Below are 144,179 nucleotides of genomic sequence, written 5' to 3' on the forward strand. Positions count from 1 at the left end.
ATCGATAGATAGATAGATAGATAGATAGATAGATAGATAGATAGATAGATAGATAGATAGATAGATAGATAGATATAACGATAGATAGATAGATAGATAGAATGATAGAACGATATATAGATAGAACGATAGAACGCTAGACAGATAGCTAGAATGATAGAACGATAGATAGCTAGAATGATAGAACGATAGATAGCTAGATAGATATAACGATAGATAGATAGATAGAACTATAGATAGATAGATAGATAGATAGATAGAACGATAGATAGATAGAACGATAGATAGATAGAACGATAGATAGATAGAACGATAGAACGATAGAACGATAGAACGATAGAACGATAGAACGATAGATAGATAGATAGATAGATAGATAGATAGATAGATAGATAGATAGATAGATAAACTTACATGTGAGGCAGTGAAGACGACGACGGGGGATGATGTCACTTCAGCCGGAGGATCGGTTCAGGTTGGAGGGGGGAGTGTGTGTGTGTGTGTGTGTGTGTAGGTGGGTCCAGGTGTGTGTGTGTGTGTGTGTGTGTGTGTGTGTGTGTGCGGGTCCATTGTGTCTGTGTGTGTATTTTGTCTGGGTGGGGGGGTGGTATCACTTGAGACAGGGGCTGACCACGGTCGGGGTCGGGGGGTAGACCAGCGCCACGTGGACCCGCTCTGATCCGTTCTTTGGACAGATGATCTCAGTCAGACCCTCGGGCCGCGGCTGAGTCAGCAGCTCACCTGCAGCACAGGGACATCATATATTTAATTATTTATTTCTGACATGTTTTTCTTTTTTTTTTTTAATGGGAACAGGCATATACAATGTATAAACCGACAATACACTGACCAATAAACAAACAGACAGATGACAAAAGACAGAGTAGACTCAACAACACAACAAAGACATGACCAAAACAGGACACAAAAAAAAAAACATATAAACACGCACAAGAAAATAAAACTAAACTAAACAAAAAAAAACAAAACTACAACAAAAAAAAAGGATGTGAAACTACTAAAATTAAATTAACAGTAACTACTTAGTATACCTTCACTCAAAAGTAAGTTTTTTAAAATGTACTTGTTTTTAGATAATTTTCACTTGTTTCAAACAAATTTTCACTTGAAATAAGTAGAAAAATCTGCCAGTGAAAGTAAGTTTTTTGTGCTTGTAATAAGGAAGAAAAACTTGTTCCACTATCAGATTTTTTCTACTTATTCGAAGTGAAAATATGCTTGAAAGAAGTAAAAAGTGTCTAAAAACAAGCTACTTTTAATATGATGTGTCTTATTTTAAGTATAATGATATTTGTTTTGACTAGAAATGACATTTTGACTAGAAATAAGACAAATATTCTTGGTAAGATACTTGAGTTTTTGCAGTGTAATGCTGCATTAGCATCAAAACAAGGTAGGCTAAATAAAAAACGATAATACATATGTAGTCTAAAAAAAAAAAACTGGAAAAGTTAGGGGGAGGGGCCCACTTTAGTATTCTTTAAGGGGGCCCAGAATTCCTAGCAACGGCCCTGTACATGTGTATAATAAAAGAATAAATGGAACTGATCCTCCACTTCTTCATTGCAAAATTTCCGACATGTTAATTGAATCAGACTTCATCACACACAATTTCAGTTACACAATACAAGCAACATGACCGAAAGGGAAAACGGGAGAAGCATAAAGCTAATCAGGTCCCGCCCCGATTACCATTTTTCTTTCTTAGCATACGTGATACAACAGCAGAATAACGTTAAACCCCTTTCTCTGGGTTTAAATCAATTTATAATTGTCTAGAATAGAGTTTCGTATTTCTTTTTTAAAAGTTTCTCGATTTTTTAACCTCATCATCTAGTTTGTTCCACTGTTTGACACCAGTGACTGAGATAGAAAAGGATTTTAGCTTTAGTAGTTCTCACTCTCCTCTGCCTAAATAACATATTTCCTCTCAGATGTGTGCGTCACTGCTCTGTCTATGAAATCATCAATGGGGGACAAACATAGAGCTGCAACAATTCATCAATTATTAAATAAATAATCAATTATTTAAATAATTGAAAAATTGGTTTGAGTTTATAAAGAAAAAAAAGTCCAAATTCTCTGGTTTCAGCTTCTTCAATGTGAATATTTCTGGTTTCTTTGTTCCTTTATGACAATAAACTGAGTCTCTCTTTGGTTTGTGGACAAAACAAGACATTTGAGGGTTTGGGAAAACACTGATTGATATTTTTCAACATTTTTTTAAAACATTTTATTGACCAAACAACTAATCGATTAATCGTTTAAATAATCAACAGATAAATGGATAATAAAAATTAATCATTAGTTGCAGCTTTAGACAAATGTGAAGTTTGTAAATGTGACAGTTTATCAGTAATATCAGTAATCAATACAAAATCAGTTTATAGCTGACAGACTGACTGAACAGCAGAGGGCGCAACTACACACACATTCACACTTTGAATTCAACACACACACACACACACAGAGCAGGGAGATGTTTGCCTTCAGTCTGAACTCGGGGCAAAGAGCAGCAGCTGGTTGTTGTGATTTCTAGTTTCCTGTGAGCGAGCGGACATCGACACTGTGAACACACACACAGACAGGGAGGGAGAGGACTTCCTGACGTGTCACATGACTCTCCTCCAGTACAGGAAGTGGAAGTGCGAGGCAGCAGCTGCAGGTCGATACGAAGCTCCGCCCCCTGTGATGTCATCACCGTGTCACAACAGGATCATATTAAAAACCTGTTTTATCAGGTCGACTGATCTGGATTTAACTGTTACACACACACACACACACACACACACACACACACACACACACACACACACTTCTCTGATGGTCCATCCGACCTCTGACCCCGGTGAATCCAGGTTTTAATCCCAGATTAACATTTCAACGTCACAGACAGACAGAGACACAGATTATCTGTCATCACGCAAATACATATAGATACAATACACAGGATGAAGAGAGGAAGGAGAAGGAGGAGGAAAGGAAGGGGGGAAATAAAAGAAGAGGAGAAGGGGAAGAGAAGAGAAGGAGGATGAGAAGGAGAAGAGAAGGAGAAGAAGGAGGAAAAGAGAAGAGAAGGGGAATAAGAAGGAGAAGGGGAAAGAGAAGAGAAGGAGGAGGAGAAGGAGTAGGAGGAGGAGAAGGAGAAGAAGAGAAGAAGGAGGAGGAGAGAAGAAGGAAAAGGAGGAGGGAAAGAGAAGAGAAGGGGAGAAGAAGGAGGAGGAGGAGGAGAAGGAGAAGAAGAGAAGAAGGAGGAGGAGAGAAGAAGGAAAAGAAGGAGGGAAAGAGAAGAGAAGGGGAATAAGAAGGAGAAGGGGAAAGAGAAGAGAAGGAGGAGGAGAAGAAGGGAAAGAGGGAGGGAAAGAAGAGAAGGGGAAGGAGTAGGAGGAGGAGAAGGAGAAGGAGAGGGAGGAGAAGGGGAGGAAGAAGAAGGAGTAGGAGGAGGAGAAGGAGAAGAAGAGAAGGAGGAGGAGAGAAGAAGGAAAGGGAGGAGGGAAAGAGAAGAGAAGGGGAAGAAGAAGTGGGAGGAGAAGGAGAAGAAAAGGAGGAGGAGAAGAAGGAAAAGAGGGAGGGAAAGAGAAGAGAAGGGGAAGAAGGAGGAGGAGGAGAAGAGGAAAAGAAGGAGGAGGAGAGAAGATGAGAAGGGGAAGAACAAGGAGAAGAGGGGAAGAGGAAAAGAAGGAGGGAAAGAGAAGAGAAGGAGAAGTCAGATGTTTTCATGACAGAAGCAGCTCAGACATCCAGATGTGTCTCAACTAGGTCACAGTCTGACTCCTCCTCCTCCTCCTCCTCCTCCTCTCCCCCCCTCCCTCACTGTGACTGAGGAGTCACTGACATCAAGAAGCAGGAATGCCCCCCCCCCCCCCCCCCCCCCCCCCCCCCCCCCCCCCCCCCCCCCCCCCCCCCCCCCCCACACCCACACACACACACACACACACACACACACACACACACACACACACACCCCATCAGCAGGTAGACCGATCATTTACATTCCTCTACTGACGACCTTAAAAGGAAGCAGCCTGTTCTCTGGGAGCACGAGGAGTCTCACTGAGCTACACACACACACACACGCACACACACACACTGGTGTAGACACACACCCGATACAGGAAGTGACAAGAGAGGGTTAAAATCTATAATCTATAATCTATAATCTTTGATCTATAATCTATAATCCAGGGTGAAACCGGCCATTGTATTAATACATGATGATGTGTGTGCGTGCGGTCTCGGCCGAGCTGAGAGAAGGACGCTGATCTAAGACCCGGAGTGACCCACACACACACACACACACACACACACACACACACACGCACACACACACACACAGAGTCGGTGTGTGTGTGTGGTGTGTGTGTGTGTGTGTGTGTGTTCGTGCTCCAGCGTCGCTCATCCTGATTAAATATTTACTGTCTCCAGTCTGAAATAGAAATGAACACAAAGCTGCATCATCTCAATCTCACACACACACACGCACACAGACAGACACACACACACACACACACACACACACACACACACACACACACACACACACACACACACACACACACACACACACACACACACACACACACACACACACACACACACACACACACACACACACACACACACACACACACACACACAGACACACACACACACACACACACTCACACATTCACATACACATACACAGACACACACACACACACACACTGAACCAGGTCAGGCTTCGGCCCAGAACAAAAGATCATATGTGATGTGAAATCAGATTATGTCACAGAATCAACTCTAATCCACCTGAGTCGACCCCAGATGAACACACACACACACACACACACACATTGGTTGTGTGTGTGTGTGTGGGGGGGGGGGTTGGTCCATTAATCTAGAGCAGTAGCAGTGACCCCCAATGATGTGACACTTTGTAAATATTGTAGAGAATTTTCTGGAAGAAAGTGGTACAATTTCTCCCCAAAAAACGCTTAAACATTTCTAAAAAAAAAGTGGTTAGATTAGTTACATTTTTTCTATAAAAACAGCGGACAAGATTTTAAAAAAAGAATTCTAGAAAAAAGTGTTAACATTTTCCCCCCAAAAAAGTTAAAAAAAAAAAAAAAAAAATTCTAGAAAAAGGGGTAAAAATTCTTTAAAAAAAAAAAAAATCTAAAAAATATTTTAAAATTCTACAAAAAGTGGTAAAAATTCTAAAAAAAAAAATAAAAAAAAGTTTAGAAATTAAAAAAAAAAAGTGGTAAATATTCTCTAATTTTTTTTTTAAGTTTAAAAATTCTAGAAAAAAGTGGTAGCCTATTTTATATGATTTTTTTTTTATTTATGTATTTATTTATTTATTTATTATTTATTGCTCAGTAATTTTTCTGACCAATTTGTCTATTTAATTTATCCCTTTTTAATTATTTATTTTATTATGACAATTTATTTATTTACTTTTTCTGTATTCTATTAGTATTTTCATTATTATTTGTATTACTGCCATATGTTTAAAGTGTTCTATGTTGTTGTATGAATATAAAAACCAATAAAGATATGTTTAAAAAAAAAAAAAAGTGGTAGCCTAGCCACTTTGAGAACCACTGATCTAGAATCAAAAAGGAGAGGGTTTATTCCCCCCTGTTACACAGTGTCACTGATCCAGGTGGCAGCAAAGCATGATGGGAAATGTAGTAAAAAAAGAAAAAAGAAAAAGAATGTGTGTGTAAAAAGTGAACAAGAGAGAGAGAGAGAGAGAGAGAGAGAGAGAGAGAGAGAGAGAGGCCCTGAGCTCAGTCTGAGGATTAACACACACACACACACACAGTCAGCAGACTCCATTTCATGCTTCTTTCATCCCGTGTGTGTGTGTGTGTGTGTGTGTGTGTGTGTCTGAACCAGTGGAGCAGATGATTCCACGTCCTGTTTCCAGTGCGCACACACACACACACACACACTTGGTGCATATGAGGAGTTATGTGACCTCTGTTCAGGTGTGTGTGTGTGTGTGTGACAGAGAGATCGGAGCTTGGATCAGTGGAGAGCCCCCCCAAAACACACACACACACCGAACACACACACACACCCCTCCCCCTCCTCAGGAATGTGGCCGAGCTCCACGGCAGGAAGAAGAACCAGGTCACTGAGACCTGATCAGACCTGATCGTCGCCGAGCTACGGTGGCCCCGAGGGGTCAAAGACCACGACGAGGCTCCAGATGTGAGCAGCTGTTCTGAATCTGAACCGTTACGTCACTCTCAGATGACTCCCGGACATTTTTCCTCCTCCACCTCTCACACTTTCCCAACTCCCCACGGTCAAATGAAAGGTCACTGGGGCCTGGTTTCTTTAGGAGGAGGTTTATCTCTGGGTGAACTCTGGATGTCCCCCGTTTCAGAATGAAAAGTCCATTTTTTGGACCCGTAATTTAAAGGGATAGTTCAACATTTTGGCAAATTGGCCCATTGCCATAATCGCTATAGTCATAGCAGTAGGTTCATTACCTTTAATTGTAGGTGTAAGCTATTTTCATAATATAATGACGGAACAATACGAAACGGAGCCGTTTTCGAGGTAAATACAGGGTAAATACGGAGACTGCTTGCTGAAAAACTGTCCCTGAACGCAACGCGCATCAGCGGTTTTGTATGAATTTACCTCGAAAACGGCTCCGTTTCGTATCGTTCCGTCATTATCTCATAGCGTGGTGGTTGTGCAGGTCACAACTTGTCTACAAAAGCGCTGTGGAGTTTTGGGATTTTGTATTTGATGAGTTTAATGAGGGAAACCAAGAAATTCCCTTAGCCTCCATAGCGTAGCTCTGAGCAGCCAGCTGCTGCGCTCCGCTGCTCCGTTCTAAAAATAGCTTACACCTACAATTAAAGGTAACGAACCTACTGCTATGACTATAGCAATTATGGCAATGGGCCAATTTGCCAAAATGTTGAACTATCCCTTTAAAGCCCCAGTATGTAACTCATTTGGCTTTTTTTTTTTTTTTTTTTAGCAAAAATCAAATATTTCTTTCATAAATACGTATTTCACTGAATCCCGAGTATCCGAGTAGGGGTCTCGGGCACTGGGGGGGGGGTCGCTGCCACTACTTTAAAAAAATCCTAGAGGAAACACTGCACATAATATTGTTTGCACTTAAAAAAAATATATATATATTTTAACTTTTATAAATTTTAGTTTTAGTTTCAATTTGTGGAATAAGAAATTTATTTAAAGCTCATGCTTACATCATGCATGTAAATAGTTACAATAAAACATTTCAAAATGCAAGTGCAACTCGGTTAAATAAAAGTCTGTTGGTCCAGTCATATATTTTGTCATTGTATAGTTTTCTTAAAATCTCGTCTCGTCTCGATCTCGTGAGCCGAGTGTATCGTCACACCGCTACCGCATACAAATGAAAGCTTTCTGGTTCCTTAGAATGAGTTGTTACAAGTCGTTACAAACACATAAGTGGGCGACGCACCGAACCGAGGCGGCCATGTTGCATCGTGACCGTAGGTAACCACGGAAACTGAGCGGAGCTGTGGGCTCGGCCTGTTAAAACTGTCACCACTGTGTAGTGTGAGAAAGGACGGAGGCACTGGTGTTGCATTCAGGTGCAGTCAGGCAGACGGCTGTCGGCAAACCAAACGGATGTCATTTTACTCCACCAGAGAAAGACGGTAAAAAACAATACCACATCACCATGACAACATATTGCCACGCCTGTATTGTTTTGCCTCGTGCTGGCGGACCACTTGTTTACATAGACGCTTGTTTATCCTGTTACATGCAGCGTCTGTTGTCTGTCTGACGTCCGCCCGATTTCACGTGAATGCAACATCAAGAATACGTTCAGATATGCAACCGCACCGCTAGATGGGGGGAATTCCTACACATTATACCTTTTAACTAACAGATATCACTATGAAACTTCCCAAGTTTATCACTCACATTAAGACAAATATATTTTGCATAACAAGTTTTGTCAACTTTTATGTTTAAATATGTAAATGAGGCAATATCTAATTAAATATGCGCTAATTTGCATACATTTCCAGAACAGAAACCTGAACAATGGATGAAGCTACTTTCAAAATTCTTGTTTCATTTTGTTGACATATTAGAGTCTAAAGTTTTCACAGAGGGGATTTTGGATATCTCTTTTTATCACTCTGTAAATGAGAAAATACTGTCACCAGCCCTAAAAAAAAAATCAAATTTCGTCCTGTCTTTTGGAATAAAATGTTGTATGAATGATATATCAACAATCCCCTCTGTAAAAACCTTCAGAATATAGGCAGGAATAAAAAAATAAATAAAATAAAAACATATGTAGTCAATGACGTAAACGAAACGGCTTCTCACACTGGTGGTGGCGGCGACGATGAACTTTCACTTCTCAGAGTTCACACAGTCCAGATGTGCAGCAGCAGCAGCAGCAGCAGCAGCAGCAGCAGCAGCAGCAGCAGCAGCAGCAGCACATCTGGACCCAGAGCTCCGGGAATCCCCTCAAAACTGCTGTCTGTCTCTGTCTGTGTGTGTGTGTGTGTGTGTGTGTGTGTGTGTGTGTGTGTGTGCGTGCGTGTGTGGTCCAGCTGCTAACATCTGGTGTGTAATGAGATAAGCTGCCCTCGTGCCACTGAGCAGGGATCTGCCACACGCTAATGTTTACAGCACACAGACACACACAGACACACACACAGACAGACGATCTGATCTTCAGTGACGGGTCTGTGATGCGTTCAGGGTCCAGTTATTTTATGGATCAGCTGCAGCAGTGACTCTTAAAGGGATAGTTCAACATTTTGGCGAATTGGCCCATTGCCATAATAAATCCCTATAGTCATAGCAGTAGGTTCGTTACCTTTTTTTTGTCGGTGCAAGCTATTTTTAGAACGGCGGAGCAGAGCCGCGAGCTGCTCAGAGCTACGCTACGGAGGCTCATTATGGGATTTCTTTGGTTTCCCTCATCAAACTCATCAAATACACAATCCAACAACTCCACAACGCTCTGGTGGACAAGTTGTGACCTGCACATTCACCACGCTATGAGATAATAACACAACGTTACCACACAGAGTTGTTTTAGAGGGAAATTCATGCAAAACCGCTGATGCGCGTTGCCTTCAGGGACAGTTTTTCCAACAAGCAGTCTCTGTATTTACCTCTAAAAATAAGTCAAACACCCAAACAGCCTTCGAAAAGTGATATTTCCATAATATTCAATGACTTCCTGTCTTCTTCTGCCTCTGGGTCACATGACCAGCTGAAGCTTCAGCCTCGGCTTCACCGACTGTACAACAGGTTTACAGCTTTTTATACCTGACCTCTCTGACCGGCGGCTCTGATCCTTTTTACATGAGTCACTCGCACTCGTCCCGTCTCGACACGAGGAACCAGCATGAAAAAAAACACACAGGTGGAGTCACATCACATGTCAGAGGTCAAAGGTCAGGATTACTGCAGGGTGGTGATGATGTAACAGCAGCATCATCATCATCCTCCTCTCCAACAGATTACTCACCTACACTTTCAATACGCTAACGAGAAGCTAAGCTGTGAGGTCAGAGGGGACAGTGAACGCACCGTCCTGTCTCTGACTCTGTTTGTTGGCAGCAGAGTGAGGAGCTGCACATTTACCCAGAATGCACCAGGCCAGCACGCAACGTCACGGACTCGGATCAAACTGATGCAACAAACAACAAACACATGATGATGATGATGATGATGATCAGCTGTTTGACCTCGTTAGCATCACATGGTGTTTTCAGTACAGACAAACAGATAAAAGATGTTCTTAAAGGAACAGTTCAACATTTAGTGTCAGATTCTCCTCTCACCATAATCCCTATAGTCATAGCAGTAGTAGGTTCATCACCTTTAATTATCGGTGCATGTTGTTTTGAGATCGGTGGGGCAGAGACGTGAGCTGTCCCTCATCAAACTCATCCACTGCAAAAACTCAAAATCTTTCCAAGAATATTTGTCTTATTTCTTGTCAAAATGTCTCATTTCTGGTCAAAACTAATCTCTTTCACCTAAAAATCAACTTGTTTTTAGATCATTTTCACTTGTTTCAAACTAATTTTCACTTGAAATAAGTAGAAAAATCTGCCAGTGAAAGGAAGTTTTTTGTGCTTGTAATAAGAGAGAAAAACTTGATCCACTTCATGTGTTGTAATCAAGTCATATATTGCTTTTTTAAAACGGTTACCAATAATGGCAATATGAATAATAGCAGGTGAAAGTCACTGCTCAATCCACTCTACCATTGTTAACCCTCCCCGGAGGTAAAAGTTCACCTTAAACATATTCAACTAATTTAGTCTATTTGTTAACGTTGTAAAAACACCAACTGTCTTTTGCTACCGACTGCAATAGTACTTTGTGGATACATGACAACAAACTTCCATTCATAACAGTCATACGTGCCTGTGGGGAGTGATAGCCTTTGCTGTGATAAGGCTTCTGTGGTATATGCTCATTATATCATGGTTAACAACCAATTTTATAATGTCACGTAATGTTAGATGATTATCTCACAGCGTGGTGAATGTGCAGGTCACAACTTGTCCACCAGAGCGTTGTGGAGTTGTTGGATTGTGTATTTGATGAGACCTGTACCATTCACCTCCATTGTGTTCACTGCAGCAGCTCACGTCTCTGCCCCGCCGATCTCAAAACAACATGCACCGATAATTAAAGGTGATGAACCTACTGCTATGACTATAGGGATTATGGTGAGAGGAGGATCTGACTAAAATGTTGAAATATCCCTTTAAAAGATGCTAACAATATTAACTGTGTTAACTAAATGTACAGGTAGAGGTGAGGCCCCGCCCCCCTCCTCCTCCGTCTCCCGTGACGACAGTGTTGTGACAGCGCGAGTTAAATCAGCTGCGTCTGTTCAACTGCTGGAACTGGATCAGGAACTGGATCGGGTTTAATCCCCCACACACACACACACAGAGCCTCTAACTGGATTAAGAGGAACCGGCTGAGCAGCAGGGAGTCTCTCTCACACTCTCTCACACTCTCACACACACTACACACACACACACACACTACACACACATACACACACACACACACACACACAGGGAACACACACAGAATACGCTCTATTGATGATCCTTCAATAATCACTGGGATCATTTTCAGCCAATGGTGAGAGTGAAGTCGATGTCGACATCTTCACTCTGTGTTTACGTCCGTTGCTAAGCGACGTCTCGTTACCTTCAGGGCTCCAAACTAACTTTTTTTTTTCCTGACACCTGTGATGACAGATTAGCCTACAGGTTACAGATTTTAAAGGACAATTCCGGGCAAATTCAACCTGGAGGCTCTAGTTTCCTAATATTTTAGGTCTTAAAAGAAGGAATCTGAAGATTTTCTGTTTAATTGCTCCTGTTTTGCGGCCACGGCAGCGATGAATAGGAGCGGATTGAAGTTCCGCTGTTTAGGCTGTTTACATCCCTCAAAGCCGCTTTTTTTTTTTCACAGACAACATCAGATAGCCCCCATTCATTGCTGCCGTGGCGATGTGGGGAAAAACATAACTACTACTGCAAAACAGGAGCAATTAAAAAGAATATCTTCAGTTTCCTTCTTTTAGACCTAAAATATTAGGAAACTAGAGCTCCAGGTTGAATTTTCCCGGAATTGTCCTTTCAGTTTTCAGATTTCCAGTGTTAAAAAAAAACCCTGCAAATTTACTGGTTGCACATGTGCAGGTAGAAAGAAAATTTACTTGCACTGTCTCAAATTTTAAGAGCAAAATGCCTCCATTTCGAGCCCTGACCTTCATGTTGTGTTCACTGACACAACAACGCAGTGTGTTCCAGGCCGCAGTGACCTCTGACCTCGGGCACGAAGCTGCAGCAGCAGCAGCAGGTAAAGCTGCAACGTGTTTGTTTTTAGATCGATTCATTGATTAGCGGAGCCAATAATCAGCTGATGACGAGGAGGCGTTTAGAACAGAACTCAGATCAGCGTCCAGTCGGCAGAGCTACTGCAGCAGCTATTTCTGTGTCGCACTAAATTTAAGACAACATGACACTGTGTGAAGCTGATCTCTTACACACACACACACACACACACACACACACACACACACACACACAGATACACACACACACACACACACAGTGGAGCCAGGAATATCACATCCATAAAAGGCCGACAAAACATACACACACTCTGACTGTCTGTTTGAGCAGCTACAGCTCGATCAGGTAACTCTCAGGTGACTTTATGACCTTTAGCGAGGGGAGGGGGGCGTCGCACAAATCACTTCACCTCAGTAACAACAAACAAACACACACAAACACTAAAATCAACTGGCTTTGTTCAAAAACAACTGGAAACATCATTCTTTAGTCAAGATTTGCAGCATTTCTGGATCTGTCAATGTTTATCCTTCATTTTCTATGTAAATTGTTGATTTTTTTTCTCCTATTCTTTATGTTATGAATCTCTGTATTATCTTTTTACTTGAAAGACCACCACTGTTGTTTTTACATAACCTTTTTTGGCTTCCATCTCTCCTGCACAATGTTTAATTTCATTATTTTTCATTGTTTTATTATGTGAAAATAAACTAAACTAAACTAACATTGATTATTAAATTGGTCTACAGGTGTGACATCATGATCTCAGAGCCAGGAAACGCCCTCGCCATCGGTTATTTCCTATCGATTGATTATTGTAACAGACACACGAAGCCTCAGGAGTTTGTCCGTCATCACTTCCCGTAGCTCAGAGCTCGACCTCACCATTAGAGGAAGAGGAACCATCGCATGAGTCAGACTGAAGCTGCTGATAATTTAATACAGGCTTTTAGCTTTTAGCAGCTGACCACACACACACACACACACACACACAAAGACAAAGACAAAATCAATTCCATATCAAGCTCAAGGTAACGGCATCAGCCTCTGTGTCTTTGTTGAACCCTAACCACCAAAAAAAACAACTATCATCATCATCTTCATCATTATTATTATTATTAGCAAGCAGAAAACTGATCAATATTTAATATCTAATGTTTAATGTCAGGGCTTTTCAGGGTGGGGAGGGGAAGTGTGGGGGGTTTGTTACGAGACGTCAGGTCAGTGAGTTCAGAAATCCAGTCGTTTGTTCCAGATCCTGAACTCTTAGTGAGTCTGGATCAGATAAAACCGAGTCATGATGTCACAGGAATCCAGGAAGTGAGGGAAACAAAGCAGAGGTGGGTTGAAGGGAGGAGGAGGGAGGGGGGGCTGAAACTACCGTCTCCCTCCCCATGATGGATATAGTACGTATATGTTGGTGTAAACGGCATAAACGTGATAATAAGTCACTATAACAGTTATCCGTTCATTAACCTGGTGGTTAGCCTAATTGTAATACTGTTTATTCCAAATATGCAAATCGTATAAAGCTTCCTCGATTGCTACTAAGCAAATTCTTTGCTCAACATAATGTAGAAATGAAACACAAAGGAATATCACATCCATAAAAAGAAAATAAATGACATTTTAGGAACTGAAAAGATCCTGCTGCTGCTGTTGCTGCTGCTGTGTTGTAGTCTTGGTTACTATGGTGATGAATGAGTGTGTGTCTGTGTAGGGTTGAAAAATGTCAATCAGTGTTTCTCAAACCACAAGACGACGTCTTCAAATCTCTTGTTTTGTCATAAAGGAGCTAAATATTCAATGTTAAGAAGCTGAAATCTGAGAATTTTGACTTTTGGACTACTCAAACTGATTATTCAATAATCAAAATAGGCCTAGTTGACGATTAATTTAAAAGGGACAACGAGGAGTTTCTATTTGGTTATAAAAAAGTCTCACGTTAATATGGATGAATCTACGTTACCTACACTTATTAATGGGCCCATTTTCGATAAATATATGGTTTTGTCTCTATCGTTATTTTGTTATTATTAGTGGTGGCGGAAATGCTGGTCGGCTCTTTACTTTCGGTTTCGCGGCGAGTCATGAGAATAACGCCGCTGAATCGCCGTTTATGGTCGGAACTACGACGGTATCTGATCGTCTTCGAACCTCTGACTTTAATTCTTGATGAATGAAAACATGAGTCTGTCTTGTGCCGGTCAAAGAATTTCACGGTGCGGAGGCTCATAAATGTAGTGTGAAAACGCTTCGCTTTTCCAAAACTCCTCGTTGTCCCTTTAAGAAGCTGAAATCAGAGAATTTGCACTTTTCTTCTTAAAAAACTACTAAAAAAATGGTTATTCAACTGTCAAAATAATTGACGATTAATTTAATGATCGATTAATTGTTGCGGCTCTAAGTGTGTGTGTGTGTCTGAGCGCTGGACTGACCTGGGAAGGCGTGTGGGCTGGACGAGCCTCGCTTCAGGCACTTGGAACAGAGGATGTGTACGGAGTAGTGCAGGCCGGGCCACTCCTGCAGCAGCACGTTCAGCTCCTCCACCAGCGGCGTCACGGCCTGCCACGCCGTCCAGATGTTGGGCAGCGAGGCCTGGCTGGCGATGGACAGCGTCTCCGCCTGCAGCCTCCCTCGGGCCGGCCGGTGGCTGATCACCACGGGCACTTTCCCCCGGTAGGCGAAGATCTGGTGCCGGCCGTCCGACCGCTGCACCACGTGGCTGTTGATCTGCACGCTGAAGCGAGCGAACAGTCCGGGGGGAAACAGGAAGGGGAAGCTGTACTCGATGTGCAGCTGCTCCACGGAGAAGAAGTGACACTGAGGCAGAGAACCGCCACCGCCGCCGCCGCTGGACGAAGCCTCGGCCTCGGCCCGCGGCTCCTCGCTGCTGACGTAGCTGGGGAACTTGTACCAGGCGGTGGCGCCGTTCAGAGGCTTGCTGCGCGGCTTGTTGATGCAGTAGCAGATTCCCATCTTCTCCAGCAGCTCCATGATGAGGTGCAGGTCCTGCTGCGTCTGGATCAGCGGCCGGAGCAGCAGCCGGATCACGTTGGAGGGCAGAAGGCCGTGCTGCAGGAAGCCCTCCACGTGGTGCTTCAGGTGCGTCACCCTGAGGTTCTCCCCCTTCTCGTCCTCGATCACCAGACTCACCCGCCCCTTGTCCCCCCGCTCCCCCTCGGACAGGAGCCGGTCCAGCAGCGTGGACTCGTCCCTCTGGAAGAAAACGTTAAGAATTGCAATAAACCGCGGAAGATTGTGAAAAACATACTCCTTAAGCGTGAGGCTGTCCTCGAAGTACAGCAGCTTCCCGCTCTCGTGCAGGTAGGATAAGGCGCTCTGCAGCCGGTCCTCGGTGAGCCCCGCCTGGAGGCCCAGACGGGCCGAGTCCCACCACGACAGCCATAAGTCTTTGGGCTTAAAGTGCAGCTCCTCCAGCATCTGCCACGACTTTGGCAGCACGCGGTGGAGGTTGGGGAAGATCTCCCGGTGGTCCGCGACAGACATGAGCTTCTCCCTCAGCCGCTGGACGTTCCTCTGCTCCGCCTCCGTGCAGCTGACGCTCAGCAGCGGAGACAGGATCTGCAGCCGGTGGTTCAGCATGAACTTCAGCTGGGCTTTCCTCCGCCGCAGGTTCCTGTCCGAGACGCCGTAGAAGAGGACGTGGGGGCTGGAGGAGCGGACGCCGAAGCCCTGCTCCAGCGCCTGGTCCACCTGCAGAGCCAAAGTCCTCAGGCTCTGGATGTCGCTCCTCTCCTGCAGGCCGATCTGCCGGTGAACGTCCAGCGTCTTCTCCTCCACCTCCACCGCCCCACACAGGTCCGCGTGCGTTCCCACCAAGCACACGACGGCGTGGGGCACTTTGGCACTGAGGAGGTGCAGGAAATATCCGACGTGAGCGTAGAAGTTCTTAGGCGAATACGTTTTGAGATTGACCACGAGGACGTAGAGAGCACCGGGGGAGAGGAAAAAGGGTTTGATGAGGTCGTAGTTTTGCTTCCCTGACAGGTCGTACACCAGGAACGTGAGGCAGCGCTCGGCGTCGGCCACCCAGTTGGTGACCTCGATCCCTTTGTTGTTGTTGCCCTGGTTTCCTTTGACGTCCTCCTGCGGGCTGCTGCTCACCATGCTCTGCCTCAGCCGGGTTTTCCCAGCGTTCTTAGCTCCCATCAGGACCAGCTTCAGCCGCGGCTTCACGGCCAGCTGGGAGTGCGCGAGCTCCTTCTGGTAGGCCGCGATGTACGGGATGCCCTTCATGCAGACCTCGTACGGCGGCTGGATGAGAGGGTTGTCCTTCACCTTCCAGATGTTCACTTTGGACAGCTTTCCAAAGTTATCCGGAAGTATGGCTATTTGGTTACCCTGTAGGACCAGTTCCTCCAGCTTCTCCAAGTCCACGATCGAGTCCGGCAGATACGTGACGTTGTTGTTGTCCAACCAAAGGTTCACCAGCTTCTCGAGGTGACCTATCTCCTCGGGAATTTGAGTCAGTTTGTTCCTGCTCAGGTAAAGCTCCTCCAACCCCGTGATGCTTAAAACCACCTGGGGGAAGTCCTCCAGCTCGTTGGAGGACAGGTTGAGCATTTTCAGTCTTTGCAAGCTCCCGAACGAAGGCGGCAGCGCTGTGAGGTTGTTCCCGTCCAGCATCAGGCTCTCCAGATTCTGCAGGCGGCAGAAGGCGTCGGGCAAGGCGGTCATGTGAAGACTGCTCAGCCACAGGATCTTGATGGACCGCAGCTTCTTGATATCCACCGGCAACGCCTCGAACTTGTTCCCGGAGCAGTCCAGCTCCTCCAGCTCGCTGAGGGCCAGGATCTCGGCGGGGAACTGGTTCAGCTTGTTGTGATCCGCGTCCAGGGTCCGCAGCCGGGAGAGGCCGGAGAAGGACTTGGGAAGGCCGTGCAGGTCGTTGAAGCTGATGTCGAGCTCCTCCAGGTGCTGCAGCAGCGCTCCCAACTGAGCCGGCAGCTGCTGGATCTTGTTGTGGCTGATGCACAGCTTCTTCAGCGCCCTCAGCTCCACGCCTTCCCACGACGACAAGCTCCGCAGACAGTTGTGGCTCATGTCGAGCTCCACCAGCTGCCCCAGCTCGAACACCACGCGCGGCACGGCCGTGAACTTGTTTCTGCGCAGGACGAGGATGCGCAGGTTGTTTAAGGTGGCGCCCAGCCCGTCGGGCAGCTCCTGCAGCGAGTTGTTGCCCAGGTTGAGCGCCTCCACCTCGGATATGTCCTCGGGCAGCGTGATCTGGTTGTTCTTGGAGCAGAGCGTGAGCTGGCGCAGGTTGCTCCGCAGCTTCCTGGAGCGCAGCGCGGCGTCTCTCCACAACCTGGCCGTCTTCAGATTGTTCTCCTTGTCCTCCATGTCGTTGCAGCCCGACCTCACCACCACCACCTCGTCCTCCCTCTTCTCCTCCTCCCCCCCTTCCTCCCCTTCCTCCTCCTCCTTGTTTTCATTGAGAGTTTTCATGATTCCTGAGCAGGCCGCATGGTGCACAAATCAGCGCGCTCCTCCTCAACAGCAACAACAACAAGAAGGAGACAAAGGCACACAGTCCGAGTCGGGAAATAATGATAGTACTAGCGCTACTACTAATGGAGCGTTTCGACGGCAGCGGCAGTAGGAGCAGGAGGAGCGTCTGCGGCCGCGGAGGCATCCTTTTCTCCTGCGCCACTCCTCCCGCACACAATAACGAACAAAAAAAAAAAAAAAAACAGCCGCGGCGTGCGTTTACAGCTCCGGCATCGAGCCCAGATCCGAGCCAAGGTGTCGCGGCGGCGGTGTCTCTCTGTCCGTCCCAGGCGTCCGCATCGTCCTACCTCTCCGTAGCCGCGTTTATCCGCTGTTCTCTCCGCTGCTGCTGTAGCTGCTGTGGCTGTAACCTACTGGCTCTTCCTGCTGGCAGCGGGGAGTGGAAGTGAGGCGGCGGCTCCACACTGCGTCAGATCCACGGACACTCCTCCTCCTTTCTCCTCCTTCCTTCCTGCTGGGAGGAGGAGGGAGAGAGGGAAAGTGATCTTGCTCACACGTACGGATAGAGCTGATTCAAATCCCTAAAGAGGAAATGTAGAAACACATTGGAATTAAAAAAAAACAATAGGCCTATTATAATAATGATAATAAACCTCCTACACTGCAAAAACTCAAAATCTTTCCAAGAATAGGCTATTTGTCTTATTTCTTGTCACAATGTCTCATTTCTAGTCAAAACTAATCTCTTTCCACTTAAAATAAGACTCATCACCTAAAAATTAGATTCTTATAGACTATAATTACAATTTAAAATAAGACTCATCAACTAAAAATTAACTTGTTTTTCAATGATTTTTACTGTTTCAAACAAATTTTCACTCGAAATAGGCCTACCTAAAAAAATTCTGCCAGTGAAAGGAAGTTTTTTTGTGCTTGTAGTGTAATAAGAAAGAAAAACTTGCTCCACTATCAGATTCTTCTACTTAGTTCAAGTGAAAATTGCTTTAAAGAAGGAAAAAGTGTCTAAAAACAAGCTCCTTTTTTAATGTGATGAGTCTTATTTTAAGTATAATGAGATTTGTCTTGACTAGAAATGACATTTTGACTAGGAATAGCCTAAAACAAATATTCTTGCTAAGATTTTGAGTTTTTGCAGTGTTCATACAGCACCGACTATGACAACATGTGTTACCTATATGACACACGTGACGTCATGCTTTATGTCTAAAAGTGTCACAGATAAAAAACATTAAAAAAAATAAAAAAGTGAGGAGTCTTCTGTAGCCTAAATGTTGTTTGTTGTTGGTCCTTAAAATAAATTCTGCTGGAGCTGCTGAAGGTCACTTCCGGTTTGCTCTGACAAACACTCTGCCTCCACCTAGTGGCCGCGAGGAGGAACTGCAGCTCCAGACTGGACCCTCACTGAGCTAATATACACTCATTATTATTTTTCACAGTGGAAATAATAAAATACATAAAAAATAAATATGACTTAAATAACCAGGAGACTTCAGCCAACGAGTATAATTGTTCAAAAATGTTCAAAAAAGATCATTTTTATCCTCGAGCTATTGGAAACTCGTTGGATTATGTCTACATTACAGATTATTTCATTTCATTTTTTTTATTTGTTCCAACCAAGGTAGTTTCACCCAATACATAGCAAACACAACTTTCTTATTCCCTGTTTGGAAAGGTGGTTTGAGAAGATAAATACATCTTATATTGCCTGCCCGCCCTCACTCAAAACATACTTATTCTGAAATAATCTGGCAGTCACTGAGCAACTGTTTTACAATAAAGTAAACAAAATGACAAAGTTTCAATCTGACATTTTTACATTAATGAGAAAGAGTTTGTGAGTCATTCATCACTTTTGTCATAAATTCTGATTGTTATTTCTTCTATCATTTTCTTGAATTGGAATATGTTTCTACAGGTCTTGAGATCATTACATTGATAATTCCACAGTTTGACTCCAACTTTCACATCTGTTTTAAAGTATTAGTATAATCTCTAGTTTTATGTGACTCACAGAGACATGTACTATACTGTAGATAGCTACAGCACACAGAGACAGCGTGACTGAGTTGTGTTACATAAGTGAAGTTGAACTGGTTTCACCTGCAGAACAAACACCGACAGCATGGAGGACTCTTCAGATCCAGGTCAGACCCAGTCTCAGTCCCACATTATCAGAGACATGGAGGTCATCGGCACACTCCATATGTTTAGATTGACATGCACCTGAACTGGTTATATAATTCTTACTGCAGTGAATAAAGATAAAGACATATTTTTGTTATAAATTCAGTTTATACATGATGCCTGTGTCATATAGAGTGAATATTTACTGTCTATTCAAGCAGGCAGTTGAAGAACTGACTGTCAGATTTTACTCAATATATATTTTTTTGAATATTTGCATTATTTTAACTCATCCTGTATCATTTTGTGTGTTAAGTATTATTTTAATGTATTCTCTGTATCTGGACCTGGGAAGGGAAACATGCTCAGTCTATTAAATCTATTGAAATTTGACTGTTTGATCGAACAGGAATTAGCATGATAAACAGTGACACAGTGAATCAGAACAAGACTTTATTGACCAGCATTTTTAAATTATTCTTTAAAATTCATCTTGACAGAACAGTGAAGCTGTGACAGTTTAAAAAGACAGGAAGTCAACAACGACAACATGTGGTTTCTCTTATGGACTCTGGACCGACCCGGTTCTGCAGCAGCTTGCTGAATTTAAAAAAATAATAACGAATGAACCGGTAAAAAAAAAAAGAATAAAAACAGTTGTAAGTGGTTTGTTCGATTGGATCAGTTTCGGATTGCAAAGAGACAAGGACGACAACAGTCACTTCCTGTAATGACCTTTGAAAACTGAAGCTATGCTAATGCTAATGCTAATGAGACCAGGAGGAATGTGGTCACACCGGACCGAGGAGGAGAAGATCAGGTCCTGAATCAGGTTCAGTTTAATGTCTGTGATGAGTTCAAGTGATCAGACAAAGCAAAGAGAAACCTTAAAGGGATAGTTCACCCAAAATTGAAATTTCACTCATTATCCACTCATTATTTATCTCTGAGTTACAGGGGGTCTCGGCGTAGCAGTGCATGTCCATATAACGGTTGCAAATGGATACCAACTGTCTTCGTAACAAAAAGACACACCAAAAAACATCCAAATACCTCCATGCTGCTCGTATGTAATGTCCGTCTTGTATTGAAGCCCCGAAATGCGAAATTGTCCCGAAAAAAAATTAATAAATCTATATTTCAAGCTTGTTTTGTAGCGGAAGCTTCTCGAAGCTCCTCTTGGGAAAAGGACAGACCCTGGTTCGTCCAAATTTGACGAACCGGGAAGAGGAGCTTCCGCTACAAAACAAGCTTGAAATATAGACTTATTTAATTTTTTTCGGGACAATTTCGCATTTCGGGGCTTCAATACAAGACAGACATTACATACGAGCAGCATGGAGGTATTTGGATGTTTTTTGGTGTGTCTTTTTGTTACGAAGACAGCTGGTATCCATTTGCAACCGTTATATGGACATGCACTGCTACGCCGAGACCCCCTGTAACTCAGAGAAGCCACGGAGGACTCTGAAACTTCTCCCAGCCCTTAGTCGACATGAGGATGAGTAGATAATGAGTGAAATTTCAATTTTGGGTGAACTATCCCTATAAAAAAAGAGTCTTTACACATGTGCCCCGCACCCCCCCCCAACGGTAACCCTCTACGATCGACATGTCCCATTAGAAGACACATTAGTTCACATGTGCCATTGGAAAGCCATGGCGTCCAATAACGACTTGATACATCGTAAAAAGTCGGGATCAGTAGTACGGGCCGATGTCCTCGTACCCGGCGTAGCTCGGCCAATCGGGGAAGATCCCGTGTGAGCAGGTGGGGCTGCCGTAGCGGTCGAAGTGAATCCCGAAGTTGTCGTCGTTGTTGTTGTTGTTGTTGTAGTAGTAGGAGTCTGTGTGGCTGCGGCTCCTCCTCATGGACGACCACACCGCCCTGTAGTTGTGGCCGTGGTTGCTGTCCCAGTGCTGGCGCCCGTCCACCTCGTAGCAGACGGCGAACTCCACGCACTCGTGAGGCGGCAGCTCCTCGGGCAGCGACACCTCGAAGGAGAAGGTGTCGCTGTAGGAGCTGGGGTAGGCGTCCCTCACGTACGCGCACTCCACGTCCGCGTGGCTCTTCCAGGCGTCGAAGGTCACCCGGAGCCTCACGGACTTCTCGAAGGACAGGTTCTTCACCTTCACCGTTCCCGCCAACGCCCGGTCCTTCAGGACGCAGTGCTCCAGGCACACGAAGTTCCTCTCCAGGCTCTGGCGGAACAGCAGGTAGTCCGAGGACGGCTGAGGGAAGTCCAGCACCAGCCTGTCCTCCTCCGTCCTCAGAGGGACCGCGGAGCTCAGCGCCAACTGGACGTTCAGGGGGATGAGGATGGGATCGCTGAACTGGGAGAAGACCTTTACCTGCGTTAGGGATTGGCCTTTGTGGTCGGCGAACGTCACCTGCTTCTTAGCTTTTTTCCCGGTGTCTTTGGTGGAAGACGGCGCGTCCGCGGGCTCGGGCTCGGGCTCGGGCTGGTCCACACGGCGAGGCTGGAACCGCAGGCAGGAGCTGAGAGCGGGTTTGAAGGCGACGGGGGTCGACCTGTAGACGAAGCCCTCGTTGGACAGGTACAGAGGTAAGGCCATGTCGATCGGCATGGTGGACTCAGGAGGGAACAGACCACTGGAAGACAGGAAGTAGACGGTTTACACAATACAATCTCTGCAGCTCTGGACTCAGTCACTGATGAGACCAAACCATGATCCACTACACAAGGTCCAACACTCTGAGTTTATGTCAAGGCATCTGTGGTTTTATATCGGACCGCATTTACAATGTCTTTGTACTTTGCTTGAATTATAAGACTTATAAACTATAAGAGAGAGTAAGATAACAATTTTTTCCCCCAATCTCATCATATTCGTCGCCAAGATTTATATTCACGAATGTAAAGTATTAAAAGTAAAACCCTCTAAAAAAAACACACTCTATTACTCTAACTACCTCTTGCAAAACAAAAGCTATAAAGATGATAAATGTGTCAATGTTTTTCTATCATGATATACAGTTTTTTTTCCTCTAAGTTTTGCACCATTTTCATTTTATTCCCGTACTGTAGGCCTATCTGTCATACCCCTGGCGTTATTTGCACATTTATGCATAACTTTTTCCTTTTCCTTAAAGCAGAAGTAAGCGATCCGGTCGTTTTGGCTAATGCTGCGTTCCAGGCAGGCTTTTGAAACCGTAAATTACAGCTTCAAATCACGACTTTGTAGCGTTCCAGTCAACCCACTCGTGTTTTTCCGACCTGTTTTACCGGTGAAAGTCACTATAACGGCCACTCGTAACTTCCGACCCGTGAACTCGTACCAGATCGAACTGGTACGACTTCACAGGTCGGAAAAACACGAGTTACGGGTTGCCTTGAATGCACCATAACAGTCCTCGTCCCTACGTCACCACATTCACGCGCATCCCTTGGCTGCACACACAGCCCTGCATGCCGTTCTCTCTCCTCATTGGATAAAACTTGTAGGATACAAGAAAAGTTTTCTCCTCGGCTCAGAGCAGAGCAGAGTGACTGACAGACCCGTGTTTCGGTCCAAACACTCTATGTAAGTGATTGCTGTCGGAAGATAGAACTATTTAAGACTTATATTAACACAAATATATCACTTACTTCTGCTTTAATGTTGTTCTGTGATGTCCCATTTTCAGAACAAATAAAGTTCATTAAAAAAATCACAAGGCCCACATGCAAAAACCTGGTTCTGGGACTGAGGCCGAGCTCCACCCACGGCTCTGGTTTAGACTGTAGACCCCCAGGGGTCTTTGAGAGGGTTCAAGGGGTTCCCAACTGTTTCTCAAAATTTTACCAGTGTTTTTTCCCAGAAATATTACATTTTGTTCCAGAAAGTTCTCAAAATTTTCCTAAATGTCATGCCACTGGCCCTAATTTGAACGTAGCCTACATGGACTAAAAAAAGTAATGTTACTTAGTCTCAGCACAAATATTTGTCTATTTCTACTGTTTGTTTCAAAATGTTGTCCGATGGGGGGGTTTGTGGTCTAACTTGTGTCAGTTTAGGGGTCCTTGATGTGAAAAAGTTTGAGAACCACGTTGGTTTACACAATAAAATCACTGCAGCTCTGGACTCAGTCACTATTGAGACAAAACCATGATCCACTTCACATGGTCCACATGCAAAAACCTGGTTCTGGCTCTGGTTTAGACTGTAGACCCCCAGGGTTCGAGGGGGGGGTCTCCAACTTTTTCTCCAGATTTGACCTTTTTTTTTTTACAGAAATATTACATTTTTTACTGAAAATTTTCAAAATATTTCCAAATGTTCATGCCATTGGCCCTGATTTGAATGTACATTGACTAAAAAACAGAAGAACAAAACAAATATTTGTGTATTTCTCGTGTTTGTTTCAAAATGTTGTCAGATGGGGGGTCTGTGGTCTAATTTGTGTCAGTTTAGGGGTCCTCCTTGATGTGAAAAAGTTTGAGAACCACTGGATTACACAATAAAATCACTGCAGCTCTGGACTCAGTCACTGATGAGACTAAACCATGATCCACTTCACACAGTCCACATGCAAAAACCTGGTTCTGGCTCTGGTTTAGACTGTAGACCCCCAGGGTTCAAGGGGGGTCCCCAACTTTTTCTCCAGATTTTACCTGTTTTTTTTTGTTTTTTTTACAGAAATATTACATTTCTTCCAGAAATTTTTCAAAATATTTCCAAATTTTCATGCCATTGGCCCTGATTTGAACGTATATTGACTTTAAAAAAAAGTAACGTTACTCAGTCTCAGCACAAATATTTGTGTATTTCTCGTGATTGTTTCAAAATTTTGTCCGATGGGGGGGTTTGTGGTCTAATTTGTGTCAGTTTAGGGGTCCTTGATGTGAAAAAGTTTGAGAACCACTGGTTTACACAATAAAATCACTGCAGCTCTGGACTCAGTCACTGATGAGACTAAACCATGATCCACTTCACACGGTCCACATGCAAAAACCTGGTTCTGGCTCTGGTTTAGACTGTACTAGGGGGGGTCCCCAACTTTTTCTCCAGATTTTACCAGTTTTTTTTTTACAGAAATATTACATTTTTTACTGAAAATGTTCAAAATATTTCCAAATTTTCATGCTCTTGGCCCTGATTTGAACGTATATTGACCTAGTTCTGGTTCTGGTTCTGAGGCTGAGATGAGCTCCACCCACGGCTCTGGTTTTTATTGTACAATATAAGGAAGTTAATAATAAGGAAGTAGGAAGTGTCTCTACAGTCTTTAACCTCCTCTCCTCTACCACACCGCCCGTCACCGCTCACGCCCCCTCCCTCGGACTTGTCCTGCTTCGTGTCCACGTTTTGTGAAGCCTCAGCGCTGCCTCACCTGTCGGTCCTCACCTGTCGGTCCTCACCTGTCCAGCTGCTCTGCTACGTCACGCCGCAGCGACAATCAACACAGGACGCACTCAGGTAGGTCGGTCGGTACTGTACCTGGAGCCGCAGCCGACCACCATGGACGGGGGTTTATCACTGCTTCAGCTTCAGCGTTCAGCGTTCATCGCTCCGGTCTCTGCTCCTCCTGCTCCTCCTGCTCCTTCTGCTCTTCCTCCTCCTGTCAACCTGTTGGACGGTTTTTTCCTCTCGCGGCTTCCCAAACCCAGTCGTGGTTCACGTGAACACCTGTAGGCAGCCAATCAGAGAGCGCGCCGGCGGAGTGATCGATGGGTCGGCGGGGTCAGGTATTTTCACCACGGTTGACCCTCCTCCCATGAAGGAGGGGGGTGGGGGGCGGCATTTAAAAAAAAATCTGTTTCCTCATAATTTACTTTATCATGTGATTCGTCTTGTTGGTTTAATGCAGTGGTTTTCAAACTGTTTCACATCAAGGACCACTAAACCGACACAAATTAGGACCTCCATTGGACAAAATTTGAAACAAACACCAGAAATACACAGATATTTGTTCTGAGATTGAATAACATTACTTTTTTAAGTCAGGGTATGTTCAAATGGCAATGCCAATGGCATGAATTTTTGGAAAAAATTTCAAGAAAATCCTGAAAAAAAAGGACCCCACTTTGAGAACCACTGGTTTAAAGGGATAGTTCACTCAAAATTGAAATTAGTTACAGCAGGGCTCCGTGCAGCACTGCATGTCAATATGACGGTTGCAAATGGATACCACTTTTCTTCGTAACAAAAAAGACACACCAAAAAACATCCACATTCCTCCATGCTGCTCGTATGTAATGTCCGTCTTGTATTGAAGCCCCGAAATGCGAAATTGTTCCAAAAAAAATTAAATAATCAATTCAATACAAGACGGACATTATATACGAGCACTATGGAGGTATTTGGATGTTTTTTGGTGTGCCGTCTTTGTTACAAAGACAGTTGGTATCCATTTGCAACCGTCATATGGACATGCAGTGCTGCACGGAGCCCCCGCTGTAACTGAGAAGGCACAGAGGACTCTGAAACTTCTCCCAGCCCTTAGTCCACATGAAGGTGATGAGTGCAACTAGAATTTTGGGTGAACTATTCTTTTAAGGCTCCTGTAACATCCCATAATATCAATATCACTCTGATTTGATATGATTTGACCTATGGATTTGACCCAGATCATGTTGGTGAAATGCAACATGGGAGTTGTAGTGTAGTTAACTTGACTCCCAGAGGTCAGAGGTCAGAGCTTCATTTAAACACAGTTGGTTGACCTGCAGAGTCAGTCAGCTGATGATGCAGAGTCCACACCAACACACACACAAACAGACAAACACACACACAAACAGGGACAGTGAACAGTGTGTGTTGTCCGCTCTTAGAGGACGAACTGTTTCTGATGCACTCGGCGCTGACAACAGGTGAACACACTGATCTGAACAGGAAGTTAATGAGCAGCTGTTTATCTGAGATATTGTTTAACCATTGGTTTAGTTATTTTGCAACTGTTTCATTGACAAACAGGACATTTGATTTTATTTTAACCATAACCCTTTGTAAACACAATCTGTAGCTAATTAAACCAGAACCAGAGCAGTTTTTTATTCCTAAGTAGCTAGTTATTAAATCTACAAGGAATTTCACTTGCTGCATTTGTGAAAAGATCAAATGAGAAAGACTTTTTAAAAAGCACACACAAAATACACTGACACCTGAATATAAATTAAGACAAAATAACCAAGCAAAAAAAAGTATAGTATACCGTAATAACATAAATCCTTGCACTTCTGTTTCTATTTGTGTCTATTTTGTTCTAATCTATGAGGGGAAAAAACATAAAAGGAAATCTATATCTGAATAAACATGTGTGCACGTGGACACAGAGTAAAGTTCACATGAAATTAGAGGCAGGAGGAACTTGTTTAACAGGTTATTGTCAGTTTGAACATTCATATATTGATATAGCCGCAGCTCATAATGTGATCAGATAAATGCTCCAAGCTCAGATCGATCGTCATCCTCCTCTCAGTCGCTGTGAGCGTCCACAACTCAGTCTGAGAGCTCACCAGTTTATTTTGGCCTCCAGGGCACCGGGTTAGGAAACCAGCTGCTGATCATGTCAATATTGGTTCAGGGATGAAACGGTGAAGTCCAAGGGCAGAGAGGTCAGGTTTATGATAAGGAACTGTGCCTGACTGCGCCATATGTGGGTCTGTGACCTGAAAATAGAGTCTGTCTCCATCAGAGTCAAACATTAATCTTGGGTCGATCGTTAAACCACAAATATAGGCAATGCAAGGCAGCTTTATTTGTATAGCGCATTTCATACCAATGGGCAACTCAATGTGCTTTACATAAAACATTAAACAGTAAGAATTACTTTTTTAAAGGTCCAGTGTGTAATAATTGTCATGGTTTATTGCAAAATCTGTATATACTACCCCTGAATATATTTGTATAATCGCTATGAAATAAAATTTATTAGCTGTTGTTATTAGAAGAAGGCGGAAGGAAAGAAGAAGGAGGAGGAGGAAACAGCAGACATGTAAAATGGTTTAGATCTTCACCTCATCGCTCTTTGCCCCTGAAATACTCCCAGTCGTGGTAAACATTTTTTTCTCCACACAGAAAGGACCTGGGCGGCCGGGGATTCAAACCCAGGACCTTCTTGCTGTGAGGCAACAGTGCTTACCACTGTGCCACCGTGCCGCCCATATATAATAAAAACTAGACATAGAGCATAAAATATGAGTTTGCACCATGACAGAGGAGTAAAAGCTTAAATATCACCTGAAATTTTGCAAATGGGGATTTTTCTGCTAGGAATGTTTATTTTATTTTATTTTATTTTATTTTATTTCTTTCACTTTGTCGACTGGAGGGGTGAGTGCGAGCGAACCCTGTAAACTAGAATCTGGATGTCACCGTTTCCCCCCCATTTTACACACTGTACCTTTAATTTTTTTTAAATAAAACCCCAAATAGTGAAAAATAAGGCACAGGAAAAAGAAAAAGTGAGAATAAATATACAAAATAAAAACTAGACAAAAATAGAGCATTTCATTTCATTTACGGTATGTGTGCCGGCAGAGGGCGGCACCGCACTGACCCTGCACCAGGAGGAGAAAATGGAGCAGGATGACGGGGACCAGCAGCTACTGCGCATGCGCTGAGCCTCCGCCTGCCTGGTCTGTGACGTCACTGGCCGCTCCCTGCTGCTCGCCGCCGCCGCCGCCGCTGGACGCAGGACCCGGATGTGAGTGAAGCCGCTCGGCGAACGAACGAACCGCAGCAGCAGCAGCAGCAGATCCTCCGCAGCTCCGAGAGCCGTTTATGGCGGAGAGGCAGCTCACAGCGGGCAGCAGCAGCAGCAGCGAGACCTGAGGCCGCTCCTCCGTTACCCCCCTCCCCCCCACCCCCCGGAGCGGGATTACAACTCACCAAACACACACTGACCCACCACCGCGGTAAGAAGAGACGACACGTCACCAAACCAAACCAAGCAAAGGGCAGGTTAGTTACGTTAGCGTCGGTTAGCTCAGCTGCTGCTAAGTTAACGTTAGTTGTAACGTTACAGATCTGACCGGAGAACAGCCAGCTGCTGTTTCCGGTGACAGGACAGGACACACACCTGGCTGTCTCTGCTGCAGGTAAACAGCTGTCACACACACACACACAGACTGTACGTGTGTTTGTGTGTGTGTGTTGTCATCATCAATGTGACCATATGATACGTGCGGGTGAAGATCATGTGACACCGTGACTTGTAACACGTGATGTTGTACGGTAGTTAGCCTATGTTAATATATATTAACGTCAATGTACATAGCCAAGCCTATAATATATATATAAACCGTCCAGGTTGTCTGATGGAGGTGAATCAGTTGTGTCTTCTATCATTGTGTCAGCGCGTTGCCATGGAGACGCTGCCTGCGGCCACAGATGAAAGAAGAACCAGAACGAGCGGCGACGTCAGCGGCGTTTTAATGTTATTGATTCTGGTTTCTGTTTAGAACCAGTTTTCCTTGTAATTACACACACACACAGGCAATAATAAACCGGTTCCAACTGGTCCAGAGCCTCAACCACCCACCTCAGGGTCCAGACTCCAGAGGTGAGCCCTAATTAATATCCGATCAATCAGTGTCATTGATCATCACCAGGAGGAATGGAGGACACACACACAAGAAGAATCTGCTGAGACTCATGAAGCTGCAGTCCTAATTAAAACCCTCACAAACACAATTAGTGCAGTAATTACTGGACCAACACAAAGACCCATTCATAGTTTTCCAGGTCAGCCGCGTACGCAGTCACATGACCTGTGAGGTGACATCACTCATCATCGTCCAGCCGCCATGATGATGATGATGATGATGATGATGATGGCGGCTTTGTTTGTATGTTTTATTGCCTGTTGCAGTAACCAGACCAATCAATTGTGTCAGAAGAATCTACGGTGGCTCTGAAGGGTCAAATCACTGCAGCCACTTTTTTTCTCAGTGGTTTGCCAGTTTCTTTGTGACTTAACTTTGTTTCTCAAACTGTAGTTAAAGGAATAGTTCACCAAAAGATGAAATTCAGATTCAGTCATTATTGACTCACCCTCATGCTGATGAATACTCCGGAGTAGTTTTTTATTCCTAAAAAAGTGCATCTGGAGACCCGGGAGGCCGGTTCGTAGTCCAACGAAAACTTTATATGAGAGTCAATAGCGCCCGACACAGAAAAGTCCATAAAACTACACAAAAACCATTTAATATTCCTCCACACTGCTCGTCCACTGCAATCCAAGTGTCCTGAAGGGAAATAGTCCAGAGTTTACTGGAAACGATGTCATTTAGGACATTTTTACAGCCTAAACAGTCCTGCATTGTACTAAAAATGTGATGTTTCGGGGCGGAGTTTAGCTCAGTTGGTAGAGCACCCGCCCCATGTGTTGAGGCTATAGTCCTCGCTGCAGGCGGCCCCGGTTCGAGTCCCGCGTCGGACGGCTCTATCCTGCATGTCATTCCCCCCATCTCTGCCTCCCATTTCCTGTCACACTCTCAACTGTCCTATCAAATAAAGGCATGAAAAAGCCAAAAAATATACTTAAAAAAAAAAAAAAAAAAAAAAAAAATGTGATGTTTCCAGTGAACTCTGGACTATCTCCCTTCAGGACACTTGGATTGCAGCGGACGAGCAGTGTGGAGGAATATTAAATGGTTTTTGTGTAGTTTTATGGATGTTTTTGTGTCGGGCGCTATTACTAAAGTTTTCGTTGGACTAGGAACCGGCCTCCCGGGTCTCCAGATGCACTTTGAGGAATAAAAAACTACTCCGGAGTATTCATTTTTTCATATTTAATTTTTTGGTGAACTATTCCTTTAAGTTGTTCACATTTTGTCCAGACTGAGAGTCACATTTTGTCTGGTGGTCCAGTTTCAGTTTCAGTTTGTTTTATACTGGGTTGGCTGTGCAGCTGTAGTCGCTTTGGTGATTCCTCCAGTTTATCGTGGGCATTATGGGATGTCCTCGCTCCGACGTTGACCTTTTTTTCTCTCTCTCTCATCAGATCAATATCAGATCTTTATCAGGTGGTTATCCGTCTCCGTCTCTCTGCAGGTCGGACCAGTCCAGCAGCAGGATGAGCGGCGCCGCCCTCGGCATCGAGATCGTGGTGGTTTTCTTCCTGGCGCTGTTCCTGCTGCATCGCTATGGCGACTTCAAGAAGCAGCAGCGCATGGTTCTGTTCGGCACGCTGCTCGCCTGGTACCTGTGCTTCCTCATCGTCTTCATCCTCCCGCTGGACGTCAGCACGGTCAGTCCTGCTCCGACACACACACACACACTTATTACACAAGTTATTCAAAAATAATAGTATTAATAAATATAAAACTGATTTATAAATACCAGTGTGCTTATAAACTGCTGTATGTAGAATATGCAAGGTTTTTTTTTGTTGTTGTTCTGTAAAAAAATTTTAAAATGAGTGAACGGAAAATGTTAATTTAAAGGGGCAACGAGGAGTTTCTATTTGGTTATAAAAAAGTCTCACGTTAATGTGGATGAATCTCCGCTACCCACACTTGTTAATGGGTCCATTTTCGATAAATATATCGTTTTGTCTCTATCGTTATTTTGTTATTTTAATTAATGGCGGAAATGCTGGGCGAGCCGACCAGCGTTTCCTTACTTTCGGTTTCGCAGACGCTCATGAGAATAACGCCACCGTATTGCCGTTTATGGTCGGGACTACGACGGTAACTGAACCTCTTTGAACATCTGACTTTAATTCTTGATGAATTGAAAACATGAGTCTGTCTTGCGCCGGTAGAAGAATTCTACGGTGCGCACGGAGGCTCATAAATGTAGTGAGAAAACGCTTTGCTTTTCCAAAACTCCTCGTTGTCCCTTTAAGAAGCGTAGGCAAAATAAGCTGATGCTTCAGCCTACACCTTTTCGGTCAAAGTAAATTGTATTGCTTGTTGTGTTTTTGTTCTGATTTGTTTTGTTTTGTTTTGTTTTGTATTTATGCCTTTATATTTGTCTATTGTATTTGTTTTTATAAGACCGAAATAAACACACTAAACTAAAAAAAAAAAACACTTACACCTGCACCTCTGACTCTGTGTGTGTGTGTGTGTGTGTTGTCTCCGTACAGACCATCTACAAACAGTGCAAGATCGACCATGAGAAACACGCCCCCACCCTCGGCCCGTTACCGTCCAATCACACCACAGTCAACACGTCGGCCACGCCCACCCAGAGGTCAGTCAGTCTGCAGCGGTTCTGATTCAGCAGTCGATCAATAATCAATAATTAATCAAATGTATTCTGCGAAGGATTTGCTCTCTGTTTGTGTCGCCGTGACGTGAACTGTTACAAAGCATGACTCATCAGTACTCAGTCAATATTGATTGTCTCGTTACAACCACAAACTGAAATGTGTTTTATTGGGATTTCATGTGACAGAGCAACACAAAGTGGAAGGAAAATGATTCATGTTTCAAAATCTTAAAGGGATAGTTAAACATTTTTGTCAAATTGACCCATTGCCATAATCCCTATAGTCATAGCAGTAGGTTCGTTACCTTAAATTGTCGGTGCAAGCTGTTTTTAGAACGGCGGAGCAGAGCCGTGAGCTGCTCAGAGCTACGCTACGGAGGCTCATGGGATTTCTTGGTTTCCCTCATCAAACTCATCAAATACACAATCCAACAACTCCACAACGCTCTGGTGGACAAGTTGTGAGCTGCACATTCACCACGCTATGAGATAATAACACAACGTTACCAGACAGAGTTGTTTTAGAGGGAAATACAGAGACTGCTTGATGAAAAACTGTCCCTGAAGACAACGCGCATCAGCGGTTTTGCATGAATTTCCCTCTAAAACAACTCTGTCTGGTAACGTTGTGTTATTACCTGATAGCGTGGTGAATGTGCAGGTCACAACTTGTCCACCAGAGCGTTGTGGAGTTGTTGGATTGTGTATTTGATGAGTTTGATGAGGGAAACCAAGAAATCCCATGAGCCTCCGTAGCGTAGCTCTGAGCAGCTCGCCGCTCTGCTCCGCCGTTCTAAAAATAGCTTGCACCGACAATTAAACGTAACAAACCTACTGCTATGACTATGGGAATGGCTAGTGTGACGTCACGAGTCACTTCCGTGTCCAACTCCTGCTGCGAACGTATACAGCAATGCATGTTCTTCATTGCTGTCCCTCCAAAACACACACACACACACACACACACACAATAATTTATAAGTTACATAGAGACGTTATATGAGCTAACGTTTGGCGCTAGCTACTAGCTAACTAACGTTTACCTCCGTGACTGGACCACCGCGATCCACTGGTTCACTGGCCTCCTCCGGTAGTATTTACACATGTATACGGTCGCATTGTTTACGTTGTGTGTTTTAATTAATCCTGTAACGTTAACACATCACGGTGACCGCGGTGCGGCACGGTGACAGACAGGCTCATTAATGTGCAGAGGGACCATAGACTGTATAAAAGAGAGGGACGAGGTTAACTTTACAGCTGTTTCCTTCGTCCCCACAGTGACTCCCGACACTTAAACCTGCTGCTTCTATACTGAAAAACTCTGACAAGTCAAACTTTAGGATGTGTTAGAGGACTAATTAATCTGTCTAACCATCTATTACACCTGAAACGGTAAACACAGATGATCGATCGAAATAAATCACCGAGTGAAATCACTTTCAGTCATTGAAAACAGCTGGTTCTTGAATGTAACTCGGTCAAAGTAAGACATAACCTCAAGATTCTTTTCTGTTAGGTTATACATGATGTACATGCTGACAAAGTTAGACATATGTGCTTGGAGAAAATCGCTTTGTTACTTTCGTCCCACGTTACGTTCATCTCCTCTCTCTCTTTTTTCTTTTTTTTTTTTTACGGTAAAATATATATATATATATAATAATAACACAATATATATATATATATATTCCAATATATATATATATATATATATATATATATGCTATATTGTGCATTGAATTCATATACATGAATATATATGTTTATTTATTCATAAATGAAAGCTCCCGCGGTGTTTTTGACCCGGCTCTGCCTATTGTTTCTATCCTGAATATCCTGCGATTGGACAGGGAAGTGATGTTTTAGAATGTGATGACGTAGCCACTAGCCATTCCCATAGGGATTATGACAATCTCACCTGTCTCACCTGTCTCACCTGTCTCACCTGTCTCACCTGTCTCACCTGTCTCACCGGCTCACCTGTCTCACCTGTCTCACCTGTCTCACCTGTCTCACCTGTCTCACCTGTCTCACCTGTCTCCAGCTCGTCCCAGTCCTGCTACCGGCCGTGGAGCTACATCCCCGACGGCATCATGCCCGTCTTCTGGAGGGTGGTGTACTGGACGTCTCAGTGTCTCACCTGGTCAGTCTGAGTAACGATGATGCAATGATGATAACAATGATGATGATGATGATGATGACGTCATGGTGACATCACGTCTCCCTGTGCGCTCAGGTTGCTGCTGCCCTTCATGCAGTCGTACGCTCGCTCCGGCGGCTTCTCCATCACGGGGAAGGTGAAGACGGCGCTGATAGAAAACGCCATCTACTACGGGACGTACCTGCTCATCTTCGGCTCGCTGCTCATCTATGTGGCCGTCCACCCCGAGTGGCACCTGTCCTGGTGAGTCCTGCTGCTGCTGCCTCACCTGGCTCCGCAGGGGGCGGGGCCTCGCTCAGCCAATGACATCACTGTGCTTCACCGAAAAACTAAAGAATTAGAAAACGAAAAAGGAATGAAAGCTGGTTCGCTGCAGTGGTCATGTTTTGCTTCATGAGAGAAAATCTGATGTAGAGCTGCAACAATGAATCAATTAATCGCACAATAATCGATTATTAAATTAATTATCAACTATTTTGATAATCAAATAATCGTTTTTTTAAGAAAAAAAGTCAAAAGTCTCTGATTTCAGCTTCTTAAATGTGAATATTTCTGGTTTCTTTGTTCCTTTATGACAATAGACTGAGGCTACATTTATACGGAAACGATCCGAACAGAAAACGCAGAAGTGGCGTTGCGTCTTCACTTTTTATTCTGCGTTTAGACGAGCGTTTTTGGGGTGGAAATCCGCGTGCATACAGTGACGCAAAAGTCTACGGAATTCAATGTTGTATGCACGCCAGGCGCCTAGGTGGCAGCGTGACGCACAACACACAACACCACCAAGTCTGCACGCCTGTGTGTTCTTCTTCTTCCTCTAGATTTCCGGCAGGCTGTACGCCGGCCGTGGTTATGCTGCCCTCTGTGCCCTCCTCAGGTCAGAACAATCGGAGCAGAGGTTTTTGCGTTTTCACCTTTTACACGGGGACGCAACGGCGGAGCGTTTTTAAGATTTCCACTCTGGAGGGTGGTTTCACTTTTTTGGGTTTTCAAGCCCCGAAAACGCTGTCGCCGTCTCTAAACTAAAGGCACATCCGATGAAATATTTTGCCGTTTTCATCCGCGAGCGTTGTCGTGTAAACTGTCATCTGGTGGTTTGAGAAACACTGATTGACATTTTTCAACATTTTATTGATCACTAATTGATTAATCGTTAAACATAATCAACAGATTAATCAATGATAAAAAATAATCAGTAATACTGGCGAAAACAATAGCAACTTTTTTTTGTTTGTTTTTAAAGTATATCTTTTGGCTTTTTGCCTTTATTTGATAGCACGCAGTAGAAATAGACAGGAAAGGGGGAGGCAGAGAGAGGGGGAATTCGAACCGGGGCCGCCTGCGGTGAGGACTGTAGCCTCTACATGGGGCGGCCGCTTTACCCACTGCGCCACGCACCGCCCCAACAATAGCAACTTTAACTAGATGTGTGTAAGGTAACAGGTGTGTGTGTGTGTGTGTGTGTGCTGCAGGTACGAGCTCCAGACCATCGGCATCACGGCGGCGAACACCTGGGGCCTGTTCCTGCTGGTGCTGTTGCTAGGTTACGGGCTGGTGGAGATCCCGCGGTCGTACTGGAACGCGTCGCGCCACGGTTACCTGCTCATCAAGACCTACTTCAAGGCCTCCAAGCTGATGACGGAGAAGGCCGACGCCGAGGAGAACCTGGAGGACGTGATGGAGGTGAGGGCAGCAGGGCAGCAGGGCGCCACGGCGACGGGAGGAGGAGGTCAAAGGTCACGTCCTAATATGTGTGTGTGTGTGTGTGTGTGTGTGTGTGTGTGTGTGTGTGTGTGTGTGTGTGTGTGTGTGTGTGTGTCTGTGTGTGTGTCTGTGTGTGTGTGTGTGTGTGTGCTGCAGGAGGTGAGGAAGGTGAGCGAGTCCATCAAGTACAACCATCCGCTGAGGAAGTGCATCGACACCATCCTCAGGAAGGTGAGAGCAGATTCAGGGTATCCGCGGGGTCTTGAATAGTATTAAAAGGTGATAAATCAATTTTGGGAAAATTAAGACCCTTAAAAAGTATTAAAAAGTCTTTTCACGACTTTATAAAGTCTTAAATTTTGAAGGTATTTTTTTCTGAATTAGCTGTCCAAGAGTTTGAGTCCTAAAAAACATTGTAAAAATGTGTGAATTTATTCATTTTATTAAAAAACAAAGATGAACCGGTACATAAAAAAGAAAAGAAGATTGTTGTTTTTGTTTTTTGAGAGTGGAGCAATGTTTTTTTTGTTTTTTTTATAAACTTTGCCTTTGATTTATTATCCTAGCCTATTTTGAATTCTGTTGTATCATAGTGGTCTATAGTCTTTATCACAAACTAAAACTGTTACGTTAAAAGTGTCACTGATGTAAATGGTTACAGCTTGAAGTGGCGGTGAGGTATTGAAAAATATTGAAAAGGTCTTGAAAAGGTTTTAGAATTAACTTCAAGATTCCTGTATATACCCTGAGATTGATCACATAATATCACCGATCACACTGATCAATCGATCAATCAATCAATCGATCGATCCCTCTGTTCCCTCAGTGCCCGCTGGACTACCAGGAGAAGATGGGCAGGAACATGGACGACTACGAGGACTTTGACGACAAGCAGAACACGTATCCCAGCGAGAAGAGTCTGGTGAAGCTCCACAAACAGGTCAGAGGTCACACAGAGGTCAAAGGTCACAGCACTAGACAGATTTAACACACATATATATATAAATATATAAATATATCACCTGTGTGCAATGATACAAACATACACATCCTAGTATAGTATTGTATATTTTTATTGGGGCGGCCCCCGACCAAAGATTTTCTTGGTCGACCGATCGTCGTCATTTAGGGCGATTAGTCGACTATTCATCACAGATAATGATATAGTTTATAAATATAGTTTGAATTCAGGGCTGAGATAGAAAGTAGAAAGGTAGAAAGTTAAAAAGTAATATTATTAAAGGGATAGTTCAACATTTTGGCAAATTGGCCCATTGCCATAATCCATATAGTCACAGCAGTAGGTTTGTTACCTTTAATTGTTGGTGCAAGCTAGGGATGTGCACGGTTACCCGAGTACCCGGGTACCCGAGTAGGCAATCTGCTATCCAGTTATGAATTTATTATCCGGTTAACCTAGGATTAAAAAAACGGCACGTTAGAGCGCAGTCTAGTGTCGGATCAAAGTACATTATCATGCCATGGTTCGGCTTTTTGTAGTGTTAGACAGTTTCGGATCAAGCAACTTGATTTTCTGCTGTGTAAAAGCGTTTTTGGATCGAGCCTCGGACTTTCAAACCTTTTACAATAATCTGTGGTGGTTCCCTCGGCGTAAACCGCCGTCGGGAGGGAGACGACAGGTGTCATCAAGTCTGTTAGAAAATCTGCTTTCAGTTTACAAATATTCTGAAACCTTCCCAGTTATTTCCTGAGACGATGCGAGGCAGAGAGGACCGAAGGCACCAACATGTAGTGTGGACTAATAAATAAGCACCGCTAATGATTTAAAAAAAAAAAAAAGTTTTCTCCTCCGATGCAGCTGCGGCATAAATGCGCTCAGCACTCAGAGCGCATGCAGCGCCTTTATTCGCTGGCATAAAGATGCACATCTGCCCCATATGTGCATCTTAAACTCCAGCCTCTACTCTTATTATCAGGGACAGTTTTTCAGCAAGCAGTCTCTGCATTTACCTCTAAAACAACTCTGTCTGGTAACGTTGTGTTATTATCTCATGGCGTGGTGAATGTGCAGGTCACAACTTGTCCACCAGAGTGTTTTGAAGTTGTTGGATTGTGCATTTGATGAGTTTGATGAGGGAAACCAAGAAATCCCAATTTGCCAAAATATTGAACTATCCCTTTAACATGTTTGCTACATTACAGAGAAATACGAAGCAATAATAATGAGCCTTTAAATAGGGCAAAACGATGATTTTAGATTTCTTGCCTGACATGATATTAAGAGTTCTGTGTAACAACCATGACATTGCAGGGACCTGCCTTGGTAAGGAACAAAAAAAAACTGACAGTGAGTGAGTGTCACAACAAAAGCCCTTTAGCCTTTCATACACAGTTCAGTCACGTAGATTTTGATTTTGATTTTCTTTTTTTCTCTTCTTCTAATTTTTATTGTTTTAGACATTGTCCAATGTATTTTATATTTCTGTCTTATCCTTAGACATTATTCTTCTTTGTATTTTTTTTACTGTATTTCCTTTGAGAGCAACCTGCTATAAGAATTTCCATCAGAATGAATTAAGTTCTATCTAATCTAATTTAACCCTCAGACGACCTGATGTAAAAACTGTGCGTGTGTCTGTGTATGTGTGTGTGTGTGTGTGTGTGTGCAGGTGATCTACGCGGTGCAGAGACACAACAGGACTCGTGTGCAGTGGCAGATCCTGCTGCAGGAGGCCATCCACCTGGAGGACGTGGCCAAGAACGAGACCAGTTCGTCTCACCAGTTCGTCCACAGCTTCCAGACGTCGGAGCCGCTCGGCTGGTTCAGCAGATACGTCTACACGCCGACTGCCGGTGGGTCAGAGGTCAATTTCCGAAAAAAAACATGGATACCTGAAGGAAGTTTGGCATATTGTGGCTCATAGCTGAATATGAAAAATAAATGCAGCAGCAAATTATGTTTATTTTGGAGGAGAGGAGACGCCGCAGATGAGGATACATATAATATTATAGCCTTGAGAACCGTTAAACGTTATTTTCGTCACATACGAGGACCGCAATTTAAAGGGATAGTAGCATTTTTTTAAAAGTGGGGTTGTATGATCTACAAATAGCCCCTAAGTACTTTAATTGCAGTAGAAGACTCTCTGCACTCCTCCCGTTAGCAACGCCAGCCCATAATAGCCCTGCCCAGAGATTTACAACATACAGTGTTGTGAACAGACCCAAAGAAACGGCCTATTTTCACGGCCTAAAAGAGGTTTTACCTGAAAAAAAAATACACAGTTCCATTGTTCGCTATAATATAATTTTTTCCAGCCCCTCAAAGTGCAGGAAAAACGCAGTTTTTATTTGGACCTAACCAACTGCTGATCGGCGGGCGCTGACCCTGGGCGGAGGGATACATGAGTTGGTTAGGTCCAAATAAAAACTGTGTTTTTTCTGCACTTTGAAGGGCTGGAAAAAATTATATTATAGTGAACAATGGAACTGTGTATTTTTTTTTCAGGTAAAATCTCTTTTAGGCCGTGAAAATAGGCCGTTTCTTTGGGTCTGTTCACAACACTGTATGTTGTAAATCTCTGGGCAGGGCTATTATGGGCTGGCGTTGCTAACGGGAGGAGTGCAGAGAGTCTTCTACTGCAATTAAAGTACTTAGGGGCTATTTGTAGATCATACAACCCCACTTTAAAAAAATGCTACTATCCCTTTAACACCATACAACAATCACAGCTTAATATAAACGTATTTCATAAAGGCTACTGCAATAATACACAAAAATAAGCATTCAAACCTCAGCAAATAACTTAAAATGTCTAAATTCTAACCGTTTAAGACGAGGGCCGCCATGTTTTGATGTTGTCGTGACGTCAAGTCGGAAAGTCGGAGCTCTGATATGATACCCGAGTTTCCGACCTGTAATTTCCGAGTTCGACGCCGTTCAATTCATTTTTTACAACTCGGAGCTCGTTTTTTTTCCGACTTCCGAGTTGTCTTGAACGCAGCATAAAACCTAACCTGTGTGTGTGTGTGTGTGTGTGTGTGTGTGTGTGTGTGCAGAGTGGTACTGGGAGTGTCTGCTGAAGCGCTGGTTCTACCGGCTGCTGTCCGTGGTGCTGACCCTGTTCAGCGTGGCCGTGGTCTGGTCCGAGTGCACCTTCTTCAGCACCAGGCCGGTCCTGTCGCTGTTCGCCGTCTTCATCCAGCTCGCAGAGAGAGACTACAACTACCTGTACATCGAGGTCAGACACACACACCTGACACACACACACACACACACACACACACACACACCGGTGACACGTCACAATTACGGCCCAAACCAGTGAGGTGTGAGGTCCAAACGGGTTGGTCGGACCGGATCGGTATTCCTATATGTGTGAAATTAACGATTACATTCATTATTGATTAAAGGAATAGTTCCCCAAAAAATGAAATTCTGTCATTATTGACTTACCCTGAATACTCCAGAGTAGTTTTTTATTCCTCAAAGTGCATCTGAAGACCCGGGAGGCCGGTTCGTAGTCCAACCAAAACTTTATATGAGAGTCAATAGCGCCCGACACAAAAACGTCCATAAAACTACACAAAAACCATTTAATATTCCTCCACACTGCTCGTTTACTGCAATCCAAGTGTCCTGAAGGGAGATAGTCCAAAGTTAACTCAATTCGACATAATTTAGGACATTTTTAACGCCTAAACAGTCCTGCATTGTGCTCTGACGTTCATGCACCCCAGGCAAATTCAATACAGGACTGTTTAGGCGTTAAAAATGTCCTAAATGACGTCGTTTCCAGTAAACTCTGGACTATATCCCTTCAGGACACTTGGATTGCAGTGGACGAGCAGTGTGGAGGAATATTACAAGGTTTTTGTGTAGTTTTATGGACCTTTTTGTGTCTGGCCCTATTACTCTCATATAAGGATTTCGTCCAGATGCACTTGGAGGAATAAAAAACTACTCTGGAGCATTCATCAGCAGTCAATAATGACTGAATTTCCTGTCTGTTGATTATTTAAACGATTAATCGATTGGTTGTTTGGTCAATAACCACAAGACGTCGTCCTCAAATCTTTTGTTTTGTCCACAAACCAAAGAGAGACTCAGTTTATTGTCATAAAAGAGCAAAGAAACCAGAAATATTCACATTTAAGAAGCTGAAATCAGAGAATATGGACTTTTTTTTTTTCTTAAAAAACTACTCAAACCGATTAATTTAATAATCGATTATTGTTTGATTAGTCGATTAATTGTTGCAGCTCTAGTATGAATGAATATTTACCAAGGGTGTTCCTCTGCCCTCATATGGGCAGGGCAAAGTTCTCCCTGACATGCGCCAATTTCATAATTGATTGTTATTTATAAATGGAAACAGTTGTAGGACGTGCATGCACTCTGTTGTAAATCTGAATGTTTTTGTGCACATGCATTTTCTGCGTTTCCTCCGGACGCCACCTGTAGTCATCTTTTCCTACGCTGCACAGTTTTATAAATGAGGCTCCAGTGGTCCAGATGTTCTCACAGGTGTGTGTGTGTGTGTGTGTGTGTGTGTGTGTGTGTGTGTGTGTGTGTGTGTGTGTGTGTGCTACCACCTCTGTCCACCAGATGGCGTGCTTCATCACCATCTTCTTCCTGTGCACCTGCGTCTACTCCACCGTGTTCCGCATCCGTGTGTTCAACTACTACTACCTGGCCTCGCACCACCAGACCGACGCCTACAGCCTCCAGTTCAGCGGCATGTGAGTCACAGACCGGAAACCGCCACAATAACATTCCCATGTTTCCCACATTCTGTGCTATAAACTACAAACTGTTGTCTTGTCTGTAACAACATCTATTGTACGTCTGTCCGTCCTGGGTGAGGGATCCCTCCTCTGTTGCTCACCCTGAGGTTTCTCCGATTTTTCCCTGTTAAAAGGGTTTTCCATGGAGTTTTTCCTCAGTCGATGTGAGGGTCTAAGGACAGAGGATGTTGTTACGATGCCATGTAAAGCCCTTTGAGACAGACTGTAAAAACGGGCTATACAAATAAAATTGCCTTGCCTTGCCTTGTTATGTAAAGGGATAGTTCAACATTTAGTCATATCCTCCTCTCACCATAATCCCTACAGCCATGCACTGCAAAAACTCTAAATCTTACCAAGTCTTATTTCTAGTCAGAATGTCATTTCTAGTCAAAACAAATCTCATTTTAATTAAAATAGGACTAATCACATTATAAAGTAGCTTGTTTTAAGACACTTTTTTACTTATTTCAAGTATATTTTCACTTGAAATAAGTAGAAAAATCTGATAATGTAGCAAGTTTTTCTTTCTTATTACAAGCTCAAAAAACTTGCTTTCACTGGCAGATTTTTCTACTTATTTCAAGTGAAAATACGTTTGAAACAAGTGAAAATTATCTAAAAACAAGTGAATTTTTAGGCGATGAGTCTTATTTTAAGTGAAAAGAGATTAGTTTTGACTAGAAATGAGACAAATATTCTTGGAAAATGTTGAGTTTTTGCAGTGTGGCAGTAGGTTAATTACCTTTATCGGTGCATGTTATTTTGAGATCGACGGGGCAGAGACGTGAGCTGCTCATGCTACATGATGTAACATTACGACACATGGAGCAAATACTCTGCACTACTTTGCGCTTTTGAAATCCCTCCGCCCAGCAGCAGCCGTGTCTGGAATGTAGTTCCGGCTGCATTTGCCTCTAAAACAACTCTGGTTGATAATACATGATCATTATTATTACATGATTATCTCATAGCGTGGTGAATGTGCAGGTCACAACTTGTCCACCAGAGTGTTTTGGAGTTGTTGGATTGTGTATTTGATGAGTTTGATGAGGGACAGGGGATCTGACTAAATGTTGAACTGTCCCTTTAAGGTTTTTAATGTTGAGGTGTTGCAGCAGTGATGCATGCTGGGAGTTCAGGGTGACTGAGGTGTCTTTGTCCTGCAGGTTGTTCTGTCGTCTGACTCCTCCTCTGTGTCTGAACTTCCTGGGTCTGATCCACATGGACTCGGCCATCTCCCACCAGGACAAGGAGCAGACGGCCTACACCTCGGTAACACACACACACACACACACCTAGCTGTCAGTGACACACTAAGCCAGCGATACTCAATAGGCGGCCCGCGGGCCGCATCCGGCCCGCCGAACCTTCCAATCAGGCCCGCGACTGAGTTCTACTAGTTTACATATTACTGTATACTGTATTTTCGGGCTCCGTGCGCCTGTAAGTCAATGCGCTGGGACATAGAAACACGTGCGGAGCGTTTGTGTGTGCCTGTGAGGCGCTGCACTGGGATACAGAAACGCTGACGAACCCAAATCACCATGCGCGAGTGTTTGGGGAGCGGGCTGGACTGCAGGGTTTTCCCTGCCTGTCTGCAGAGACCGTGGGTGATTTTCACCGCCGTCTTGGTTCAACTGTGTGCATCATGCATGGGGGGCCGTTCAGATGAAGCGTCTTTTGCGCGAGCTCAAACCCATTCAATGTAGCCGCGAGTCATGCACGCTCACAACTCAAAAGCCGTAGCCGCGCGCATTTGATGAGACGCAATTGTTTTTTCGTGCACGTCTGCGGCGCACAGCTGCACGACCTGCTTCTCCCCCGCTGTTGTGTCCCGGTCCCATCGGCCTGTGTCACCTATGTTTTCCATTGAGCTCTGCCTCGTTTGAAAGGTGAAGGAAGCCCATGTGTGGAAAGACGTCGCCTCCGAGATGTAGAATGTGTGTTATAGAAGAGAAACACATTTCAGGACCAATGACTTGTATCCTCAGAACAGAGTCAGACATGTCCTGTGATGGTCAGGTCATATTTAAGCTGAAAATCACAGGGCATGTCTGAGGATACAAGTCAGCAGTGTAAAGCTCCAGCATGATATGTAAATGATGATATGACAATGTCAAGATTTTTCATTTTATATCATACAAAACACCATGAAGTGTATAAATAAAAATTATGTGCTTACAAGTAAAATAAAAAATATTTAAATTATTAGACGAAAAAGGTGAATTTAATTTCAATCTAGGCCTATTTGAGTGCGGCCCCCAAGGTGTCTGTTAAGAAAAATTCTGGCCCTTCGAAAAATGTATTTGAGTACCCCTGCACTAAGCTGTTACAGGGATAGTTCACCCAAAATTGAAATTTCATTCACTCATTATCTCCTCCCCCTCATGTGGACTAAGGGCTGGGAGAAGTTTCAGAGTCCTCCGTGGCTTCTCTGAGTTACAGGGGGTCTCGGCGTAGCAGTGCATGTCCATATAACGGTTGCAAATGGATACCAACTGTCTTCATACAAAAAGACACACCAAAAAACATCCAAATACCTCCATGCTGCTCGTATGTAATGTCCGTCTTGTATTGAAGCCCCGAATTGCGAAATTGTTCAGAAAAAATTAAATAAGTCTATATTTCAAGCTTGTTTTGTAGCGGAAGCTTCTCGAAGCTCCTCTTCCCGGTTCGTCAGATTTGATGAAGAGGAGCTTCTGCTACAAACAATCTTGAAATATAGACTTATTTAATTTTTTGGGGGACAATTTCGCATTTCGGGGCTTCAATACAAGACGGACATTACATATGAGCAGCATGGAGGTATTTGGATGTTTTTTGGTGTGTCTTTTTGTTACGAAGACAGTTGGTATCCATTTGCAACCGTTATATGGACATGCACTGCTACGTTGAGCCCCTGTAACTGAAATTTCAATTTTGGGTGAACTATCCCTTTAAACACACTTTTCTCACTCACTTTAATTGATTCCAGATCATGGGATCGATGCATGTGATCTCCTTTATCGCCAACGGCTTCTACATCTACTACCCGATGCTGATCGTCATCCTGTGCATCGCCACCTACTTCAGGTGAGACTCTCTCCTCCGTCACTGGAATATACAGGAGATAAACATATTGAACGTGACAGCTGGAATATTCTGACTTCATTCCCTTCAAAGTTTTTTTCCCAACTATACATCCATGAGATTCCAGCTTTACCCTTGTGATATTATTATCACTGTGCTCCTGTGCTTCCGACTTTATTCCTGTGATATTTCTACCTTTCTCCCATAATGCCCCAACTTTACGGCCATGCGATTTTGAAAGTATTCCCATAATATTCTGGCCATATTCCTGTGATATTCCGACTTTATTTCCTTAATATTTCAACTTTACTGATGATACTCCAACTACATATATTCCCTCTTATTCCGAAACATATTCCCATAATATTCCGGCCGTATTGCCATGGTATTCTGCTTTATTCCCATAATATTCCTACCATATTACCATGATGTTTCGACTTTGCCGTGATATTCATACTGTTTTCCCATTAAATTTCTATCTTACTCCCCTGATATTCCAACCATATTCCCACAGTATTTCGACTTTAATCCCCTGATATTCTGCCTTTATTCCTGTGATATTCTGACCATATTCCCCTGTCCATCCAAATATATTTCCATGATATTCCAACCACATTCTTGTGATATTCCGACTTTATTGCCGTGATATTCAGACCGTTTTCCTGTGATATTTCTACCTTATTCTCGAGATGTTCTGACTTTATTTCCGTGATATTCCAACTCTATCCCCCTGATATTCCGACCATATTCTCGTGGTATTCCAACCTTATTCCCATGATTTTCTGATGATGATGATATTCCAACTTCATTACTGTACATTCTGACCTTATTCCCGTGATATTCCAACTTCATCCCGTTGATATTCCAACTATATTCTCGTGGTATATGACCTTCTTCCGACGATTTTCTGACTGAATTTCCATGATATTCCGGTTATTACAATCTGACTTAATTCCCGCGCTGTTCCCACCGTATTCCCGCTTTATTTCTTTAATATATTCCGACCATATTCCACTGTTATTCCGACTTTATTCCCAGGATATTCCGACCTCATTCCTGTGATATTCCTCTGCTCTCTCCTCAGTCTGGGCACTCGCTGCCTGAACCTCCTGGGCTTCCAGCAGTTCATGGGTGACAACGAGATGACGTCCGACCTGATCGACGAAGGGAAGGAGCTGATCCGACGAGGTGAGCGCTCGTTTTTACAGCGGGAGCAGGAACGTTGAAGCTGCCAATCACGATCAATAATCAATCAATCAATAATCAATCAATCAATCAATCAATCAATCAATCTGTGACTGTTTTTCCAGAGAAGAGGAAGAGGCAGAGGATCGAGGACGGAGAGAACAGACGGAGGGTGAGTTTCTCTCTTCTTCTTCTTTGAAGCCAAGTGTTAACCATGGAAACGTCATGGAAACCGCATGATGATGTCGTCTAGGGCTGCACGATTATGGCCGAAATGATAATCACGATTATTTTTGTCGATATTGAAATCACGATTATACATTGTTAGATAAACATGTTTTTATTGCACTTTCTATTTGAAACAAACAACAGGCTATGTGAACAAGGCTTTCAGTTCAAAATAAAACGTAAAATAAAAATAAATAATAGCCTAAAATAAAATTTACCCAAGACAAAGGGCTAGCGAAAAATAAATGCCATTGCAGAGTGCAGAGGTGTCATTCTGTACAGTAGCGTACAGATACTTGTGTAAATAACAAAAAAATAAAAAATAAATCTGGTAGAAGTAGCTGCTGATTCAACTCCTTTGCTCAAATAACAGTAAGAAAGTGTAGGCTCTGAAATGTAATTTCAAAGTAGGCTATAGGTAAAACTTAATTTTTGCCATCAATGATAGAGATGTGTGGGCAAGAGTCTGTCCAGCATGGACCAAAGCACAGCACGGACGGTTCAGCAGCAATTTGGAACGAATTAAAAACATTTAATGAACAGACCAAGTGTTTTCACACAGGCAGCGTCCAGCAGGTCGGCCTGGCTCAACTGTGCTGCCACCAAAACGGCCATAGATCGCTGTTACCGGCCGTTATGATCACGGTCGGAACGTTTTAATTACACAACGTAACATGTAATTAACACCAAAACGGCCGCGTGGGGTGACGGGGTCTCGGTCCAGCTTTGAGACCACCTCGCAGCCCGACCTCGATCCGATCCAGAGAGAGACGGCGACAGTAGACAGCCTGAGGTGCTGCTGACCAGACACAGACACACGTCATGTCTACTGTCACCGTCTGCTGCCGACATCGTCTCACTCTCACTTCAGAGTGAGATCCATACAGCCTGTGAGTGAGACGTAGTTGTGCAGCCCTAATGTCGTCCATGATGTCGTCCATGTCCTAGGAGTGGAAGGAGCGCTATAGAAACCAGAGGGAGGAGTTTTCCACCCGGAATCGCAGCAGCCACGAGATGAAGGAGACGAGTTACTCGGACACCGTGACCCCCAGCGGCGGCGGCGGCAGCAGACGTGAGTCCCGTTGACCTTTGACCTCTGACCTCTGACCTTTGACCTCTGACCGTTGTTCTGAGCGGCTGCGTCTGATCCACAGAGGCCAAATACTCGCGGACGGGCGGCCGAGCGGAGAGAGACTGCATCGAGCTGCTGCAGGACGCCGAGCCGCTGGACTTCAACGCCGACGCTCTGACGGACGACCCCGACCCCCCCGAGGCGCGGTGAGCGGCCCTTGAAGTTTTGAAGTTTTTTGACAAATTTATTTACCGCTTTCTTTTTTTTGAGAAATTGTACCAGTTTCTTCTAGAAAATGTTTAACTCTTTTTTTCTTTTAAAAATTTGACAATTTTTTCTAGATTTTTTGTCGAGAAATTTGACCACTTTTTTTCTAGAAAATATATATTTTTTTAATTATTTTAGAAATTTTTACCACTGTTTCTTCTAGAATTATTATTATTTTTAAATTTGACCAGTTTTTCTTTCTTTTTTTTTAAAATTTGACCACTTTTTTCTAGAATTTTTTTTTTTTTTTAATTTTACTACTTTTTCTAGATTTTTTTTTTTTTGAAAAATTTGACCACTTTTTTCTAGAAAATTTGTAACTCTTTTTTCTTTTAGAAATTTTAGCACTTATTTTCTGGAATTCTTTTCTTTTGAGAAAAATGTTTAACTCCTTTTTATTTCTTTTAGGAATTTGACTACTTTTTCTAGATTTTTTTTTTCTTTAGAAATTTGACCACTTTTTTCTAGAACATTTTTAACTTTTTTTTTTTTGAGAAATTAGACCACTTTTTCTAGATTTTTTTTTTTTTTTTAGAAATTTGACCACTTTTTCTAGATTTTTTTATCTTTAGAAATGTGACCACTTTTTTCTAGAAATATTTTTACGTTTTTTCTTTAAGAAATATTACCACTTCTAGTTTTGTTTTTTTGTTTTTGAGAATTCATACCACTTTTTTCTACAAATGTTTAAATGTTTTTGGAGAAAGTTCTCCACAATATCTCTAAAAGTCTCATGCGAGAGTCAAGTTGACGTGCTCAGTATGTTTACAGGTAGAACAAACAATAACCGGTTAAACGTCGTGGCTCTGAGTTGATATTCCTCTGTTGATAAAACAAACAGCAGCTTCATTCTACCTGTAAACATACTGAGCCTCAAGTTGACTCGTGAGACTTTGTATTACAGCTCAGTTTACAAACATGTCGTCTTTCTTGAAGACAACAAACCCCTCGGCCGCCTGACGTTGTCTGTGAAAAAAATAGCGGTTTTGTGGGATGTAAACAGCCTAAACAGCCTAAGATCGGTCCGCTCCCATTAGACACTGCCATTTCAACGCAAGGACAGACAGAACTACTGCAGAACAGGAGACATTAAAAAGAAAATCTGCAGATTCATTCTGTTACACCCAAAACATTGAATTTGACTGGAATTGTCCTTTAATCTCACCCGTGTGTGTGTGTGTGTGTGTGTTGTCCTGCAGACACACAGGGGGACGGTATCTGTCCATGTCGTCGTCTCGCAGCAGGATATTCGACGACGTCTGACGAGGTGAAGAGACGAGAAGAAGAAGAAGAAGAAGAAGATGAAGATGAAGATCGGCGTCTCCTCCTCCACCTGCAGGGAGTGAAGCCCCGCCCCCCTTCCCCTTCAGCTCCCAGCATGCATTGCACCAACAGTCTCACCTGTCACCCGGAGCTCGACGCCTCATAAACACTGTTGCTCCTGATCGTCCTGCTGAACTTGAACCGAGCTGCACAGGAGGCCCCTCCCCCTCATGGAGACCATCTCCTCTATTTATGTTTCTATTGTTGTGGGTTTATTTAAGTCATGATGATGATGATGATGATGATGATGATGATGGTCTGTCACACCTGTGTGATGTCAGAGGGCCAGTGGACAAAAACACCTGGACTGAATGTGAACAGTTCAGGCTGGGAATCCTCACATGACACCTGAAGGCCGAGGTCGTGTGATCAACAACCCGTCTAGATAACGACTTTTAAAAAATAACGAATGAAGAAACAGCAGCACATTAAAGGGATAGTTCAACATTTAGTCAAATCCTCCTCTCACCATAATCCCTATAGTCATAGGTAGTAGGTTCATCACCTTTAATTAATGATCGGTGCATGTTGTTTTGAGATCGGCGGGGCAGAGACGTGAGCTGCTCAGTGAACACAATGATGGTGAACGGTACAGGTCAAACTCATCAAATACACAATACAACAACTCCACAACGCTCTGGTGGACAAGTTGTGACCTGCACATTCACCACGCTATGAGATAATCATGTAACATTACGTAACATTATGACACATGAAGCCAATACTGATAACTACTTTTTTTTATTGGTTTATTTGGGTGGGACAATGCACATTAATGGACATATAAAAACATGTAAATGTGCCGGATTGTAGCAGCAGTGCTAGTTTCCATCCGGAGTCCCAGAACATAAAAACAATAAGAGAACTACTTTTGAAATCCTTCCGCCCAGCAGCCGTGTCTGGAATGTAGTTCCGGCTGCATTTGCCTCTAAAACAACTCTGTCTCTAACGTTACATGATTAAAACAACATGCACCGATAATTAAAGGTAATGAACCTGCTGCTACGACTATAGAGATTATTGTGATAGGAGAATATGACTAAATGTTGAACTATTCCTTTAATAACTGTAATTAGTGATAGTGATGTAACACATGATGATGATGATGAAGATGATGATGCGAATAATGTCATGGACTCACCTGTGACTCTGGTTGATCTGAAGTAAATGAAACAGGAAGCAGCACAGGTGAGTTCCTGTAAACATGGTTAGCAGTTAGCAGTTAGCATTAGCTGTTAGCAGTTAGCATTAGCTGTTAGCATTAGCAGTTAGCGTTAGCTCCGGTGTAGATGAAGAGTTGCTGCTGGCAGGTTCAGCTGATCATCACTGACTGTCGACCTTCGTCCCTCTCACTCCTCTGTACATATGTATCATATCTCTTTTCTATCATATTAATGCCCCCCCCCACCTCCTGCTCTGATGATTGTACTGATGAAGTTTGTGATGTCATGTTAAGTATTTATTGTGGTTGTGATGTCACCACCAACTCTAGGCCCGTGATTGGCTGAAATGATCTACTGTGTTTCCTCTGCTGTCGGTGTCGTGTCAATAAAGTTTTCACAGCTGCAGAAGCCTGGTCCTGTTTGATGACCTTTGACCTCTACACTGGAACAGGAGCTATGACCCGTAGTTTTAAAACAGTATGCTGTTCCTACTGTCTCGCTCCACTGTCCTTTCAAAATAAAGGCACAGATGTTACCTGACTGTTGTTCACATTTTCACCAAATCACTTAATATTCCTCTAAACGATCTGGTTGATGATAATTGTTGATGTGTCAGTTCATAGCAGATCTACGTACATATCCTTTATTCTGAAATGTGTCAGACGTCAGGCTGCAGATCCTCAACATCCACCAAAATAAAAGGATTAAGGAAGTTCAAAGTTTCAAAACCTCAGTGTCACACAGGAAAATGTCTTCTTCAGTAGAACAGAACCTGTGACCTCTGGTGACCAATGACCTGGAGCAGAATCAGGTTGTTTGTTCAATGTATAAATCATCAACGACTTTGTCCTTTCACTCTGACTATCAGTCTGTGATAAAGATGAACTGATGTTAGAGTCACAGATTAGATTGAATATTTAGTGCTGATGAATCCTGAACAGTCCTTTGACTGATAAACATCATAAAGCAATGGTTTAGTTTTTTTTTATTGCCTGATATTGAAACACAAGTTCAGGTTTAGAGTGAATCATTAATGCAGCTGTAACTCTGTTATCAACTCAGATATGGAGGGAACAGCAGAAACATCAGAAAGTGAAAATGAAAGTAAAGAACCAACATAGTATACATACATACATAGTATAATAAACACAGTTATCTGGTCTCATTAATGTTTATGACCCTGCAGGATTTCACAATCTGGGAGTGTCACTGTCCCAGAGTCCATCAGTCAAACTGTAACCTGAAGCCGAGGTGCCTATAGGACCAAAAGTCAAGTCATGCTCATGCCACTTGGCGGCCATCTTGGCAATGCCTCCAAAAGCCCTAAGAGACCAGACCCCTATCTAAATGAAGGGGAACATGGTCAAATCCACGCTTTAACGTGACAGCAGGACAGAAAAATATATATATACATGATAGCCGGTGAAATTAAATACAAACCGAAACCAGTTTCAAAACCTCAGTGTCTGATCAGGTGCTGAGGTCAATCACATGAAGTATGGAATTTGATTGCATACATTTCCAGGTGTGGAAAAATATGGAAAATGTAAACTATTTTATTAGGTTTGGTCTTATCTGAAGTTATTTGGGTTAATTATTTTGTATTAGCTACAATCTCCTGGAAATTACTTGGTGACATAACGGCATACACATTCTGAATAATGAAAACAAACAATTAATTGCATTTATTTACCAGCCTGACAAGCCAGACTATTGAACTCAAACCAACGCAGTAACACTAGTCAGATCACTAGAAGCGCCACTCGTGGTAACTTAACAGTCTCATTCAGGAAAAGTACATTTGGACAGCTATCATTTTCTGTTAAAGCATTATAACATTGGAACTCACTTCCTACCCATATTAAAGAAATACATACATACTGTACTTTTACATCCAAACTAAAAATATGGCTCGCTCATAATTACACCTGTACCCACTAAGATATTGTGTTATTTGCATCATGATCATGCTGCCTGTCTGTGTTTTATCTGTCTGTGTGATGTCTGCATGCACCCCTGTCTGTCTGCATCCCAGAGTATGTAGTACAGTATAATGTGCTGATGTAGCCTATTGTGTGTGATTACTGGTATATTGCATGTGCTGCTCTTGTATGTTTTGTATGTGCTGTCCTTGCATGATTGTACCGATGCCTACCTGTTCTATCCTATCCCTATTGATTCTTTTTAATCATTGTGTTGTAATATATTGTTGTTGTTGTTTTTTTTTAGGATGCCCATTGTCATCTGGCCGGGGACTACAGCAGGATATTAGCCATGCTGGCTAAAGCTGCCCTTTTTACTGTATTTAATGCAGTTGATTAATTGGGACTGTCCACGTACAATAAAACTATAAACTAAACTAAACTATATCATTAACATGTCTAATCTGGCAACGAGCGGTAGACCTCGGCTCAATCCAGGGGGCGGGATGAAGGCTGTCTTTCAAACTGCCTCTGCACCAATAGGGTAGCGCTACGGCCAATCAGAGCAAAGAGCAGGATGACGTTAGCCTGACAAGCCAATTAAAATGTATGTCGCCATGGCGTTAAGCCCGCCCAACGACTCTCTAAACAGATAGAGCGCTGTGATTGGTGAACACAAACGGTGTTCGAGACTCAAAAAGTTCCTATGGCTCATTTCTAGACCCACCTACGGAGCAAATATTTTTGCTGCCGCTAGGGTGCGTCGAGATTTCTAGGCTATTTATTTACGTGATACACATCTAAACACTCAAATGTCACAAATTATTTGAATCTTCTGGAAAAAGTATGGAATTTTGAAATGTGTAGGAACCCTGTCAGTAGAACTGATCCTGTGACCTCTGACCTGGAGCAGAAGTCACATCAGAATCATGATGATTTGTCCAATGTGTCATCAACAACTTTGTCCTTTCACTCTGACCATCAGTCTGTGATAAAGATGAACTGGTGTTAGAGTCAGAGATTAGATGTAACATTTAGTGCTGATGATGAATCCTGAACAGTCCTTTGACTGATAAACATCAGCAGAGTCTAAAGCAATGATTCAGTTTCTTTATTGCCTGATATTGAAACATAAGTTCAGGTTTCACTTTGACTTTGTTAGAGTGAATCATTAATGCAGCTGTAACTCTGTTTACAACTCAAGATATGGAGGGAAAAGCAGGAACATGAGAAAGTCCTGGACAAACACACAACACTCAGAACCAGGAGGAACCAGTGAGTAAATGTTGGTACGTGTCAGCAGAGGTCAGAGGTCACATCCTGACTCTTCTCAACTCCAACATGTAGATTCATGTTCATTCAGCTCCTGATGGGTCAAGCTTCACTCTGAGTCTGTTCTTTATCTCTGAGTGAAAATGAAAGTAAAGAACCAACAGTCTGACTCCAGTGTTATCATGAACAATAATAAAACAATGTGATATCAAACAGACTAATCTAGTCTCGTTAATGTTTATGACCCTGCAGGATTTTACAGTCTGGGAGTGTCCTGATGCTCCACCTGACATCACCTGTTGTGTTGAAAGTCTCGTCAGGTGTTTCAGTGAGATCATGTGACCTCAGAGGCTCCGCCCTCCTCCTGATAATAAACAGTATAAACAATTCTCTCTGCTCGTCCTCCTCCTCAGGATCACAGAGCGACCTGGAGACGACTCAACAGGTGAGATCACACTGACTTTAATCCTTCTTCTGTAATGCAGCTGAAACGTGAGAGAAACTCAACATTTAGTTTGATCATTTAAAAACAGAGACATGAGTTATTTCCTGTTGATCACTGTCCAGTCTTCATCTGTAGAAGACTTTCCTCCTTCGTGTCGTTGTTTCTGTCAGAGACGTCATGGAGCTTTTTAATGTCCATCAGCAGAAACTCAGACTGACTTTAGATCAGATCTGTTCTCACTGACGCTCACAGTAACTGTCCCTGGTTACAACCAGCTCTGATCTTCATCAGCATCTAATGGAGGTTTAATGAAGGTCCATCTTAGTCCAGCAGGGAGAGAGTCATTGTGTGATTGTTTCTTATTGAAGTTATTTTCTGCACTTCTCTAGTTGTTTGGGGTTAGGGTCTGAAATATGGATTATGATGTTGTTTAGTGACAGTATGCAAGGTGTAGACTACAGTGTCTCTGTTCTGTTGTCAGATTGGAGTTGAAAGTGTTTGACACTGAACAATTCAACAAAAACCTCCAGTTTGGACCAATCAGCAGCTGCTGATGTCATGTGATCATGATGATTTGTCTTTAGTGAGAGTGAGACGACGTCCCTCAGAGACGTTTGGGATCTTGTCTCATGCTTGTTACAGGTGAACGAATCTGTGATGATCGTTTTCTGATTTGTTTCTAAAATCTTTTCCAGACACCATCACATCTGTGTGACCTCCAGCTGTCTGCATCAGCTTCACCATAGCAACACCGTGAGTAACATAGTTATTACAACCAATCAAGTCATGAGTTGTGAATAGAACACTGATGACAGAGATTTAATCTTTAAGTGCAACAAAGTTTTAAGTTTTGTTCATGATTCATGAAACATTTTAACACAAAATGAACATTTAGTTCAGTTTAGTTTAGTTAAGTTCTGATCACAGTAGCCTAAATCAGAAACTGAGAAGTTGTTGGTCAAAATGAAGACGAGCAGCCACCAGCTCCTCGTCTTCATCTTCATACAGTCACTGATGTTTCGGTCACCCTATTACAAGCTAGCCTGCTAACCTTACTGCTAAGTTAGCATGCCCGAACGAGCAGCCTCGCCCGCATCGTGAGCAGCATAAAATGAAACAAATGGTGTCATCATTTCTTACTGGAACATAGCAAATACTGTACAGTAGTGATGTTACGCTCGACACCGCCTGCTCAACACCGATTCGAGCAAAATGAAGCGGAAGTGTTGGCGGGCGGTGTTTCGATCATTGCTTCAGCACGCCAAAAATCACGTGACCGCTCCAACTGAGGCCTCGTTCTGTGTTGAGCGGCTCCGCGGTGATTTCGAGTGGGCTGGGCTTGTCACTATCTCAATGCTTGAAAGGGAGTCGTATCGCCCCCAGACCAGTACAAATGTTTCATCAATAAAAATCTTAAAACGTTACACAAAGCCTTGTCTCACACTGATCACTGCCCTGGTTGCATAAACATGTCCTCCTATTAACCCGTATAAAAATTCTTCAGATGATGATAATACTTAGTAGAGTTAGCCTCCAACAAAACAGGCACTCACTATCAGACTTTATATTCCAACATTCTCTTTTTAATGTTTAGATTGACTACAGTAACATTATGACACAAGTTGGTGAGAGAACATACCTTTTATTAAAAACTGAATGAAACAATGAGACTTGTGACAGTCATGACGTCATGACGTATTGTCATTATTCCCTCAACAGCCAGCAGATGTCACTATTTTGACTGTATCGAATGCTTCGAAGCAGTGCATCACTTTCAGGGCAACTGTGTTAAAGTGGTTCAGTGCTTCAGAAATCTTCGGTTTCACCACCACTACTGTACAGTAGTATATGCACTTACCTAAAATGCCATATTTGACGACCCAGGCAGCGTGAGTAGGACCGACTCGTTCGCCGCACTCCTGCTCGCTCAGCAGCCGGTTATGGTCAGTCCTCAGCCGTGTGTTTGCGTTTGCGTTTGCGCATGCGCGTTACGGCAGTACATAACATCCTCTAATTTGACATAAATTCATTAAAATATCACCATTGTGATGTACTGGAAGCTTTCTCAAAGCCCATATATGTCCATATTTATGATATTTTATGAAACATTAAATGCGTTGAAATTACGTTTTGTTTAGACGTAATTTTGCCTCCCTCATTTAGTCAATCTAATCAATACAAGCTCAGAGCTGCTGCAGACACACAGGTGAGAAGAAACACATCATCATGAAGAACAACAGTCACACACCTGTTGAACTGCTGATCTGAGAGCAGCTGTCTCTGTTCTCTTCTCTTGTCTTTGACTCTGCAGAGGGAAACTTCTCTAATCATGGAGTTTGGAGAAAATGCCCTGAAAATGGACTCAAGTGAATCAAAACAAAGATGGAGTAGTAGAGACATTCTTCTTTTTTGTTCTTTAAATGTATTTTGGGGGGCTTTTTTTGCCTTTAATGGACAGAATAGAGAGACTGACCTTGGACTTTCATTCAGAACACAGTTTATACAAAACAAAAACTGGATGAAACATCATGTAGATGAGCTTCAGAAGATCGCTGCTGAGGTGGAAAATATAAAGACAGGTAAAATTGCAGGAGGTGTTGTTGCAGGAGCAGGAGCTATAGCAGCAGCAGTAGCAGCTCCGTTCACTGGAGGTCTCAGTACGGCGATATGTGGAACTGCAGTAGCAGCTGCTGCTGCTGGAGGTGTGACTGTTGCTGGGTTCACTTTTAAAGACACAATGAATGGAGATGATTATGTGAAGGCAGCAATACACTCGTATGCAGAGTTCATGAAGATCAGTAAAGAACTGGAGAAGGAACTAAGACGTGTGGAGGCTGAATATAGAAAACTGATACGATTACGTTGGTCCTCTAGGTTGACGAGATTAGAAAACAGCATCAGTCAACTGTTTGTCGTCACTGCAGAGCTCAGAGCACCAAGAGCTTCAGGTGAGGTGAAAACAGCAGCTGATCAGTGTCTGAAGGTTTATGAAGGATTTGTAAAAGTAGAATCAGACCTTTGATGATTGTTAGTGTGAAAACTGTCTCAACACTGAATGTTTGCCTTCTACTAACTGAGTTTGATATTGTGCCTTACTGACTAACAATAAAACAGAGTGCCATTGTCTCACTGACTGATGAGATAAAGCTGAACCTGTGTCTTTACACCGGAGACTGCAAAACTGCACACAGTTACCTCATCAGAACAACACTGAACATATATTCTGTACTTTGACATTACTGATCAACACTGAATACACTGTTAACATATGGAGAGATAGGAGCCAGGACATATAGAAGGATTTATGAACATGTTTACGCATTCACTTTAAGTAGTAGTAGTAAAGTTTAGTCTTATGTTTTAACTAACCTGTTGTGCCTTATATTTTTAACTAACCCACTGAGTTTAAAGACAACTGAAACTTGTAAGCAAACCATATAGATTTGTGTTGAGTCTGATTCATACTGCAATGAATACCAGTAACCTGTTTGATCATTCAGAGGCAAAGTTGAGAGCACACAGAGCCACAGTGAAGGCAGGACATCTCCAAGGCCGAAGGGATGAGAGGAGGAGAGGCCTGTGAGCTCTGCTGAATGAAGCATTGTGAGGAAGAGCTTTATGATGACCCCTCAGACACCTGGGATGGAAAAGTTATGTCAGTGTAGGGAGGATGTTGTTGTGCTTCCGGCCCAGAGGTTTGTGTGCTGGGAAGATGGAACCAATGCCAGCCAGAGGGCACCAACGAAGGGAGGGCTAAGTCTAAACCACAGCCACTCCCCACCTGTTTCTGACCAATAAGAGTTAATTACACACAAACAAAGTGCAAAGTATTAAAAATGTATGTAACGTTTTTTGATTTAGGCAGATGACGGAGAATTCTCGCTCTCTTGGGATGGTGGTTGCAGCTAACTACTTGCAGACTGCGATTTTCTGAACAGGAGAGTTTTTTGTATCTGATTCCTTTGATGATCCAATTTAATAAATAGTTAACCAGAACGTTGTTGTTTGTCCTCTCTTGGAATAAACGAACACGCATGTCAGCTTTCCTGTTTTTTCAATCTGACACCTTGAAGATGAAGGCTAAGCAGGATAATAAAAGCGAGCTGGAGTCCATTGCCAATAAGGCTTAGTGACTAAGTGACATGTTGTTTACTCTAAGGTGTTGGAGGAGCAGTTGTGAAACATTACAATGAATTCCACCTCCAATCCAACACAATCCCACAGTTCAGGTATTAAATTACTGTAACAGATTTTAGTTTTTCAGTGACCTATCATGAATCAAATTTGTATTTATTACGTAAACCTTTCTAATGTCTTACTTACTGCCTTATATTCATTTCTATTTTATCATTTTTAGACACTTCATGACCTTAAATGAATTTGCATTTTGTGACACATGAAACATTTGCATAAACAATGAAGCCTGTTTCTCAGACAGTTACACCACACACTCACGTCTGACACATGTCAAAATAAAGGTCCTACTGCTGCCATATTAACCTGATGAATCTGTTATGGTGAAAGGCAGTTTAATGGTCAAACAAACATCCTCAGAACAGTGACATCAAACTAGATTCAAATATTAAACTACAGTCAAATCATAAACAGAATCAAAGGTCAATCAGGAGAAATTCACCACAGTCTAAAGACCTTGATTGATTAAAGCAGAAGTAAGTGATATATTTGTGTTAATATAAGTCTTAAAGCAGATATCAGCTTCACGGCCGTTTCGGCTAATGCTGCGTTCAAGGCAGGCTTTTGAAACCGTAAGTTACAGCTTCAAGTCACAACTACGACTTGGTAGCGTTCCAGGTAACCCGTAGCTCGTGTTTTTACCGTCCTGTTGTCTGTGAAAGTTCCCTATAACACTTGTATCCCACAAGGAAAATTTTCTCCTCGGGTTACAGCAGAGCAGAGTGACGGAGAGACTCGTGTTTAGGCTGAAATACTTCATGTAAGTGATTGCTGACGGAAAATAGGACTATTTAGGACTTATATTAACAAAAACATTCCACTGATATCTGCTTTAAATAGTTATATCTTCCGACAGCAATCACTTCTATAGAGTGTTTGGTCTGAAACACGGGTCTGTCAGTCACTCTGCTCTGCTCTGAGCCAAGGAGAAAACTTTTCTCGTATCCTACAGTTTTTATCCAATGAGGAGAGAGAACGGCATGCAGGGCTGTGTGTGCAGCCAAGGGACGCCGTGAATGTGGCGACGTAGGGACGAGGACTGTTATGGTGCGTTCAAGGAAACTCGTATTTTTCCGACCGTGAAGTGGTACCAGTTCGATCTGGTACGAGTTCACCGGTCGGAAGTTACGAGTGGCCGTTATAGTGACTTTCACCGATAAAACAGGTCAGAAAAACACGAGTGGGTTGCCTGGAACGCTACAAAGTCGTAAGTTGTGACTTGAAGCTGTAATTTACGATTTCAAAAGCCTGCCTGGAACGCAGCATTAGCGAAAACGACCGGACCACTTACTTCTGCTTTAACTCAATCAAACAACGTACAGATCTCAGTTCTGATGTTTCATCAGATGCAAGCACTCAGAACTTCAGTTAGTGTCTGAAGCAGCAGACAATAATTGCTGCTTAAGTAGCTGTGAGTGTTTCACTGACTCTTAGAACCACAGAGTAAATGTTGTCAGGTGTCACCAGAGGTCAGAGGTCACATCCTGAGTCTCTGTCGTTTACAGTCGACTCATCTAAAGCTCCAACATGTAGATTCATGTTCATTCAGCTCCTGATGGATGAAGCTTCACTCTGAGTCTGTTATTTAGTTAGAGGTAAAGAATAAAAACAATGCATCAACAGTCTGACTCCAGTGTCATCATAAATAATAATAATAATAATAATAATAATAATAATAAGATAAGATATATTATTATATTTATTTGTCCAATGATGGGGAAATTTCCACTGAAGAGTAATATCAAACAGAGTAATCTGGTCTCATTACTGTTAATAACCCTGCAGGTTTTCACAGCGTGGAGTAATGAGAAATGGAGAGAATGCCAACTGACCCAAAATCTATCGCTCAAACTGTAAAACCTGAAGCTGAGAGCTGAGTCTCATGAAAGACTCTGAGAAAAGACTGAACTCTGTTTGGGGGAACATCAGTGTTGATGTTCTGTTCTCATCTCGACTGCATTTTTGTTTTGTTTTTTTGCTTTGTTTTTTACTGTGATTTGATTTATTGATTTTACATATAGCTACTTTTCATTTTCATTATCCTCCTTGTGGTTAGTTCTGTAAAACGTTCTCTTTATCAACTTAATGTGCAACTCTCTATACTGTTGTTATTTATGTAAAAATACCATACACACAGACAACAGAGAAACAAGAGAGAATGTTCAGTTTCGAGAAATGGCACAGACAGTGTTTTCAGACATGCTGTCAAAAAACTCAAAAAAATATCAGCAGCAACGTTACAAGCAACATCCTGTGTGAGTTCATATACACTCGGATTAACGTGTAATCAAAGCATCTGAATAAAGTCCAAGTAAAACACTGTTTCCCACTGATCCTGAAATGTTGGTTCAATGGGAAAAACTAGCACTGTGGAGATGAGGAGAGAATCACCTGAGTGAAACAACTCTTTTCTTGTTGTGTGATATTATTAACAAGAAAAAACAGACTCATGTCACTGTAAGACTGATTAACAGTTTACAAAGTGGGTCTGTTCCTTTGTACAGAGGAGCTGACACACACTTTAGTGTTGGAGTGTATCAGTGAAGCAGCCATATTGGAGTGAAGTGACTCTGTTGTGTTACTGAACATGAAGTCGTGTCCTGATTGATGCAGTTTTCTGTGAATCCTGAATAAAAGCTGAGCTTGATGAAATGAGTTTGATCAGAGTCTTCACTGGATCATCAGCTGCTTCTTCACTCTGTTGAAGCTTCTGCTCAACTTTATTCAATAAATGTCTGTTTGTCTTTGTTCCTCAAACACTTGGACTTTATTGTGACTGAGCAGAGAAACACACTCCACCATCAGAGCTCATGTTCAATCCCAGCTTCATCACCAACTCTCATCCAGTGTGTATCTGCTGGTTTGTGTAGTGAGCACTAGGTGGAGCCAACACTACAGGACTGAAGGGCTGATGCTGTGGACTGATAGTAGGGGGGCCGATGTAGCCAGTATCATATAGCCATCATTTTTTCTTGTCAATTTTTGGAGATTGTTATATTTTGATTCTTGGGGTTCCTAGCAAGACAAAGAAAAGTGTCTCCATTTTTTTTCCTTTGGATTTAGTGGTAATAATTGTAGGTCAAATACAGATGTATTTTGGCCGAAAATCCTACCTTTCCTTATGGACATCTAAGGATATAATCATGTATAATTATGTAACATTACAACACATGAAGCAAATACTCAGAACTACTTTTGAAATCACTCCGCCCAGCAGCCATGTCTGGATTGTAGTTCCGGCTGCATTTACCTCTAAAACAACTCTGTCTCGTAATGTTACATGATTAAAACAACATGCACTGATAAATAAACTTAAAACTTAAAAACTTAAAAGACCTTTATTGTCCTTACGGAAATTTGTGCTGCAGCTCCACAATCCCCACAACTCCGCTCAACACATATCATACTTAGACAAATCATACATTAGAAGAAACATCATACGTATAAATAGAATTAAAAGTCAAGGTGTATGCAAGAGTCCAGGGATCCTGTAATGTGTGAATGTGAATGTGTGTGCATGATAAGGGGAGGGGGGGTCAGCGCGAGTTGTTTAGTAGAGCCGTGGAGTGAGGGACAAAGGAAAACTTATATTTGTTTTTCCTGCAGCGTGGAACCATAAGCGCAGGAGCTGGTATCCTCATGTAGCACATGTGAAGGGTCCAGTGTGATTTTCGTGGCCAGCCTCAGGGAGTGCTCGTCACATACTGTAGATCCCAGATCCCATAGATCACATAAAGGTAATGAATCTACTGCTACGACTATAGGGATTATGGTGAGAGGAGAATATAACAAAATGTTGAACTTACCCTTTAATAACTGTAATTAGTGATAATGATGTAACACATTATTAGCATTACCCCCCCCCCCCCCCATATCAAGTGTCAAAATTATGTCATGTGTAATGGCTGCACTGTCGCCGTGTCGCACTATGGGTCCGTATAATTTCCTCCTTTCTTGCCCTTGGCCAATCACATCCCTGATCTTTAGTAATTTGTTGTTTTCTCTTTGTATGTGTGACTGCACTGCCTCAGTGCCTCTTTTAGAATAATATGATTGTAAAATATGCTGGCGATACTACTATCATTGGGCTAATACACTCAGATGATGACTCAAACTATAGACTGGATGTACAAAACTTAATCAAGTGGAGTGAGAACAATAATTTAATCTTAAATGCCTCCAAAACAAAGGAAATTGTGATCGATTTTCGTCGGAAAAAGGTGTCTCATCGTCCTCTCACCATAAATAGTGCAGAGGTCGAGTTGGTGAGGCGAGATTTGGAATATCAAGCATGAAGAACCTGATACTCTGCTGAAGAATCGGTTAGTGTGTGCTGTGCTCTGTAGCTAGTACACACCACACACTATAACATCAGCAGAGAGTGATCTTGTGCGATCTGTCTTTTGTTATCGCCAAGTGTGTGGTCTCCTAATCTCTGAAGGTTTGAAGAATCCTGTAGTGTGTACCCCCGATTACTGTGCGTTCACACCAAAAGCGGCTTGAGCAACCGCGGCGACCAGCTGCCATTCATTTTCAATGTATACGCTGGCAACGAGGAGGGACTGGAGTGACCACAGGTGATTTCATCGTTTTTGGTGTGGTGGTCTGGTCCAGAACGCTTAAGGGTTTTGACAGGAGTTTATAAGAGAACACATCTCCCCCTCTTTAGTGTCTCCATTGGCATCCTGTAGGATTTAGAATAGACTTCATAATCCTCCTGTCCTCTCCTCACCAGCTGCCGCCTGCATCGCCCCCATCCGCTTTGCCCTGCTGTTAAACCGGTCTGCCCTCCCTCCTCATGAACCAGTCTGCCATCCAGTCCTCTGACACGACTCAGTGACTGCAGGTTATCAGCAGAACCAGTCAGGAAGTCAAAACACCTGAAACGAGAGGAGAGGATAGGTAAAACAAAATAAAACATGCAAGAAACAAGAAAACATGACCTCTATCAAGGACAAGGCTTGACATACTCCCATTAAGCTGGCCTGCTCTCCCTGCCTCCCTCCCACCAGAAGCTGCCTCTATCACCTCTTGTTAACCTTTTCCATGTTTTGCATCTATGTTATATGGTCAAGTGCAGCTAGTAAAGAACTTTGTAAGCTGCAGTTGGTGCAAAATAGAGCTGCACGTCTTGCCCTTCGGTGCTCAATGAGGAAAAGCATAGACAAAATGCATGTGGACCTAGCCTGGCTGAAAGTGGAAGACAGATTAAGACAAAGTCTTCTAACTTTATTTAGAAATATTTGTGTTTTAAAACAGCCGACTTGCCTTTACTCAAGAATAACATTTGTTCAAAACAGACATGGTCATGAAACAAGACAGGTGAGAAAGGCTCATGTTATGATTCCTAGACCAAGAACAAATGCTATGAAAAAAACAGTCATGTTCAGAGCCATTTCTGAGTGGAATAAGTTGCCCTTAATTTTAACTCAAGCAACAAGTAAAGAATGTTTTAAAAAACAGCTAAAAAGGTTGTTCTTGGGTAAAGGCCTGAAAACTCTGTGACCTGTTTTTGCTGGTTTGGATTTTCTTTTTATGAAATTTTACCTCAGTGTTTTAGGTAACTTGTTTTATAGGCAGGTGTTGTGTGTGTGCTTGTATATGTGGGTGTGAGTGTGTGAGCATGTGTAATTCGGAAATTAGTGTTGAAACTGTATTCATGTATGTATTCATGTAAAATATTATTGTTACTTGAATTGCATGTTTTTAACATGGACCCCAGGAAGAGTAGCTGTCAGCTAATGGGGATCCAAATAAACAAATAAACTGTTTTCTTGTCTGTATGGGATCAACATCAATTGCACGTCTGCCCGCCCTGGGTGAAAATTTGTCAATGTCAAATTTTCCCCGGTAAAAGGGTTTTCTTGGAGTCTTTCCTCAGTCAATGTGAGGGTCTAAGGGCAGAGTTATTTATGATGCTATATCAAGCCCTTTGAGACTGTAAAAAAAAATGGGTAAAAATAAAATTGGCTTGCCTTGCAGGACTGGAGGGCTGATGCTGTGTGGACTGAGCGCTGACCTCAGCTTCACTTTGTACAGGAAACAGCTCTGCTCACGCTCGTCAACCTGCCGTGACTGAAAACAACATTTCAATATGTTTTTGTCTTCGTAACAAAGGAACAGGTTTGGCAGGTTAGGTTGCACGCAAACATTCAAATATCTTATCTGGTCTGGAGATGAGATGAGATACGCTTGTGAATATGGGACCTGCCAAGACCTGCTGCAGAGGTCATGAAAATGAGGTCTGTCATCTTCTCCGACTAATGAACAGATTTCATCCTCCATGGTAACTTTTATCAGACACAAAGACACTGAAGACACAGAATCAACCATGAAGTAACGAAAGGTGACAAGATGTTCTCCCAAACTGATGATGTAGTCTGACTGTTAAGTACTGGGTAGGAGTGGTTATTATTGTGATCATTTGTCGTGTATAAACTCCCGTGAAAAATATTGTCAGATGTCTATTATCTGACGACATATTTGGAGTCTTACTGTCACTTCCTTGACTGAAAAACCATCAAAAATGTATGAAATGAGCGGGTGTTGCTGGGGAAATGTAGATGTATGACATATCTCTCAAAAGGTTCCTCATGCCTTACTGACCTGCAGTGACATGTTTTTGTTTCTTGTCTCTTCAGGTAAACTGAGAGTTTCAGTGAAATCACATGACCACAGAGGCTCTGCCCTCCTCCTGATATAAATCGCCTTCTGGCTCCTCTCTCTGCTCTTCCTCCTCCTCAGGATCACAGAGTTACCTGGGTCAACTCAACAGGTGAGATCACACTGACATTAATTATTCTTCTGTAATGAAGCTGGAACATGAGACAAAAATTCAACATTTAATTTGATCATTTCAAAACAAACACATCCATTATTTCCTGTGGAACCTTCTTTTACCAACGTAGGGCTGGGCGATCATGGCAAAAAAAAAAAAAAATTGACTGTGATTTGATTGACTGATTTTACACTTTTCATTATCATCCATTATCACATATTACTGGTTGTCGTTAGTTCTATAAATCATTCTCTTTATCAACTTAATGTGCAACTCTCTACTGTAAATATGTTATATTTGTAAATATATATAATGTTAATATTGTTATTTATGTAAAAATGTGTTTAATTAGTTAGTCATGTAACAGTTTTGAGAAGTGTCACGGACGCAGTGTTTGCTGACATGCTGTCAAACAACATCATTGTTTGAATATCAGCAGAAATGTTCTTCAATAGTGTTAGAGCCATTTTGTGAATTACACATAAGGTGATAAATAATTTACATGTGTTGGATTTATCCTTTATATACGGTATTTGAGGTTATAAGAGTGCCTATTAGTTAATAACAGCTGCTCTCTTCTTATTGGCTGAGACGTGCGTAAGGTGATGTATGCGTAATTTGGTTCAGTTATGATTATGGAGGCGAGGAGAGCACACTAGTTTTTGACCGTGCTGTCGTGCTAATTGTGCTAATGATTATTGCCTGATTTAGGATTGCTACACAGTTTTTTATTATTTGTTGTAACTTGAAGAAAGGTTTCAATAAACCCTCGTGAGAAAGAAGAACTGTGGAGTTTTTGTGGCAGAAGACACGCGTCAACTACATGCTTGCGCTCCATAATTTTAGTGTGTGTTTTAAAAAGTAAAAAGAGACGGAGCCACACTTACATTAGTCAAAAACTACGCTCGTTGAGATAACGACGCATACGGACGGATACCTCTATAGGAGAAGAAGAGGAATATAAAAGAATATAGAACAAGCCAGGTGCACGTTCTGGATGTGGATAAGCCACGGAGTGAGTAACGGGGATCACGGCATAGCAGCCGAACGGGAGCTGGCGGCAGGTGAGCCTGAAGCCGTCACGCAATTAAGCCGCGGTGGCTAACTCTTAGAGCACACTTGAAGTTAAACTCTTGGACCTTTCCGCGGAAATATTGTAGAAGAGTGAGAAGCTGTCGTCAAGCAAGCAAGAGGACAGTTTGTGTGCATTAAAGTTAATTAAGAGTGCATCCGTAAATAATGGAAGTTGCGGCGGACAGCCAGAAGAGGACGCCAAAGCCCACGGCAAAGGCTGTACAAGAAAAATTGAACAGGCTTAAGAGTGAGAGAAAAGGCAAGTTGTCTCAGATTACTCGCAAAAGGAATGACATTGATGTCCTAAAGAAAGACAGAGCTAATGTGGAAATCATTAAAGAAGAAGCACTGTTTGTTTTTGGCAAGTTCTATGGACAATTTAAAGAGATTAATACTGCGTTATTACCTCTTCTTGAGGATGAAGATTTGAAAGAGGACCAGGTGAACTGGTTTATGCCCAAATGTGTGGAAATTGAGAACTTTGTTCAAGAAACAGAGGATTGGATCGATAGGATAGAGAATTATCCTGAAGAAGAAAAGAACAGTTATGTTAATGACAGCGACGATGATATACAGCCAAGTGACAGCATCTCTGAGGTTATCAGTCGTGCATCCAAAGGGAGAAAAAATGGCTCAGTGGCAAGTCGCTCATCACAGGTGTCCACCACAAGTTCTGCTCGCCTAAAGTTGGAAGCAGAACGTGAAGAACTGCGAGCACGAGCTGCCTTCTTAAATAAAAAACAAGATATTGAGATGGAGGAGGTACGCTTAAAGGCGCGCAAGGAACAGTTGGATATAGACGCCAAGATCGCTGCATCAAATGCAAAGATAAAGGTTTACGCAGATTATGAAGATGGTCAAGACGGAATGAATGAATATTATGAATCAGAGCGCAGGCACAAAGCAGGCCGAAAGGACGCTTGTCAAGTTAAAGATGAAGATGAGGAGACACGTACACGAGTGAGTTACACTGCTCCTATGGTTGCGCTCCAGTCATCTCAGCCTGCTAATGTTCATCATACGGCTTCAGCACATGCACCTATAGCCACACAGAGACCAGCCTGGACTGCTAATGTTCATGCCAGGGCTTCAACTCATGGAGCAGCCAGTTCAGCAGCACCTATAGGTCAGTCGCAGCAAGCAGTCACATCTGATGGCATCTGTAAAATAATGCAGCGTCAAAATGAGATAACAGAGATGTTGGTGAAGCATCAGCGCATGTCACAACTTCCAAGGAGAGATGTTCCAATATTCTACGGAGACCCGCTCAGCTATCACTCATTCATAAGGGCGTTTGAACAAGTGATAGAGAGGAAGACTGCTAGTCAACAGGACAGGTTGCTTTACCTGCAGCAGTTTACAAGTGGAGAACCTCGTGACCTTGTTCTTAGCTGTGAACATATGAGACCAGATGACGGTTACAACGAAGCAAGGAGGCTACTCCAACAGCACTACGGGGACGAGCTGAGAATAGCCACAGCTTTCATGAAGAAAGCTCTTCAATGGCCACAGATAAAAACAGAAGACAGGAAAGCTCTACATGCATACGCTTTGTTCCTAATAGGGTGTAGAAACACAATGAGTGACGTGGAGTTCATGGTTGAGATGGATAACCCCAGCAATATGAAGACTGTCATCTCAAAGCTACCCTTTAAGCTGAAAGAGCGGTGGAGGAACCAAGCATATGAGATCCAAACAAGATCAAGAAGAAGAGCCAGGTTCTCTGATGTAGTGGATTTTATCAACTGGCAGGCAGAGGTTATCAACGACCCGCTGTTTGGAGACATCTTGGACCTCAGCATAGAAGAAAAGGGGAAGCCCAAGACAAACATTAAGAGAAGTAACCCCAAGAGCAGCTTTGCTACAACTGTCTCTCCAGCTGGAGGACAGAGTGGTGCTCAACAGTCACAACGGAAGGAGCATGGTCCAGTCAAACCAGCCGATGCTTTTCAAGGTCCTTGCATGTACTGTAAAAAGAATCACGCATTGGAGGTCTGCGAGAAAATAAAAGAACAAGCTCCTAAAGACAGAATCAGATTCCTAGCCACAAAAGGACTCTGCTTTGGCTGCCTCACACAAGGACATCTGAGTAAGAGTTGTCGTAAAAGGATGCAATGCAACGAATGTCCAGGAAAACACCCCAGCATTTTGCACGTCACAAAGGATGCTCCAGCCCTGCAAGAGAGGGATGAAAATAGGAACACAGAAGTTACTGGGGAGGTAACCAGTGCTTTTGTAGAAGCAGAGCATGAAAGCAGGGGACATACTGGGGCAGGTAATAAAGAAGCTATTCTCCCCATAGTACCAGTGAAGATAAAGTCCAAAAGAAGTGACAAGGTAATGCAGGTCTATGCATTTTTAGACCAAGGAAGCACGGCAACCTTCTGCACTGATGAAGTTATGCAGCAGCTTAACCTCCGAGGAAGAAAAGCAGAGCTTTTACTCACTACTATGGGAGCTGAGAAGAAGGTAAACACTCATGTCCTGTCAGATATGGAAGTGTGTGGCTTGGAAGAGGAGAATTACATAGACCTTCCACAGGTATTCACTCAACCAAGTATACCAGTGAAAAAAGACAACATTCCTCTGCAGAGAGACGTGGATCAGTGGCCTTACCTGCATGAAGTTCGCCTCTTGCACATTGAAGCAGAAGTTGGCCTGCTTATTGGCACTGATGTCTATAAAGCCATGGAGCCTCGGCAGATAATAAACAGTAGAGGTGACGGGCCCTATGCAGTAAGGACATCCCTTGGATGGGTTATCAACGGCCCACTCAGAGGCACTGCTGCGGCTAACCAAGACGTTGTGAGTCACTCAGTCAATCGCATTTCTGTGTCCAATGTGGAAAACCTACTGACTCAGCTGTACAATGCAGACTTCCCAGAGAGAGGATACGACGACAAGTCAGAGATGTCACAGGAAGACCATCAGTTCCTCGACTCAGTCAAAAGATCCACACAGCTAGTCGATGGCCACTATTGTATCGGATTACCACTGAAAGACAAAGAAATAAAAATGCCGGACAACAGATCTCTAGCCGAGCAGCGCCTCACAAGCCTCAAGAGGAAGTTGCACAGGAATCCTGACTTCTACGAGGAGTACAACCGATTTATGACAGAGTTGGTAAACAAGGGATACGCCACCAAAGTCCCAGAAGAGGAACTACACCGTGATGATGGGAGACTTTGGTTCATTCCTCATCACGGAGTTTACCATCCCAAAAAGAGGAAATTAAGAATTGTCTTCGATTGTACTGCATCATATCAGGGAGTATCACTGAACAACAAACTCCTTCAAGGCCCTGACCTCACGAACACTCTTGTAGGAGTTCTGACAAGGTTCAGGAAGGATACGGTGGGCATGATGGCAGACATTGACTCCATGTTTTACCAGGTGAAGGTACCTAAGGAGGATTCAGATCTGCTGCGTTTCTTATGGTGGCCGGACGGCGACCTGAGCTCAGAGGCAGCAGATTACAGAATGTGTGTGCACCTGTTCGGAGCAGCATCCTCCCCCAGCTGCGCCTCATATGCACTAAGGAGGACAGCTGAAGATGGAAAGACATGGGCAGCGCCTGAAGCAGTTGAGACAATCTTAAACAATTTTTATGTGGACGATTGTCTGAGCTCAGTGTCATCAGATGAGCACGCTGTTGCGCTCGCTAAGAACTTGAGAACACTATGCCTCAGTGGAGGATTTCACTTGAGCAAGTGGACAAGCAACTCCAGATCACTGCTAATGTCGATTCCAGAAGAAGACAGAGCTTCAGGAATTAAAGATCTCGATCTGAATAATGACCAGCTACCCACAGAGAGGGCGCTAGGCGTCCAATGGTGCACAAACTCTGACATGTTTAAGTTCAAGATCGAAGTACAGCAAAAACCATGTACTAGAAGAGGAATCTTGTCAGTCGTGGGCTCAGCTTTCGATCCTTTGGGATTCCTGGCACCTTTCGTCCTTCCCGTCAAGCTGCTTCTGAGGGAACTCTGCAAAGAGAAAAAAGCATGGGACGACAAAGTGTCAGAAGAACAAACAAAGAAATGGAAAAAGTGGCTGTCAGATTTACAAAAGTTGTCATCTTTTTGTGTTAGCAGGTGCATCAAACCTGCAGGATTCGGCATCATCAAAACAGCACAACTGCACCACTTTTCTGACGCCAGCAACGACGGCTATGGTACAGTATCTTATCTCCTGCTGACCAACGAAAAGGACCAGAAGCTCACCTCATTCATGATCGGGAAGTCAAGAGTGGCACCGCTCAAACTGGTCACCATTCCCAGGATGGAGTTGACAGCGGCTGTTATAGCTGTGAAGATGGATAAGATGCTTCAGTGTGAGCTGCAGCTACAGCTGAATGAGTCAAGATTCTGGACAGATAGTGTGACAGTACTTAAGTATATTGAAAATGATGCTACAAAACATTCGTAGCTAACAGAGTCTCATTCATTAAAGAAGCTACAAAGCCATCTCAGTGGAAGTACGTGAGCACAGCAGACAACCCTGCAGATCAGGCTTCGAGAGGGTTAAGTGCTGAGAGTCTGCTGCAGAGCAAGAACTGGATACAGGGGCCAGAGTTCCTGTTAAGACCTGAGGAAGAATGGCCTAAACGCCCAGACCAGCCTATTCACTTAGAAGAAGAAGAAGCAGAGGTCAAAAGGTCAGCTCAAGTGTCTCTGGTACAAACAGATGAAAAATTGGATACAATGGTTCAGTTTGTACATCACTTCTCAAGCTGGTATAAACTCAAGAAAGCGACAGCTTGGCTGATGCGCCTAAAGGGGATCCTGCTCAACATGAAGCAGAAAAGAAAAGAGCTCCAAGAAACAATACGGAAACATGAAAATGACACATCTAAAGCAGAGTCCTTGCTCCAGCAAGAGATGCTCAAATACAAGCAAAGTTTTGAAAAACAAGAGCTCACCACTGAGGATCTTGCCACGGCGGAGACGGAGTTAATTCGCCTATGTCAGAGAGGAAAATATGCAGAGGAGCTTAAAGCCCTGCTGGATGGAAAGGATCATGTCAGAAAAGATAGTCATATCTTTAAGTTGGATCCCTATTTGAAAGATGGAGTGCTAAGAGTAGGAGGACGGCTAGGCCGATCTGCGATGCCGTTGGATGCCAGACACCCGGCTATCCTGCACAAAGATGATTGGATCGCCAAACTCATCCTCCGTCACATACATGAAGCGACAGGACACTCAGGGAGAAACTACATTCTTGCCAGACTGAGACAGAAGTTCTGGATACCTAAGGCCTGCTCAGTGATACAAAAAATGATTTCAGAGTGTAACACATGCAGAAGACTACATGCTAGGGCAGGTGAACAAAAAATGGCAAATTTGCCAGAAGATCGGTTGTTGCCAGATAAGCCACCCTTCACAAACACCGGCGTGGATTTCTTCGGCCCATTTGAAGTCAGTCGAGGTCGCAGCAAAGTGAAGAGATATGGTGTGCTTTTCACATGTTTAACCAGTAGAGCAGTTCACATAGAGGTAGCACACTCCCTTGACACCAGCTCATGTATTAATGCACTACGTCGCTTTCTAAGCAGAAGAGGACAAGTGTCTGTTCTCCGGTCTGACAACGGCACTAATTTTGTCGGTGCTGAGAGAGAGTTGAAGGAGTCTTTAAAAGACCTGGACCAGCCTAAGATCCGAGAATCAATGCTGATAAGAGGAGTTAAGTGGATATTTAACACGCCTGCCGCGTCCCACCACGGAGGTGTCTGGGAACGCCAAATAAGAACAGTAAGGAAAGTCCTAAGTTCCCTGTTGAAACAACAGACGTTGGATGATGAGGGTCTACAGACACTCTTGTGTGAAGTGGAGAGTATCATCAACGACAGACCCATAACAACAACCTCGAACGACCCCAATGATCTGGAGGCTTTGACCCCAAATCATTTGCTGGTGATGAGAACACAGCCAAATATTCCTCCAGGTGTCTTCTCCAAGGATGACCTCTATGCGCGTCGCCGCTGGAGGCAAATCCAATATATGGCAGATTTATTCTGGCGAAGGTGGACACAAGAGTACCTACCTCTTTTACAAGAAAGACAAAAATGGAGCACAACAAGGAGGAATTTCAGCCTGGGAGACGTCGTCCTCATTGTGGACTCCTCCGCGCCACGGAATTCCTGGCTGATAGGGAAAATTGTCAAGATCATGCCGGACTCAAAGGGGACGGTCCGCAGCGTCTGTGTTCAGACGAAGACAAGCACGTTAGAGAGACCCATCACCAAGATATGTCTCTTGGAGGAGGCATCGTGAAGATTAAAGAGACTGAATAAGACAAGGACATTTATTTGTTTTGAATAAAGACATTTAATGACCTTGAATCATATGTAAAAAAAAAAAAAAAAAAACGTGGACAGGATTTATTGTTAGACAATGGCTCTATGTGTTTGTATTTGGTAATTGGTATGTTGTTAACCTAACAATTAGGGGCAGGTTATGTTAGAGCCATTTTGTGAATTACACATAAGGTGATAAATAATTTACATGTGTTGGATTTATCCTTTATATACGGTATTTGAGGTTATAAGAGTGCCTATTAGTTAATAACAGCTGCTCTCTTCTTATTGGCTGAGACGTGCGCAAGGTGATGTATGCGTAATTTGGTTCAGTTATGATTATGGAGGCGAGGAGAGCACACTAGTTTTTGACCGTGCTGTCGTGCTAATTGTGCTAATGATTATTGCCTGATTTAGGATTGCTACACAGTTTTTTATTATTTGTTGTAACTTGAAGAAAGGTTTCAATAAACCCTCGTGAGAAAGAAGAACTGTGGAGTTTTTGTGGCAGAAGACACGCGTCAACTACATGCTTGCGCTCCATAATTTTAGTGTGTGTTTAAAAAGTAAAAAGAGACGGAGCCACACTTACAAATAGCAACATCCTGTGTGATCAGGGTTTGACTTTGTGAGACATAATTGTCTAAATAAAGTCCAAATAAAACACTTATTCCCATCGTTGCTGAAATGTTGGTTCAGTATTGGGTTTAAAACGGAGACCCTGTGAACAACTCTTTTCTTGTTGTGTGATAGTATTAAGAAACAGGACATGTCACAATAAGACTGATTTACAGCTAGTTTACAAAGTGTCAAATGATTAAACAAGTTGTTTAAATAAATCAAACAGCATGAGGAAGGATTGGATCCATACTTTTACTATGGTCATAAGATCTATCTCCGAGATCAGAAAAATTGATCTTGTCTGGAAGATAATGTATTAAATTGGATGGATGGATGGATGGATGGATGGATGGATAAAGTTTTATATAATTTACCTAAACTTCCTGCAATTTATATAATGTGATATTGCCACATGTATTTTAAAGGAACAGATACGCTTGTGAATATGGTTAATTTCATTGAGGGAACCTATTATCTTAATTTCAGGAGCGTTTAATATGATATTTGACTCTATGGGCACTATTGAAAATTTTGATCAATAAAAAACTCGATAACTATTTATACAAGCTGCCTGTGTACTGAAACGTGACAAGATGTTCTCGCACACCGATGATCTGCTCTGACCAGTTGGTCATGGTGGTACTGTAGGAGAAGGAGTGGCTATTATTGTGATAATTTGTCGTGTATAAACCTGTGTAAAAAATAGTCAGATCTCTTCAATCTGACGACATATTTGGAGTCTTAGGGCCCATTCACATGGAGCGTCTTTTGCGCGAGAGTTTTCCATTGTTTTCAATGTAACCGCGCGCCTTGCGCGCGCAAAATCCGAAGCGACGCCGACGTGCCACGCACGCGGCCAGCCCAATAGTATGTGTCTGCAGACCCGGAGACCGCCGATTCAGACCCGCATGTTTGGACCCGCAGGTTCAGACCCCTTGTAGAGACCCCTACTGGTTGACTGTAAAACTGCAACTCCACAGTCTGGACCGTTCAGACCCCTTCTTATGGATTTTCAACAGGGCAAAGTCGAAATAAAACACCAATAATCTAATTGTTTGTGAAGTTTGGATTACTTTTAAACTTTTAAAAAAAATATTTGGACTAAATACATAAATAAAACACAAAGATATAATTGTTTGTGAAACTTAGATTACTTTTGAACTTTTAAAAAAAATGTTTGGTATAAATAAATACAATCCAAATAAATTGGATTGGATTAAAAATCTTTTGGACTAAATAAATAATTAACCTCCAATGAAATGACATGCTTTTCAAACTGACAGACAGATCGAGCAGTGAAGCTGCTGAGAGGGATTCACGGTGCTTGAAATCTGATCAGCTCTGTGTGCTTCTGTCATTTAACCATTCAAATGAAGTGTGTATTATCAAACACTCAGACTGAGAACCTCCTCAGCTTCCTTCACCTGTTTTACTGTCTGGTCTTTTCTCTGAGAGTCATGAGCTGAGAGGAAACACAGTTTACTGATGAACTGGCTGAGACCAGATCAGAGCAGCTCCAGGTCTGAAAACAGCTTCACATGGAACTGGGAGTTGGTCCGCTCCATTTTCTTCTGTCCTGTTCTTTCCTCACTGATGAACCAGTCTGTTGTTCAGCTTTCACTGATTGTTTTTAATCTGATGCAGAGACCAAAGTCCAGACACCATCACACCTGTTTCACCTTCACCATGTGGCGCTCTGTACCAGGAATCACCATGGCAACGTGAGTAACACCAGGCAGCAACAACACACAGTGACTGAAAGTAACAGTGACACAACAAACTACTCAGGAAACTGAGGAGACTTCACATCAGGGACAAGAACACCTGTCACCTTTGACACTCAGTCGTCATAAAGTTGTGTCTCTCTCTGTGGTTTGAGCTTTATTCTACTTTTTCTTCACAGGTTCAGTAACGTCTCAACAAAATACAAGGACATCATCTCCAAGAGTACTTTGATCCGTTCAGGATCTCCTGCTCTGTACCAGCTGAGACCAAAGGAAGAGAAGATAGGAACTCTGACCAGAAAGACTGTTGGTGAGAAGAACCTTAACAAAGTGAACAAAACCATCTTATTGGTTGGTGAAACAGGAACAGGAAAATCTACTCTGATCAACGCTCTGGTCAACTACGCCATGGGAGTGACGTTTGAAGACAAAATCTGGTTTGAGATCGTAAAGGATGAGAAGAGAAGTCATTGTGAGAGTCAGACATCAGATGTGGTCGTGTACGAGATCTTTGACTTTAATAAAAACACTCTGCCCTTCTCTCTGACCATCATTGATACTCCTGGATTTGGAGACACCAGAGGAATTGAACATGATGCCATCATCAGTCAGAGATTACTGGACTTGTTCCGCTCAGAAGAAGGAGTTCAAGAACTCAGTGCAGTGGGTCTGGTGATGAAGGCGTATGAAAATAAACAGAGTGACCGACTGAATTATCTCTGTTATTCAGTGACGTCTCTGTTTGGAGAGAATGTGAAGAACAACATTGTCGCTCTGATCACACACTCACCTGAAAAAGAACCTGAATACTCTCTTAAAGCTCTTGATGCTGCAGATATTAAATGTGCCAGAGATGAGAAGAATCAACCTGTTCGCTTCCTGTTTAACAACCAACAGACGACACAGAGAACAAAGGACACACAGGTTGATTTAGAGAGAGGCTGGAAAATAACCATGAAGGGTTTGAGTCAGTTTAAAGTCTTTCTGGAAAAACTTAAACCTCAAAAGCTGAAGACAACAGTTGAAGTGTTGAATTCCTGTATCAAACTGACGGCCTGTATCCAGAACCTGCAGGAGAGAATCCAACTGACTGAACTGAAACAGACAGAGATCAGACAGATTGAGGAAGCTCTGAGGAAACATGACCTGAAGGTGGATGGGAAGTTCACTGTAGAAGTTGATGAGGCCTGCAAAGAGAAAGAAATAATCAAAGGGGGGAAGTGGTGGTTGTTTTTTTATGAACGAGCTGTTACCTGTAAAGTCTGTGAAGAGAACTGTCACTACCCAGGATGCACCATGAGTCCTAAAGACTCTGAGGTGATGAAAGATGGTCGATGCACTGTTTGTACTAAAAAGTGTCCTGAATCAGATCATGTGAAAGAAAAGTGGAGGTATGTGAACAAGACAAACAGAATTCAGATGACTGTAGAAAAAATTAAAAAGAAGTATGGAAACATGACTGAAACTGAGAAATCAGAGAATCTCCTAGAAAATCTGGAAAAGAAAATCAAAAACCTGGAGGCAGAGAAGACTCAATGTATTGAAGAGGCCTACCAACATGTTGTCACACTGGATGAGATTGCTATGAATGTGGTTTCACTGTCCACTCATGTCCACTTGGACTTCCTGATTGAGAAGATGAAGGAGAAAGGAGATACAGAGAAGATCAAGAAACTGGAGAAGATGAAAGGTCCAAAGGATGAGACAACCAGAGCAGTCTTGCAGCACAAGTATGTTAAACTAAGTTTTGAAAGTAGCTAAATGAATGATAAGGATAGTAAATATCATCCCAAACAGATGCTTTGTAGAAAACAAAGTGTACAATGCAGATGAAAATGTTTAGATATCTACAAGAGTAGATATGTTAAATGATTCTGTTAAATGTAGGGTTATTTTATTAACCAACCAATTAACCAATTAATATCTCAAATAGGTATTTCTGCATTCTTCAGAATGTTTATCTTTGACCACATTTCAGTCACGAGAAGTTGTTCTTTACCAGTACACAGATTTCTATCAGCAAATGAAAATGAAGGGTGTCATTTGTAAATCATACTGTATGCTCATTTCAATGCACAGAAAGTGGAAAATCAATTTTACAGATTGAAAATGTGTTCACATTTTTAAAGTATGACCAACAAACACCCAGTCTAACTTTATTGTTATTATTATATACTATTATTAACGAAAAAATGTGTAATCAAGTACCCTCTTTGAAGTATACCTGTGCCAATACCAATTCTGTGCTCTGTGGTCTTTATTTGACCATAAGATTAAACAAATCATTTGTCAATCACCTAGTTCCATGCAGTGTACTTTGAAAATGTAGAACACATCGTGAAAAACAATATCACCATTAAATATGCAGGAACATAAGAAAATAATAATACAAATAGGACATAAGTCTATGGCTCCCACAGAAAATATAGTTAGTGATACAAGTAAGCATAAGATATCTCGGTTACACTTTACTTGTAGGTATCGTCAAAAGAGTGACATGACACTATCATAAGAGTGACATGACACTGTCATGAACGTGTCATAAACATTATGTCAATATCATAACGTTGTCATTAAGTGTCATTCGGTTTTTGTAGGGTTAGGGTTAGGGTTAACCGAATGACACTTAAAGCAGAAGTAAGTGGTCCGGTCGTTTTCGCTAATGCTGCGTTCCAGGCAGGCTTTTGAAATCGTAAATTACAGCTTCAAGTCACAACTTACGACTTTGTAGCGTTCCAGGCAACCCACTCGTGTTTTTCCGACCTGTTTTACCGGTGAAAGTCACTATAACGGCCACTCGTAACTTCCGACCGGTGAACTCGTACCAGATCGAACTGGTACCACTTCACGGTCGGAAAAATACGAGTTTCCTTGAACGCACCATAACAGTCCTCGTCCCTACGTCGCCACATTCACGGCGTCCCTTGGCTGCACACACAGCCCTGCATGCCGTTCTCTCTCCTCATTGGATAAAAACTGTAGGATACGATAAAAGTTTTCTCCTCGGCTCAGAGCAGAGCAGAGTGACTGACAGACCCGTGTTTCAGACCAAACACTCTATGTAAGTGATTGCTGTCGGAAGATATAACTATTTAAGACTTATATTAACACAAATATATCACTTACTTCTGCTTTAATGACAACGTTATGACATTGACATAATGTTTATGACACGTTCATGACAGTGTCATGTCACTCTTATGACGATACCTTCAAGTAAAGTGTTACCGATATCTCTAAATGTCGGTTATGTGTTTTGAGTAAATCTCTGCTGTTTCCACAGGATCAGCAACATCACTTCAAAATACAAGGACATCATCTCCGAGAGTTCTCTGATCCTTTCAGGATCTCCTGCTCTGTACCAGCTCACACCAAAGGAAGAGAAGATAGGAACTCTGACCAGAAAGACTGTTGGTGAGAAGAAACTGGACAAAGTGAACAAAACCATCTTGTTGGTTGGTGAAACAGGAGCAGGAAAATCTACTCTGATCAACGCTCTGGTCAACTACGCCATGGGAGTGAAGTATAAAGACGACATCTGGTTCAAGATCGTAGAGGAGGAAAAGAGAAATCGATGTGGGAGTCAGACATCAGATGTGGTCGTGTACAAGATCTTTGGTTTTGAAGATCAAACTCTGCCCTTCTCTCTGACCATCATTGATACTCCTGGATTTGGAGACACCAGAGGGATCGAACATGATGTCATCATCAGTCAGAGATTATTGGACTTGTTCCGCTCAGAAGAAGGAGTTCATGAACTCAGTGCAGTGGGTCTGGTGATGAAGGCGTCAGTGAATCGACTGAGTGACCGACTGATGTACGTCTTTGATTCAGTGATTTCTCTGTTTGGAAACGACATGGAGAAGAACATCGTCGCTCTGATCACACACTCAGATGGACTCACACCTAAAAACGCTCTTGAAGCTCTTGAAGCTGCAGAAATTAAATGTGCCAGAGATAAGAATGGTGAACCTGTTTACTTCCTGTTTGACAACAAACAGACGACACAGAGAACAGAGATGACACAGAGACAACAGAGGTCTGAGAGAGCTCTAAAACATGCCTGGGAAACTACACAAGATGAAATGGGTCAGTTCACTGAGTTCCTGGAAGCAGCCACACCTCAAAAGCTGAAGACAACAGTTAAAGTGTTGAATTCACGTATCAGACTGACGGCCTGTATCCAGAACCTGCAGGAGAGAATCCAACTGATTGAACTGAAACAGAGAGAGATCAAACAGATTGAAGAAGCTCTGAGGAAACATGACTTACAGAAGAGTGACACGTTCACTGTAGCAGTTGACGAGCCCTACAAAGTGAAAGAGGACATCGATGGGGGTTGGCAGTGGTTCGGTGGTTATAAAGGAGCTGTTACCTGTAACATCTGTGAAGAGAACTGTCACTACCCAGGATGCACTCTAGCCTGGGGACCTGGAGGCTGTGAGGTGATAAAAGATGGACGCTGCACCTCATGTACCAACAAGTGTCCTGCATCAGATCATGTGAAAGAAAGATGGAGGTATGTCACCAAGACAAGACAAGTTCTAAAGATTAATACTGCTCACCTGGAAGATCTAGGGAAGGACATGAAAGAGCTGATGGCAGAGAAGACTAAGTATCTTGAAGAGGCCTACCAACATGTTGTCAAACTGGATGAGATCGCCCTGAATGTTAAATCAGTGTCCACTTATGTCGACATGGACTTCCTGATTGAGAAGATGAAGGAGAAAGGAGACACTGAGAAGATCTATCTCCAGAAACTGGAAGAGATGAAACTTCGAGCAGATGGAGTGGATGGAGGAAACATCATGGCAGGAGTGCTTTCCCTGTTTGGAAAACTACTCAAATGGTGAAGTAGGTGAAGGACTGGGCAAATAGACAACAATAGACAACAAGGTGATATGATGATGATTCAGCAGCCGTGATGTTCCTGTAATAACAATTTAAGAATCAATGTGATCACCTCTCTAATGTCTGATATACGACTGAGAAACTGCTGCTGTTTCTGAATATTCTGCTGTCTTGTTGTTTTGTTCAATCATCAATGACTTTGTAACTTTCCAGTAAAATCTTGAGAGATTAATGTCAGTTGTGTGAGTTGATAATGATCACATTTTCAATATTTTCTTATAGTTTCTATAGAGCTGATGGAGAGACGTCCTCTCCTCTGTGTAATGCTGATGATAACTCCTGATTCTATTCAATAAATATCTATCAATGATGAACATTGTGTCTGTTGGTGTTTGACTCCCAGCTCTCATCTACACCAGAGAATAACTGATTAAATAGTTTCACAGCACTTTTTATTGAAGGTAAAATTGTTTTATACCTCACTACACTGATTCATTTTTTTAACACAGTGTTAAGACTCTAATTCATGGAGAAACAGTTGTTTCCATTGAGAAGTCACCAGTTGGTTGTGGCAGCAACTTCACACATCACCAAACCTTCATCTCATTAAGAAAACACACACACAATAACACTTTTATTTTCATAAATTAAAGCAGAAGTAAGCGATCCGGTGGTTTTGGCTAACTTCTTGTCAGCCGATGGAGTTAGCAGTCCCCGCCCTCGTCCCTACGTCACCACATTCACGCGCATCCCTTGGCTGCACACACAGAGAGGACCGCCCCTTTATGCCGTTCTCTCTCTTTTATTCTTGATAACATATACAAACACCTGGAGAAACCTAAATCTCATGTCAGGCTTTTATTTGCCGGCTTTTATTTGCCGACTTTTCTTCAGCTTTTAATAAGATGCTACCACATCCATTTTAATCGAGAGACTAGCGTCTTATTTTAATTTGCCTGATCATCTTTTAACCTTGCTTTTACATTTTTTAACAAACAGGACACAGCGGGTTTTAGTCAACGGGGTCCTGTCTAAAACTCTGATCTCTAATACTGGCTCACCACAAGGATGTGTCCTTTCCCCATTACTTTTTATCTTATACACTGACAGCTGTAGGTGCCTTAAAGCAGACAGCTTCCTTGTTAAATTCTCAGATGATACTGCTCTGTTGTCACTCCTTCAAGGCACCGAGTCAGATCATGGTAGTGCTCTTCCTGATTTTATTAAGTGGTGTGACGACAGCTTCCTTGACCTTAATGTTTTAAAAACTAAGTGGTTATTGATTTCAGGAAACACAAGGCAAACACCACTGTAAGCATGATCCATGGGGAGGACGTAGAAATTGTTGATTCATACAAATGTCTGGGTACTCTCTTTGACTCCCAGCTTAAAGCAGAAGTAAGCGATCCGGTCGTTTTGGCTAATGCTGCGTTCCAGGCAGGCTTTTGAAACCGTAAATTACAGCTTCACGTCACGACTTCCAACTTTGTAGCGTTCCAGGCAACCCACTCGTGTTTTTCCGACCTGTTTTACCTGTGAAAGTCACTATAACGGCCACTCGTAACTTCCGACCCGTGAACTCGTACCAGATCGAACTGGTACGACTTCACAGGTCGGAAAAACACGAGTTACGGGCTGCCTTGAACGCACCATAACGTCTTGTCAGCCGATGGAGTTAGCAGCCCCCGCCCTCGTCATGGCTCTACTGGTCGTCGTCCCTGCGTCACACAGCCCTTCATGCCGTTCTCTCTCCTCATTGGATAAAACTTGTAGGATACGAGAAAAGTTTTCTCTTCGGCTTACAGCAGAGCAGAGGGACTGACAGACCCGTGTTTCAGACCAAACACTCTATGAAAGTGATTGCTGTCGGAAGATATAACTATTTATATTAACACAAATATTCCGCTTACTTCTGCTTTAATAAATGCTGCAGAGCTTTCAAAGTAACTTTAGTGCAATTAAAGGTAACACTTTATTTTAAGGGGTCCTGTGTATCTACCTAATTAATTGCAGTGTAATTACCTATGTAACCGTATGTAATAACATGTAGCCTACTTACATTGTAAATACATAGTGTATTTTGGTGTACTTACAGGTCCTTGTTACACTTGTAATAAGAAATGCTTGTGTAAAGAGAGAGGCCACTTTGGCATTTCTTATTACAAGTGTAACAAGGACCTGTAAGTACACCAAAATACACTATGTATTTACAATGTAAGTACATTTTATTACATACGGTTACATAGGTAATTGCACTGTAATTAATTAGGTAGATACACAGGAACAAGGACCCCTTAAAATAAAGTGTTACCCAATTAAAACTAAATGTAAAATTAAAATGATCAGTTCAGTGTCTGTGGATTCAGTTAAACTCAGTAAACTGTGATGTTTCTGCTGCTGGAGATCGACGTCACTCTGACACTCACATCCAACTTCCATAAAGCTTCATGAAGATTCACATCATCTGTCATTTTTCCATCAGAGCTCATGTTCAATCCCAGCTTCATCACCAACTCTCAACCAGTGTGTATCTGCTGGTTTGTGTAGTGAGCACTAGGTGGAGCCAACACTACAGGACTGAAGGGCTGATGCTGTGTGGACTGAGCTCACTCTACTGAACTCAGGTCAGCTTCACTTTGTTCAGGAAACAGCTCTGCTCACACTCGTCAACCTGCTGTGACCGAAAACCACAACGTTTCATGTCTCAATATATTTTAGTCTCTGTGACAAAGAAGCAGGTTTGTTTTGAGGAGTGAGAGGAAACCGTTGACTATCAGCTGCTTCAGCTACACACACAGTGGTTACACACAAACATTCAACTTAGTCTCTACATTTACAGTCAACTTTATATCAGGAGCAGATTAAAACAGCTGGAGCTCATCAAAGTGCTGTCTGTCAATCAAAATGTATAGAAGAAGAAAAACACAAGGTATAGAAAATATATTGTGTATGTAAACACACTAAGAAGATCAATATTTGGAAAATGTCATTGAGCAAATAACAAATGATTATATAATTAGCATTGCAAACATGAATATTTTCCCTGATACCTGGTTCCCATAATGTGACTGATGTAAAAGTGTTTTAAAAATCCATTTTGCTTTAGATAAATTATGAAAAGTCAAGTAAAACAAATCAGATAAATGGTGTTGTGATGTGACCTGGTAGTATTTTTTCCCCCATATTTTCCTCCATGAAGTCAGGTGTGTTGATCCAGGTAATGACCTGAGCTGAACAGAAACTATTACTGTAATAAAACTTTTACTCCCGAGTCCTGTGACCTTTTGTGACCTCTGTCCAGTCCTGTATTGAACCTCAACATCTTCTATAATCAGCCAGTGAATATGCGAGCTGAGTTATTACGACCTGAGACTAGATAATAAGTCATTATTGATGAAGACAGACAGTGACAGTGATCCAGTGTTGGTGCTTCTGTTTTATCTGTGTACTGTTCCTTTAAGACGGTGACAGCCAATCAGAGAGCGTGTAGCGCCGCCTGCTGGAGAGACGGCGACAGAGAAAAGAGTCCAGAGACAGAAGAAACAGAGAAGAGACACTAAACAACGAGGGATTAAAACCGTGATTTTCTCATTTAGTGGAGGACGTGGTGTTCACCTGCTGTCTGCGTCTGTTTGAACGGTTTGTAACGAGCTGAACGGCGACTTGGTGAGTTAAGCTAAGCTACTATACTAAAACCTACTAGAAACGTGTTGATTAGCAGCGTGTTGACTCGTTTTAAAACGGATTTAACGGCAGAAATCTACAGCAACTTCAGTTCACCGTGTGAATTAGTCTCTCGTGACTCTCGTCTTGTGTAACCTGTAAGTTAGTTTTTTGTCATGTAAAGTGAACAAAGAAGGAGCTGTAATAACAGTCACGGTCAATGTTAGCCTGGTTAATTCAAAACAGTGAACAGAACGGTGTTGTGGCCCTACTGGTTCCTAATTTAACTGGTTACGGTGCTGAACAGCTGCAGATGTTTTGCGCTCCCTCAGCAGATTCGTCACAAATTCACAAACATACACAACATATTACCAGCGAGTTTCAAGCCACAATTCACATCTACCGCGGCGAATATGCTGCTGTGAGTGAGCACTAACAATACGTACCAGCCACATGGAAAAAAAAAAATAAAGTGGAGAAAAAATAATCTTCACATATTTGCGTGGGTCGGGACTCGATCTCGCTTCAGCAAAACCAATTACACCACTAACCACCTGTCTACCTCTGTGAGCCACTCAAGCTCACAGGTGCCCGCCGCTTCACTGGATATCAGTCAATTACGTCACTACAGGTAACGTTTTGACTCGAGCTGATCTCAAACAACTGGTTGGTTTGCCTTTGAAATACACGGACAATGCCTCGGTGTTTATTGTTCTCTTTCCTCCAGTCTAATCAACATATTCAGCGCTACACTTCTCTCCGCACAACACTACACACTATGACAAAGCCTGTCGTGTTGAGAAAGTGATGAACTAGCTCGGAAATACTGTCAAAATACGCTCAACAATATGTAAACAAAAGCGAAACACTTGAGCCACTGCATGTGTTCATGGGTGAAAAACGTACGACTTGCATTTAATCACATTACTGTATTGCGAATGTTTTGTGTACTTACATTTCTTTACACTTCTCTACAGATCTTATTAAACGCAAAGCGTATTTATTGGCGTGCATTAAAAGAAATGTCCATTTAAAGTCGCTGTGGTTCGAGGAAGAGAGGTGAAGTTAGCTCTGAGTCTAGCTGTTTCTGGCTGCGGTGAATATGATGCGTTCAAGGGACCAGGGCAGCGTCGGACGTGAGTCGATTGTTTGAAATGTGTTTATAGAATGGTCTGATGCTTTAGATTTCGTGTGCCGACATATTTTATCATTGCCCTTTGTAAAGGTATACATTTTAATTAAAACTAGTTTGACATTCACAGAAAAAACTGACGAACTAAACAGTTTTGGGTCCATGGCGATCTAAATGGCCGACGTCCGACGCTGCCCTGGTCCCTTGAACGCATATAGTCACAGGCAGATCGAAACAGGTAGACTCAGGTAACATCTCTTCCGCGAACCACGGCGACTTGAAGTGAACATTTCTTTTAATGCACGCCAATAAATACGTTGTGCGTTTAATAAGATCTGTAGAGAAGTGTAAAGAAATGTAAGTACACAAAACATTCGCAATACAGTAATGTGATTAAATGCAAGTCGTACTTTTCAACCATGAACACATGCAGTGGCTCAAGTGTTTCGATTTTGTTTACATATTGTTGAGCGTATTTTGACAGTATTTCCGAGCTAGTTCATCACTTTCTCAACACGACAGGCTTTGTCATAGTGTGTAGTGTTGTGCGGAGAGAAGTGTAGCGCTGAATATGTTGATTAGACTGGAGGAAAGAGAACAATAAACACCGAGGCATTGTCCGTGTATTTCAAAGGCAAACCAACCAGTTGTTTGAGATCAGCTCGAGTCAAAACGTTACCTGTAGTGACGTAATTGACTGATATCCAGTGAAGCGGCTGGCACCTGTGAGCTTGAGTGGCTCACAGAGCTAGACAGGTGGTTAGTGGTGTAATTGGTTTTGCTGAAGCGAGATCGAGTCCCGACCCACGCAAATATGTGAAGATTATTTTTTCTCCACTTTATTTTTTTTTTCCATGTGGCTGGTACGTATTGTTAGTGCTCACTCACAGCAGCATATTCGCCGCGGTAGATGTGAATTGTGGCTTGAAACTCGCTGGTAATATGTTGTGTATGTTTGTGAATTTGTGACGAATCTGCTGAGGGAGCGCAAAACATCTGCAGCTGTTCAGCACCGTAACCAGTTAAATTAGGAACCAGTAGGGCCACAACAACGGCGCCATTTTTCGGCGCGATTCTTATTTTAAACGGCTGGTGAAGACGGAGCCGCCATGTTGTGAGGAACCTGCTCGGTCTGTCCGGTGTGTCTGCTACAGTAGTTGGATTATAGCTTTAGCTTCATGGTTAAAAGTGCTGATCTGATGGAGAAGGAGGAAGAACAGGGAGCAGCAGGGAGACATTTCACACTGAGGCCACACAACTGACATCTGGAGGATGTTGCGTTCACCTGCTTCAATGGAAACTGTTGACAATATGGAGGAGAGGGGCTGGTGAGTTCACCTGTTTTTAAATGTCTTGATTAGCAGCTTGTTGACTTGTTTTTAAAGCTGATTCATCATTAGAAATCTACAGCAGCTTCAGTTCACACCGTGTGAATTAGTCTTGTTCTATGTTGTAGTTTTTCACTAAACGGAGAAGGAGCTATAACAGTCACGGTCAACATTAGCCTGGTTAATTAAATAGGCTACTGCTACAGTGAACAGAACGGCGCCATTTTTCAGTGCAATTCTTAAACGCTGACCAGTGAAGACGCCATGTTGTGAGGAGCCTGCTCGGTCCGTCCAGTGTGTCTGCTACAGTAGTTAGTTTATCTTAGCTTTAGCTTCATGAGTTCACCTGTTTTTAAATGTGTTGATTAGCCTAACAGCTTGTTGACTCATTTTTAAAGCTGATTTATTATCAGAAATCTACGGCAGCTTCAGTTCACGCCGTGTGAATTAGTCTTGTGAGTAGGGCTGGGCGATAAAACGATAACGATATATATTGCGATATAACTTTACTCAATAGCAATATGAAACGTGGTCGATAGAAAGTCGATAGGTTTCATTCATTCATGTTTTGAAACAGCCAATGAAAACGAGAGTTGCGCCGTGCTGAACCAATGGCTGAGCCAACCAGGTTAGATTGACACGGCACAGGAAGACTGTACACAGCACAACAACACGTGGTAATGTTTGGGCTGCTGCAGCGGCAGCCTGGCGTCAGCAGCGGGGCATCGCCAGTAAAAAAGAGAGAGGATGAGTGTTGCCTCGAAAGAAAAAATGGAGGAGAACTAGGACGAGTGACCGCGAAAAGACGTCACACATGTTTACATTAACCCCGATTGATTGAACTCTAATACAGTAGGTGTAAACAGCGCTAAACTTTAACCACGGAGACACCAGGCAGTCGGAGCGGGTCGAGCTCCGGCCGCCGTCACACATCAAAGGGAGCGCAGTCACGGCGTGGCCGCTCTGCTGCTGCTGCTGTTAATGCTGCTGCTGCCGCCGCTGCTGCTGCCGCCGCTGCTGCTCCTCACACCAGAGCGACACTGTTCAGCTGTGCCGACCTAAACACTGGCCACTTGCGAAGCAAGCGCTAACCGCGGCGATTTCTCTTCCTTTTTCTTTTTCAGCCGGGTTTAGGCTGAGAATGATCGCTAATTAGACGGACCACGCCAGGTCCGGGTTTTAATGTTCACGTCAGTTTAGCTATAACTGTAGCAGCAGCAGAGAGATGGAGCAGCTCCTGTATGGGGAGTGTGGCTCTGATTTAACTCCTGTCTGATGTAATGTTAAAGAACGCCTGAACAGTGGAGTGATAATGTCTGTAAAGTGCTGTTGTACTGTATCAGCACTCATGTATGTCTCTTGTCCAATCAAATTATTTGGTTGAAACTAACTGTATATAATACCAGTTTTATGTATCTGAAACTGTTATTAGGCTACTCATTGCTTTTATATGTTAATCATTAGGCTGAAATGTTCAATTTTTGACGAAAAATAAATATTTAAATCAGAAATAACCTTCTGATATCTTCAAATCTCACTTGTGAGTATGATGGAACATTTAGGCTTGACAAAAACAGTGACTTGAGTCCTATCGTGATATATATCGATATCGACTGATATGAAAAAAATTATCGTGATAGGATTTTTTCTCATATCGCCCAGCCCTACTTGTGAGTCTTGTTCTGTGTTGTAGTTTTTCACTAAACGGAGAAGGAGTCACGGTCAACATTAGCCTGGTTAATTAAATAGGCTACAGTGAACGAAACGGCGCGATTCTTAAATGCTGGTGAAGACAGAGGCGCCATGTTGTGAGGAACCTGCTCAGTCCGTCCGGTGTGTCTGCTACAGTAGTTAATTTATCTTAGCTGTAGCTTCATGATTTAAAGCGCTGATCTTGTGGAGGAGGAGGAAGAACAGGGAGCAGCAGGGAGACATTTCACACTGAGGCCAAACAACTGACAGCAGTTTCAGTTCACACCGTGTGGATTAGTCTTGTTCTATGTTGTAGCTTTTCACTAAGCGGAGAAGGAGCTGTAATAGTCAAGGTCAACGTTAGCCTGGTTAATTATAGGCTACAGTGAACGGAACAGCGCTATTTTTCAGCGCAATTCTTAAATGCTGGTGAAGACGGAGGTGCCATGTTGTAGTGAACCCGCTCTGTCCGTCCGGTGTGTCTGCTACAGTAGTTAGTTTATCTTACGCCGGGTTCACACTGGACGCCGAAGCGCTACGTCTCTCCAGTTCACACCAGATGCTAATATCTCTGCGGCGGTCGCGAGTGCTTCCGCCCCTCAGCTGTGTATGTAGCCTGTGTGTGTGTGTGTTCCTCTCTCGCACTCTGTTTAGATTAATAAACACTAGGGTTGCACATCTCTCTGTGATAAACGATTCGATATGAATCTAGATACACAGATTACGATTCGATTCAAAAACGATATCCTTTTAATACAGACCGATTCGATCCGATTCGATACAGTGTAGGACGATTCGATTCTACGGTTAATATTTGTTGTAGGCTAGATATTTTATAAAATAAAGAATTGACTATCTTACAGTAGTACTACAATATTTTTTCAAATATATCCCCAAGCATTGTTGCTTTAAAGCACTGGCAAAAAAAAGAAAGAAGAAAAAGAGAATAACAACAAAATCACATGTCAATGTATTTAATCTTTGACATGGACCAATATCTGTGAGAACGTTTTTGTAATTAGCCCTTTTCCACCGAGCTGGTTCCGGTGCTGGTTCGGAGCCAGTGCCTGCTCAGCACCAGTTCTTGGTTCAGCACCAACTCCTTGCTGGGTCAGAGCTAAGAACCGGTTCTTCCAGGGGCTGGCAGCGGAGTTGCCTTAGCAACAAGACTGCTACGAATTACGTTTGTTTATCGATGAAGCTAACTAGCTGAGCTACAGGCGGTGGCTAACAGCAGCTAACGCTCATATCAAAATATACGTCGAAACGTAGTTGCCGGTCGTGGCAATTACAGCGAAGACGGCTGCTTTTTTTCAGCCGGGTTTAGAGTTATCGCTCATTAATAGCCTAGTCTATGCTTCCACGTCGGGTCCAGTGTTCAACACCCGCAGGTCGGACCAGGTTGTCTACCTGTAGCAGGCAGCAGAGACAGGAGCAGCTCTTGGATGGGGAGTGTGCTAATAGCAGCAGCAAAGCTAACATCAGGACGTCATCTGTTAAACCCCCCGTCCCCTCCGTTATTGGACACAACATGAAACTACTCCAATTAGCGAATCGTGTTGTAACAAAGATATTCGCAGGAAAATTGTTTATACGTGGCCCGTTGATTGATTTATGAGCTATTAAAGACACCGCTAACGGCTAAGCACTCTAGCCCATAGCGATAACCGGTTCATGACTCTACAACCGATTCATCTAGGAATTCATGGCTAATTTGTATCGATTCAGGAGGCTGCTACCGATACAGCCGAATCTCTCACTTGTTAAACCGAATATCCGGTCGCATCGGTTTATCGTTCACAACCCTAATAAACACAAACGTAGCCTACACACTTTGGACTCAGGTATTTGTCAATCTCGGTAATTTATTTAGAAAATAGGTTTTATTTTGAAAATTGACCGGATTGTCTCGTGTTTGTTTGTGTGACTTCCTGCCAGAATTGACACGATCACTCGCGGCTTGAGCACAAAATAGACCAGCTGCTGAAACGATCGCTGCACGGCGCGAGCCGGCTGCGGAGGATCGCGGCGCTTCGCGTCTGGTCTGAACTACACTATTGGTTAACAAGGGCGCCGAACGGAAGCAGGCTCTGTTCCGCGGCTATTCGCGGCGCTTCGGTGTGAACCGGGCAAGGGCGTAGACTTGGGTAGGGGCGCTAGGGACACGTCCCTACCAATATTCAGCTGCTGTGTCCGCTGTTCGTAGTGTTTAGTCAAATGATTATGGCACACAAAGGGTTAACAGTCGGTCTCTGCTAGAAGTCCCGCCTCTAACCTGAATATCGCTCTTTGATTGGCTCTGCCGTTTCTCGCTAACGTACATGTGATTGGCTGTCCCCGCTGTCACTCCGTCTGCTTGTAAAAGTTACCTGCTCGTTGGTCGGACGGGACAGGAGGTCACGGGGCTTGAATCTGCAACCGCGAATGTAAGTTGTCAACATGTTCATCATGTTCGGCATTTGTTCTGCCTGGGTCACGTCAGCTAGACGGATTTTAACATCAGTGGTGTCATTTACATGAACATTTGTGTTTCTGTCTGTCTGTCTGTCTGTTTGCGTGCGTGCGTGTGCGCTCGCCTGTGGGTCTGTGCTTGGAAAGAAAAGGAAAAAGGACACAATTCTTTATAAGTCAAAGTGTAAGTTACTTCAAGGGTATCTAACTGTAGAGCCTCAACAATACAGATAGGCTTAATGAAAGCCAATATTTAATGGCAAACAGATAGCCTACACTTTTTTAAAATTATTTTTTACTTTTTACTAGCTTATTATTTCCATATATCCTTTGTGGAGCAAAGGCTGGAAATTCACTGGTGAGGTTAAATAATGATGTGTTAGTCATGATGATGCACAGTTGACTTCAGCCAGCAGAGCAACTGAGAACTCTTCTAAGTTGCCTTCTTGTCTTTCATTAGTTGCTCATTAGTTACCCCTACATAACATGAAATTATGATTGCAAATGCAAAAAACATCAACTTTCAGGAGCGATGCCACAGAGCACTTTTGTGTCCCCACCAATATCAGAATCAAACCTACTCCCTTGGAACCGGGTGTTAGTTTTCATGGTTTAAAGTGCTGATCTGATGGAGAAGGAGGAAGAACAGGGAGCAGCAGGGAGACATTTCACACTGAGGCTAAACAACTGATATCTGGAGGATGTTGTGTTCACCTGCTTCAATGTTGACATTATGGAGGCCGAGCTGGTGAGTTCAAATGATTTGATTGATTAGCAGCTTATTTCCTTGTTTTAAAGCAGATTGAGCAGCAGAAATCTATAGTAGCTATGTTGTAAACTGATTTTTGTCTGTATACAACATCAATTGCTAGGGGTGTAACGGTACACAAAAATCTCGGTTCGGTACGTACCTCGGTTTTGAGGTCACGGTTCGGTTCATTTTCGGTACAGTAAGAAAACAAAATGCAAAATATAAATGTGCTAGTTGTTTATTACACACTTTTGTGCTTTTAACAATAGGAACATTAGCCTATACAAAGCTAGAATTCTGCTCAAAAATATAAATACAATATTCTGAAATGTAGATATTTTGAAAAACAAAATGAAAATAAATAACATTGGCTCAGACTTTTTCTTAAAAAAAATATTTTCTCCATCTGATGTGCAAAATTGAACAGTTTCAAGTTGTTGCTCAGATTAAATAACATGAATAAGGCTCAGACTGTTTCTTTAAAAACAAATCTTTTCTCCATCTAATGTGCAACAATGAACAATTGCAACACTGAACAGTTTCAAGTTTCTCAGATTAACTTTTACCCCCCCCCCCCCAATCTTTAGCCCTGATGACTTTCACTCAATCTTCATGTTTTTTGCTAGAAAAATCAGCTTATCCACATTATCTGCAGAAAGAGCAGACCTGCTTGCAGTAACAATGTCTCCAGCTGTGGAAAAAACCCTCTCGCTGGGCACGGAGGTAGCAGGTATGGCGAGGTAATGTCTGGCTAACTTAGCAGTAAGAGGAAAGATGGCCTCGTTGGTTTTCCACCACAGGAGTGGGTCAGAATCCAGTGGAATGCAGTTGACTGCCTTGTATGAGGTAACCTCTTCTGTCACCAGCTGTAAAGTAGGCTTGTCGTCTCCCACCTGAGTCTTGAAGAGTGTACCGAACAGTTCAGTCACTTCTTCACAGGTGGAGATGACTCAGGTGCCCCTGAGTGTCCTGCTCCTGAGGATGAACTGGCTGCTGAAGTCCCTGTGGCCTCCTCACTCTGCAAAATAAAATGATAAAAAAATGTATGAATGTTATACACCAGTTTCTCTGTTTCAAATTAAAAAAGACATTTTCTACAAACAAAAATGATTATAATACCTTTTCTTCCATTGACACAATCTCAGTGATGAGGCTGCTGTAGATTCTCTCACGACAGGCATCATCCACATGAGGTAGGGCCTTGAACCTGGGGTCTAGGGCAGTACATTTGTGGAGGAAGTCTTCACAATCAGAGTATCGGTCCTCAAGGTTGTTTCTGATGGCAGCCTTGACTTCACTAACAGTTGGACTGTCTTCTTCACTGGGTTCCATAGATTTCAGCACTGTGGTTTTGAGGGGCAGGATCATAGAAGCTGACGGTGTGGCTTCAGTGCTTATCAGTGTAGTGATGGTTTTGAGTGGTTTAAGGACCTCAACTATCTCCTCTGCCATCCTCACATCCTGGTCAGACAGTGTGGTTATATCTTTGTTTTTCTTGATTGCTTTTTCTGTTAGGGCCGAGTACACGGCAGCTTGTTGCTCCAGGTACCTCTCCAGCATGTCGTGACTGGAATTCCAGCGAGTGGGGACATCCTGGATAAGGGTGTGTTTTGGTATACTGAGCATCTCCTGTTTGCTTTCAAGTATGTGTGCAGCTGTTGTGCTGCGGTGAAAAAAAGAGACAATCCTTCTCACTCTACCTAGCACTCTGGACACCTGGTTGAGTCCTGTTGCTTTTTGTGAAGCTAAATTTATTGTGTGAGCGAAACATCCAATTTGGGGGCCCAGACCAGCTTCTTTTACTGCATTAACAATGTTCCTTGCATTGTCTGTTGTGACAGTAATTGTTGTTCCTGGCCTCTCGAGCTTCCACTCCAACACAGTCCCCTTAAGTCCCTCTGCTAGATTTGCGCTGGTGTGTTGTTCATAAATGGGCCGAGTTTGCAGAACATGGCTTGCTAAAGTCCACTCAGGGGTGATGTGATGGGCAGTCACAGTTATGTAGCTCTCTGTAGCTCTGGATGTCCACCCATCTGTTGTGAGTGCAATGGCAGATGCAGAGGACAGATCTTGGGTAACAGCAGATTTTGTTTTTTCATAAAGGCCCGGTATGATTTTCTGGCTAAAATGTGGGCGAGAAGGTAATTGATATCGGGGCTCAATTACCTTTATCATGTGCTTGAAGCCAGCGTTCTCTACCACTGAATAGGGTCTTAAATCTGCAGCTATAAAAACACCAACGGCATTTGTTATTGCTTTAGCCCGATCTGACTCACCAGGGAGAGGCTGTTTAAATGCGGTGGGGAGCTGTGTTTGTACTACGCTCGTCTTTCTCTTCGTTGTGGCGATGTTCACTTGGGGGTGGTGCCGTTTCAAATGAGTTAACAGGTTTGACGTGTTGCCAGAAACATACCCGATCTCAGATGAACAATGTCGGCAAACCACTTTGGTTTTATCAACCTCTCTTTGTCCCTGTTTATATTTCACCGGGAAGCCGAAGTGTTCCCAAACAGGGGACCTTAATGCCGCGGGAGGGTCTTCAAGCTCTGGCTTATTGCAAACGCTGGCGGCATTAGCATTAGCCATGACGTCCGCTACAACTGCTGTTTGTTGTGTCTCGGTGTGCGCAACTGCGCATGTGCGGCTGCAGCATGTGCGCTCCACAACGTGCGGTCCTCTACTTAATATGTCCGTGTGGAAACTCGTTCGGTACGCCTCCGTTCCGAACCGAGCACTCCGTACCGAAACGGTTCAATACGAATACATGTACCGTTACACCCCTATCAATTGCACATCTGCCCATCCTGGGTGAGGGATCCCTCCTCTGTTGCTCACCCTGAGGTTTCTTTACACTTTTCCCTGTTAAAAGGGTTTTCCTGCAGTTTTTCCTCAGTCAATGTGAGGGTCTAAGGGCAGAGTTATTTATGATGCTATATAAAGCCCTTTGAGACAAACTGTAAAAATGGGCTATAAAAATAAAATTGGCTTGCCTTGCAGGACTGGAGGGCTGATGCTGTGTGAACTGAGCACTGACCTCAGCTTCACTTTGTACAGGAAACAGCTCTGCTCACGCTCGTCAACCTGCTGTGACTGAAAACATTTCAATATGTTTTTGTTTCCGTAACAAAGTAACAGGTTTGGCAGGTTAGGTTGCACACAAACATTCAACAGGGGTGCAAACTTGTCACCTTTCGGCGAAATTCGCCGTTTTGGATCCCAAATTGGTCATTTGTGTGATTCGTGTAAATCCGCAAAAAAAAAAAAATTGAGAGGGGGGGGGGGTCCGGCGAGGCGAGGCGAGGCGAAGCAATGCACCTGTCTCTTTAAGGCGCATGCACCTTATCTGGATGACAACGAGTGGTGGCAGCTCTTCTGTCCAGCAATACACCTGAAGCTTCACTTTTAATACAGACTAACTAACGCGACTTTTTGAGCATGGCGAGTGAAAGAGTCGGAGCTAGAAGATGCGCCAGCAGTGTTGTTTAGGTCTGCTCTGCTGTATTATGGGACCGCGTGTGTGTGATGATCGCGATCGCGGCCAATTAGCGATTAGCGCGTTTAGCATTAATTAGCTCCAGTGTCTCCCTCTTCTCTGGAGGAGGGTCTGGCGAGCGAGACTAGCTCCATCGCGACCTGTGCAGCAGCAGCAGGAGGAGGAGGAGGAGGAGGAGGAGGAGGTTGACTGACTGTGGCAGGACACCTCTGCCTCTGTTTCACTTTATGTTGCTGGTAAATAATGTGGTTGTAAAAGTAGTAGGCTAAAGTTAAATTATTTTGTATGCACTAATTAAAGGGGCAGAGCTTTAAGAGACATTTTAGCTTTTATATTTTATAAGATATATTTTTTGTAAGAACCACAATTAATAAATATAGGTTATATATATTTCAGTGAATATCTAATTGTTCTTAGCATTTGTTAGATAACTTTCTTTGCCCAATAAATTAAAACATGTTGGAACTATCAATGTCCTCCCTTGCAGCCAGAATCTCACCTACTTTTAACCTCAGACTGTCACAATGATGGATCAGATGTCAGACTGCCTCATTCTTTAAGTTTTAACCTGAATATACAAGACATGATTGATTTTCCCAACGATCAAAGTATACGAAACCGAACCGAAAACCATGACCACAAAACCGTGAACCGAACCGTTTGCTTGAACATCTTTTAAATACATATTGCCGCTTAAAGCAGAAGTAAGTGATATATTTGTGTTAATATAAGTCTTAAAGCAGATATCAGTGGAATGTTTTTGTTAATATAAGTCCTAAATAGTCCTATTTTCCGTCAGCAATCACTTACATGAAGTATTTCAGCCTAAACACGAGTCTCTCCGTCACTCTGCTCTGCTGTAACCCGAGGAGAAAATTTTCCTTGTGGGATACAAGTGTTATCCAATGAGGGGAGAGAACGGCATGAAGGGCTGTGTGTGCAGCCAAGGGATGCGCGTGAATGTGGTGACGTAGCACGAGGACCAATTGATGCCTGACAAGGGCGGGGGCTGCTAACTCATGGTGCGTTCAAAGAAACTCGTACTTTGTGTTTTTCCTTCCTGTGAAGTCATACCAGTTCGATCTGGTACGAGTTCACGGGTCAGAAGTTACGAGTGGCCGTTATAGGGAACTTTCACAGACAACAGGATGGTAAAAACACGAGCTACGGGTTACCTGGAACGCTACCAAGTCGTAGTTGTGACTTGAAGCTGTAACTTACGGTTTCAAAAGCCTGCCTTGAACGCAGCATTAGCCGAAACGGCCGTGAAGCTGATATCTGCTTTAAATAGTTATATCTTCCGACAGCAATCACTTACATAGAGTGTTTGAACCGAAACACGAGTCTCTCAGTCACTCTGCTCTGCTCTGAGCCGAGGAGAAAACATTTCTCGTATCCTACAGTTTTTATCCAATGAGGAGAGAGAACGGCATGCAGGGCTGTGTGTGCAGCCAAGGGACGCCGTGAATGTGGCGACGTAGGGACGAGGACTGTTATGGTGCGTTCAAGGAAACTCGTAACTCGTGTTTTTCCGTCCTGTGAAGTGGTACCAGTTCGATCTGGTACGAGTTCACGGGTCGGAAGTTACGAGTGGCCGTTATAGTGACTTTCACAGGTAAAACAGGTCGGAGAAACACGAGTGGGTTGCCTGGAACGCTACAAAATCATAAGTTGTGACCTTTTACAGTCTATGGTTGTGACTTGAAGCTGTAATTTACGGTTTCAAAAGCCTGCCTGGAACGCAGCATTAGCCAAAACGACCGGATCGCTTACTTCTGCTTTAATATGTTTTATGTAGCCTATGGCATTTTTAAGCTTCATGTGTGTTATTGGACAGAAAGAGCAGCGCTGCCTAGGAGCATAGCCTACGTAGGCCTACAGAAAACACATTTACATCAATAAATAAATGTTTCACAATGAACCAATCAGTCTGTATTAAATTTTATTTAGTTTGAAGGCAAGGTTTGCAAGGTTCATCTGATGGACACCAAGGGACAGATTCTCCAAGTTTTGCACAGCTTTTGCTCATGCTAAACCTGCATAGGCTGAAGACCCCCTTCACATATTTTAAAACGAAACACAGAGAGACAGATTGTGCAGGTTTAACAGGAGCAAAAGCTGTGCAAACCTGAGTAAATCTGGACCCTAGTCTCATGCTAAAATTGACTGTAAATTCACCTTTAAAGTTGGGTTTTTTTTTAAAATTCCCCGGGGGAGCATGCCCCCGGACCCCCCTAGGGGGTCGGTATCTGGTCACCTTTTTTACCCCTGATGAGTTTGCACCCCTGATTCAAATATCTGGAGATGAGATGAGATGAGATATGCTTGTGAATATAGGGGACCTATTATGCTCATTTCAGGGGGTTTTAATATGATATTGGACTCTAGAGGGGCACTATATAGTTTCAATCAATAAAAAACTCCGTAACTATAGCGTACAAGCTGTCTGTGTACTCCTCCATTCTGGCTCTCTCTGAAACGGGGTTCAGAGCTGCATGAAACTGCTAACGGGGACTTCAACACACAGTTATCTGATGATATGCCACTTCCATGTCCTCTAGAACAAGTATCCAACATTTTAAACATATAAAGCTGGAACGCATAATAGGTCCCCTTTAAATCCTCCTGAACACAGAAAAACTTCCCAATGTGAGAACAGAGATTTCTACCAAGATATGCCGCAGAGGTCATGGAGATGAAGTCTGTCATCTTCTCCGACTAATGAACAGATTTCATCCTCCATGAATAACTTTTATCAGACACAAAGACACTGCAGAGACAGAATCAACCATAAAGTAATGAAAGGTGACAAGATGTTCTTTTCTCCCAAACTGATGATAACTGACCGGTCAGACATGGTAAGTACTGGGTAGGAGTGGCTATTATTGTAAACATTTGTCGTGTATAAACCTGTGTGAAAAATATTGTCAGATGTCTATAATCTGACGACATATTTGGAGTTTTACTGTCACTTCCTTGACTGAAAAACCATCAAAACTTTATGAAATGAGTGAGTGTTGCTGCGGAAATGTATGACATATTACTTAAAAAGTTCCTGATGCCTACCTGCAGTGACATCACATGTTTGTTTAAAGCCTCTTCAGGTAAACTGAGAGTTTCAGTGAAATCACATGACCTCAGAGGCTCTGCCCTCCTCCTGATATAAATCACCTGCTGGCTCCTCTCTGCTCTTCCTCCTCCTCAGGATCACAGAGTAACCTGCAACAACTCAACAGGTGAGATCACACTGACTTTAATTATTTTTCTGTAATGAAACTGAATCATTTCAAAACACATTCATTATTTCCTGTGGATCCTTCTTTTACCAACACACCTGTGACCTATTTGTCTATCCGTCTGTACAACGTAGGGCTGGGCGATTATAGCAAAATATCAAAATCACAATTGAACACACACAATTTTTTTGTTTCACTGTGATTTGATTGACTGTGTTTACATATACTTTTCATTATCATCATCATCCATTATCACATGTTACTGGATTTGCTCAGGTACTGTGTTATACTGAGAGAATATTAGTGTTGTAAATGTAAAATTTGTAAATATATATATAATGTAAATATTGTTATTTCTGTAAAAATGTCTTTAATTAGTTAGTCATGTAATGACATACATACAAAATAACAGAGAAACTGCGACTTCACCTTTAGTAACTTTCAGTTTCTCTCTCCCTCCCCCCGCGGACAGTGCGCGCGGAGTCTCTCTCTCTCTCTGTGTCAGCGCCACACACACACACACACACGGAGCATCGTGTCAGAGCGGTGAAGTGAAACGACAACCTGCAGATCACCTGAGTTGACGTGAGCTCCGCTCATGTCTGAGTAAAAAGCTAAATATTTGTCTACAACCTGTTCAAATAAATAGAAAGACTAAAGTCTCGTGATTGACACATTTTAGAGCTGATGTATGGTAGAAAAAAGACAACAACAACAACAATGTAAATCTAATTAAACTGTGGATTAGTGAACTGTTCCACCCTCAATGAACATTAAAGTGAACTCAAGGCATCCTCCCAAACTGAACACATTCTCTAGTTTCTTCAGGATTCAGTCAGGATTCAGGGTAGGTGGGTGGGTGGTTGGGTGGCTACACCTGGGCTGATATGGGTAAATAAGAACTGGATCTTTTAACCTGTTCTGGAACCATAGTTCTTTGTAAGAACTGAGATCCTGACTGTGAAAAAAACAATAAAGAAAGTTTGGATAAAGGATTCAGTCAGGATGCTGCTTGTGCATAGGATACCAGTAGGTACCTGTAGGGATGAGACTACCCTTGTGGGTAGCCTCATCCCTAACGGGCATCCAACACAACCCGGAAATACAGTACCAGTATCAACACTGGAACTGCATTAGGTTACCTTGGTGGGTACCTCCAGGGATGGGGCTACCCTCGTGGGTAGCTCCATCCCTGTGGAGCTCGACTTTGGTCCTTTCTTCTCCTCCGCAACTTAATTGCACTGATCATAAGCACTTTGTTGATATCCTATGCACTTGAACACTCAGCACTTTATGAAAAAAACTAACACTAAAACTCAAGTATTTGATTAATTTTTATTGCACTCTAATACTTTATTCCTTTAACCACCTCTTAGTGCACTTCAGGTGGGCTTTTAAAACTGTCATGATGTTATGTACTATGTAGGCTTACCAATTGCCATGTTTGTCGTAACCGTTTGTCTGTCAATTTGTAATTGTTATGTTTGATGTTTGTCGCTACAGGACTACAGATGGAAATTAGCGGCTCCGCTAAATCTGGTGCAGCCATCTTTTTATTGTTTCAATAACTAATGTCACTGCACACTGTCCTTTTTTAAATAAATAAAAAAAAATAAATAAATAAACTGGCAGCATCAGCAAAAAATACATATCGAGACGATATCGAGAATCAATCAATATGGAAAAATATATCGTGAAAGTTTTTTGCCATATCGCCCAGCCCTAGACACCAGATCTGTAGTCCGTAGAGCGTCCTCACACAAAATACATCCTTAGGCGTTTTTGCCTTTTTTATTTGATAGCACATAGTGAGATAGACAGGAAAGGGGGAGGCAGAGAGAGGGGGAATGACATGCAGGAAAGGTCTGCCCGACGCGGGATTCGAACCGGGGACGCCTGCGTTGAGGACTATAGCCTCTACATGGGGCGGCCGCTTTAACCACTGCGCCATGCACCGCCCCACAAAATACATTCTTCTGTTGCAGATTTACAATAAACTGCTGATTTCTTGGCATGAAGCGTGATGTTTTGAACAGGTAGAAGTCATTAAAAAGTTATGGAAAACCATTGCTAAAAAAGTATACGAACCCTGACTGGGAGTTGGTCCGGTCCATTTTCTTCTGTCCTGTTCTTTCCTCACTGATGAACCAGTCTGTTGTTCAGCTTTCACTGATTGTTTTTAATCTGTTGCAGAGACCAAAGCCCAGACACCATCACACCTGTTTCACCTTTACCGTGTGGAGCTCTGCACCAGGAATCACCATGGCAACGTGAGTAACACCAGGCAGCAACAACACACAGTGACTGAAAGTAACGGTGACACAACAAACTACTCAGGAAACTGAGGAGACTTCACATCAGGGACAGAACAAGGACAAGAACACCTGTCACCTTTGACCTTTGACCTGCAATGTAGAGACACTCGGTCATCATAAAGTTGTGTTTCTTTCTTTGAACTTATTCTACTTTTATCCACAGGTTCAGAAACGTCTCAACAAAATACAAGGACTTCATCTCCAAGAGTACTTTGATCCATTCAGGATCTCCTGCTCTGTACCATCTGAGACCAAAGGAAGAGAAGATAGGAACTCTGACCAGAAAGACTGTTGGTGAGAAAAACCTGGACGAAGTGAACAAAACCATCTTATTGGTTGGTGAAACAGGAACAGGAAAATCTACTCTGATCAACACTCTGGTCAACTACGCCATGGGAGTGAAGTTTGAAGACGACATCTGGTTTAAGATCGTAGAGGAAGAGAAGAGAAGTCAGAGTGACAGTCAGACATCAGATGTGGTCGTGTACGAGATCTTTGGTTTTGAAGATCAAACTCTGCCCTTCTCTCTGACCATCATTGATACTCCTGGATATGGAGACACCAGAGACATAGGGCGTGACCTCAAGGTCAGTGACAGATTATTTGACTTGTTCCGCTCAGAAGAAGGAGTTCATGAACTCAGTGCAGTGGGTCTGGTGATGAAGGCGACAGAGAATCGACTGAGTGACCGACTGATGTACATCTTCAATTCAGTGATGTCTCTGTTTGGAAAAAACATGGAGAAGAACATCGTCGCTCTGATCACACACTCAGATGGACTCACACCTGAAAACGCTCTCCAAGCTCTCGAAGATGCAAAAATTAAATGTGCCAGAAACCAGAAGAATCAACCTGTTCACTTCCTGTTTAACAACCAACAGACAACACAGAGAACAGAGGAAACAGAGTTGAGTTTAGAGTTTGGTTGGAAATTAACCATGAGGGGGCTGAGTCAGTTCAAAAACTTCCTGGAAAGATCTGCACCTCAGGAACTGGAGAAAACTGTGGAAGTGTTGAATGTACAGGTCAGACTGAAAGCCTGTATTGAGAAGCTGCAGCAGGAAGTTGAGTTTATTGAAAAGAAACAGAGAGAGGTCAAACAGATAAAAGAAGCTCTGGAGAAACATAAAGATGAGATAGAGAGAAACGAGAACTTCACTGTAGACGTTGATGTGGTCTACAAAGTGAAACAGGAGATTTATGGGGGTATGCGGTTGTGGCTTGGTTATAGTGGAGCTGTGACCTGTAAAAAGTGTGAAGAGAACTGTCACCATCCATGTACAGTGACCTGGTATCCCAGTGGCTGTGAGGTGATGAAAAAAGGACGCTGCACTGTTTGTACCAACAAGTGTCCTGAATCAGATCATGTGAAAGAAAAGTGGATCTATGTCAGCAAGATAAAAACAGTTAAGACGACCCTACAAGACATGAAAGACAGGTATGAAAAGAACAAAGCTGAAAATGAGAAAAAGTCAAGTCTCTTGGAGAATGTAGAGGAGGAAATAAAAAAGCTGGCGGCCAAAAAAGATCATTGTCTTGAAGAAGTCTACCACCATCTGATCAAACTGGATCAGATCGCCCTGAAAGTGGAATCACTGTCCATTAACATTGATTGAGAAGATGAAGGAGAAAGAAGACACAGAGAAGATCCAGAAACTGGAGGAGATTAAAGATCGAGTGGATGAAAGAAGCCGCAAGGCAACACAGTACGCTAGTAAAAAGGACACAAAATCAACTAAGTGAGAAAAACAGCACTGAGGTGTAGACTCCTTAGTCATCATGTTGGTGATAAACAAATAAGTCCACTGCTTTAATTTCCTAACATTAACTTTAAGATGAGCTGAACCACAGTGTTGTTGTCATTTACAGTCAAAACAATATCAGAAAAAAACACTGGAGGCTTAAAAAGTGATTTTAAAAAGTAACGATTCAAATGTAACACAAGTAATAATCATGTGTATTAATTATGTGTGATAAGATGTTTTTTAACTGAACCAGTGTAATCTACTTGTTTCTGTTTAAACTTGTCTGCTTGGTAAAAGTACAGTTGTTATATAAAACTACAACCTATTTACAAAGTTCATTATAATCTAATAACTGATGTTGTGAATGTGGTGGTGACGCCCCCTGGTGTTTGATGCTGAGTACAGCAGCCCCTCCCTCCCTGATGTTAGTCTCCTCTGTAGTTGTTGTTTTATTGACTGTTGATTTATTGTGATGCTGTATCAGTGAAGCAGCCATATTGGAGTGAAGTGACTCTGTTGTGTTACTGAACATGAAGTCGTGTCCTGATTGATGCAGTTTTCTGTGAATCCTGAATAAAAGCTGAGCTTGATGAAATGAGTTTGATCAGAGTCTTCACTGGATCATCAGCTGCTTCTTCACTCTGTTGAAGCTTCTGCTCAACTTTAGTCAATAAATGTCTGTTTGTCTTTGTTCCTCAAACACTTGGACTTTATTGTGACTGAGCAGAGAAACACACTCCACCATCAGAGCTCATGTTCAATCCCAGCTTCATCACCAACTCTCATCCAGTGTGTATCTGCTGGTTTGTGTAGTGAGCACTAGGTGGAGCCAACACTACAGGACTGAAGGCTGATGCTGTGTGGACTGAGCTCACTCTACTGATCTCAGGTCAGCTTCACTTTGTTCAGGAAACAGCTCTGCTCACACTCGTCAACCATCGACTCTCAGCTGCTTCAACTACACACACAGTGGTTACACACAAACATTCAACTTAGTCTCTACATTTACAGTCAATTTATATCAGGAACAGATTAAAACAGCTGGAGCTCATCAAAGTGCTGTCTGTCAAAGTACACACAAGAAAAACACAAGGTATAGAAAATATATTGTGTATGTAGACACACTAAGAAGATCAATATTTGGCAAATATAATTGAGCAAATAGCTATTGATTGAATAACATTGCAAGCATTGGTAATTTCTCTGATACCTTCTGATAAATATTGTTATTTATGCAAAAATGTTTTTAAAATAAAAGCAAACAAATCGAGAATGATGTTTTGATGTGGTGTGGTAGTATTTTATATTTCCATGTTTTCCACTACATGAAGTCAGGTGTGTTGATCCAGGTGACTCAAAAGGATTGAACATAAACTATTAATAAAACTTTTATTCCCATGGTGTCCTGTGACCTTCTATGACCTCTGTCCAGTCCTGTATACAACAACAACAACAACAGATCCCCCTACAGTGGTTCAGTTTGGAAGTATGTTGTGTGTTATAGATGGATAGAGTGTCTGGCACAGCACAGAGGCATGCGTAAAACACCATTTTTGACCAATTCATGCAGTTTAGTTAATTTCTTTGTTAATTTTTTGGATTTTTGTTTGTATTATGGAGTCGTTTTGGTCCATGTTTGTAAATCTTTTTTTCCCCCTGGATTATATTTTCTGAAGTTGCAACAAGCGCGGTCGGAGTGTGTGACTGAAAACCACCACGGTCTGCTTCCCGTTCATGCATTGCCTGCTTCGGATGCTGAGACTTTGTGTGTATTGGTTTTAAAACATGAAAAATGCAAGAACAGGAGCTGGACTCTCTACGCACTTTTGACTAGACTGTGGCGTCGTCAAAATACAGAAGATTAAGTTGATATCTCAGTCAATATGTAGACTCCTATCCTGCTTCTGGGCCGAATTAGTCCGGCTCGTACACTGTCGTAATTACTGGGAGTCGGAACACTGGGCATACTTAAATCAAGGAAATGGGACGTCAGACTAATAGACAAAAATATAGAAACGTGTGGTTGGAGAAATGGGAAATCGGACTTTTGGGTTGTCGAAGAAATGGGAAGTCTGACTAATTGGAGCAAAAATGTATGGTCGGAGAAATGGGTAGTCGGAGAAATGGGAAGTCGGACTAATGGGAGCAAAAATGTATGGTCGGAGAAATGGGAAGTCGGACTGATATCATGTGCCCATCTGATGATGTGCCACTTTCATTTCCTCTAGAACATGTATCCAACATTTTAAACATAAATTATAAGTCTGAAAAGCTGGAACGCATAATACATGTACGTCCCTTTTAAATTCTCCTGAACCAGAAAAACTTTTCACTGTGAGAACAGAGATTTCTGCCAAGGCAGCAGAGGTCGTGAAGATGAAGTCTGTCATCTTCTCAGAATGACAAACAGATTTCATCCTCCATGAGTAACTTTTATCAAACACAAAGACACTGCAGAGAATCAACCATAATGTAACGAAAGGTGACAAGATGTTCTCCCAAACTGATGATGTGGTCTGACCAGTCAGGCATGGTGAGTACTGGGTAGTAGCCATGGTTGTTATTGTGATTATTTGTCGTGTATAAACCTGTGTGAAAAATATTGTCAGATGTCTATAATCTGACAACATATTTGGAGTCTTACTGTCACTTCCTTGACTGAAAAACCATCAAAACTTTATGAAATGAGTGAATGTTGCTAGGGAAAAGTAGATGTAGCTGTATGACATATCACTTAAAAGGTTCCTAATGCCTAACTTACCTACAGTAACAGAACATGTTTGTGTTAAAAGCCTCTTCATGTAAACTGAGAGTTTCAGTGAAATCACATGACCTCAGAGGCTCTGCCCTCCTCCTGATATAAATCACTGGCTGGTTCCTCTCTGCTCTTCATCCTCCTCAGGATCACAGAGTTACCTGGGTCAACTCAACAGGTGAGATCACACTGACATTAATTATTCTTCTGTAATGAAGCTGGAACATGAGACAAAAACTCAACATTTAGTTTGATCATTTCAAAACAAACACATCCATTATTTCCTGTGGATCCTTCTTTTACCAACGTAGGGCTGGGCAATCATGGCAAAAAAAAAAAAAAAAAATTGACTTAATTTGACTGATTTTACACTTTTCATTATCATCCATTATATATATATATTACTGGTTGTCGTTAGTTCTGTAAATCATTCTCTTTATCAACTTTATGTGCAACTCTCTACTGTAAATATGTTATATATATATAATGTAAATATTGTTATTTATGTATAAATGTACAAAACAACAGAGACACTGCGACTTCACCTTTAGTAACCCTTCAGTTTTGAGAAGTGTCACAGACGCAGTGTTTGCTGACATGCTGTCAAACAACTTCATTGTTTGAATATCAGCAGAAATGTTCTTCAATAGCAACATCCTGTGTGATCAGGGTTTGACTTTGTGAGACATAAGTGTCTGAATAAAGTCCAAGTAAAACACTTATTCCCATCGTTGCTGAAATGTTGGTTCAGTATTGGGTTTAAAACAAAGACCCTGTGAACAACTCTTTTCTTGTTGTGTGATAGTATTAAGAAACTGGACATGTCACAATAATACTGATTTACAGCTAGTTTACAAAGTGTCAAATGATTAAACAAGTTGTTTAAATAAATCAAACAGCATGAGGAAGGATTGGATCCAACCTTTCACTATGGCCATAAGATCTATCTCCGAGATCAGAAAAATTGACCTTGTGTGGAAGATAATGTATTAAATTGGATGGATGGATGGATGGATGGATGGATGGATGGATGGATGGATAAAGTTTTATATAATGTACCTAAACTTCCTGCAATTTATAGTAATGTGATATTGCCACATGTATTTTAAAGGAACAGATACGCTTGTGAATATGGATAATTTCATTTAGGGAACCTATTATCTTCATTTCAGGAGTGTTTAATATGATATTTGACTCTATGGGCACTATTGAAAATTTTGATCAATAAAAAACTTGATAACTATTGCATACAAGCTGCCTGTGTACTGAAACGTGACAAGGTGTTCTCGCAGGCCGATGATCTGCTCTGACCAGTTGGTCATGGTGGTAGTGTAGGACTGACTATTATTGTGATAATTTGTTGTGTATAAACCTGTGTGAAAAATATTGTCAGATGACTATAATCTGACGACATATTTGGAGACTTGCTGTCACTTCCTTGACTGAAAAACCATCAAAACTTTATGAAATGAGTGAATGTTGCTGGGGAAATGGAGATATCACTCGAAAGGTTCCCAATACCTGACTGACCTGCAGTGACATCACGTGTTTGTGTTTAAAGTCTCTTCAGGTAAACTGAGAGTTTCGGTGAAATCACGTGACCTCAGAGGCTCCACCCTCCTCCTGATATAAGACTCTCATCAGTGATCGCTCATTGCTCTTCATCCTCAGGATCACAGAGCGACCTGGAGGCAACTCAGCAGGTAAGATCACACACTGAGGAATCATGGGAAACATTTTGTTGGAGCTATTTATTTATTTGTAGTATTTAGTGCTGTTTAGTTTATTATTTTGTTTAGTGAGTATTTAGTTTTGGTTATTCTCAATCAATTTGCTTGATTTCATTATGATTACATTTCTATTAGTATTCTAGTTTATTATTTGTTTACTTTAGGTGTTTCTTGTTTATTATTTGTGTTTTGTTTCATTTGGGCACGGTAGGGGGGCACCTGAAGTTATATAGGTAGGCTGTCGGTAAGGGACCAGCATGCACCTGGGTGGGCAAATGTTTTTTTACCGGAGCGGGAGAAGCACAGGAATTTTCTTTGTTCTTTGTTTGCTCGCTGTTTGGTTAAATAAACCACGCTTTTTGTTGAAACTGGACATCTGTTTGGACATTATGTTTTTCCCATCCGCGTATTGACCCCTTGCACGTGACGTCACGTTCCACTCACGGTAGCTCCGGACGCCATGATGGACGGCAAAAGAACAGTGAACGTCAATGTAATTGAACGGGCGCGTTATAGTTTTGTGACATACCGGGGTTGTAGGGTTTCCCCTCCTTTTCCACTGAGCTGGTTCGAGTGCTGGTTCGGAGCCAGAGCCTGACTAGCACCGGTTCTTTGCTTTTCCACCGCTTAAAAACCGAATATTGGTTCTTAAAACTGTTCCCAAGCACCAACTCCTTGCTGGTCTAGAGCTAAGAACCGGGGGCTGGTGGCTGGCAGCGGGTTACAGGAGCAACAGGACCAGTGCGAAGATATACAGACACGTTATCGATGCCATTATAAGTTAGTTTATCTACAGTGAATAGTCGATGTAAACACAGTTGAAGCTAACTAGCTGAGCTACATGCTGTGGCTAACAACAGCTAACGCTCGTATTAAACATAGCACCGCCACAACGTAGTTGACGCCGTCGGATCGCGGCGATTACAACGAAGACGGCTTCCCGTTTTCTTTTATTTTTCAGCCGGGTTTAATCAGAGAATGATCAGTAATTATACAGACGTCGGGTCAGGTCTTCAACACCCACGGGTCGGACCAGGTTTTACTTTCCAGGTCTGTTAACTGTAGTTAGCAGCAGTAAAGACAGCAGCAGCTGCTGTATGGGGAGTGTGGCACTGACTGACGTTATGGCTCCTTAGCAGTGGAAAAAGCACAGAAAACTGAGATATTCTACGGTGAATAACAAAAAAACAAACGGATTATTGCAACGGATGAGTAGATATTCTATTTAAAATAAGTGATAATGCTGTGAGGTTGTAGTGTGAAGTGATCAAGCCACATTGTTGGACGGCACCCATAGACAGTACATTATCACTGAGCACTTTCTGCCGTCCGTCATGGCGTCGCCTCTCGCGTAACGTTCTAATTGTGACGTAGCTGCAAGGGGTCAATACACCACAACCCATGGTGCAACAGTGGCCCTTTGATTAGTATAATTTGAAGTTTGATTTGATACTTTTATTTGTTTGACAATCGGCTGCTACACATTTTAATAAGATATTAAAAACCTAGATATTACTACATATTAAAAAAGCATCAGAAAGATATTTACTCAACATAACTGAACTATATCATAACTATCATAACTCCCCATTGATTAACATTTACAGATTTCAGACAGAATTGAATAATTCTTCATTAAAGCATACAGATAAATGAACAAACCATTAGAGTTTGAGATGTTTGGTTTTATTAGACTTATTCAGGCGTCCAGTAAAATCTTTAAGTTTATAAATTTGGTACTTGATTAGAAAAAAAGGCGGAGAGGGGTGGGGGGCATTAATGGACAGTAGAGTTAGAGAGACAGGAAACGGGGAGAGGGGAATCGAACTGTGGCTGGTTGTGGTGGTGAGGACCACAGCCTCTGTGCATGGGGCGCCAGTGTTGGGGGTAACGAGTTACAAAGTAACAAATTACTGTAACGATATTACTTTTTTGGGTAACGAAGTAAAGTAACGCCTTACACTGAAACTACACTACTTTACTAGACTATAGGAACGCATTTTCCTGCGTTACCCAAGCCGTGTTTGTCTGTAGAGTTTATATCTGTTTGGTGCAGGAATGTCTGCGTGCTGGCTGTGTGCCTGCTACTTGCCTGAGCACGTTGCCATAGAGATCGATTTGAGTCGAGTGACGTTGCTGCCGGTGCGAGAGGGAAATGGAGACGGAGACTGGGGGTTTCAGCCAGTGGCGATATTCTCATTACTTTCAGTTCAGAGAGAGGCAAATAAACATACTGCAGCAGAAGAGACGAGGGAGATTATCTATGTGGTTGGTAAAAAAAAAAAAAAAAAAAAACTCGGCAAACGAGGAAGAGCTGCTGTGATCAGTGTTGGGCAGCAGGTGCCCGATCGGGTCTAAACGCCCTGACCAGAGGGATCACAGACGGAGTGAAGGCAGCGGTGACGTCTCAGTCCCGGTCCCAGAGCTGAGCAGCCAGGTACTGGAGAGGGAGGAGAGAAGCGCACTGGACTTGCGGCGTGCTTAACGGTGCTTACAGGACTTGTAACACCTAGAAAACTCCACAGTTTGCTGGAAATCACCCAGACGCGAGGAAATGCAGATATATAAGAGCTTTTGCCCTGGTACGTATTAATTCAGTATCCGCAGCCATCTGTGGCAAAGCTGTGCCAAACGTGCTAAACGCAAACCTTTAGTACAGCCAGGCCTAAGTGATGATACTAGGGCTATGATGTTTGTCCATGTATCTACTCGGTAAATTAAGAAATGGGAAAGTAAAGTAATAAGTAGTGAAGTTACTTTTCAAATGCAGTAACGAGTAAAGTAATTTCATTACAATTTGCAGAAGTAACGAGTAATAAGTAACTCTTTTTTTTTTTTTTTGAGTAACTTGCCCAACACTGTGGGGCGCTCAATCAACCTGTATCTATATGATGCCCCATTTGGATTCCTGATGGATGTAAGGTTTTGATGGAAAAATTCTTAAGATAGAGATTGATATTTAGGGTCCGGGCAGCTAAGCTGCCGGGACACTATTGTATTCCTAGGAATTCTTCTTCTTCTTCTTTCTTTCTTTCTTCTTCCAAGGAAGTCATACTTCCCATGGGAGAAAACTCACCAAACTTTGCACAAAGGTTCAGTCCCATACCAGATTCACTCAACTCCAAGGACATGTGCCCCCCCCTCCTAGGGGGGGCACAATAAGCGTTTAAATTTAAAAACTTAAAAAATTCCTACCAAACCAACGGTAGATGCTACAGTGTTGAAACTTCACCACAATGTCGCCTCAATACTGCTGAAACTTTTGTCCACTTAAACTTATTACAAATTATGAAGTCCATCACTCTGTTTTTTTCAATAACTGTAAAACTTTTAAAATGTATCTCCTCCCACAATTTTTGCTCAATTGTCACCAAACTTGCTACAGAGCATCTCCAGACCGTCCTCCACAAAACTTGTTTCTCGGATTTTTGATTAAGCAAAAATTGAGCCTACAGTGCATGGAAACGTTTGACTGTAAACAGTACTGTAAACATATACCATCAAATTCTTGATAAATACATTTTCAATCTTCCTGAAAAAAAATGACAATATTCTGGAGTCATGTTTGATGAAGTTTGGCAAATATCAGAATTCTATCTCAAAAACTGAATTTTTGAGAACATTTTGAATTCTGCTCTCATGGGAACAACTGCAGTCAATGTGAGAGTGGAATTTATAAACATCATATTTTCTCTTATGAAGCAAAACACTTATCATTAAAAACAAATCACCAACATTTCCATGCTGTCAAGATGCAATTTATGTATTATCAGATTTTTGTTTAGATGACTGAATTTCTGAAATTTTAACCATTTCATCACAACAGCTGCCCGGGCACTGACTCACTTGAGTGGATAAATGAAGCTACACAGCAGGTCTCACTACCAGCCAATTAGCTCAGCGAGTTAGGAGCTGGTTCTTGGTGTCAGAGGCTGTGAGTTCGAGACCCAGCAAGGGTGATGATGATGATGATGATGATGATGATGATGACAGATCAAAATTGTCAAATGTCCTCAACACGAAACACAAGACAATTGTCCTAATGGTGGCATCACAGCAAGCCTCTAAATTTAAAAATTCAAATAGCTTGGACTGGACCATCTGCGAAGGCTCCTAACATCTTGGATTCATAGTAGATGTTTGATAAATACATATCATTATTTTACCTCAAAAACTGATTTTTCTTTTTACTGTGGTTTCAAATCTGCCTACACGACAGTGAATGGCTTACTGAATTTGTGAAACCACTTTTAAATGCCACTTGTCAATTAGCTCAGTCTTTGGTTCCCGAGGTTGTGGGTTCAATCCTCAACTGATGCAAATTGGACATTATAAGGTCAACTGTCTTGTCTTCCTATTCTCCTGTTTGTTGCTCAGAATTGCCTAAATTTGCCCAAAAGTAGCCCGGACCCGACCCATCGCTGCGCAGCAGCTATAATTCTTTTTATAACTCCTCCATACATTTAACACTAATAGGAATTATTGATCACCATAACAATGTTATTGGGCTGAGAACAAACTGATATATCATTGTTGCATTTGATGTGTTTTTTGTCCCATAAACTCCTTCCTGTTGTGACCACAGTCTCAAACATGAACTGGACTCTGCTGCTGTTTTCTACTTTTTACTGAAAGTTAGAGTTAAAGTCAGAAAACAACTTGTTCTTTCCAGAAATTCCACTAAAACAAACTTGAACTGTTTCATTGTAAAAACCAAATTGTTTGTGACACAAACCTGAAACAACAACACAAGGTTATTATCGTTAACGAAAACGAACGAAATGACGAAAACTAGAATTGAAAAAACATTTTCGTTAACTGAAATAAATAAAAACTATAATCAAATGAAAAAACGATAACTAACTGAAACTGTATTGTGTGTTTACAAAACTAACTAAAACGTACTGAAATTATAGATAAAATTCCCTTAGTTTTCGTCTTTGTCAATTTCGGATTGATATGAAATCGATTCAGACATAGGCGCCGATTCCGTGCGTGCTCCGGTGCATCCACTGACCAGGTTGAGCACCCACTGGGGGTCACGCCACCACATGCGTATTTCTCATAGACTGTAAAAAGAATGGACGTAGCGCCCGTGACGTCACCCATTGGTTTTGGGGAGTCGTTTTTGTGACTCAAATATGGCGGCCTGAACAGCGCCATGTTGGATTGGCCGGCCGAGAACCCGCCCACTGGCCTCGAAGCAGCTGTCCACGGAGCTGCTCGGACCTGTCACTCAACGTTTCCGCGCCCTGATTGGCCAGAGTTTTAACCTAATAACAGTAAAACTGTAGAGTTAAAAAAAAATTCACCCCCCTCAGAGTGTGTGCGGGGATAGAAACTATCGATTGAGACGAAAAAACGTTCTGACACCAGGCTTTTAACATGTTTAATGAGGATGTAAAGTCGGCGATTTTAACATGGGGGTCTATGGGGAATGCTCCCTTCTGACACCAGCCCCCAGAGGAATCCGAGGGGATTGCAGTTTTTTGAACGCGGAAGTGAGCTTCACTTCTCAGACCGACAACTGCCCCCTTGGTATTTCTCCGTGCTGCGCCTCGGCCCCTCAGCTGTGTGTCTGTGGGTATGTGTAGGCTATGTGTAGCCCGTATGTGTGTGTAGCCTGTGTGAATGTGTGTGTTAATCTCTCTCGCGCTCATGAATAAACACACGAGCCTGGCACAGAGGCGCGCGCTCTGGCGCATCTGGCACAATTTGTTAACGGCGCCGAAAGGAAACAACATAACGCAAACTTATCTGACAGCTCTCACTTCTTCCTCTGCTCCTCTTCACTCACTCACTCACACGCACACAGACACACACAGACACACACAGACACACACACACACACACACACACACACACACACACACACACACACACACACACACACACACACACACAGCTGTCTTCCTTACCCCAGCCCCTCAGCTTCTCATCCAACCTGCCCGGGCCGTACCATACACATTGACAGTCAGTCAGAAATCACACAACTTAAACATCATAACAAGAACATTACTGTGGGGTCGCTACAATATTTTCAGCTGTGCAGTAGGCTATTGAGTCCCATTGCTACGTGGCATGATGTGCACAGCAGTGTTTGTAGAGCCCAGTTCAGGTGTGCTGTGTTCACTTTATGCTACTTTATGTTTAATGCAATACAACATGTAAGGTAGGCTACTGTAAGCCTATTGTTACTTTAAAAAACTGCAGTAACTGAACACATTTGTTAAATGTATCTTTTGAATTTTATTACACAATACTTGCTCTGATCTTTTTGAATCCTTCAACTAACAAATAACCCAAAGTATGAAAAAACTAATAAAAACGAACTAAAACTAGCAAACCCACTCTAAAAACTAATTAAAACTAACTGAATTAGAGAAAAATAAGTCAAAACTAAATAAAACTAAACTATAATTTAAAATTAAATTTAAAAAAACTATTATAACCTTGCAACAACACATTTCTTTATTCATTCAAATGAAGTGTGTATTATCCAACACACTCAGACTGAGAACCTCCTCAGCTTCCTTCACCTGTTTTACTGTCTGGTCTTTTCTCTGAGAGTCATGAGCTGAGAGGAAACACAGTTTACTGATGAACTGGCTGAGACCAGATCAGAGCAGCTCCAGGTCTGAAAACAGCTTCACATGGAACTGGGAGTTGGTCCGCTCCATTTTCTTCTGTCCTGTTCTTTCCTCACTGATGAACCAGTCTGTTGTTCAGCTTTCACTGATTGTTTTTAATCTGATGCAGAGACCAAAGCCCAGACACCAAGATACCGTCAGTGCACCAGGAATCACCATGGCAACGTGAGTAACACCAGGCAGCAACAACACACAGTGACTGAAAGTAACAGTGACACAACAAACTACTCAGGAAACTGAGGAGACTTCACACCAGGGACAGAACAAGGACAAGAACACCTGTCACCTTTGACCTTTGACCTGCAGTGGAGAGACACAACAGTTGTCATCAAGATGTGTTTCTCTCTGTGGTTTGAGCTTTATTCTACTTTTTCTTCACAGGTTCAGTAATATCTCAAGAAAATACGAGGACATCATCTCCAAGGATACTTTGATCCATCCAGGATCTCCTGCTCTGTACCTGCTGAGACCAAAGAAAGAGAAGATAGGAACTATGACCAGAAAGACTGTTGGTGAGAAGAACCTGAACAAAGTGAACAAAACCATCTTATTGGTTGGTGAAACAGGAACAGGAAAATCTACTCTGATCAACGCTCTGGTCAACTACGCCATGGGAGTGACGTTTGAAGACAACGTCTGGTTTGAGATCGTAGAGGACGAGAAGAGAAGTCAGTGTGAGAGTCAGACATCAGATGTGGTCGTGTACGAGATTTTTGACTTTAAAGAAAACACCCTGCCCTTCTCTCTGACCATCATTGATACTCCTGGATACGGAGACACCAGAGGAATCGAACATGTTGCCATCGTCAGTCAGAGATTATTGGACTTGTTCCGCTCAGAAGAAGGAGTTCATGAACTCAGTGCAGTGGGTCTGGTGATGAAGGCGACAGAGAATCAACTGAGTGACCGACTGAAGTATGTCTTTGATTTAGTTACGTCTCTTTTTGGAAAGAATGTGAAGAACAACATCGTCGCTCTGATGACACACTCAGATGGACTCACTCCTAAAAACGCTCTCAAAGCTCTCGATGCTGCAAACATTAAATGTGCCAGAGATGAGAAGAATCAGCCTGTTCACTTCCTGTTTGATAACCAACAGAGAACAGAGGACACACAGGTTGATTTAGAGAGAAGCTGGAAAATAACCATGAAGGGTCTGAGTCAGTCTAAAGATTTTCTGGAAAAACTTAAACCTCAAAAGCTGAAGACAACAGTTGAAGCGTTGAATTGCCGTATCAGTCTGACGGCCTGCATCCAGAACCTGCAGGAGAGAATCCAACTGATTGAACTGAAACAGACAGAGATCAGACAGATTGAAGAAGCTCTGAAGAAACATGACTTGAAGATGAATGAGAAGCTCACTGTAGAAGTTGATGAGCCCTACAAAGAAAAAGAAACAATCAAAGGGGGGAAGTGGTGGTTGTTTTTTTATGAACAAGCTTTTACCTGTAAAGTCTGTGAAGAGAACTGTCACTACCCAGGATGCACCATGAGTCCTAAAGACTCTGAGGTGATGAAAGATGGTCGATGCACTGTTTGTACTAATAAGTGTCCTGAATCAAATCATGTGAAAGCAAAGTGGAGGTATGTGATCAAGACAAACAGAATTAAGATGACTGTAGAAGGAATTAAAAAGAGGTATGGAAACATGACTGAAACTGAGAAATCAGAGAGTCTCCTAGAAAATCTGGAAAAGGAAATCAAAAACCTGATGGCAGAGAAGACTCAATGTATTGAAGAGGCCTACCAACATGTTGTCACACTGGATGAGATTGCTGCGAATGTGGTTTCACTGTCGACTCATGTCCACTTGGACTTCTTGATTGAGAAGATGAAGGAGAAAGAAGACAGAGAGAAGATCAAGAAACTTGAGGAGATGAAAGGTTTAGAGGATGAGCCAACCAGAGCAGTCCTACAGCACAAGTATGTTTAACTAAGTTTTGAAAGTAGCTAAATGAATGATGAAGGCTGTCGATATCATCCCAAACAGATGCCTTGTAGAAAACAAAGTGTACAATGCAGATGCAAATGTTTGAATAGTTATGTTACATTATTCTGTTAAAGCTATGGTCTACGATTTGGAGGACTGGTAAATATTATTAACATCGTTTATACAGCGATTATGGTCCATTCAGTCTATCGGCCGTGGGTCTGCATAGAAATTGACCAGTGGGAGCCAGGCGCCCGTCTCCTCCTCGACCCGCCTCGTCCCCACCCCCTTCCGCTTAGAAACTACAAGTAGTTCGTAACAGCTCTGAGCTGCTCAGCCACAAACACATGAACCCATGAATTCATTTATTATCAGTGTTGGGTATGGTTACTTTGGAAAGTAGTTAATTAAGTTACAACGTTACCATCAATTAAAAGTAATCAGTTACGTTACTGTGTTACCTGTGAATAAAAGTAATGCGTTAGAGTACTCATGCGTTACCAAAAATGAAAAGCCTTTTTCAGCGCCTCGCACATGCTGCAACTTAACAGACACAGCCTCTTTTAAATGCACCGAGTCCTGACGAATAACATCAGTCATCCAACCAAATTAACTCTACAGGATAACAATAACAGGAATGACAGTCAGAAATATGCCTTTATTTTTTTTGATCGCAGAACTGATCAAAATTCAGGAGTTGCCGTGAATCCCTCTCAGCGGCTTCACTGCTCGATCTGTCTGTCAGTTTGAACGGACGACTCACGTGTGGAGAGGAGGAAGGCTGGCGAGACGTGAACTTCCTGCCGGCGATAGATAGGTGTATCGGCGATCTCCAGGGAGGGCGATTGGGACAATCTGAGAATGTCAAAATCGCCACCAACACTAACTGAGAGCCGGCCCGTTCTGCTTGTTGCTGCTGGAGAAGCAGGTCCGTACGTGGAGCTGATATGGGCCCTTAAATTGGATGTGGATTTTTTGCGGTCGACAGAAGGTTATCACCAACGCAGTGTGCATTTTACCGTTATGTCCTTGTCCTTTTCGCTGGCGAATTGAAACACACACACGCGTAGGTCAGCAGGGCACAGACGCATCACAGCGCTGCGCCTCGGCTGACACATCTGCAGGTTACACAGTAGTCTACTGTCTGACAAAAAGCAGGCTGCAGTCGGGATTTTCCTTTCCTTATCCAGCGAAAAGTAACGGATTACTTTAAAAAATTGATTGCTCAACTCACGAAACTAACGCGTTACGTTACACGAAAAAAGTAATTAAAGTACTCTAACGCGTTATTTTGTAAAGCGTTACCCACAACACTGTTTATCTATGAATATTGCATTTTTGTAAATTATATATAATTTGTGTTACGATTTTAGTTTTAGAATTTTACACAAAGTTTGGCCTACATCGTATGATAGATGAGTTATTACACTAATTATATGACCCATAGTGGAATCAAATTCATGTTTCTTTTCTGTACACCTTTAAGACTGATAAACTTTGCAATGTTGCTTTAATGTAGATGACAGGAATTTGTTGGACAGTGGGGCAGTCAGCCCGACAACAGAAAGCACTATGGTTTTTCTTCTTTCTTCTTAGCACTTTGAGATTACTTTATGAAAAGTGCTTTACAAATAAAATGTATTATTATTATTATTATTATTATTATTATTATTATTATTATTATTATTATTATTATTATTATTTCTTGGTGTGCAACTTTTCTATGGTGGTGCCCCACCACTTGTTTTACATGTAAAAAAAAAAACGCCACTGCTTGTATCATTAACTACGTATATTTTCTGTGGGAGCCATACCACAGACACGAACAGGAGAACTGCAAGCAGCAAGGGAGGGACAAATAAACATCAACTAAAATCGTAACACATAATATGATACACAATTCGTATTCCATTCAATAACCATTGAAGATTAGAAATAACATATGATTACACTTTTTTCCTCTCGTGACGACTGTTGGGGCACTGCAACACCTGCCCCTAATGACCAGTCACCACTTGATACGAGTAAGCATAAGATGTCTCTAAATGTCACTCCTGTGTGCTAAGCAAATCTCTGCTGTTTCCACAGGCTCAGTAACATCACTTCCAAACACAAGGACATCATCTCAAAGAGCTCTCTGATCCGTTCAGGATCTCCTGCTCTGTACCAGCTCACACCAAAGATAAAACAGATAGGAACTCTGACCAGAAAGACTGTTGGGAAGAAGAACCTGGACAAAGTGAACAAAACCATCTTATTGGTTGGTGAAACAGGATCAGGAAAAACTACTCTGATCAACGCTCTGGTCAACTACGCCATGGGAGTGAAGTTTGAAGACGACATCTGGTTTGAGATCGTAGAGGAGGAAAAGAGAAATCGGTGTGGGAGTCAGACATCAGATGTGGTCGTGTACGAGATCTTTGGTTTTGAAGGTCAAACTCTGGACTTCTCTCTGACCATCATTGATACTCCTGGATTTGGAGACACCAGAGGAATCGAACATGATGTCATCATCAGTCAGAGATTATTTGACTTGTTCCGCTCAGCAGAAGGAGTTCATGAACTCACTGCAGTGGGTCTGGTGATGAAGGCAGCAGAGAATCGACTGAGTGACCGACTGATGTACATCTTCGATTCAGTGATGTCTCTGTTTGGAAACGACATGGAGAAGAACATCGTCGCTCTGATCACACACTCAGATGGACTCACACCTAAAAACGCTCTTGAAGCCCTTGAAGTTGCAGATATTAATTGTGCCAGAGATGAGAAGAATCAACCTATTTACTTCCTGTTTGACAACAAACAGACAACACAGAGAACAGAGATGACACAGAGAATGCAGAGGTCTGAGAGAGCTCTGAAGTACGCATGGGAAACTACACAAGATGAAATGAGTCAGTTCACTGAGTTCCTGAAAACATCCACACCTCAAAAGTTGATGACAACGGTTGAAGTGCTGAGTTTGCGTATCCAACTGACGGCCTGTATCCAGAACCTGCAGGAGAGAATCCAACTGATTGAACTGAAACAGACAGAGATCAGACAGATGGAAGAAGCTCTGAAGAAACATGAAGATGAGATGAAGAAGAATGAGAAGTTCACTGTAGAAGTTGATGAGGTCTACAAAGAGAAAGAAGCAATCAAAGGGGGGAGGTGGGGTGTTTTTTATGAAGGAGCTGTTACCTGTAAAGTCTGTGAAGAGAACTGTCACTACCCAGGATGCACCATGGCCTGGTATCCTAGTCACTGTGAGGTGATAAAAGGAGGATACTGCACTTCATGTACCAACAAGTGTCCTGTATCAGATCACGTGAAAGAAAAGTGGAGGTATGTCACCAAGACAAGAAATGTTCAGAAGACCCTAGAAGACATGAAAGACAAGTATGACAAGAACAAAGCTGAAAGTAAGGAGAAGTCGAGTCTCCTGGAAAATCTAGAAAATGATATGGAAGACCTGATGGTCTACAAAGATCAGTGGCTTGAAGTGGCCTACAAACATGCTGTCAGACTGGATCAGATCGCCCTGAATGTTAAGTCAGTGTCCACTCATGTCCAGTTGGACTTCCTGATTGAGAAGATGAAGGAGAAAGGAGACAGAGAGAAGATCAAGAAACTGGAGGAAGTGAACAGTTGCATGGATGGAGCAACCAGTGCAGGAGTGCGCTCCCTGCATGGAAAACTAACAACAGCTGGTAAAGCAGTCAAAGAAAAGCTGAAGGACTTCAGAGCAAATAGACAACAAGGTGATGTGATGATGACTCAGCAGCTGTGATGTTCCTGTAACAACAACAGTAACAAGTATCAATGTGATCACCTCTCTAATGTCTGATATACGACTGAGAAACTGCTGCTGTTTCTGAATGTTCTGCTGTCTTGTTGTTTTTGTTCAATCATCAATGACTTTGTAACTTTACAGTAAAATCATTAGAGATTAATGTCAGTTGTGTAAATTCATATAATCATGTCCTCGTTATTTACTATTTGCTATAAATCATCTTTGCTGTTTTCTGCTACTGGAACCTTGTAAAATTGTTATTGTGGGACGAATAAAGGATTATCTTATCGTATAGATGTGTTGTAGATAAACCACAATGTTTAAGTTGTTGTGAAACTAAATAGAAACTCAATATAAAGGAGTTTAGCCTGGAGGAGCTGGAGTCTCTTTCCTGTGTGTTTGTTCTAGTGTTGAAACTATTTACTGTGTGGACGACAGCAGGATGTGTGGAGGAGGAAGAAGAAGAAGAAGTCTGAAGCTGAGAGAAAGTCTTTACCACATGTTGAATGAAATCACATGAGTCCTGTGTTAGTGACGTTGGTGTGTTAAGTTTCTATAGAGCTGATGGAGAGGCGTCCTCTCCTCTGTGTAATGCTGATGATAACTCCTGATTCTATTCAATAAATATCTATCAATGATGAACATTGTGTCTGTTGGTGTTTGACTCCCAGCTCTCATCTACACCAGACAACAACTGATTAAATAGTTTCACAGCACTTTTTATTGAAGCTAAATGTGTTTTATACCTCACTATGATGATTCATTTGATTAACAGTTGTTTCCATTGAGAAGTCACCAGTTGGTTGTGGCAGCAACTTCACATATCACTAAAGCTTCATCTCATTAACAAAACACACAATAACACTTTTATTTTCATAAATTAATAAATGCTGCAGAGCTTTCAAAGTAACTTTAGTGTAATTAAAACTAAATGTAAAATTAAAATGACCAGTTCAGTGTCTGTGGATTCAGTTAAACTCAGTAAACTGATGTTTCTGCTGCTGGAGATCGACGTCACTCTGACACTCACATCCAACTTCCATAAAGCTTCATGAAGATTCACATCATCTGTCATTTTCCCATCAGAGCTCATGTTCAATCCCAGCTTCATCACCAACTCTCATCCAGTGTGTATCTGCTGGTTTGTGTAGTGAGCACTAGGTGGAGCCAACACTACAGGACTGAAGGGCTGATGCTGTGTGGACTGAGCTCACTCTACTGATCTCAGGTCAGCTTCACTTTGTTCAGGAAACAGCTCTGCTCACACTCGTCAACCTGCTGTGACTGAAAACCACAACGTTTCATGTCTCAATATATTTTAGTCTCTGTTACAAAGGAGCAGGTTTGGTTTGAGGAGTGAGAGGAAACCATCGACTCTCAGCCGCTTCAGCTACACACACAGTGGTTACACACACACATTAAATTTAGTCTCTACATTTACAGTCAGTCAACTTTATATCAGGGGCAGATTAAAACAGCTGGAGCCCATCAAAGTGCTGTCTGTCAAAGTACACACAAGAAAAACACAAGGTATAGAAAATATATTGTGTACTGTATGTAGACACTAAGAAGATCAATAACAAATGATTATTATATAATTAGCATTGCAAACATGAATATTTTCTACTAAGCTTTGTGTATGTGATATTTCCCTAATATTAGGCTATTATCAAGTTTATGACATACAGTTCTGTTTCTTTTGACATCGTGGACACCAAAAAGTACATTGTCCCAATCTAAAGAAAAATCTGAGTCAACCTTCAACGTGATGTAACACAGTACTTCTTTCCAGTAGGTGGCGGTGGAGTTACAGTTTCAAAACAGGTGCATCACAGTTTCAGGCTCAGAGAACAATCCACACATGAATCTTTCTTACATTTTAACAAATAATGTTTGGCAGGGTAATATCTATGAATTAGTTTGTAAGACACTTCTCTCACTTTATTTGTAATTAGCAGTGGTGGACAGTAATGGAGTAAATTTACTTGAGCCTACTGTACTACATATCCAGAGGATTTGTACTTTACTTGACTATTAGATTTATTTGGTACTTATTACTCTAACTTGAATACATTTCCAAGACAAATATTTTTACTTTTACTCGAGTTAATTTCTAGGAAGGCTGAAAAGTACTCGTTACTTTCAGGTCTGCTCTTTTTTTTTTTTTTTCTAAAATCCTATTGGACACAAGCTGTGTTTGTCAAAGAAGGAAACCCTAACCCCTAAAAGCAGCACATCAGTGCAGCTGCTTTCAAAGAGTTCATTCTCAGAAACAAGAGTTAAAAGGTCTTTAAATTCATTTAGAAAAAAAAAAAGTAATGTGAAATAAGAAATTTACTCTTTATTTTTTAGTAAATTAAAAGCATGTAGGGGAGAGTGGGGTAAGATGAGCCAGTGGGTAAGTTGACCCACCCCTTGTTTCTAGGAAACTATAGGAGAAAGTTAGCATGTGACCAAATATTTGGGAGGCAGGCATCATTTCATGGAGTCTGTGAAGATTAGAACCACGTGAGTAAAGTGGTTTAACATTTATGACCAAAAAAAAAAATCATTATTCACTCTAGAGAGTGAATTTTGTCGATCATAAGTTTCATGAGAATTGTGTTTAGACCAAAAGAGATGATTGCAAATTTGTTTTATACATGGGTTGTGGTATCTATGAGCTACAACACAAGGTAGCTGTGCGGTAAGTTGACCCAGTTGAGCCACCTATCCTATACACTTAATGAATGTATTTTGGCTGTATATGTCCAAATGATTAAATCAAGATTCTGAATGTTTGTGATTACAGTAAGTATGTTCCTATAAACAGGAAAAGTTGTTTATAGTGTGCCAAACTTTCTTTCAAAGAAAAATATCTGTGATTCTTCCCAAGATGCCACGTAATTGTAAAACTCCCCAAATCTCAGTGAGTTGGTGGCTCAGCAGGAAGACAGGAAGTCCCTGCAGTTTGTGTTCACCTGTAACCTGGACAGATGAAATATTAAAGCAGAAGTAAGTGATATATTTGTGTTAATATAAGTCTTAAATAGTTATATCTTCCGACAAAAATCACTTACATAGAGTGTTTGAACCGAAACACGGGTCTGTCAGTCACTCTGCTCTGCTCTGAGCCGAGGAGAAAACATTTATCGTATCCTACAGTTTTTATCCAATGAGGAGAGAGAACGGCATGCAGGGCTGTGTGTGCAGCCAAGGGACGCCGTGAATGTGGCGACGTAGGGACGAGGACTGTTACGGTGCGTTCAAGGAAACTCGTAACTCCTGTTTTTCCGACCTGTGAAGTTGTATCAGTTTGATCTGGTACGAGTTCACGGGTCGGAAGTTACGAGTGGCCGTTATAGTGACTTTCACCGGTAAAACAGGTCGGAAAAACACGAGTGGGTTGCCTGGAACGCTACAAAGTCGACTTGAATCTGTAATTTACGGTTTCAAAAGCCTGCCTGGAACGCAGCATTAGCCAAAACGACCGGATCGCTTACTTCTGCTTTAAGTAAAGGGGGAGGTAGGAGATGGATGGAAGGAAAGAAGGGGGGGTTGATCAATTTACCCCACTCCTATGGTCACAAGACCACTTTTTTTGAACATGCTATATTTTAAAAACAGTTATATTTATACTCATTCTGTTTATTTGTAGGGATGCAAAACATCCTGAAATATTTGCAGATGTGTTAGGTAGCAACAAAACTATAATTGTCTTGATGTAGGCCAGTGATCCTGAATGTTATGATTAGATGTTATTACATGTTTGACCGCTAGGCGGCAGTACTGGTTAGTAGTCAGCTTACCGTACCATATAACGGGGTAGAGCAAGACTGCATGAAGCCACATGTATGTTGTTGAGAACGTGAGACATTAAACTAAGTTACTTGCTATCAACACGGCCTCATCCTTGGAACACGAACATGACATGGTACCAGGAGTAAACTCGAATGGGCGACATGGATTTAAAACCACCGGAAAGTTTGAAACTGACGGGGAATGTCGACGAGAACTGGCGCACCTTCAAACAGCGGTTTCACCTTTATGTTGCTGCTACGGGACTCGAGGCTAAGCCAGAAGCAAGAAAGGTAGCGCTGCTGCTAACAATAGCAGGGCCACAGGCCATAGAAGTATTTAACACGTTCGTGTTTGACAGTCCTGAAGATAATGAAAAGTTGGATGTAGTGCTTAGTAAGTTTGATACTCACTGTTCTCCGAAGAAGAACGAGACGTACGAGAGGTACGTGTTTCGGTCTCGTACACAGCGGCAGCATGAGCCCTTCGATAGCTTCCTGACGGACTTGCGGCTAAAGGCGCAGTCCTGCAACTTCGCAACGCTGACGGACTCCATGATCCGGGACCAGATTGTATTCGGCGTGGAGGATAAAAAGGTCAGAGAGAGGCTACTACGGGAGATGGAGCTGACGCTGGCAGGAGCCATTAAGATCTGCCAGGCCAGTGAGCTGTCCCAAAGGCACGTGAGGACGTTCAGCGAGATGTCTGCAGTCGCCTCGGCGCAGAGCGACAGCGCGGCAGCGGTTGGAGCAGTGTCGTATCAGCGGAGACGGCGCACACAGACCCGTCCTGCACAGCAGCAGGACGTGATGATAAACTGCAAGCGCTGCGGCTCACAGCACAAGCCTAGACACTGTCCAGCGTTTGGTAAGCAATGCTCCACTTGCCAAGGCAAGAATCATTTTGCTAAACAATGCTTCTCCAAACGGAAAGAGTGGAAGAAAGGAAAAACTGTAAACTTAATAGACGAGCCTGATCTAAGTGACACGTTCTTTGTTGGAATGGTGAATTGTGAAAGTGAACAAATAAATAAGCCAGACAATGTAAATGATGTCACTACAGAAGATAAGTGGATAGCTCCTCTAATGATAAATGGGACTGTAGTCACCATGAGATTGGACACTGGTGCAAAAGCAAATCTCATAAGCATGTGTGATGTGAAGGCAATGAAAAATAAGCCACAAATTAAAAGAAAAGAACCTGGACTGAAAGACTACAATGGGCGGCCAATCAAATGTTTGGGCACATGCAGGTTGAGTGTCACAGTTAAAGGAAAAGTGCACCACCTATTCTTCTTTGTTGTGAATGAGGGACGGGAATCACTTCTTGGTGACAGAGCCTGTGAAGAACTGGGGCTTGTGAAAAGAGTGTATCAACTGATATATACTCCAGGTAAACACCTAGTCCTTGCTGATGCCCTATCCAGAGCAACTACAGGCGACAGTGTGAGTGCAACAGACGAGGACATACAGTGTCACGTGAACATGGTGTCGGCTACACTGCCTGTGTCTGACACAAAGTCAAGACAAATAGCGGAGGCTACAGCAACGGATGCTGAGCTACAGCATGTCATGCAGAACATGGATGAGGGATGGCCAGCTGGTTCGTGTCCACAATTTTACCATGTCAGAGGTGAGCTTAGTACTGTGGATGGTCTGCTGTTGAAAAAGGGCAGGATTGTTATTCCACGGGCTTTGAGAATGGACATGTTGCACAGGATACATGAAGGCCATCTCGGCATCGAAAAGTGCAAAAGGAGGGCGAGAGAGTCGGTTTTCTGGCCCGGACTGAACAAAGACATTGAAACACTTATAAGTAAATGTGAAACATGCCAGAAACACAGGAACAAGCAGAGCAAAGAGCCTATGGTGGTAGCTGAGGTGCCAACAGCACCATGGCACAAAGTAGGAATGGACTTGTTTCATCTCAGAGGTAAAGACTATTTAGTGGTAATGGATTACTACTCAAACTTCCCTGAGATGGCGCTACTAACAAGCTCAACATCAACTTGTGTCATAACACATGCTAAATCTATCTTCGCCAGGCATGGCATCCCACACACCGTGGTGAGCGACAATGGCCCCTGCTTCAGCAGCAAAGAATGGCAGAAGTTTGCAGAGCAATATGATTTCAAGCATGTGACGTCAAGCCCACACTATGCACAGTCAAACGGGCAAGCTGAAAAAGGAGTTCACATTCTCCTCAAGGGACTGTTGGTGAGCTCAGTGTAACCTGTGGTGAATCTCAGGTAATTCCCACACCTGCTATGGACTGTAACACTGACTGACATGTTGCAGAGTTATGCTGAATGTGAAATGGTTAAAATAACTGACACAGCTAATGTGATAATTCATGTTAATGCATTTTACCTTAGAAAAGGGGGGATGTTATGATTAGATGTTATTACATGTTTGACCGCTAGGCGGCAGTACTGGTTAGTAGTCAGCTTACCGTACCATATAACGGGGTAGAGCAAGACTGCATGGAGCCACATGTATGTTGTTGAGAACGTGAGACATTAAACTAAGTTGCTTGCTATCAACACGGCCTCATCCTTGGAACACGAACATGACACTGAATACAAAAAGTGGCTCAACTTCTCCCTACCTACTTTTGGATACTTAAGTAGGCTACCTTTAAAAGCAAGTACTTTTTTACTCTTACATGTCGAATGAGCTACTTTTACTTGTAACGGAGTACATTTTGACCAGTAATAAAGTTGTATTCTTACTCAAGTTCTGGGGTCGCGTAGCTACTCTGTCCAACTCTGGTAGGCCTAAGGCAGTGGTTCCCAAACTTTTTTGTCTTGCGTACCCCCTGAGCCGTTTTGCCATACCACAAGTACCCCCTCCTCATACGTGTTGATGATTCTCCAAAAGTCGTCATATAGAACGTAACACAACTGATGAAGAAACGAAAATCATTTCAATTTCTCTCTTCAATTTGTACAAAGACATTTTACACATATTCTCCTGCATTTGAGTTGTTTCTGGCTGGTGTTTGTTGTGGTCAAATGTGTCTTCACAGAGTTGTAGGACTGTCACAATACTAACATTTCAAACTCAATGCAAATACCCAGGAAAATATTGAATATGACATCATATTCATTACAGCAGCAGTGCCTCCCAGCTTATTATTGTTCCATTATTTTATTTTTATTATAATCAAAAGGACTTATAACAGATGTTTTTTTGTTTTTTTAATGAAATGAAAAGCTAACTAAGAGTTGTGTAATTCCAGCGTGTTGCTATTGTTTCATTACATTCATTACAATGCATCTCCTCTCCTCTGACGGGCGGGGCTCCCCCTCCCCCCTCCCTCACAACACACACACGTGCAGGCAGACAGCGGAGAAAAAGAGAGGAGACGAGAGGAGTGTTGCCGTTAATATCGCCGTTTTAAACTCTTATGGCTAAATTCACCCTACGTGCGTCTAGTTTTGTGTAACTCTGTTACTCACTCAGGTCCAAACGCCCTGGACGCTGCCTGCTCTCCTCTGCTCTGCTCTGCCTGTCGAGTGCGCGCGTCAGGCGCTGTGGGGGCGCGCTGTTAGTATCGATACTTTTAGAAATCAGTCATGTATCCAGATGCGCCGTTTTGCATCGATACTTTTGACAATTATACAAAGCTGTGCTACAGGTTGTTGTCTTCTGGGGGGAACTAGTTGTGGCGCACGTATCATTTCAGTAATGGGCTTCTGAAGTGACTCGGAATATCAACTTATCTTAGTAAATTAATGAATGTTTCTACGTACCCCTGCAATGTGCTCACGTACCCCTAGGGGTACGCGTACCACACTTTGGGAACCACTGGCCTAAGGTATTTGTATTATGGAAGGGCCGCCCCACTCTCCGCCGCCTTCACCATGACGTAGCAGTGTTGAGTCGTTTCCACGGCAACAGAGCACCGGCGCTGTTTGTGTGTGAAGTTGCAGAGAAGCAGCAGCAGACAGAGTGAGCTCACACACCTGAAGCCGAAGCTGAAGCTGAAGCGTGAAGAAAAGAAGCACCGTGAACGTGAACGTGAAGCACCTGTGGACAATGTTGCTGAGCCAGAAGAGAACCGGGCCCCGGGAGTTCACCGGACCGACGCCGCACTCCGTGGCCGTGGTGAGACCCCGAGCCGCCGGCTCAGCGAGAGGCGGAGAGAGCGTCCCCATAGTCACCGTTACTAACGTTACTGCAGTAAAACTAACAAGTAACGTTACTGCGATAGATGTAAAAGTACAATAGTGTTCATGTTAGGACATTAAAGCTGCAATCTACCACAAAGTTCACAAGTTAGGCCTATTTATTACATCGAATATTATCGACCATAATCACAAGGAGCAAGTTATACAATAAAAATCCTGTGAACTATAGTGAAATAATGTGTTTACTGTAAATAAACTGCAATTATATGCCATATTATTTCTAATATTGTGTTTCACTAAAGACTGAAAATAAATGGCCACTGTCATTTTGGATATTTATTATTTATTTTATAAGTTATTGTGGAGAAATCATATTTACATTTAAATTACTTGTTTATTGCTGATTTTATTGTGAAGGTTTTTCCTGCCTGATATTTGTTTAAAAATGTCTCAAATTAAAATGTATTTAAAAAAAAGTTAGAATTGAATTTCAATATGATCAAGGTGATCGTCCAAATCACAGGAGCAGCAGTTTGTTTGATTTAAAGGGACAACGAGGAGTTTCTATTTGGTTATAAAAAAGTCTCACGTTAATGTGGATGAATCTACGCTACCCACACTCGTTAATGGGCCCATTTTCGATAAATATATCGTTTTGTCTCTATTGTTATTTTGTTATTATTAGTGGTGGCGGAAATGCTGGTCTAGCTGACCAGCGTTTCTTTACTTTCGGTTTCGTGGCGAGTCATGAGAATAACGCCGCCGAATCGCCGTTTATGGTCGGAACTACGACGGTATGTGATCGTCTTCGAACCTCTGACTTTAATTATTGATGAATGAAAACATGAGTCTGTCTTGCGCCGGTCAAAGAATTTCACAGTGCGTGCGGAGGCTCATAAATGTAACTCCTCGTTGTCCCTTTAATTTAATTTAGTTTATTTGATAGGGACAATTTCATGTCAATTTCATATCAATTCGTGTTTCACATGAAAGTCACTATCGGCACTATCGGTGTAGTGTTGCTATGGAGATGCCCTGGACAACAGCAAATATTCTCAAAACGTAAAGTGGCATGATTGTTTGGTCCAAGACAGAACAAACATCATCAGGTTATAGACTCTTGACACTGAAGCTATTTAAAACTGGTTCTACTGTAAATGTGACTTTGTGTCGTTTTCCTCCAGATAGCGAAGCCGCCGGCGTCGAGGCCCGTGGACCACCTGATCCTGGAGAGGCAGCGAGAGGACGCGGCCCGAGACCAGGTCCTGGAGTTCACCCGGAGCCAGCAGAACTACGACACCAAGAACCTGTGGCTGAAGAAGTCCGAGCGCCGCTTCCTGAGAGGAGCCGTCGACCGGGAGGTGAAGGCCGCCGAGAAACGCCACGAGTCCGACATGGACGAGAGGAGACGCAGGTTTGTTGTTCCTTACATACATTCACCAGATTAAACACAAAACAAAAGACTCCAGGGACTGCTCGCCGTGAAAAAAGGAAGCACACATCCAAGAGCAAAAAGTATATAATATATTTTGGCTTTCTCTGTGTTTTATTCTTTAAAGGGATAGTTCAACATTTTGGCAAATTGGCCCATTGCCATAATCCCTATAGTTTTAGGAGTAGGTTTATTACCTTTAATTGTCAGTGCAAGCTATTTTTAGAACGGCGGAGCAGAGCCGTGAGCTGCTCAGAGCTACGCTACGGAGGCTCATTATGGGAGTTCTTGGTTTCCCTCATCAAACTCATCAAATACACAATCCAACAACTCCACAACGCTCTGGTGGACAAGTTGTGACCTGCACATTCACCACGCTATGAGATAATAACACAACGTTACCAGACAGAGTTGTTTTAGAGGGAAATTCATGCAAAACCGCTGATGCGCGTTGCCTTCAGGGACAGTTTTTCATCAAACAGTCTCTGCATTTCCCTCTAAAACAACTCTGTGTGGTAACGTTGTGTTATTATCTCATAGCGTGGTGAATGTGCAGGTCACAACTTGTCCACCAGAGCGTTGTGGAGTTGTTGGATTGTGTATTTGATGAGTTTGATGAGGTGAAACCAAGAAATCCCATGAGCCTCCGTAGCGTAGCTCTGAGGCTAAAGAACCTTAAATTGTAATCTTGGATTTGCACTGTAAGTCCTCTTAATTGTTTTATTACAAATCAATATTTCATGCTCCGTTTTCTGTTGGACCGTCAGACTGTCGGAGCTGCTGGAGGCGGAGGAGCTGCAGCTGCTGCAGGAGCTGGAGGAGGCGAAGGAGACGACGGTGGAGCGACAGGCCCGGATGAGAGAGAGAGCCAGAGGCCTGAGGGAGCGGAGGGAGAGAGAGAGGCAGCAGCTGGTGGCCGACAGGATGGAGCAGCTCTTCATGTAAACACACACACACACACACACACACCCACACCGGGTCTGGGTCTGTAAAAAGTAAAAAAAACAGTTGTCTACATTAATGTTTCAATCTACATTTTGTAATAAACAAATAATAAGTATAATTTGATATGACCAAGACACCTAAAAACAAAAACACGGCCGTTTTCATCAATTTACAAGCAAGTGGGCAACACACATACATTGGAGTGAATGAGTTTTCTGGGCGCTTTTGCAATACCCATATCCTGCCACTCGGGGCGCAAAACCCTTACCACGGGAGTCAATGGTGGTGTCGTTACTCTCTTTTCCAGTGCTCTATTTGTATCCTACAAATCCTACAATCCTCCTGTATTCCAGCCAGAGCTGCGAGGAGCTGCGGACCGTCCAGAACCGGCGCCGGGAGCAGCGGGCGTGTGCGGAGCGAGCGGCGCAGGTGCGGAGCCGGCGGGAGGAGCAGCAGCAGCGCAGGGAGGAGGAGCGGCTGCTGGAGCAGCTGTGGGAGGCCGACCGGAGGGAGAAGGAGGAGACGGAGAGACGCAAACAACTGAGACGGAGGCAGAAGAACGAGGAGCAGAAGAACGTCCTCAAGACCCAGATGGAGGAGGCGCAGGAGAGGAGGCTCCAGGACAAGGAGCTGAAGGAGGAGGAGGCGCAGCTCAGGGTCAGGGTCAAAGGTCAACACACTGGGGGGGGGGGGGGGGGCTAACGCAGTGGTTCTCAAACTTTTTTTTACATCAAGGACCAATAAATTGACACAATTAGACCACAGAACCCCATGGGACAAAGTTTTGAAGGAAACACCAGAAATACACAATTTGTTCTGATAGTGAAAAACTTTACTTTTTTAGTCAATGTATGTATTCAAGTGGTACAATTTCTCCAAAAACGTTTAAGAATTTCTAGGAAAAAAAAGTTGTACAATTTCTCAAAAACAATTCCAGAAAAAGTGGTAACATTTCTAAAAACAAAAATAAATAAAGTTTAAAAAAAAACCATAATAATAATTAAAAGCGGTATAGATTTCTCCCAAAAAAAACTCTCTCAAGGACCACAGACCCCCATTGGACAGATTTTTTTAAAAACACTAGAAATACACAAATATTTGTTCTGAGACTCAATAACATTACTTTTTTAGTCAATGTGCATTCAAATTAGGGTCAATGGTGTGAATTTTTGAAAATTTCTGGAGAAAAAGTGGAACAATTTCACCAAAAACGTTAAAGCATTTCTAGAAAAAAGTGGTAAGATTTCATTTTAAAAAAAAGTAAAAAAAACAAAAAATCTAGAAAAAAGGTTTTACAATTACACAAAAATATTTCTAGAAAAAGTGGTAACATTTCTAAAACAAAAATAAAGTAATGCCAATGTCGTACATTTTTGGAAATGTCGAGACATTTCTGGAATAAAGTGGTACCATTTCTCCAAAAACATTCTGACATTTCTAGATAAGGGTGGTGAGATTTTAAAAAAAAATAAAATAAAAAAAACTAGTAAAATTTCTCCCAAAAAGTTTTGAATAAATTCTAGAAGAAACGTAAAATTTTTCAAAAAAAAAAAAGAAATCTTCAAAAGTTTTGAAAAAAAAAAAATCTAGAAAAAGTGGTAACATTTCTAAAAATAAAAAATAAAAAAAATTCTAGAAAAAAGTGGTAAGATTTCATTTTTAAAAAAAGTTTTTAAAAATTCTAGAAAAAAAGTTGTACAATTACACAAAAATATTTCTAGAACAAGTGGTAACATTTCTAAAACAAAAATAAAGTAATGCCAGTGTCGTACATTTTTGGAAATATTGTCGAGACATTTCTGGAATAAAGTGGTATCATTTCTCCAAAAACATTCTGACATTTCTAGATAAGGGTGGTGAGATTTTTTTTTAAAAAGAAAAAAGAAGTAGTAAAATTTCTCCAAAAAAGTTTTGAAAAAATTCTAGAAGAAACGTACATTTAAAAAAAAAAAAAAAAAAAATCTTCAAAAGTTTTGTAAAAAAAAAAATCTAGAAAAAGTGGTAACATTTCTAAAAATAAAACATAAAAAAAATTCTAGAAAAAAGTGGTAAGATTTCATTTTTAAAAAAGTAAAGAAAATTCTAGAAAAAAAGTTGTACAATTACTCAAAAATATTTCTAGAAAAAGTGGTAACCCTTCTAGATAAGGGTGGTGAGATAAAAAAAAAAAAGAAAAAGAAAAGTAGTAAAATTTCTCCCAGAAAGTTTTGAAAAAATTCTAGAAGACACGTAAACCCCCCCCCCAAAAAAAGTTTTGAAATTTTTTTTTTTTTTTAAATTCTAGAAAAAAGTGGTAAAATTTCAAGAAAAAAGAACCATTGCGTTAGACCACGGGTTAAACTCATGATAGTAAAACTGTTTGATGAAGTCACCAGATGTGTGTCCAATCAGGCGACGGTCTGTGGGTCATGTGATGCCGACAGGAGGCGTCTGACCTGTCTTTGTGTGTATGTTTTTGTTCCTCCTCAGCTGCAGCAGCAGGAGATGCACCTCCTGCAGGAGCAGCGGGAGCAGCAGCAGCAGCAGCAGCTCCAGACGAGCCGCCGCCGGCAGCTGGACCAGGACCTGAGGATGAAGATGAGGCGTCAGGCCCGAGAGCAGCGGCAGCAGCTGCAGCTCGACATGGAGATCCTGCTGGAGCTGCAAAGGCAGGAGGACAACTACAGGAAGGAGGCCGCCAACAAGAAGGTAACTCACCTGAGTCACAGACAAGAAGGTAACTCACCTGAGTCACAGACAAGAAGGTAACTCACCTGAGCCGCAGACAAGAAGGTAACTCACCTGAGCCGCAGACAAGAAGGTAACTCACCTGAGCCGCAGACAAGAAGGTAACTCACCTGAGCCGCCAACAAGAAGGTAACTCACCTGAGCCACAGACAAGAAGGTAACTCACCTGAGTCACAGACAAGAAGGTAACTCACCTGAGTCACAGACAAGAAGGTAACTCACCTGAGTCACAGACAAGAAGATAACTCACCTGAGCCGCAGACAAGAAGATAACTCACCTGAGCCGCAGACAAGAAGATAACTCACCTGAGTCGCAGACAAGAAGATAACTCACCTGAGTCGCAGGCAAGAAGGTAACTCACCTGAGCCGCAGGCAAGAAGGTAACTCACCTGAGCCGCAGACAAGAACGTAACTCACCTGAGTCACAGACAAGAGGGTAACTCACCTGAGCCGCCGACACAAAGAAATGGCTCCTTAGCCATCAAAGTTGCCAACACTAGATGGTGCTGTCAGGCTCTCTGTCCGACTCATTAGGCTGTTTCTCTTTTTCGTTAGCACTTCTTGTCTCTGTTTTCATCTGATATCCATAGATACATCTGTCACATTACCATAGCTGGTAATTTTTTCTTTTTTGTAATTGAGAATTACCATCGTTGGTATTACATCTGCCACTGTTGCCACTTTCATGTTTTATCTTTATTATTAATTTATTATTATCGATACTATGAATAATCATGCTGCTATGAGCACTTTGCGCTTTGTCCACCACACATACAGTTACTGTACTGATACTGTATGTTTCCACCACACATACAGTATATGACAATCAACATCTTGCTGCTATAAGCACTTTGCACTTTGCCTACCTCATACATGTTGTTGTCTAAATGTTGTCCATTTTCTAACTGTATCTGTTTATGCCTCATCTTTGTATAATAGCTTGTATTCTGTGTATTTTACTACTTTTATGTTATGTGTAGGGACTACAGATGGAAATTAGCTGGGAGCTAAATCTTTTCCTTTAAATGATTAATGTAATTGCACATTGTCCCTTATTAAACTAATAAACTAAACTAAACTAAACTCCAGCTGCTCTGGACTCCAGAGACACGACACGTCCAGTTGATGCGTCAAACTGAGCTAAAACGTGTCCAAGTCGTAGACTGTAAAAAGAATGGACGTAGCACCCGCAGGGTATGAAATTAAGAAAATATTTTGGGGGCAATTTTGGCCCCCACAGTCCAAAAAGTGGGGGCATTTTCAAAATGTTTGAGGGCCATCTAAAAGAAAAACAAAAAAAGAGATTTAAATGCACAAAGCCATCACTACTGTACTTTGTCGCCTGCCAACCCTAATAAATGTAAAGCTTACCTTTTCCCTTTTAGAGAGAAGTGTGGAAGTAGTAGCTATACATTTACACATACCCAATATATTTACAAACACATATTTATTTGTAAAAACCAAAATACAAGTTACAAATGAGAAATTTGTATTTGTGGATAGCAGAACACATGTTTGTTTTTTACAAGAGGACATTTTAACTTACCAGTAACAGACAGCTAAGTTAAAGTTAACAACAGTGCTTGTCCTCTATACAGTATCATAAGCATTAACATTTCACAACAGTACATTTTAAACATAAACTCATGTGCTTAAACCTGTATATGATAAACATGAGGCATATTTTTCACAAGAGGACACAGCTGCTTAGTCCCGTTTGTAATAAACATGAAGGCTACATTTCACTATCGAACTCAGATATAGTGTTATCCATTTCTGTTGTTGCTGGTGCAGCTGCAGCAGTTGATGTGAAGGACTGTGGCCTTTTACCCCCTCCCAATGTCTGAACATGTGCTAAATATATATGATAGTTATGATTATGCCTGTCAACATACATGTCTGACATAAAATCATTGTTAATTTCTAAGTCTTGAGAATTTTATAAAACACAATAACTCATAATGACTTCACATTTCATATAACACCCTTCTCACATGTATCAGGCAGTATCAGTCTATCAACCAGTGAGCAGTCATTCTGCACTGACCTCCTTTCACAGCATGTCCCACATTACATGGAGGTTTTTTTCCACATAAGTCAGTTTTATTATTCCAATCCTAATGTATCAATTTTCAAATTTAAAGACACAACTAGATTTATATCATAAACATTAAGGCTTCTTTTTTTTTTTTTTTTTACAACAGGACATTTAAACTTACCGGTAACAGACAGCTAAGTTAAACTTAACCACAGTGCTTGTCCTCTATACAGTATCATAAACATTAACATTTTCACAACAGTACATCTTAAACATAACTCATGTGCTTAAACCTGCATATGATAAACATAAGTAATATTTTCACAAGAGGACACAGCTGCTTAGTTCTGTTTGTCATGAATATGAAGGCTACATTTCACTCATCAGACTCAGATTCAATGTTATCCATTTCTGTTGTTGCTGGTGCAGCTGCAGCAGTTGATGTGAAGGACTGTGGCCTTTTACCATATGGTTTTGTTGATGGGCGCCTTTTCTTTTGTGAACTTTGGAACCAGTTCTTTACTGCAGCTTCCACAATTCCAACAGCATCCTCTTCTTGTGGTCCTTCTAGAGAGATGTGCATGAGGTTTTCTATTGTGGTTGTTTTGAGGTTAATTCTCCAGTCTGTCTTGACTCTGTTCAGAAGAGAGAAAGCTCTCTCAACTTTCGATGTTGACACTGGCAAGACCTGAATGATCTCAATGACATGAAGCAAGTTAGGAAACTGCTCAGACCAATTTAGGGAGATCTGAGGCCACAGGTCTCCCCATGTGACACCTGTATAGTTTCTTTTAATCACTTTTTTTAGACGTGCCCATTCAGGCATTACACACTCTGTATCACATCCATTGGAAATGAGAACCTCCTTGAAGTGTTCCAGCAGGAGTGCAACTTCTTCATTGCCATATGTAGCTAAATCATCACTGGATTCAGGCCATAGCTTTGTGTCGAACTTCAACATTGCTTGAAGGACTGTGTGTGATTTTAACTGAAATCTTTCATCCAGACAGGCAACTAATTCATTGATGAGCTCCTCTCTGGACGTTTTCATTTTTTTTTCAGCCTCAGTGAATTGCCCTGTGAGCTCAATGCCCCTGTAGTTACCTTTCTCACATGCCATCTTTATGGCTTTTAGTTTCTGTCCATCGTGCTTCACCATGTCTTCCAAAACCTGCCCTGTGATACTGACTGCCTCCACCGCTGCCGGAAAAGAAATGTTATCCTTCTGGAAAGTAAGTGAGAGGTGTGACAGCTCAGCCAAAACATCAATGTACAATCCCATGTGTAGAACAAAATTGTGACTGTGAATTTTACTAAGCCAGCCTCTCACTTTTGCTGCATCGCATTTCTGTATGTCCTTGCGCTGGTCGCTCCCAATGTCACTCAAATGGGTAATCACAGCAGGGAGATTGGCTTCAAGTGCCTTAATTGCTCTTCTATGATGGTCTAACCATCTAACCCCATCGAGTCTTGTAGGTGTCATAAGTGTTTGCTCAAGAATGTCTGACATCTGGTCCAATTCCCTTAGTCGTTTACCTGAACCCCGATAAAAGGCTGTGTAGAAGGCCAAGAAACCATCAATGTCTTGACTGAAGTATGTTCCCTGGAATGCATTTTTGCATGCAAGTTCTAAACGATGAGCCACACAGTGAATTCCCATCAGCCACGGCATCTCGTTTTGTAGCTTCTTGTAGATCCCCTGCCGACACCCAAAATTAACACTGGCTCCATCCGCACCAAATCCTACAAGGTGTCCTTTAAAGTCAGGCAATCCCTTGGAAGTCCACTGCGACTTGACACACTTCAGGATGCCGTCAGCTGTGGTGCACTCTGTATCCTTAATTCCGACAAATTTCATGACAGGCACATGGTTATGTAAAAATCTGCAGTACACAACCTCTTTCTCCAAAGTTGAGCGGTCAGTGCTCCCATCCACAAGGATACTAATGTATCTTGATTCTCTAATTTGCCTGGTAATCATCATGTCCTGTATTTCTTCAGCAAGGTACTGAGTAAAGACTTGTGCCTGTTTGGGGTTTTTATATGTGTCTTCGAGTTCCACACCATGTCTCTTCTCAAGGTTAATGAGAGCTGGGAAATATGCAAAGGGCTTCTCGTGCTTAGCAATGTGGTATGAAATGTCAAACAGCTTAACCATTTTCTTGAAAACTTCTGTCTTCATGTGGCACACTGCATCTACAATGGGCTCCTTGTGTTTTAACTGATTGCACCAAGCATCTGTGAACAAAAATATAAAAGTGGGTTATTAATCAATATATCAGTGTATGTAAATGCAATTCAATTTCCTCTCATTTATAATTAAATTATTTCTTAAAAAAATAGCACATGAAAAGCAAAAATTACTATGGTAGTGTATTCACTCTTAAATATAAAACAACTAGATATAAAGAATTAGTTATATAAAGTTAGGGTTGCTATAAATATTAGTCAGAAGGCTAAAAATGTTCAAATCAAACTGGTTGAATGATAGAAAAACAGCAGCCCCCTCTATTAAAGATAAAAGGAAGCTGAAAACCTAGGCCTTACCACCCCCCTAAAAAAAAAAAAAAATCGAAGCTTCATCGTTGCCATGGTAATCAACCATGAAGTCCGTGATGGATTATTTTTCTTATTTTCCCTTTTTTCTGCGCATGCAAAGTAGTTGACACCGGTTCTCATCGGCTAATTAGTCAAAAATGTCTAAGAAGTCAAGCTCTGGAATAATTTTAAACTTTGCAGTGATGACTCCCAAAAGGCACAGTTCATAATCACAACGGAACAGGAGCTCTGAGAAGAGCCTGGCTGCATAAACCAGCCGCCTTGCTTTCATCCGCCGAGAACCGAGACACCGAGTAGGCTACACCCCCGCCCCCGCCCCCCTCGCCGACTATGATCGATTTTTTGTCCGTGAATAATAAACGTCAGCGATCCCTATAATACACATTCTACATCAGGAACTTAACCATAGTGTAGAGTTTGTTAGCTTTAAGCTAACGTCACCGTCTAAATCCTGCAGCAGCATACTGCAAACACCGAGAGCCACATATTGCTGCAGGATGTAGACGGTGACGTTAGCTTTAAGCTAACTCGACACCTTAGCTAACGTGCCACACGAAAGATGTGAAGTCTTAAAAGTTAGCGTGTGTTGTCACTTACCATAAGCGAGTCGGTGTTGTTTCGTCGCCTGATGACGGTTTGCTGTGTATTTTTTTATTTGTTCACTCCCTATTATTAAATCGTTTACTTTCAGTCCGATAGTCTGTTTGACGTTTGGTGGATATGCTCTGCAAGCTTTGCAGAACATCACGATTTTTTTCCCCCCCTCTTCTACACCCAGCCAGTCCAGCTTCCATCGCGCGATAGTGGATGGCAAGGTGCACCTCTTCTTCACGGGGGCTTTCGGGGAATCTGGTGAGGGGGGGTCTGGTGAGGGAGGATCTGGTGAAGCCGGAGGAGGATCCTGCGGAGGAGGATCCTGCTGGACCGACTCTCTGTCGGCCACCGCCGGCCTGATTAAGTAGCGGTCCATCACGGCACAGCAACTGCGGCAGCGGCACCTGCTGAACAAAACTTGTGTGGTAGGGAGAGGGGGAGGGGCGGCACCGCTGCGCTGTCACTTCACTCATCTCGTTAAATTCCATCAGGAGAATAATGAGACGCGGCGACGGTAAATTAATGAACAGAAAAAAATGTAGTTTAATGTCATATTATAATGTAAAAATATATATATTTGTTTCCGAAAACTTGGGGCCAATTTTGGCCCCTGGAGCATGATTTTTGGGGGCATTTTAGGCTAAATTGGGGGCCAAATGGCCCGTGGCCCTCGGTAATTTCCGACGCTGAGCACCCGTGACATCACCCATTGGTTTGGGGGAGTCTGTTTTGTGCTGCTACTACGGGGGTTTGAACCGCGCCATGTTGGATTTTACTTGCCATATTTGGAGAGGTGCGGCGGTTAGCCGGCCGAGAACCCGCCCACTGGCCTCGAAGCAGCGGTCTCCGGACCTGTCGCGCCCTAAATGGCCAGAATTTTAAACTAATAACAGTAAAACGGTAGAGTTTTAAAAAAATTCACCCCCCTCAGAGTGTGTGCAGGGGTAGAAACTATCGGTTGAGACCAAAAAAATAAAATGTACCAGGCTGTAAGTTTTTTTAAGCTGTAAAGTCGGCTATTTTAACATGGGGGTCTATGGAGAAACGCTGCTTTCTGACACCAGCCCCCAGAGGAAGCCGAGGGGATTGCAGTTTTTTGAACGCAGAAGTGAGCTTCACTTCTCAGATCGACAACTGCCCCCTTGGCTAAAACGTGTCCGAGTGGAACAGTGCAGCTCCTGGTGTCGACCACTGGAGGGCGTCAGAGCTGAGGTCTCTGTTCAGGTTGTGTTGAGAGGAAATTTGCCTTTGTTGACCCGTGACCTCTGACCCCTGCTGCCAGGCGGAGCTGTGCGAGGAGCAGCGGCGGTACCGTCAGTACCTGTCTGAGGAGCTGGAGAGGGAGAGGAAGGAGGAGCAGGAGGTGGAGCAGCTGGTGGAGGAGAAGCTGAAGGAGGCCTGGGACCAGAGGGAGCAGCAGAACCGCCGGCGCCGGCAGGCCCGGGACCGGCTGATGGACCAGGTCCTGGAGGCCCGGCGCCTGCAGATCCAACACAAACGTAAGAGAACCAGAACCAGAACCAGACTGTAGCAGAACCAGATTATAACAGAACCAGATTATAACAGAACCAGACTGTAACAGTGTGTGTGTGTGTGTGTGTGTGCGCAGTGGCCCTGAACCAGCAGAAACAGGCCGACCTGCTGAGAGAGAGGGAGGAGCTGAGCCGAGCGGTGGAGGAGATGAAGCTGATGGACGAGGAGGAGGAGAGACGGTAGGAAACCACAACCTGTTTTTTTTTTTTTTTTAAATCTTACCATCTTTTTATAGAATTTTTACCACTTTTTCCTGGAAAATTCTCTACAATATTTGAACATATACAGTACATTGACAAAAAAAGTAATGTTCTTCAGTCTCAAATATTTGTGTTTGCTTAAAGATTTTGCCGAATGGGGGTCCGTGGTCTAATTTGTGTCAGTTTATGGGCCCTTGATGTAAAAAGGTTTGAGAACCTCTGGTCCACACACTTTTTACCATTTCCAACCAATCAGGTTATTTTAGCAAAAAGTAACCCTTTAATTTACAGGCCGCTAATTACGTGATGTCAAGAAATTAAACAGTCAATTTCATAGTTAAGTCGAGAAATATAGCCAAGTAATAACTAATGATTGCGTAGAAATTGCCCAGAAATATCGGTCAATTGCAAAGGACTTGGTGGAGAAAAATTCTCCCCCAAAAATTCAAAACATTAAAAGTGTAATCTTTTGCCTTTATGAAAAACATGACATTACTATGAAATTGACCGTTACTTCTATTTCTTGACATAACTATGCAATTGCTTGTTATTTCTTGACATTATCACGTAATTAACGGCCTTAAATTAAAGGGCTACCATCCGTGTGAATAACCAAACAATAGTTCCTTCTGTTACGATCGCAAGACCTTTAGACCAGTGGTTCTCAACTGGTGGGTCGGGACCCAAAAGTGGGTCGCGGACCCGTTCTGGATGGGTCGTGGACAGCTGGTCAAAAAAGTAAATAATATTTAATGCACATCTGATGTTAGACATGTCTTTTATTTTGAAAAATAACAGATATTGAAAGGCACGAGACACGTGAACACATGCAGTTGTAATGCTCCTCCTCAGTTTCTTATTAATGTGGCCTGAATGCAGTGAATCTTGTTTTGTTTTGTGGGTCTTTATTTTGTGCAATTTGATATTTATTCACTTTTGTGAACATGCTCTGAATGCAGAGATGCATTAGAAGTCAAATATATCGTTTTGTTGGTCTCCATTTTGTGCAGTTTGATATCATTTTATTCACTTCCTACATGCAGTTGTCATGGTCCGCCTCAGTTTCATTCATGTGCTCTGAAATGCACTTTGTTCAATAAAGAGCAAAAGGAGTTTTTAAAGGCTTAAAAAAAAAATCTTGATTTGAATTCTATAAAAGTGGGTCGCGACTTAATGACCATGGGAAAATGTGGAGCCCAGAGTGAGACTAGTTGAGAACCCCTGCATTAGACTTTACGAGAATTACGGCTCATTCACAAAAAAACACCTTTCGATGGAAACACCTGTAAATAGCAATGGTACTTTTCCGAAATTTTTTGAAATATCGCTTTTATTTTTGGTGCAAACCTGTAATGGAGACCCAGCCACTGACCGTGGTTCTCTGTGTGTTGCGGTCCCGACAGTCGGAGGCGGAGCTGCGAGGCGTACCGTGCCGACCTGCGGGCCCAGCTGCAGCAGCAGCAGCAGCTCCGGGCCGAGGAGCGAGCGCGGGCCGAGAGGGAGCTGCACCAGAACCGGGTCGAGCAGCAGGTCCAGGACCACAGGAGAGACCGCATCCTGTGCAGAACCACGGACCTCGGCGGCTCCGCCCCCCACCCCTTCAGGAGGTCGGCCCCCCCGGCCCTCCCGGACCAGCCCCCGTCGGTCTGAACCAAAGGCCTCATACTCGTCTCTGATTGGTCGAAATAAAACAATGTCACAATACCAGACTAATTATTGAAGTTTGGAGTCATTATGATCTAAGGAGGAGGTGTGACAGGTGAAAAGGAGCAGTTACAGGCGGTGGTGGACAGTAATGGAGTAAATTTACTTGAGTACTGTACTTAAAGCAGAAGTAGTAAGCGATCCGGTCGTTTTGGCTAACGTCTTGTCAGCCGATGGAGTTAGCAGCCCCCACCCTCGTCATGGATCTATTGGTCCTCGTCCCTACGTCACCACATTCACGCGCATCCCGTGGCTGCACACACAGAGAGGACCGCCCCTTTATGCCGTTCTCTCTCCTCATTGGATAAAACTTGTAGGATACGATACATGTTTTCTCCTCGGCTCAGAGCAGAGCAGAGTGACTGACAGACCCGTGTTTCGGACCAAACACTCTATGTAAGTGATTGCTGTCGGAACTCGGAAGATATAACTATTTAAGACTTATATTAACACAAAAATATTGCTTACTTCTGCTTTAAGTACATATCCAGAGGATTTGTACTTTTTGATTATTAGATTTCTTTGGTACTTATTACTCTAACTTGAATACATTTCCAAGACAAATATTTTTACTTTTACTTGAGTTAATTTCTAGGAAGGCTGAAAAGTACTCGTTACTTTCAGGTCTGCTTTTTTTTTTTTTTTTTTTTTCTTTTCTAAAATACTATTGGACACAAGCTGTGTTTGTCAAAGAAGGAAACCCTAACCCCTAAAAGCAGCACATCAGTGCAGCTGCTTTCAAAGAGTTACTGTAATTCTCAGAAACAAGAGTTAAAAGGTCTTTAAATTCATTTAGAAAAAATTATAGTAATTCATTGATGTGAAAAATAAGAAATTTACTCTTACTCTTACTTTTACTTAAAGTAAATTTAAAAGCATGTACTTTTGGATACTTAAAGCAGATATCAGTGGCACGGCCGTTTCGGCTAATGCTGTGTTCAAGGCAGGCTTTTGAAACCGTAAGTTACAGCTTCAAGTCACAACTACGACTTGGTAGCGTTCCAGGTAACCCGTAGCTCGTGTTTTTACCGTCCTGTTGTCTGTGAAAGTTCCCTATAACGGCCACTCGTAACTTCCGACCCGTGAACTCGTACCAGATCGAACTGGTATGACTTCACAGGAAGGAAAAACACAAAGTACGAGTTTCCTTGAACGCACCATGAGTTAGCAGCCCCCGCCCTTGTCAGGCATCAATTGGTCCTCGTGCTACGTCACCACATTCACGCGCATCCCTTGGCTGCACACACAGCCCTTCATGCCGTTCTCTCCCCTCATTGGATAACACTTGTATCCCACAAGGAAAATTTTCTCCTCGGGTTACAGCAGAGCAGAGTGACGGAGAGACTCGTGTTTAGGCTGAAATACTTCATGTAAGTGATTGCTGACGGAAAATAGGACTATTTAGGACTTATATTAACAAAAACATTCCACTGATATCTGCTTTAAGTACCTTTAAAATTAAGTAGTTTTTTACTCTTACTTGAGTAACATGTTGACTGAGCTACTTTTACTTGTAATGGAGTAAATTTTGACCAGTAGTATTGTACTCTTACTCAAGTACTGGGGTCGAGTACTCTGTACTACAGGTCGATGATCAGCATTAGTTTGATTATAGATAATTATTTATGGATTAGTTTGGGCGGATGCAGCGGAGCAGACGTTACCTCACACACCTGCAGCAGCTCAGGTGTGCTGCTGCTGACGCCCTGCGGCATGTTGGGTAACGCAGTGTTTACTGAGTGTTTTATTGTGAAAGAATAATCGTCCTGAACACAACAGAGATGCTCAGGGTGACTCACGACTTCCTGTTCGCCTTCAGGTGAGCTCAGGTGAGCCGTACCTGCAGTGGCTCTGTTGCATGAATCACCTAGGCTGTCGGAGCTCCGTGTGTCAATAAAGTTCTGTCAAGCATTGAGCGTCCAGCCCCGACCTGCATCCACATACAGATAGTCATGTTACACACCTGTCCAGATGTTCATAGAGCACGTGGACCACGAAGGTGTTCGTCCCAGCTACACCAATAAACAGTGTTGGGGGAAGCTACTTTGAAAGTTTAGCTTGTAAAACTACATGTAGTTCATCCTGGCAGTAGCTTGAACAAACTACATTTCTATCCCTGGAGAAATGTCGTTTGTAAAACAACTGTAAAAAAGTAGCTTTTGCAATTATACTTACTATACTCATTTAACACAACGTTACATAAATCAACATGCGGTGTATATGAAACAAAATATTTAGCCTACAAGAAAATGTAGCCTACATGCTAGCATAAATATGCCTTCAACTCAGTTTTATTTTTTTTTTTAATAAAAATAGCTGATGTTGGTCAACATACTGTAGGTTCCCCCATTGACATGTTGGGTAATATAAAGAGAAAATGAAAATCCTACCCCAATACCCACTTGTAAATCAGAAATGTAACAATGTAATAAAAAATACATACAAAACATACAACATACAATACAAAACATCTTTGCCGTCATGATTCTAACCCTAACCCTGTAGCGGAAGCTTCTTGAAGCTCCTCTTCCCAGTTTGTCAAATTTGGACAAACTGGGAAGAGGAGCTTCCGCTACAAATGAGCTTGAAATATAGACTTTTAAAAAAAATTCCGGGACAATTTGCATTTCGGGCAGGGCCGTTGTATAGGGGAGAAAGGTGATGATAATTCTAGGGGCCCAGCGCCCAGTGGGGCCCACAAAAAACCCCAGTAGTCTAATATTTGTATGACTGATTTATTCTGCGTAAGACCCTGACTAATACTCATAGTACACTGTAAAAACTCAACATCTTTCCAAGAATATTTGTCTTATTTCTTGTCCAAATATCTCATTTCTAGTCAAAACTAATCTCTTTCCACTTAAAATAAGACTCATTACCTAAAAATTAACTTGTTTTTAGATCATTTTCACTTAAATTCACAATAAAAATCTGCCAGTGAAAGTAAGTTTTTTGTGCTTGTAATAAGGAAGAAAAACTTGCTCCACTATCAGATTTTTTCTACTTATTCCAAGTGAAAATATGCTTGAAAGAAGTAAAAAGTGTCTAAAAACAAGCTACTTTTAATATGATGTGTCTCATTTTAAGTAGAATGAGATTTGTTTTGACTAGAAATGACATTTTGACTAGAAATAAGACAAATATTCTTGCTAAGATACTTGAGTTTTTGCACTGTAATGCTTCATTAGCATCAAAACAAAGAAGGCTAAATAAAAAACGATAATAGGGACATAGGCTACGTAGTCTAAGAAAAAAAAAAGGAAAAGTTAGGGGGAGGGGCCCACTTTAGTATTCTTTAAGGGGGCCCAGAATTCCTAGTAACGGCCCTGATTTCGGGGCTTCAATACAAGACGGACATTACATACATGGAGGTATTTGGATGTTTTTTGGTATGTCTTTTTGTTACGAAGACAGTTGGTATGGACATGCACTGCTACGCCGCTGTAACTCAGAGAAGCCACGGAGGACTCTGAAACTTCTCCCAGGCAAATTTCAATTTTGGGTGAACTATCCCTTTAAGGCAGTGTCACCTGTTCACCTCCCAGAAGAACCACGGACCTCATGCAACAGGAAGTGGTTGCTCTGGAACCTGCAGCCGCCCCGTTGCTAGGCGCCCAGACGGCTCCAAGCCCCGCCCCCACGCGGCTCATTCATTGTGTTATCATAATACATGTCATCATACCTGTGGTGGGTGGACCGCGTGGAGCCAGAGCTGTCGCTCAGCAGGTAAACGCCTCATACCTGCAGAGGGAGCGGTCTGGGCGGGGCGAAGGAGCTGGTCCCAGATCAGCTGCTTCCCACAGTCTCAGGTGAGCTGATGACACACACACACACACACACATACACACACACACACACACACTCCTGGAGCTGCCTCTGACCCTCAACACCTGGATCTGAGGAGGACGAGCTCGGGACCATGACGAGCAACTACTACCCCTACGCCAAGGTAACGCTGCTCTTATCACCTGTATGAGTGTGTGTGTGTGTGTGAGTGTGAGTGTGTGTGTGTGTGTGTGTGTGTGTGGGATCTCTGTGGGGGTCAAAGTTCACTTCACGCTGACTGACCGTCGGCAGGTTCACAGTCCAGAAGGTCACGGATAAGATCCTAAAGGGAACCGGGTTGTTACTGCACAACCAGGTCTGATACTAAAACCAGAACCAGGTCCTGGTCTGCAGTGACCCCACATGAGCAGTGAGACCGGACTGAACCGAACTGGACTGAACCGGACTGTACTAAACCGGACTGGACTGAACCGAACCGGACTGAACCGGACCGGACCGGGAGCAGCAGAATCACAACAATCTGACTACTGAGACTGAAAAACCGTTGGCACCGTTTCATTCAGTTAAAACCTGTTTGTCCATTGAACTGAGGTTGGTTAAACTGCACCAACACTGGATGCTACTACATTTCCCACGATGCAGCGGGGCAGACTGAGACTGCACTGCCGTCAGTTAGGCTACACACACACCTGAGCAGGACCGACAGGTAAACTGAAGTGAAGTTTTTTTTTTTTTGTGCTTTATTGACGTGAGATAAACATAACAGAATTATCTAAGCACATAACATAGCATATGTTGACATTATGCATTATACAGAGAGATAGAGGTGGACAAAGCAGACAGGGGGATAATGAGAAAAGGAAACAAAAATGACAATGACAGTACAAATAATGACATTAAAAATAATAAAAAATAAATAGAAATAAAATAGAAATAGAAATAAACATGGCCAGATTTTGAGGAATCCATTTACCTAGTAAAAAGTTCTTAAAGAGGGGCTATGTTGAATCGTTCAAAAATACAGTTCGTTTTCATAGCTTTTTTATTTTTAATGTCTTTTATTGTAGTTGCATATGGCTGAAGTGAAGTCCACCACCTGTCCAGTCAGAGCGCTGCTGGTGATGGAAACCTGCAGCCAATCAGAGCTCTCTCTCTCTCTCTCTACCTGTGAGCAGTGTCTCTGTCGCTCGCTGAGGATGATGATGATGATGATGATGATGAGCTTCTTCACTGTGACACCTGCGGACGTACGGCTACCTGCGGGACTCGTGACGTCACAGCAGCTCAGAGCCAGTCAGGGTCCCTGAATGACGTCACGTGA

General features: G+C 42.5%; 9 protein-coding genes and 1 long non-coding RNA gene across 15 annotated transcripts in view; 7 read left to right on the top strand and 3 right to left on the bottom strand.

Annotated features, from left to right (window-relative positions):
* Positions 1 to 576: 576 nt before the first annotated feature.
* On the bottom strand, positions 577 to 17,763 carry mfhas1 (multifunctional ROCO family signaling regulator 1). Its single transcript, XM_085792660.1, has 2 exons — positions 14,333 to 17,763; positions 577 to 741 (listed from the first exon to the last, which is right to left on the bottom strand). Exons 1-2 carry the CDS (start codon positions 17,364 to 17,366, stop codon positions 611 to 613), a joined length of 3,165 nt encoding a protein of 1,054 aa, XP_085648786.1. The 5' UTR covers positions 17,367 to 17,763; the 3' UTR covers positions 577 to 610.
* A 3,322-nt stretch (positions 17,764 to 21,085) lies between these two features.
* Positions 21,086 to 25,101, bottom strand: ppp1r3b (protein phosphatase 1, regulatory subunit 3B). The gene is made up of 2 exons (XM_085792662.1): positions 24,960 to 25,101; positions 21,086 to 22,131 (listed from the first exon to the last, which is right to left on the bottom strand). Exons 1-2 carry the CDS (start codon positions 24,980 to 24,982, stop codon positions 21,219 to 21,221), a joined length of 936 nt encoding a protein of 311 aa, XP_085648788.1. The 5' UTR covers positions 24,983 to 25,101; the 3' UTR covers positions 21,086 to 21,218.
* A 3,256-nt stretch (positions 25,102 to 28,357) lies between these two features.
* On the top strand, positions 28,358 to 49,310 carry lmbrd2b (LMBR1 domain containing 2b). Its single transcript, XM_085792663.1, has 18 exons — positions 28,358 to 28,378; positions 30,519 to 30,714; positions 31,558 to 31,664; positions 33,730 to 33,828; positions 33,922 to 34,089; positions 35,319 to 35,529; positions 35,707 to 35,781; positions 36,377 to 36,490; positions 38,181 to 38,364; positions 39,571 to 39,752; positions 41,120 to 41,253; positions 42,468 to 42,573; positions 44,276 to 44,373; positions 45,455 to 45,558; positions 45,681 to 45,727; positions 46,732 to 46,855; positions 46,938 to 47,061; positions 48,322 to 49,310. The coding sequence occupies exons 2-18, from the start codon at positions 30,541 to 30,543 to the stop codon at positions 48,383 to 48,385; spliced, it is 2,115 nt and encodes a 704-aa protein (XP_085648789.1). The 5' UTR covers positions 28,358 to 28,378; positions 30,519 to 30,540; the 3' UTR covers positions 48,386 to 49,310.
* On the bottom strand, positions 49,194 to 60,751 carry LOC146976911 (uncharacterized). The gene is made up of 2 exons (XR_015037238.1): positions 60,692 to 60,751; positions 49,194 to 49,371 (listed from the first exon to the last, which is right to left on the bottom strand). It is a non-coding gene; the product is annotated as an uncharacterized LOC146976911 (long non-coding RNA).
* On the top strand, positions 53,210 to 113,758 carry LOC146976912 (uncharacterized). Of its 4 annotated transcripts, none has more exons than XM_085792666.1 (3): positions 53,210 to 53,247; positions 111,835 to 111,890; positions 112,107 to 113,734. In XM_085792666.1, exons 2-3 carry the CDS (start codon positions 111,883 to 111,885, stop codon positions 113,656 to 113,658), a joined length of 1,560 nt encoding a protein of 519 aa, XP_085648792.1. In that variant the 5' UTR covers positions 53,210 to 53,247; positions 111,835 to 111,882; the 3' UTR covers positions 113,659 to 113,734. The 4 variants fall into 4 exon arrangements, with proteins under 4 accessions (XP_085648792.1, XP_085648793.1, XP_085648794.1 ...); XM_085792667.1 differs by lacking the exon at positions 53,210 to 53,247 and adding an exon at positions 104,882 to 105,048 and having other exon boundaries at positions 112,107 to 113,758; XM_085792668.1 differs by lacking the exon at positions 53,210 to 53,247 and adding an exon at positions 111,641 to 111,710.
* LOC146976913 (uncharacterized) lies at positions 73,705 to 78,786 on the top strand. Its single transcript, XM_085794260.1, has 3 exons — positions 73,705 to 73,930; positions 74,113 to 75,623; positions 77,195 to 78,786. The coding sequence occupies exons 1-3, from the start codon at positions 73,803 to 73,805 to the stop codon at positions 78,784 to 78,786; spliced, it is 3,231 nt and encodes a 1,076-aa protein (XP_085650386.1). The 5' UTR covers positions 73,705 to 73,802.
* Positions 98,663 to 101,185, top strand: LOC146976914 (uncharacterized). The gene is made up of 2 exons (XM_085792673.1): positions 98,663 to 98,800; positions 99,009 to 101,185. Exons 1-2 carry the CDS (start codon positions 98,793 to 98,795, stop codon positions 100,459 to 100,461), a joined length of 1,461 nt encoding a protein of 486 aa, XP_085648799.1. The 5' UTR covers positions 98,663 to 98,792; the 3' UTR covers positions 100,462 to 101,185.
* Positions 113,759 to 113,791: 33 nt separating the features above from the next.
* On the top strand, positions 113,792 to 117,622 carry LOC146976915 (uncharacterized). Its single transcript, XM_085794261.1, has 2 exons — positions 113,792 to 113,814; positions 115,744 to 117,622. Exons 1-2 carry the CDS (start codon positions 113,792 to 113,794, stop codon positions 117,425 to 117,427), a joined length of 1,707 nt encoding a protein of 568 aa, XP_085650387.1. The 3' UTR covers positions 117,428 to 117,622.
* A 7,439-nt stretch (positions 117,623 to 125,061) lies between these two features.
* Positions 125,062 to 139,089, top strand: cfap53 (cilia and flagella associated protein 53). The gene is made up of 8 exons (XM_085792669.1): positions 125,062 to 125,316; positions 126,524 to 126,753; positions 127,539 to 127,712; positions 128,070 to 128,373; positions 130,186 to 130,404; positions 136,918 to 137,134; positions 137,245 to 137,347; positions 138,772 to 139,089. Exons 1-8 carry the CDS (start codon positions 125,248 to 125,250, stop codon positions 139,016 to 139,018), a joined length of 1,563 nt encoding a protein of 520 aa, XP_085648795.1. The 5' UTR covers positions 125,062 to 125,247; the 3' UTR covers positions 139,019 to 139,089.
* A 3,789-nt stretch (positions 139,090 to 142,878) lies between these two features.
* myo5b (myosin VB) overlaps positions 142,879 to 144,179 on the top strand; it is a 60,972-nt gene continuing 59,671 nt past the window's right edge. The window contains exon 1 of one of the 3 annotated variants that reach the window (XM_085792675.1): positions 142,879 to 143,021. In XM_085792675.1, coding sequence (XP_085648801.1) covers positions 142,992 to 143,021 — 30 coding nt within the window. In that variant the 5' untranslated portion in view covers positions 142,879 to 142,991. The remainder of the gene's footprint in view (positions 143,022 to 144,179) is intronic. The other 2 variants (XM_085792678.1, XM_085792677.1) reach the window with 2 other exon arrangements.

This window comes from Trachurus japonicus, chromosome 12 (assembly GCF_045865225.1).
Source record: "Trachurus japonicus isolate A0001 chromosome 12, Traja_1.0".
In the NCBI taxonomy this organism is placed as follows: Eukaryota; Metazoa; Chordata; class Actinopteri; order Carangiformes; family Carangidae; genus Trachurus; species Trachurus japonicus.

Coding starts and splice junctions, on each gene's coding strand:
- mfhas1 (XM_085792660.1), bottom strand. CDS start 17,366: ATGAAAACTCTCAATGAAAACAAGGAGGAGGAGGAAGGGGAGGAAGGG. Junction 742..14,332: donor CAGCCCACACGCCTTCCCAG/GTCAGTCCAGCG, acceptor CCTGTGCTGCAG/GTGAGCTGCTGACTCAGCCG.
- ppp1r3b (XM_085792662.1), bottom strand. CDS start 24,982: ATGGTGGTCGGCTGCGGCTCCAG. Junction 22,132..24,959: donor GTGGTCGGCTGCGGCTCCAG/GTACAGTACCGA, acceptor CCTGTCTTCCAG/TGGTCTGTTCCCTCCTGAGT.
- lmbrd2b (XM_085792663.1), top strand. CDS start 30,541: ATGAGCGGCGCCGCCCTCGGCATCGAGATCGTGGTGGTTTTCTTCCTG. Junction 34,090..35,318: donor CCCGAGTGGCACCTGTCCTG/GTGAGTCCTGCT, acceptor TGTGTGCTGCAG/GTACGAGCTCCAGACCATCG. Junction 36,491..38,180: donor TGGTGAAGCTCCACAAACAG/GTCAGAGGTCAC, acceptor GTGTGTGTGCAG/GTGATCTACGCGGTGCAGAG.
- LOC146976913 (XM_085794260.1), top strand. CDS start 73,803: ATGAACCAGTCTGTTGTTCAGCTTTCACTGATTGTTTTTAATCTGATG. Junction 73,931..74,112: donor CCAGGAATCACCATGGCAAC/GTGAGTAACACC, acceptor TTTTCTTCACAG/GTTCAGTAACGTCTCAACAA. Junction 75,624..77,194: donor GAAACTGGAGAAGATGAAAG/GTCCAAAGGATG, acceptor ATGTGTTTTGAG/TAAATCTCTGCTGTTTCCAC.
- LOC146976912 (XM_085792665.1), top strand. CDS start 111,784: ATGAACCAGTCTGTTGTTCAGCTTTCACTGATTGTTTTTAATCTGATG. Junction 111,891..112,106: donor CCAGGAATCACCATGGCAAC/GTGAGTAACACC, acceptor TTTTCTTCACAG/GTTCAGTAATATCTCAAGAA.
- LOC146976915 (XM_085794261.1), top strand. CDS start 113,792: ATGGTCTACGATTTGGAGGACTG. Junction 113,815..115,743: donor GTCTACGATTTGGAGGACTG/GTAAATATTATT, acceptor CTGTTTCCACAG/GCTCAGTAACATCACTTCCA.
- cfap53 (XM_085792669.1), top strand. CDS start 125,248: ATGTTGCTGAGCCAGAAGAGAACCGGGCCCCGGGAGTTCACCGGACCG. Junction 125,317..126,523: donor CGCCGCACTCCGTGGCCGTG/GTGAGACCCCGA, acceptor GTTTTCCTCCAG/ATAGCGAAGCCGCCGGCGTC. Junction 128,374..130,185: donor AGGAGGAGGCGCAGCTCAGG/GTCAGGGTCAAA, acceptor GTTCCTCCTCAG/CTGCAGCAGCAGGAGATGCA.